The sequence below is a fragment of the Lepidochelys olivacea genome, assembly GCF_965140295.1.
Source record: "Lepidochelys olivacea isolate rLepOli2 genome assembly, chromosome: 11".
Taxonomy (NCBI): domain Eukaryota; kingdom Metazoa; phylum Chordata; order Testudines; family Cheloniidae; genus Lepidochelys; species Lepidochelys olivacea.
In genome coordinates, this window is record NC_140421.1 from 64,512,301 (window position 1) to 64,656,479 (window position 144,179).

The 144,179-nt window shown below is 44.7% G+C and overlaps 2 protein-coding genes across 3 annotated transcripts; both read right to left on the bottom strand.

The window, feature by feature from the left end:
- Positions 1 to 1,719: 1,719 nt before the first annotated feature.
- On the bottom strand, positions 1,720 to 108,849 carry PTH2R (parathyroid hormone 2 receptor). The gene is made up of 13 exons (XM_084642623.1): positions 108,444 to 108,849; positions 65,410 to 65,512; positions 57,176 to 57,286; positions 56,948 to 57,069; positions 55,296 to 55,393; positions 50,804 to 50,990; positions 49,063 to 49,216; positions 36,243 to 36,303; positions 16,592 to 16,658; positions 10,321 to 10,415; positions 7,034 to 7,172; positions 5,845 to 5,886; positions 1,720 to 5,143 (listed from the first exon to the last, which is right to left on the bottom strand). The coding sequence occupies exons 1-13, from the start codon at positions 108,513 to 108,515 to the stop codon at positions 4,748 to 4,750; spliced, it is 1,647 nt and encodes a 548-aa protein (XP_084498749.1). The 5' UTR covers positions 108,516 to 108,849; the 3' UTR covers positions 1,720 to 4,747.
- Positions 73,131 to 78,219, bottom strand: LOC311528030 (uncharacterized protein). 2 transcript variants are annotated; one of them, XR_014713495.1, is made up of 2 exons: positions 77,881 to 78,219; positions 73,131 to 73,737 (listed from the first exon to the last, which is right to left on the bottom strand). XR_014713495.1 is itself a non-coding variant. In XM_084642624.1 (2 exons), exons 1-2 carry the CDS (start codon positions 74,925 to 74,927, stop codon positions 73,580 to 73,582), a joined length of 678 nt encoding a protein of 225 aa, XP_084498750.1. In that variant the 5' UTR covers positions 74,928 to 75,359; the 3' UTR covers positions 73,131 to 73,579. The 2 variants fall into 2 exon arrangements, 1 of the variants encoding a protein (XP_084498750.1); XM_084642624.1 differs by lacking the exon at positions 77,881 to 78,219 and adding an exon at positions 74,408 to 75,359.
- Positions 108,850 to 144,179: the final 35,330 nt, after the last annotated feature.

Genomic DNA, 144,179 nt, shown 5'->3' on the forward strand with positions numbered 1-144,179 from the left:
CCCATTACAGACTTTAGTCTGCCCCAGTGAGCGGGGGGCTAGATGATGACTGTCAGTAGCCACTGAGGCAAGGTGGGTTTAGAGGGTTGGGGGTTCCCCTGGGAGGGGAGACGCAGAGACTGCGGGTACTGCAGTGGGCAGAACCTCAAGGGAAAAGGGCACTGGGGTCCAGGAGGGACATGGGGCCTGAGGCAGGCGAGACACCGGCCAGAAGGAGGTGCTCCGAGGCTGGAAAGAGCTATTACCCAGATGACCAGCAGGAGGTGCTGTGCCGGTAAGTCATTGTCTTGCTACAGGGTTGTACAGGGATCCTACTCCATTAGGCATAACTGAGCTCTGCTCTGCTCCTCCCGCTTCTTTCCCTGGTAGATTGGAGAAACTGGCCTGATGCACTGAGCAGAAAGTAACGAGCACTACCTCGCTGTCACTAGATGTGATCAGCCCCGGTGAGGTAGGAGGCAACCTGACTGGATAGTAAAGAGGATGTTTGCCGTTGCATTGGCAGTGCCATAAATCAGGAGGTGTTCATGTTGCTGGTGCTATCAATCTGAGCTCTCTCACTGGCCAGGCACTTGCTTTTTAAAACTATAAAGAAAGAACACTCTTTTGGAGACACCGTGATAAAGCAAGGAAGATGACAGGAGGACCCTTTCCTCAGACAGCTGCATCCAGGGATTGATTTGTAAAATGTCACTCCTGTGCATCGGGAAGAGAAAATATTATTACTCCAAGGCAGCAGACAGCTCTTCCAGCAGAAATAGTTGCTGAACCAGTATCCAGACTTGGATTCAGATGAAGTGTGAAGGTATGAGCTTGGGCAACCAGTTTTGCAGAAGGAAAGGCTGCAGAGGGGCTGGAGTCAGTGCCAGGTGGGGAGAGGGAAGAGTTATGAAAATTTTTCAGCATCTACACAGTTGAGAAAATGAGGCTGACCCATAAGCTTCTTTAATAAACCTCTATAATATAAGCAAAGTCGAAATGCTGGCCAGTTAGGGGCTGGTGCTGAAGTGCAAAGTAAATCCATTCTATTACATTCATGTCATCTTTGACCATTTTGATGGGTTTTTCCCCCACTAGTTTTCTCTTCTGGACTGTTTACCTTTGCTCATTGGTTTGACAGAACGTTTGTCTTATTTTCTGGGCTATTGACTGTAGCTCTGTTTCAATTTCTTGCTGCTCTAGATCTGACCCAGATTAGTAGAGACAGAGGCCCAGATCGTCAAAGGAACTCGTGCACCTAACTCCCACTAATTGCCATCTTGTCTATTCCCCTGTCTATAAGGTTTACCGGCTAGTTCATAGGCTCAATGAGGGAAATCTGAGCTTTTAATCACAGAGAATACCTGGGTAGGAAAAGTTTCAGAGTAACAGCCGTGTTAGTCTGTATTCCCAAAAAGAAAAGGAGTACTTGTGGCACCTTAGAGACTAACCAATTTATTTGAGCATGAGCTTTCGTGAGCTACAGCTCACTTCATCGGATGCATACCGTTTCCATCGGTATGCATCCGATGAAGTGAGCTGTAGCTCACGAAAGCTCATGCTTAAATAAATTGGTTAGTCTCTAAGGTGCCACAAGTACTCCTTTTCTTTTTGGGTAGGAAAAGGATCACTGTAATGAAGAAGCGTCTCTGAGAGAGATTTGATAGGCCACAGAGGCAGAAATAAACGAGAAGCACAAGTGCCAGGCCAAAGCTTTAAGCACAACTGAAAAGCTGAAAAAAGGAGGGTGTTTTTTAATGTTTCTCATGTGCCACTGAACAATAGCTACCCAACAAAATCATGAAACAACAGCAACCGAAACAGCACAATGGACATCTAACATCAGTTAGCACTTCACAGCATCAGCCCTCTGATGTTTCATTCAGACATGACCGAGCTTAGCCCATGCCAAATCCAATTGGGATAAACCAAGTTGCTGTGGGATCTGGGACTTTTTGTGGGAAATCATGCAGTTCCCAGAGAGTGGACTTGGCATCGCCCTGGCCTGTTCTTCTTTTCATGCCTTGTAGGGAGAAATGCGCTGCCGTTCCTGGTAAATTTCAAATCTACTCCAAACAGATCATTGCTTCGTTAGTTATCTCAGTCTTTTCGGCTCAATTGACACTCAGATGAAATTTAAACTATTTTCACCCATTTCCCACAAATTCAGTCATTTAAAAAACATTTCCGTGTTTTACAGCACACTCTGGTACTTCTCAATAGTTAGGATGGAAGCCCTCCCTCCCCCCCCGCCTCATGTAGACATGTGGGGATGTGAATGGCAGCATACTGCACCTTCCACCCCACCCCAAGCGGTCCAGCTTACACAGCAGCACCACAAAAATGGCCTTTTTGCTGCCATCTTCACCCCTGGGCCGTGGTGTGAGTTTTTCCCACAAGGGAGGAATTCAGTGCATTTCCTGGGCTTCCCCCTCTGCCGTTGCCCTTGTTATGGCCGAGCAGAAGGCAGAAAGAGTGAAATCTTTCTAAGAGTCAAGACTGTGGCACGGACGGCAGCACTAGCCTACCACGATGGGAGCCATTGCATTTCCATTTAGGGGCTCTCTTATGAGTTCCCCCTACCTAGGCCAACATGGCGAGGCAAGCAGCAGCTCCTTAACTGTTCTGTCCGATTGTTATACCATGTCCATTACCACATCTGAGCTCAACTGCGTCTTCTCCACTTTACACAGCAGCTCCGCATGAGGGGAAGCAATGAAAAATTGCCTGGACAGCAGAAGCATGTCAGAGGGGTGCACTTAGAGGGGCTGTGGAGAGACGTGGTGTAGGCAGCTGCCAGACTGTGTATCCGATTCCCCCCTGTAGCAGAACTCCACTGCTTGGAAATCCATGGAAGAATGGAGTGGGATTGTGTGCCAGCAGAAGAATTCGATCTCCGCATAAGGATCTTTGGACCAAAGTTGGCCAACAGGAAGTAAGTATCTGGCAAAGATCTTGACGTGTTTAATAAAAGTGCTTTTGACACAGTACTGAAGCTGGCTGAAGTAGTTCAGGTCTCTATTCATCCAATCACGCCTTCTTTTGATGTTTAATGGAGATTCAGAGGGCACAAACCCATTCGCTGTCCAACATCAAAGTCTTTCAGAGGTCGACATACAGCAGGAGACATTCCTCCACTACAGGGCACTAATTATATTTAAATTTTCTGGTGCTCTTTTTAGCATTATTTCAGTTAACCGGAAGGTTTTCAAATGATTTCATATTCAGTTAGTATTGCCACTTAATTCCCAAATCACTGCAGAGCTCAGTGCATGCAGTAGGGGCTGTCTCATTAGAGAATTTAGGTCGCATAGTACATGAGGTTTTGGTTTGGATGTTTCCATAAAACAAACTAAAGCAATAGTATAAATAATCAAACGTAAGTAGCATCTCAGTTTAAAAACATGATTTGAAACATTTGAAACATTCCGCTTTGAGATCAAAGTTCACAAGGTACTGGATGGAAACCCTTAAGTTTTTCCCAGCCCTGTGATTCACAGCGAAGACATTTGGGAGTCCAGAGAATCCCTTCACATGCATATACTGTAAACCTTCTGATTTCCACCTTTCAGGTGTACAAATAGAGGAGTCACCTTTCACATGCCTTCAGAAGAGCATTTGCATAAACCAGCTAAGATGTGTTTGCTGTGCAGAGTTTTAAGTGTAATGCAGGTAGTGTAAGCATATAAAGAATGGCTGTGTCTCAACAGAATGTTTTATCGTGTATAAAGCCTCTGGCTAAAAATTCACTTTTTTGTGCCTTTGCCATTTGTGGCTGTCATAAAAATAAAGGGAAGGGTAACCACCTTTCTTTCACTATAAAATCCCTCCTGACCAGAGGCAAAACCCTTTCATCTGTAAAGGGTTAAGAAGCTAAGATAACCTCGCTGGCACCTGACCAAAATGACCAATGGGGAGACAAGATACTTTCAAAGCTGGAGCAGGGAAACAAAGGGTCTGTCTGTGTGATGCTTTTGCCAGGAACAGATCAGGAACGCAGTCTCAAAACTTCTGTTAGTTAGTAATCTAGCTAGAAATGCATTAGATTTCCTTTTGTTTAATGGCTGGTAAAATAAGCTGTGCTGGATGGAATGTATATTCCTGTTTTTGTTTCTTTTTGTAACTTAAGGTTTTGCCTAGAGGGATTCTCTATGTTTTGAATCTGATTACCTTGTAAGGTATTTACCATCCTGATTTTACAGAGGTGATTCTTTTACCTTTTCTTTAATTAAATTCTTCTTTTAAGAACCTGATTGCTTTTTCATTGTTCTTAAGATCCAAGGGTTTGGGTTTGTGTTGACCTGTACAAATTGGTGAGGATTTTTATCAAGCCTTCCCCAGGAAAGGGGGTGTAGGGCTTGGGGGGATATTTTGGGGGAAGACATCTCCAAGTGGTCTCTTTTCCTGTTCTTTGTTTAACACGTTTGGTGGTGGCAGCATAGGGTTCAAGGACAAGGCAAAGTTTGTACCTTGGGGAAGTTTTTAACCTAAGCTGGTAAAAATAAGCTTACGGGGTCTTTCATGCAGATCCCCACATCTGTACCCTAGAGTTCAGAGTGGGGAGGGAACCTTGACAGTGGCATAGAAACCATTTTGCGTAGTCAGCAGCATTATGTAGGTCTGGAGTCCTTGTAAATTGAGCTTCATCATTGACCAAGATCTTCACCGAGATTGGCTCAAGGCAGTATACAGATACTAGTAGCTGTTGGCATCATAAGAGGATTCAACTTGTTTTATATTGGACATCCCCATGGATGTCCATGACTGTTCACAGAGCCTCCTCCATTTCTACCCTGTTCCGCTCAGGGTCTGTGCTACTACCCCGCGGTCTAAGTGATTCCTTGAGCGATATATCATCCACCTGCTTCTCTTCATTTTCATTGGCCTCTTCACAAACCCAGTGGTGCACACAGTCCTGTTCAGAGTTGCTCCTAACGTACCCAGGCAAATTCATGTGTGCCTCATTTTGCCTACTGGCATTTCTGCAGACTTTGCTGGAAATCAGAACCATGCAGGAGCTGGCCACCATCTGAGACTGGCTGCTGGTGCTGTGGGTCATGTTGGTTAGGACGGAGCCATATCTGTAATTGCCACATGGAGTCGTCCTTTTCCAGTCAATAGCCAGGTTCCATCTAGTCCAAGTCTTCTTGATTTCAGTCTGAACCTACCAGAGGGAAAAACAAAATCAATCAACAGATCTAAGGCATAAATTGTAAGGGGAAGGAGTCAAAAGCTAAAGGAAACCTTTAACCATCTTCCCTTTAAAGCACAATCTTGAAAATTCACATGATATGAAGCCCCTCCAGCTGTGTAAAATCAGGTTAAAAAATCACATATTAACCCTTAAGAAAAATCCCAAATGCCCAATCAAATGTCATCACCTATCAGCCAGATTCTAATTAACTTTCTCCAGTCCTACTGTAATCATAGATTCAGATGATAAAGCCAGAAGGGACCATTAGAGTAAAGTGTTGCTGAAGTAAGAGCATCAGAATCTGGCCCTGTGTCACTAATGTCACCTTGACTGAAAGACCTTTTTAAACATTGCATTTACATTTCATCATGCATGTCATTTCACTCCGTTGGTACAATGAATATTACTAGTCAGTTTCTGACCAAGGTGCAAATAATACAGGGGCTTGTTCAAATCTAGACAAAAATTGTTTCCATTTTGTTTATTTTATAATTCATAACAATTTAGGGAACCAACTGCCTGACCCTATCCCTTTAAGAGTTGCTCAGTAGCTGTAGGGACAAACTGCTAACTCACAACTACCCTCTTATTACATTCTGTACAAAATATCCCTTTCTGTCACGCAGTGATTTTTGGTTAGGAGCCTCATCCAATCCGGGCTTTCAGCTTACCTCTCCATTGCAGTAACAATAGATGATGGAGACGAAGAAACCCTGAAGGATAAGGAAGCATAAATTATTAAGGGATAATTGCCATGTGAAGAAGCATGTCAAATGTAAGTCTCCTTCCAGCTAAATTTTAGCATGTCTAACTTATGTTAAACATATTAATGAAGTTTATCATTTCTCAAAGTCTTCCAAGTTCTTTCCATGTTATTTTAGCTACACCCAGCAGAGTTTTATCTGTTATCACAATCCCTGGAGAAAGAAGACAAGGAGATGGAAGCTAGATACTCTCTCTAGTACAACTGGCTGGAAAATGGAAATCCCTTCCCATGAAATATTTCACATTCCTGGGGGAAAAAAAATTGGTGCCAAATGAGGACAGAAAGTAAAAAAATGTGAAATGTTTTGTGAGAAGAAACTTCCAGAAAAATTCCCTTTCAGGAGAACTAAAATGGAATGTTTCCACTGGCCAGAATCCTGCCTGCAGAGAGAATGTGAAACTGACAAGAGTCAGAAAGTGAAATTAACAAGACCTTTGCACAGGGCAGCTGGAAAACCATCACTTCAGTTTTCCTGAGAGAATCAATTTTTTTTTTTTTTTTTTTTTTTTGCAAAATTGATATTTTCCTACAGAAAATTTTGATTTTTGTGAAAATGGCATTTTGTGTTGGAAAATTATTCCAACCAATCAGCTCTGCTCTCTATCTTCAGATTCGTGTCTGCAATGTCTGCTTTCACTGTTATTTCTGGAACCTACATAATCTTGTGGTTATTTACACCCAGTTGTCATAGTAACTGAATGCATATAGTAGAAAAGTAAATTAAAGTCAGAAGCTTCATCCTTGAAGCAGAACTTTCCTAACTAGGAAACAAAAAGACATCTATTTTATCACAAAAGCTAATAATACACCAGCAGAGAAAACACACTCCAGATATAGTCATCACAACCCTTCCATGGTAAATAGCACACAGAGGAGCAGGAGTACTGTTGTGTTTTCTCTAGTGTGGAACGAGCCCCCAGCTGCTCCTAGGTTTAGGAACTCAATGACCAACCTTGTCAGAGCTCTGTAAAAATGTGATTTGCCTTTGGCATCAGAATTACACTGTTACACAGTGTCAAGGGTCTGCAGAAAACCAGAGAGAAGGGGTAAGGGATGAGAAGGACAGAGAACAAAACGGATAATATATCTCGCACCTGGAAAGAGTTGAAGAAGAGCTCACAGTGCATTCGGATCTGCCATCCCAGCCCGGTGAAAGTGTGCGGTAGGCACACAAAGACAATATAATGCACCCCGAAGACCAGAATCAGAACCAAGGTGGACTTTGCTAACTTCCTGTAAGAGAGTTACAAAAAAATACAAGAATGAGAGTGGATTGCAGTGAGGAGATCATGTAGACTCATTAAGATTACATCTAACATAAATTTGTTGACTTTTCAACCTCCTACAGAGTAATGACTTCCTATTTTGTTTTTAGCTAATCATTTTCCAGCATAAAAAGTCCCAGTGGCAATGTGGGATAATTACATTTCCTCAGTCCAGCATAAAACAGAGTCCCACTTGATTGTGTCCCCAAAATGTACCCCAACAAGGGTGATGTGTACTGCAGCCGTCACTCCCTCAGCAGGTACTTACTACGTGAATTAGCACTGTGGTACACAAGTACTTTTCTATTACATTGGACCCGTGAGAGCTTTTACACTTCATCTTGAAAAAGCAAAAGATCTCTTTTCTTGTGAGATATGCTGAAAAGCTCAAGAGCCTAGGGAAGGTTCAGTTAAAAAGGAAATGGGCATTTCCAAGAAAACACTACAAATTAAGGGCTCTACTGTGGCTTGCAGCAAAAACCCTCCAATAGGGTGTGGCTTGTAGCTGCAACACCTCAGTGAGAGATCTGTGAAGCATTGGAGCTCCAAGAGGTCCAGTGGAATCGTCCCTGCTGCTATATCCCTTGCACGGCTGGCTAGCTCCACTGCTCAGTGTGGTGGAGGCTGGGAGCATGGGCTCACAACCTCCTCATTGCACCCTGTCTACTTTTGCACCCCAGGACACACCTGAAGGGATCAGTTTCAAACTGTTCCAGAAAATGGCGGAGGTGCTCCCCTGGTTAGGACCGCCCTTTCAATACAGCTTTGCAACTTCAGTGTGCCACTACCGAGCCCGCTGCTCGGGTAAGTGTGACAGCCACGAGTGTTTTTCCCATTGGCAGGTGGTGTAATCTATCTTTTCTCATGCAGGCCTTTGCACATTCATCTGCGCTTTTGTCACCTTAGGAATAGTTTATTGTAATTCACTCTACAGGAGGCTACACACCGCAATCAACTGGAAACTGAAGCTAGTGCAGTATGTGGCCAACCACTTGTTAAGCACAGCGCCGTGGAGAGAATACATTACACCAGTGCTCCAGAGTCTGAACTGACTGCCTATTTGGTTCCAGCTGGAGCTTTAATTATATTAAAATTTGCATTTCTTTTGCTGTTTGGACTTTTGCAGGAGCCATGAAACAGAAGCAGAGATCTCTAGGGTCAAGCTGGGTTAGCCCTATAAGACATTCAGTGCTGACGGATTTCTACAACTCTGTCACCTTTTGGAACCATAAACTGTAACTCATTGGCATATATATGCTTTACCTGTAAATAATTCTCTCATTCCTTTTCTTAGTTAACAAATCCTTAGTTAGTTTATTACAGGATTGGCTACAAGTGTTGTCTGTGGTGTGAGATCTAGGTACAAATTGACCTAGGATAAGTGACTGGTCTGTGGGGACTGGAAGCAACCTGAATCTTTTGTGGTCTTTGGTTTTATGTGGCAGCCAACTATCACTGAGTCCAGCTTGCCTGGCTGGCAAGATAGCGTGGAATGCCTGAGGGGACTGTCTGTGACTCCATGGTAAGACTGGTATGGTGCTTCAGGAATTCACATTTGTTACTGGGTTGGTGAAATCTAATTTTTGACAGTCTGCCCTGAGATTGACACTCACAGTTGTGAACCACTCCAAACAGTGTGACAGTCCTTCATTGGTTTGGGAGCTGGTTAACTGAGACACCACCTTTCACCTTGAAGAGATGCTGGACCTTGCTTGAGTTAAAGGTATACATCTGCTGGCAGGACATTCTCCAAGTTGGGTGCTCAGTTTGGAATGCACTCCCTCTCCTTGATTCGCCACCCCCAGAATTGTTAACCTGCGAGACCCATCTGTTTTCTCAGGAGTTTGGTAGATCAATGGGTTGACTTGGGTCCCAAGTGGTGGTGGTGGTTATAGGAGTAAGAGGGGATTTTTGAGAGTACCCCTCTATGAGAGTTCTGTAAGCATTTGTATGTGTGTGTGATTTTTTTTTTTTAATGATATTTCATTATGGTTAGGTGTGCTAGAGTTGTAGCCTTAGGGCTGTCGATTAATCGCAGTTAACTCACGCGATTAACTCAAAAAAAATTAACTGCAATTAAAAAAATGAATCGTGATTGCACTATTAAACAATAGAATACCAATTGAAATGCATTAAAAATTTTTGGATGTTTTTCTACATTTTCAAATGTATTGATTTCCATTACAACCCAGAATACAAAGTGTACAGTGCTCACTTTATATTTTTGATTACAAATATTTGCACTGTAAAAATGATAAACAAGAGTATTTTTCAATTCACCTCATACAATACTGTAGTGCAGGGAAAACGGGCTCAGAGGTGATTCCAGCACATCAGGTGACAGTCCCAAAGGGGATCCCTGTGACCGAACCCATCACAGCCAGTTACAACAGGGCCATGCGAACGCTTGTTCTCACTTTCAGGTGACATTGTAAACAAGATGTGGGCAGCATTATCTCCTGCAAATTGTCACCAAACTTGTTTGTCTGAGCAATTGGCTGAAGTAGAACTGAGTGGACTTGTAGGTTCTAAAGTTTTACATTTGTTTTATTTTTGAATGCAGTTATTTTTTTGTACATAATTCTACATTTGTAAGTTCAACTTTTGTTATTAAGAGATTGCACTACAGTATTTGTATTAGGTGAATTATACTATTTCTTTTGTTTTTTACAGTGCAAGTATTTGTAATCAAATATAACTATAAAGTGAGCACTGTACACTTTGTACTCTGTGTTGTAATTGAAATCAATATATTTGAAAATGTAGAAAACAAACATCCAAAAATATTTTAAATAAATGGGATTCTATTATTGTTTAACAGTGCAATTAATCGCTTGACAGCCCTAGAATAAATGAATGAATATTTTTCAGAAATGCTCACAGGAAAGCTGAACTTGCATGCCCACACAGTCTGGAAGATGAATTTACAAAACCAGGATATTTCAGATGAATGTAGCAAAACAATCCATCAACCCCGAAATTTCTCAGAAGCTATGCTTCAAAGGCTGCTTCACCTTTTATTGAGACTTGTAGGTGATTCATACCGTTTAAAGCATCCCTTTTAGCCAGAAAAATCTTGACTATGCTGTTAAACAAAATCCAGCCCAGGGATTTACCTGTATTGTTTCCTTGTGTCATACCCAACAGCATTTGTCTCCCATATTTTGGTTGCCAGAACCCGTACGGTGTTCAGGAACAGAATGAAGTTCAGCTGTAAAATGCAGAGCGGTATTACAGGGGGTTTGAAGGTTGGTTGAAAAGAATGTAATCAGGAGCATAGGCACAAAAACAATGAAGAACATTTTGCCACATAGGAAAACTGCAGCAAGGATAAAATATATCTTTCTGATCACTGGTCCAGGACATTGCTTGGAAAAGTTACTGGTTCTGAAGTTCCTAGCCCTGGCTAGTTGTGAGATATCACATCACTTGGTTATCATGGATGGGCCAGATTTTCAGCTCCATTGAAGTCAACCATGCCAAATTAAACCACTTCAGTTCTGACATAGGTTAAGTTAGATATTGATGAGGTGTTAATTATGGGATCCCATGCTTTCCATTACTAAAAGCTTTAGGGCCAGATTCATTGGCCTGGAGGCTACTCCAGAGGTGCAAAGTGGACTGGCTACCTGGGTCAGGGGAGGGAGGAATCCTTGGGTGCCAGAGAGATGATATAAACACTCCTATGTCAACCCTTCTTTGATTTAATGTAGGGGGGATAGCCTGGCAAAAGGGACTGTGGCTATGATGGTCTTTTGGGGCCACAGGCACCAGGTTTAAGTCATGCTGGGGACAAGGACCAATGCCCATTGACCACATGATCAGGGAGTTGCAAAGATGGCTTAATATCACCTTAGTCCATCACCAACTTGTGCACTTCCCCTGAGCACAGTTCAGCCAGTTCGGTGACTCTGGGCCTAACTCCAGCTGTGTTCAATATAGCAGCAGCTCAAACCACATCAGGAACTGAGTAGAAACAAAAGTCAGCTTGGTATAAAGTGTGTGGGTTTTTTTTTTTTTATTGTTTTTAAGGGCTGATGTCCTCAATCTGGCCAGGATTACTGGAGTTGGCAGTACCAGCTCTGTGAAATTGGACGAATCCCAGCTTCCCAAAGCTATATGGCATTTCTTTCCAGCCCCGGGGTTTTGGGAGATACTGCACCTTAAAACAGGTCCCGCTGAACTGGCGGAGATCTTTTCGGCATTGCTTGAGCGCTGGGCATAGTAAGCCCTAGTCTTCACAGCAGTGTAATTTTTTTATGCATCACAGATAGCCCTGTTATCACAGTTTAGTTTGCATTGTTTCCCTTGTACCTACTGCCAGTTTTACTTGTGTACACGCAGGGCTTTCATTTGCAAACCACCCCTTTCAAGTGCAGCTTTGGCAAGACTTCTGTGGTGTAATTTAGAAATCCTGAATACACCAGCTGCCTTTATTAGGCATAGAAAGCATTTTCTATTCCATGCACCAAAGTGCCTATTATCGCATCAGCTAAGCCCTCCCGCAGAATTGGATGCTGATTGTGAACAAACAAACAATCAAATGGTCTCATAGTGTCAGTTGAAAATCTAGTGAGTACGCTGCCAGGGGATCATACGCTATGCTGCCCAAAGGATGAAACTGAGAGTATAATGGGTCTTTTGTATCACTAACTGGAATCCCACGCTGTCACAACAGCATAGTGCCAGTGGAAACAGTTGCAGTGAAAAAGGTTTGGGGTCCCTTAAGGAGAACTTTCATCCACATGAATCAAACAGAAATTTGTTAGGAAACTTTCAAATCTGAGCTACCTGTCAGACCCCTTCTCCTCAAAGCCCAGCTAGTCAATTGGAGCATTTTCCCATTCACTTCAGCGGCTTTGGACCAGGACTTTATTGCCACTGTGACCTCTGAAATAAGGGCAGAACATCTGGGATCTGGAGGCAAACTGGTCTTGGTGAAAGGCTTCTGAATTCCTTGTTCCTATAGGTCCTCAGAGGCTAAGTTTAGGACATCAATTCACACAGGGCCTGAGCCTGATTCTCCTGCTGTTTAAATCAGAAGTAATTCCATTGAAATTGTTGGCACGAGACCAGTGGCATGAGAGAAGAATCAGGTCAAGAACTGGACAGCATCATATATGAACACAGACAGTTCATTCACATATTACTGAGGCTGTAAAAACAGGGCTTGAAGAAAGGACGCTCTCCCTGCGTTAAGCATGGCCATTTCCATTACACAAATTACTGCCACTTTCACCTTGAAACATAGTGAAAGGTCCCAATTGACACCAAAAGAATGGATTGACTGCACTCAAAATACGGCACCGAAGTGGAGTATACTGACAGAGAGCACCTATGTCACTGTTTTCTGGCAATTCCTTATTTCTACAGCAATTCTAAATAGCACATAGTTAGAACAGTATGCAGGGGCCTCTTGTGCCACTGCTCATAAAGATACCAAGGGATGTGACGCATCCTCCGGCAACAGAATTTTTCAAATTAAGATTTCATGTTTTTCTAGCAGATAGTGCAAGCAGAGCTATTGGACGTGAAGCAGGAATTAATTCTTTGACATTCGATGGCCTGTGATTGCAGGTGGTCAGATTAAATCATCACAATGATCCCTAAAAATCTGTGACTAACTGACCTGATTCCAATCTCATTTACACAAGTTCTCTGCGGCTGTATATCATTGGGCATGGCTCTCCTTTACACTTAAGACCCTTTTACACCATTATATTAATGTAAAGGAGAATTTACATCCACTTCACGTTGCCAAAGAGAGGAAGAGGGGTCACAGTGTAAACACAAATCAGGTTCCATTGTCTTAGTGGAGTTACTCCTCTTTTACACCTATGTAAGTTAGCCCACAAACAGCCCCAAAATCTTCACTAACCAAAGAAAAGGTGACTTCGTCGTTTTTTTGAAACCTTTCATTTTGATGTTACTCTTTTTGGTTTCCTGGGGGTGTGCCTTTAAAAAGGATGTGCTTTGTCTCTATTTGTTTTCATTTCTCTCAGCCAGTTTTTATGCTGGTTTGTTTGTTACTTGGCTTTCCTGAAATATTTCCAGGTTCATTTGAAAACAAACCAGTGCATCAGATATAATGTCCAGTCATAGAACTGGGTGGCTTTTGTACTCAGAGAGCAAACAGCAGTGCAAACTGTTACTCTTGGGCTTGAAGAAAAACCCCGTGTTCTGTTCTAGAGACGAAAGAAACAGCTAGCTTGCGATCGGAGTGTTTGATAATAAAATTTGTTCCGTAAAATAGGATGGGGGCACCAGTAATGTTGTTATTTCTATGTATTACAGTAGTGCTTAGTGGCCCCAATTGAGACTGGCACCCCATTGTGCTAGGTCCTGTACAAATACTGAGAGTATGTCTACACTACACAGTGCAGGTAGGCATGCCTATGCTAGCTTTAATCTAGCTAGTGGATCTAAAAACCCGCAGTGAAGATGTGGTGGCATAGACCCTTCCATTGGCTGTACAAGCTGCCTGGAATCCTGGGTTGGTAGTGGGGTCTGGGTCCCCACAGTTTCACTCCTGGTTTGGCATGAGAGTAGCTTGCTAAATGCAGGACCAGCATATACCATTCCCCAGACAATTCTCTCAGTGCAGCTAGTCCTCACCTTTCAAACCTCGTCCACTCTCCTGAGGTCTCAGTCCCACAGTTTTGTGATGCTGGCAATCAAGTTGAAACTGCCATGCTCATTTTCATTTGGGAAGCAAGCTGGCTTGGAATCCAGATCTCCTGTCCCAACCTGTCATAACACTTCATTTACTACAAATGTGTTTTGAGCCCAGTAAGAGTGATAGCTCTGGAAACTCACCAAAGTGTCATTTTGATTATAATAAAAAAGCTTGGTGTCAAGTGCAGAAGCGGCTAATAACCAGGGGCCATGTCTAATACCTAGACTCTGAGTTAAGCACATTTCAATGAGCCATCTAAAAGCCTTAAATCACAGATGAGTCTGAAAAGTAGATTTTAATGTCTGGACAAATTTGATCATTTATTACAACACCGCTCCTAAGACAAGAGACTCTGGCAAGAGCTACAGCCATTACTAGTGAATTTTTATGAGGCCGAGGCAGCAGAAATTAAGTGTGTCTAGAAACAAAGGATGATATAAATGTAAATATAACAGAAGAAGAAAACGCTCTCCAAAGATTTTTTTTTTCTGCTTCTCCTGAAGCAAACAAAATTAACTGTGTAAGGATGCATGTGTCCTGGTTACAGAAGCACCTTTGACAGGTTAAGTTGATGCATGATGAAAATTCAGTATGCAGCAGCCCTTTAAAAAAAATCCCATTTTTATGTGTTTTTAAGGTGTCACATCAGGCTCTGCACAGTGTACAGATGAGCTCAGCAGAGGTGCTGCAGTGAAAGCTATGCTGGTATAAATAAGAAAGGGCAATTGGCTGAGTGTTCTCTGGCCTCATGGCTTTGGAATTCAATCCCAACTCAGTGGTCTGAAACAGACCAAATCTGATCAGTTGACATGATCAGAAAGTGAGAACCATGTCATGAAAATAGCACAGTGTTATTTGTTCTGCTGGTTTAGAAAAGGAACAATTATTGGGTTATTCCAATTTTTTTCTTTAACATTTTTATAGAAAAGTTTTCATTTGGGACTTTTTTTATTTTTCCTTTCTCCGCCCCCCCCCCCGCCCTTCCCATGTTGCCAACAGGAAGAATGATAAATCAAACCTCAAAAACTTAAATACCCCCCCCCATATTTTTGTTTTCTATGTTTCTTCAAAACACCAGGACCGTTTGGGAGAAAAAAAGGTCAAGAAATTTGTCAATTTCCTAAAAAGGCCATTTTTGACACTGCCCTCGCCCCCGTCTCCCCCCCACACCAAAAATTGTCCAACCAGCTCTACTACTGATCCTCACGGCATGCTGCAAAGTTAAGCTTTGGTGGGGAAAGGGTATTTATGTTTTTAATATGCTGGGGTTGCTGATGGTGGGTTATATTGGATCGCCCTGCTGTGCTTTAGCTATTTTGGGGAATATTTTTAAATTATTTTTAAGTTATGCCAGGGGAGTGTACAGCTACATTCTGTTTAAATATAATATTTATTTTATGGGCCAGATTAATTAGTAGGATAATGGAGACACAATTCTTGGTTTCCCTATGCATTGGCAAATGCCAGTCTTTTTAATTCTGTATTTGAATAAATTGTTCCAGTTATAATCATCAGGTATTTTCATGTGTGTCAAAAATTGGGCCAAACACAGAGCATGAATGAGATTTATGACGTACTGATTTTACATAAATACAGACATGAGATTAATCATGAGATGCATGAAACTTGGCAGGTCCAGCTGCCGTATTATTATTATGTTTATTATTTGTGTGCCAAGTTACGGTAACAAAGATAGTACCCAGTGCAGTACTTGGGTTGTGCAATGCTGCCCAGGACTTGGGCCATTGTGGATACAAACACTATAATTCTAAAAGCAAAAAGTATGGACTCATTAGCATTATCCCCTCTGAAGAATCTACCTTCATATCAAACTCCCAGTAGTTTCAATGAGGGTTTCGCACATGGAAGAGCCGCATGATTCGGCTCCTGGAGTCACACATCACTTTCCTATCTTCCTTGCCCCACTCTGTGCTTTTCAGCCATTCCCTTTAGCATAAAATGTTACAGGGCTAAAATTCAAGATGAGAATATGGGCACGGGGATTGAAACTGCAAAGAAGATCTTTCGTTTCCCATATACTTTTGAAAATGGAACTCACGTGATTTTGAAAAGGGAACCCTTGGCCTACACTTGAATATGATCATTTTTATCAGCTATCATAAACAAAGTATTCTCAGTCTGGAATTTTAAAAAAAGAAGCCATTACAGCTTTTGCCCTAAACTTTCCCCTTGAGGTTCAAAAGCCAAAAGTTGGATTAACTTTATTTTTAAATTGCTTTTCATTGTCACCCGGTTTTACACTTCTGCATGGGACCAATAAAGAAAGTGATTAAATCCTGACGCAAAGGCTGTTCTTATGTTATTCCTGGCCTGGACAGGAAGCACTGGAAATTCCATGAGAACATCTGTTTTCGGGCAAGTTCCAGCCAATTTTATAGACTCAAGAGATTTCAATAATTAGGAAAAGGATCTGAAATTTGGAGCATTTATCTGAACAGAGTCTAACTGCTGACTCTTCATTCATCCATCACTAGGGAAAGCTTCACCTTGATCAACTTCATTTCTTGAGTCACTTTTTCTGATCGATCCCAAGAGTTAGTTGAGAGACTAAGGTAACTTGCTCCTCATTCCACCCTCCCCATCCCCACTCTCACTTCAGAACCTGTGTCGTTTACAGCAAAGCCAGAGAGTTTAAAAAAAATCAGACAACCAATAAACTATTTACACTACATCGCATGTATAAAACCTACCCCAATGGCTGCTAATATCGGTGCTTGGTAAATCCATTTGATAGCGCCGGCACTGAGCTCCCAGCATCTGTGATATCAACAAATACCTAGAGTTAAACTAATGACAACAGCAATAAACAATCAAAGGTGGGGTTTTTTTTTGGGTTTTTTTTTAGTTTTGTTTTTTCCCCATTGGCTAGAATGGGTCATGCTCACTTTGGAGGCGTGTAGATGAATGGGCCACCGATTTAGGTCAGCCAAAAGAAACAGTCAGCGCTAGGCTATCAGTCTACGAAAAGACCAACAAAACCAGCCACATCATCACCCTCAAAACAATGACACTCCCCCCATCCCCCATTGGGACTAACTGCCTCCATTGTTGGCACTCGCAGAGTGAAAGGACAAGGAGACTGGAAGCTCTAGTCAAGAGCTGATCCCGCTGGGGCACAGTTGAGACCCTCTGAGAAGACAACGTGGGTAACTTCCACTGCTGCAGGAGTGGTTGCACAGACGGCGTCATTCGCCTGCGCTGTCAAGACAGCAGCTTTCATGACCGTTGACTGGAGACATGGGTTTTAACCAGGAAAAGCATGTCAGCCATAAGTTCAAGCTTCAGAATGGGGTCAAAAAATGCATTTGGCTAATAGATAAATGACGGAGAGTGGAAGCGAAAACAAGACTGATCAATACAACCCAAATGGCCCATATTAGACAAAAATGCAGGGCTTTGACGACTAATGATGAGGGTACAGGGAATCAAGAGTTTGTCTCTATAAAAACATAAGCCAAAATGATGTGATCCTTTACCTCCTGCTGCATGTTTTCATTATATAAACGTAGGTATTACAGCTGTTTAGCTACTCTAAAGCAATGTAAATACTTCATCACACATGCTACAGTTGGGTCAGCTGTAGCTGTAATCATGTTAACGATAGAGGCCATGACACTACTTGCTAAATGCAGATACCATTGGTTTTACAGGAATAACATGTCAGTTTAGGGATAAGTTGTGAAGCCTTTTTTCCTGCCGGGGCGTGCTTAAGCACACCCATTTGTCCATTGACTTCAATGGGTCCCTGGTATGACTAAGTGCTCTCCAGGCTGAGTTAGGTTCACACAGTTAGCCTGTGGTTAGTAAATAATGCATATGAATTGCAAAGTTCTGGCGCATCCATTTACAAGTAGTCATGAGCCTGGAGTGGCAAGTCTTAAGCAACCTCAGGCCTTGTTTTAGGGATATTTTATGAGCGCATTTCCTGCTGAATGGGCGTATGTGTTGTCTGAACATGACAATAATTTTCTGTCTTACTCTATATGAGACTCTTAGCTATTCAGGCTTGTCAACAGCGCCTTCTGCTCTCTAAAGGACTTATTTTCTTCCTGTTGTTGACAAAATAATGTCTGCAATTTCATACCGACACAGACATGAAAGAACGTCAACTGATTGTCATGCTGGACACTGTGTTTCAGCCCTGTAGAAAACGTAATGTTTTAGTATGAATTTACATTGCATATAAAGGGTCAAATGCTAACCAAACACACCCAAAATTCATCATTTGTGGTGTTTGCATGGTTATTTTTCAGCTGGAATAATAGACTTCTTAATTGACTTCTTAATTCAGCTGCAATAACAGACTTCTTAATCCGAGTGTGTGTTTGCTGAGTGAGTATCCGAGTGTGTGTTTGCTGGGAGCACAGTTTGAAAGCCTGAGCGAGTGCCTGATTGGGTGGTAGCCTGCAGGGGGTGGGTATTGGGGGTGTCTGTTTGTTTGTTTCAGGGAAGCCTGGCTGTTTAAAAATAGCCAGAGCTCCGCGAACCAGCTGAGCGGCGGCGGACCAGCTGAGCAGCGGGGAACAGCAGAGCAGCAAACAGCAGGAGTTTGCCTGGGAGTTCACCTGGGGTGAGCCCAGTGAGGCTTACATCTTGCCAGCTTCTCTGAGGAAGCTCATAGTAGGAAGGTGATATGGAGGGGGGGCGTTCAGCTATTGTGACCTGCACTGGATGTGCCATGTTTGTCTTTCTTCCACAGGACAGAAGTGACTTTGTCTGTACAAAGTGCAGGCTAGTATCCATATTGGAAGAGAAGATTGAAGGTCTGGAGCAACAGATATCGACCCTGCGTTGCATACAAGAATCTGAGGATTTCCTGGACAAAAGTCAGGATATGCTTCTACGGGCACAAAGCTCTAAAGATTTAGAGCACGTTGCACAGCGGAGCCAAGAGGCCAGTGAAGAAGCTTGGCAACATGTGACCTCCAGAAGAAGAAGGGGGAATGTCCGGGTACCAGCAACGCAGACACAGGTAAGTAACCGTTTTCATGTTCTCTCCACAGATACCATTGTGGAGAGTTGACCAGATGATACGTCTGAGGGGAGAAAGCAGAAGGAGACTCCGCTGGTTGGAAGGCATGAGATGCACTGTCCTAAGGTTGGGGGTTCCACGACCACCACTCCCAAGAGAAGGAGGCGGGTGGTGGTGGTCGGGGACTCTCTCCTCAGGGGGACTGAGTCATCTATCTGCCGCCCTGACCGGGAAAACAGAGAAGTCTGCTGCTTGCCAGGGGCTAAGATTTGCGATGTGACGGAGAGACTGCCGAGACTCATCAAGCCCTCGGATCGCTACCCCTTCCTGCTTCTCCACGTGGGCACCAATGATACTGCCAAGAATGACCTTGAGCGGATCACTGCGGACTACGTGGCTCTGGGAAGAAGGATAAAGGAGTTTGAGGCCCAAGTGGTGTTCTTGTCCATCCTCCCCGTGGAAGGAAAAGGCCGGGGTAGGGACCGTCGAATCGTCGAGTCATGGAAGTCAACAAATGGCTACGCAGGTGGTGTCAGAGAGAAGGCTTTGGATTCTTTGACCATGGGATGGTGTTACATGAAGGAGGAGTGCTGGGCAGAGACGGGCTCCACCTAACGAAGAGAGGGAAGAGCATCTTTGCGAGCAGGCTGGCTAACCTAGTGAGGAGGGCTTTAAACTAGGTTCACCGGGGGAAGGAGACCAAAGCCCTGAGGTAAGTGGGCAAGCAGGATACCGGGAGGAAGCACAGGCAGGAACGTCTGTGAGGGGAGGGCTCCTGCCTCATACTGAGAATGAGGGGCAATCAGCAGGTTATCTCAAGTGTCTATATACAAATGCACAAAGCCTTGGAAACAAACAGAGAGAACTGGAGGTCCTGGTGAAGGCAAGGAATTATGACGTGATTGGAATAACAGAGACTTGGTGGGATAACTCACATGACTGGAGTACTGTCATGGATGGTTATAAACTGTTCAGGAAGGACAGGCAGGGCAGAAAAGGTGGGGGAGTACCACTGTATGTAAGGGAGCAGTATGACTGCTCAGAGCTCCGGTATGAAACTGCAGAAAAACCTGAGTGTCTCTGGATTAAGTTTAGAAGTGTGAGCAACAAGAGTGATGTAGTGGTGGGAGTCTGCTATAGACCACCGGACCAGGGGGATGAGGTGGATGAGGCTTTCTTCCGGCAACTCGCAGAAGCTACTAGATCGCACGCCCTGGTTCTCATGGGCAACTTCAATCACCCTGATATCTGCTGGGAGAGCACTACAGCGGTGCACAGACAATCCAGGAAGTTTTTGGAAAATGTAGGGGACAATTTCCTGGTGCAAGTGCTGGAGGAGCCAACTAGGGGGAGAGCTTTTCTTGACCTGCTGCTCACAAACCGGGAAGAATTAGTAGGGGAAGCAAAAGTGGATGGGAACGTGGGAGGCAGTGACCATGAGTTGGTCAAATTCAGGATCCTGACACAGGGAAGAAAGGTAAGCAGCAGAATACGGATGCTGGACTTCAGGAAAGCAGACTTCGACTCCCTCAGGGAACTGATGGGTAGGATCCCCTGGGGGAATAACATGAGGGGGAAAGGAGTCCAGGAGAGCTGGCTGTATTTCAGAGAATCCCTATTGAGGTTACAGGGACAAACCATTCCGATGTGTCGAAAGAATAGTAAATATGGCAGGCGACCAGCTTGGTTTAACAGTGAAATCCTTGCGGATCTTAAACATAAAAAAGAAGCTTACAAGAGGTGGAAGATTGGACAAATGACCAGGGAAGAGTATAAAAATGTTGCTCGGGCATGCAGGAGTGAAATCAGGAAGGCCAAATCCCACCTGGAGTTGCAGCTAGCAAGAGATGTTAAGAGTAACAAGAAGGGTTTCTTCAGGTATGTTCGCAACAACAAGAAAGTCAAGGAAAGTGTGGGCCCCTTACTGAATGAGGGAGGCAACCTAGTGACAGAGGATGTGGAAAAAGCTAATGTACTCAATGCTTTTTTTGCCTCTGTCTTCACGAACAAGGTCAGCTCCCAGAGTGCTGCGCTGGGCAACATACCATGGGGAGTAGGTGGCCAGCCCTCTGTGGAGAAAGAGGTGGTTAGGGACTATTTAGAAAAGCTAGATGAGCACAAGTCCATGGGGCCACATGCGCTGCATCCGAGAGTGCTAAAGGAGTTGGCGGCTGTGATAGCAGAGCCATTGGCCATTATCTTTGAAAACTCATAGCGATCGGGGGAAGTCCCGGACGACTGGAAAAAGGCTAATGTAGTGCCCACCTTTAAAAAAGGGAAGAAGGAGGATCCTGGGAACTACAGGCCAGTCAGCCTCACCTCAGTCCCCGGAAAAATCATGGAGCAGGTCCTCAAGGAATCAATCCTGAAGCACTTACACTTAGAGGAAAGTGATCAGGAACAGTCAGCATGGATTCACCAAGGGAAGGTCATGCCTGACTAATCTAATCGCCTTCTATGATGAGATTACTGGTTCTGTGGATGAAGGGAAAGCAGTGGATGTATTGTTTCTTGACTTTAGCAAAGCTTTTGACACAGTCTCCCACAGTATTCTTGTCAGCAAGTTAAGGAAGTATGGGCTGGATGAATGCACTATAAGGTGGGTAGAAAGTTGGCTAGATTGTCGGGCTCAACGAGTAGTGATCAATGGCTCCATGTCTGGATGGCAGTCGGTATCAAGTGGAGTGCCCCAAGGGTCGGTTCTGGGGCTGGTTTTGTTCAATATCTCCATAAATGATCTGGAGGATGGTGTGGATTGCACTCTCAGCAAATTTGCGGATGATACTAAACTAGGAGGAGTGGTAGATACGGTGGCAGGTAAGGATAGGATACAGAGGGACCTAGACAAATTGGAGGATTGGGCCAAAAGAAATCTGATGAGGTTCAACAAGGATAAGTGCAGGGTCCTGCACTTAGGACGGAAGAATCCAATGCACCGCTACAGACTAGGGACCGAATGGCTAGGCAGCAGTTCTGCGGAAAAGGACCTACGGGTGACAGTGGATGAGAAGCTGGATATGAGTCAACAGTGTGCCCTTGTTGCCAAGAAGGCCAATGGTATTTTGGGATGTATAAGTAGGGGCATAGCCAGCAGATCAAGGGACGTGATTGTTCCCCTCTATTCGACATTGGTGAGGCCTCATCTGGAGTACTGTGTCCAGTTTTGGGCCCCACACTACAAGAAGGATGTGGATAAATTGGAGAGAGTCCAGCGAAGGGCAACAAAAATGATTAGGGGTCTGGAACACATGACTTATGAGGAGAGGCTGAGGGAACTGGGATTGTTTAGTCTGCAGAAGAGAAGAATGAGGGGGGATTTGATAGCTGCTTTCAACTACCTGAGAGGTGGTTCCAAAGAGGATGGTTCTAGACTATTCTCAGTGGTAGAAGAGGACAGAACAAGAAGTAATGGTCTCAAGTTGCAGTGGGGGAGGTTTAGGTTGGATATTAGGAGAAACTTTTTCACTAGGAAGGTGGTGAAACACTGGAATGCGTTACCTAGGAAGGTGGTAGAATCTCCTTCCTTAGAAGTTTTTAAGGTCAGGCTTGACAAAGCCCTGGCTGGGATGATTTAATTGGGGATTGGTCCTGCTTTGAGTAGAGGGTTGAACTAGATGACCTCCTGAGGTCCCTTCCAACCCTGATATTCTATGATTCTATGACAGTGGCTAGCACAGCTGAAATGCCTTTGAATGCTCATCAGAGTGCCACTCCATCAGTAATTACATTGTCTATCTGATGCCCATGGTTGTCATATCGGAGCACCTCAGAATAATGCATTTTTCCTCAAAACAGCTCACTGAGGCAGGGAAGTGCTATTATCCACGTTTCCTGGATGGTGAACTGAAGCCCCAAAGAGACTGACTGTTCCACAGTCACACAGAACATCAATAGCAAAGCAGGGACTTGAACCCAGGTCTCCCCACTTCTTGGGTAGGGGCCTCACCCTTGGAGCAGAGCTTCAACTAGTGTCAATCTGTGTTGAACCACTGACTTCAATGGAGTAATGCTGATTTGCATCACCTGCTGTTCAGCCCATACATCGGTGATCAGCTTGCAAAATAGATATTTGATAAGAATAGGATTTTCAATTAAAAAAAAGCCAGAAGAGTGGGACCTGGCTGGAGGATATTTGCTGTTCATAGTGGGGGTTTATACACCAGTAGTGTTCCTTCTAAATGCCTGTATGTACACAGCTTACGTGGAATACATTATATTCTTTAATCGATTGTTTCTTTCGGTACCGAATGTAGCTCTCTTGAAAGGCGTCCGACTGATAGCCCTAGAGACTGAAGTCACCGACTGCACAGTATAAGTGACAGCCTACTGCTAGTGGAAGCTGGTTCCTTTTGAGTGCTGTTGAATGAGCTCTGTGAAGCCAGTCGCTGGTCTCCATCCAATTTCAAGTTGGCAGATGCCCATATCACAAAAACCACCTGAGCAATCAACATCTTCACTGGAAGACTCAGCAGCAAGGTCAAGAACTGACTTACCCATCGGCGTGGGGGAGCTCCCTCAGTTCAGAGTTTAATCATGGTGATGTGACAAGGCAAGGATCCTTGAACTGCAACAGCCCAAACCACCCCAGTTTGATAAAGGCCTTTCAGTCTCTGGGGCTGTCAATCTGGCAATTAAGCATGTTGCAGAATAGGTTATGTTCTGATGGCAAATTTGTGGAATATCCATGAATGGCAAGAAATCAGGCAAGAATATATGGCATGTAACAGACAAACAGCGCTGCTGTTTTTATTAATAAGATATTGTACTTGATTTCTTCTGACCACTTACTCCACCGGGAAAGTATGTTTATTTTACAAAGGAAGCAAAGGCTGTTTGAATTTAGACAAACTAAAAAAAAATCAATACACAGATTTAAAGACCAGAAGGGACCATTATGATCTAGTCTGACCTCCTGCATTACATAGCCCAGAAAATTTCACGCAGTGAGTTCTGCATCAAGACCATAAATTCTATTCAAATTACAGGACATCTTTTAGAAGTACATCCAGGCCCAGCTCCTAAAAAGTAGTTAGGGACCTAATTCCCTTTTAAATCAATGGGAGTTAGGTACCTAAATACCTTTAAGGATCTGGGCTCCAGTCTTGATTTAATGAATTAAAGTGATGGAGAATCAACCTCATCCTTAAATTGTTCCAATGGCTAATTACCCTCACTGTTAAAAATTTGCACCTTATTTTTAGTCTGAATTTTGAGGGTGATTTTCTCCTTTCTGACAGACAGACAGAGGTAGAGGGAATGTGCACACAAGCCACAGTGATAGGTGCCAATAGTTTTGATTTTCCGTACATTTAGGATGAGTGGATATACTTTGTTACACTAAGCTATACTACGTGACGGGAAAGAAATGTATAATATTGTACTGTTAATTAGAGCTGGGTGATAAATGGTTTTCCCATCCAAGGAAAACTTTTGAGATTTTGAATTTTTTTCCCACCCTGACTCAGAATGAAAAGTCAAAATCTTGAAAATGTTTGCTAACCAACAATCACAAAATCAACCATTCAATCAGTTTGAATCCATCAAATAGTTCAGTTTCAAAAAAGTTCTTTTTTAAAATTGTAACTCTTTTTAAAACTACACTAAGCTTAACTTTTGAAACAAAGTAATTTTGAACTAAAACCTGGAATATTTCTTTTAAAAAATATCAAAACGGGTCATTGTGACAACTCTGAATTTTTTTCAAAACAAGACATTTGTCAAAACCGTTCCTGTGAACTGTTTTGGTTTAGATGAATCAGCATTTTCTGCTGAAAAGCCATTTTTTTGACAAAAATTCTATCCTGCTCTTCCATTAGCACAGTGTAATGCTCTCCATTTCCTACCAATGGACTTCATTGATGATGATTTTTCAATATAAGAAATAGCTGGAAGACTCCAAACTGGAAGAGAATAACACAAGGCCCAATCAAGTTGGCCGTTTTTCAAAGAGATATTATTACGGGAACAAGAGTAAACTATCCCACTGCGTAGGAAAGATAGGAAGTATGGCAAGTGACCACTCTAGCTTAACCAGGAGATCTTCAATGATCTGAAACTCAAAAAAGAGTCCTATAAAAAGTGGAAACTATGTCAAATTACAAAGGATGAATATAAACAAACAATTCAAGCATGTAGGGACAAAATTAGAAAGGCCAAAGCACAAAATGAGATCAAACTAGCTAGAGACATAAAAGGGTAACAAGAATACATTCTTCAAATATATTAGAAGCAAGCGGAAGACCAAAGAAAGAGTAGGCCCATTACTCAATGGGGGGTGGAGGGAAGAGACAATAAAAGAAAATGTGGAAATGGCAGAAGTACTAAATGACTTTTTGTTTCAGTTTTCACCAAAAAGGTTAGTAGCGATTGGACATCTAACATAATGAATGCCAGTGAAAATTAGATAGGCTTTAAAGCTAAAATAGGGAAAGAACAAGTTAAAAATGACTTAGACAAGTTAGATATCTTCAAGTCAGCAGGGCCTGATGAAATACATCTTAGAATACTCAAGGAGCTGACTGAGGAGATCTCGGAGCCATTTCATGACTATCTTCAAAAACTCATGGAAGATTGGAGAGATTCCAGGAGGACTGGAAGAGGGCAAATATAGTGTCAATCTATAAAAAGGGGAATAAAGACAACCTGAGAAATTTCAGGCCCATCAGCTTAACTTCAGTACCCAGAAAGATAGTGGCTCAAATAATCAAGCAATCCAGTTGCAAACACCCAGAAGATAATAAGGTGACAAGTAACAGTCAACAGGGATTTGTCAAGAACAAATCGTGTCAAACCAACCTAATAGCTTTCTTTGACAGGGTAACAAGCCTTGTGGATGGAGGGGAAGCAGTAGATGTGGTATACCTTGACTTTAGTAAGGCATTTGATACTGTCTCGCATGATCTTCTCATAAACAAACGAAGGAAATACAGCCTAGACAGAGCTACCATAAGATGGGTGTAAAACTGATTGGAAAACCATTCCCAGAGAGTAGTTATCAGTGGTTCACAGTCATGCTGGAAGGACATATTGAGTGGGGTTCCACAAGAATCGGTCCTGGGTCCAGTTCTGTTTAATATCTTCATCAATGATTTAGATAATGGCATAAAGAGTACACTTATAAAGTTTGTGGACGATACCAAGCTGGGAGGGGTTGCAAGTGCTTTGGAGGATAGGATTAAAATTCAAAATGATCTGGACGAACTAGAGAAATGTTCTGAACTAAATAGGATGCAATTCAATAAGGACAAATGCAAAGTACTCCACTTAGGAAGGAACAATCAATTGCTCACAAACAAAATGGGAAATGACTGCCTAGGAAGGAGTACTGCAGAAAGGGATCTGGAGGTCATAGTGGATCACAAGTTCAATACGAGTCAACAGTGTAACACCGTTGAAAATAAAGTGAACATCATTCTGGGATGATCATTAGTGGGAGGGTTGGAAGCAAGACACGAGAAGTAATTCTTCTGCTCTATTCCAGACTGATTATGGCTCTGCTGGAGTATTGTGTCCCATTCTGGATCTTACATTTCAGGAAAAATGTGGACAAACTGGAGAAAGTCCAGAGGAGAGCCACAAAAGTTATTAAAGGTCTAGAAAACATCACCAAGGAGGAAAGATTGAAAAAATTGGGTTTGTTTAGTCTGGAAAAGAGAAGACAGAGCAAACATGGTAACAGTTTTCAAGTACATAAAAGGCTGTTACAAGGAGGAGGGGGAAAAACTGTTCTCCTTAACCTCTGAGGATAGGACAAGAAGTTTAAATTGCAGCAAGGGAAGTTTAGGTTTGACAGGAAGTTTTTCCTAAAAACTGTCAGGGTGGCTAAGCACTGGAACAAATTGCCTAGGGATGTTGTGGAATCTGCATCATTGGAGGTTTTTAAGAACAGGTTAGACAACTAGACCATCCTTGACAGGTGTTTATTACGTAGTCCTGCCTTGAGTTCCAGGGACTGAACTAGATGACCTACTGAGGTCCCTTCCAGCCCTACACTTCTAGGATTCTATGCTCCCTAGCTCTGCAAGCAGAAGGGAATCTATGGGTGTGAATCTTCCCCTTAAGTGAGCATACAATGGCAGGGGACCTGTGCACAGTCAATGGAAAGGCCCAGCTCAGTTGCATTCTCTGTGCTCAGTAGAGTGCATGAACCATTCCCTCGCTACTCCTCCATAGGCACAAAGTGGCAAGAGGAGCCATGCTGTCCTATGGCCCATAGGGCTATCAGCTGCTATCCCATAAAGATGTGTGGTAGCAGGCATGTTCCTTCTACATGTTAGGGAGCTACTTAAGATGTAATGTGCTTTGGGACAGCACAGTCTGCCCAACCCTTTCCGATTGTTTGAGCTGTGCAGGTCATATAATTATTATTTATGAATCAAAAATGTTTCATTGATGCTAATAACTCATAAAAACATTAACAGGAACTCTCCAGTACTGATCTTGTCTGATTAAAGAAACAGATTCTTTCCATACCATTGCAAAGTGACAATACATACTGCATGAAACCAAGCTTTCTGAAACATGATTCTGTCTCATCCATCTGTGGGCATCCAACAGAGCTCTTCTCTATATCGGATTGTGACTCATCAGACCATTACTGCTGGACAATTTTCATTAGCAATTACAGGAAACTACTGCCAGAAAAATAAACACTTACCATAACCATAACAGCAATACAATGAAAAGAACCCTTGTTAATTTACGAGTCTGGCTAATTTGCTCAAACCAGGGTGGATTGATTTAAATCAAAGCAATTTAAAATGACTGATTTTAATTAGCAAGCAGGAAACCTTGATTTACGTAATCGGTTTCAATCATATTTTGCATTTGTACTTTTCAGTTATTTTCATTAATTCTTGGTAGTTGGTAACCATTAAAACATAGACTCATAGATGGTAAGGTCAGAAGGGACCATTATGATGTTATTTGCAACTAAATGTAGCCGTTATGTTAAATTTGTCGCCTTTTTGCTAACCAGCAGGATATACAATATCTACACACATTTATTGAAGCAGTTATATAGCTTAATTTATTCAGATTCTTAGTTTTTCTATTTTTTATCAGTTAGAAAATGGTGAATGATGCATCTCTTACTTACTAGATGATTAATTTTTATTTATGATCTGTGCCAAGTTTTAATTGGATGGAAATTAAAAATCTGATTAAAATGCACAAAAGCATTTTTTTGTTAAATAAAACCACCTTAAATGTGTTGGATACATAAGAAAAAGTTTGTAAAAACACGTTTTGCATTTAAAACTAACTGCTTTTATTAAACAAAGGTGGTATTACCCATAGTTAATTAATTGAACAGATTGTTTCTGGTCACCATGTCCTTCCCGATTCTAGTACTAGTAGATCTCGCTCCCACACCTTCTTTTTTATTCATACATTGCTGGAGTAAACAAGCTTTCTTGCTTTTTCAACTCCCAACTGGTTTCTTAACTTTGAATGAACTAGTCATTGAACTGAATTAGATGAATAAACTGAAATGGAGAAATAGTCTCTTTGCACTGGCAGAAAGGGCTACTGCTGTCAAAAGCCAGGTTAGCACTTCAAACACACACTTGTTTCAAGTGCTTAGCCAGTGAGTTCAAGCAGTTCAGGGTTTGACTTTCTTAATACCTTGTCAGCAAACTTGTACTGCTTAAAAGTTTTTGTATTTAATTTTAATAGATTAGAATAAGTTTAGGCCTTAACATAGATTGTCAATTTCAAATTTCAATGTAAATAGGTTTATTTTTAAAAATAAATCGGGATTTAAATGTTAAAAATCAGATTTTTTTTTTAATGTCTCACCAATTTGTATTCACCTGGCCTCAAACTGACTTGATAATAGGATATGGGGTACTTTGTACTAGGGCTTGTCTATATGGAGAGTTAGTGCACAGCAAGTTAGGGTGTAAATCGACAGCGCACTCGCCTTCTATCACTAACTAGCCTGGGAACCCTGCTACCACACACAAAAAGCTCCCTAGTGCCCTCTGACCTGAGTGCCTTTACTGCAAAGAAGCAGGGTCCGCATGGTGACCTAGTGTGCAGAAAGCTAGTGTGCAGTAGATTTACTCTCCAACTTACTGTGCATTAACTTGCCACATAGACAAGCCCTTAGCCTTTGCCTCCAGAGTCTTCCCACTTCATAAGAGACATGAGTTAGTAAAAGATCTCAGCTCATATTTCCTTCCAGGAATGCTGCCTTCCTAAACAAGGAAAATGGAAACCTTCACTGTGTTGAGTGTTCTCCCTCTTCATTCTTTGCTTAACAAACAAACTCTGCCAGGCAGCATTGTTTGAATCGCAGCCAGTCTGACTCACAGAACAATAGGGTTAGAAGGGACCGCAAGGACCATATGGCTATTGACCCTATGAGTCCCTCAATATCCACAGGCAAAGTGTTCACCATCTGTAATGAGAATTGTTACCATGTCTGACAAACTCACTACACATCACACCCTTTTGTCATAATATTTATCTAAAGTGCATCTTGTAAGCTACCATATGAAAACTAGTGACACTCTGGTCATTAATATCTTGTGCAATATATGTACAGTGAGCATATAAAGAGTTATGCAGGTGTGCTGGAAACGTGTTACTAAAATATGTTGAGTCCAAGCAATCCAAGTAGAGATGATAAGCAGGTTGTCCTAGAGAAAGGAAGGTATATTGACCGGTCTGCCAGCATCAAGCTCTGCAAGCCAGTGGATAATGCATTTGCCTCTGTGGTAAACAGAGTGATCAAGCTAACAGGCAAAGGAGACAACAGTATGGCCTCATTACAAGCAAAAGACATTTGCATCTAAGGTAAATAGAGTAATCAAACCAGCAGGAAAAGGGACCCAGCTCGCTGGAAAACAAACGAGCATGACTGGAGTCTGAACCCCAGGCTCTGAAGGCAAAGACAATGAACTTCAGGGAATATAAGGAGAAGCAAAAAGACATTCTGGTTATCCATCACTTAAGGGACCAAGAGACCTGTGCTCTTTGAATCTGTGAAAGATGGAACCCCACAGCCATGTGGGTTGAAGGTGATGGGAACTGACTCAGTGAGAAATTGCCTGAAACCAAGATTGTAATCTGCTACGCTGTAGACACTGGAAAGCATGTTTTATTTTTGTTTTATTTGTAACCATTGTCTGTTTCTATTATCCTTGGTTACTATCACTTAAATTGTGGTTCTTTATTAATAAACCTTTGTTTGGTTTTAGCATAAAATCATCTCAGCGCGGTGTATTAAAGTGCAGGTCCTCTGCTAAATTAACAGGCTGATGAGTGCTCTTTGGAGGCAGTGGACTTGGTAGTTTGTGTGAGTGTCCAATGTTAGGGGCTGGATACTGCTCTTCTGGGGGGTGTTGGGAACGGTGTTGGGAACTAGAGAGTGACCTGCAATGCCAGGCTGAGACTGGCAGAGTCTCTAGGAGTTTGCTGGGGAGGTAGACAAGCTGCTGACACACAGTTTAAGCTCCTGTAAAGCTTTCTCTTCCTAAGGCAAAGGGTAATACAGTGGCTTACAGTTCTGGACGCCCTGACAAAGCATCCCAATGGCCAACTTCAGTGATACTAAAGCAGAGGAATTCTGATGAGAAGGGTGCCATCTGTTAATGGAGACTGGACTGCCAAATTCAATGCACATTCAAATAAAATCTCTGGCTCAAGTAAATGCAGGGGTAACACAGGACACTCTGGGCCAGATGCTGATCTCCACTGAATGGGTGTACATCTGGAATAACTCCATCAGCAGAGTGACTCCACGAATACATCAGTGCAACAGGGATCACAGTCTCTCCTTTCTTCGTAAAAGAACTATCAAGCTATCTTTGGAAATTGACGCAACTTTCAATATCTGCCAGTGGAGAATTACTAGGTTTTGTTTTGTTTTTTTAACAGGAGTCAGAGCTACTTGCTAACAGTTTTGAGTGGATGAAATGATTGCTGTGAGTCAGAATGTGGGAGACAGAAACTTTCAGCTACTCAATCTAGTATTTACTGGGAAAAAAATGTTCCTGTATCAGCCTAGCAAGAAAAGATAAATGGTGACATCCTCGGTGAAAAGGCTGCTGGTAGTGAACGACACTTCAAAAGAACCTGCAACAGCATCCTCTGCCAAAGATCAAAATGGAATGACCGACATTGTTCCGTCCAGTGAGTGCTACTATAAGGAAACTGAGCAACTGACAGAAAAGTTAGTACCTTCCTTTAGATTTCTTTCACTCAAAATAATAGAGCCCATGGGCTGATGAGCATCTTTTTCAATCTTGCTGAAATTTCAAATTTTGAAATTAAAAAAAAATTGAGTTGGACAAACTTCTGAATTGAAAAAGAAACCTGGTGAAATACTTCTCTTCCCCCCTTTCCCCCCATTATCTCTATATAGCACCATGATGGGCTAAAGAATCTGTAAGGAAAGTTCCCGTATGTGTCGAGTAATTTGCTATGGTTGTGCCAAGGCATGGGAGATGTTTGAAGAAGTCAAAGGGTCGCCATTCACACTGGAGTGCAGTTCTGGGAATGTGCAGCAGAATGGAGAGCTGCAAGCTGCGGCTGAATAAACAGCCTCTGGTTTTTGGGGTGCATGCACAGAGAAAAGACCAGAAGTATTTAATGGAGGTTTACAAGCTCTCCTTGTTTTCCTAAGAAGAACACCATCATTGGTTGACCATATCTATCCCAAACGACTGGAAATTCAAAGGTTAAAAACATAAGAACAGCCATACTGGGTCAGACCAAAGGTCCATCTAGCCCAGCATCCTGTCTTCTGACAGTGGCCAACGCCAGGAGCCTCAGAGGGAAAGAACAGAACAGGTAATCATCAAGTGATCATCCATCCCCTGTTGCTCATTCCCAGCTTCTGGCAAACAGAAGGTTCTGAGCATCTGTACGTCCCACTGCCAGCAGTCGGAGAGGTGAGTGCTTGAGCACCTTTGAAAATATATCAACAGGTGCATGATACAATTCATAAAAAAGCCCCAGTTCCAACTGAAGAGCAGGCTGCTGAACGAGCAGATCACTTATTTTAGGTGTCTAAATATGGGCTTTGAAGAATCCAGGTTTCAATATTTTTGGTCCAATACTCCTAGGCAGAAGCTCTATTAGTGGAAACATACCAATAAATCCAGTCATGGAATTCAATAAAATAAATACGCCAGGACAAATCAGAGATTTGTGTAGGCTCCTCCAGAGAGGGGCATGCAAATTAGATTCTTGCGTGCACATGCACAAAATCTGGTCCGATCTGGGGACTGAAGATCAGGCCCTATATGTCTTTGGAATATTTTACTCTGTGACAGCTGGGTCCATAACTCAAGTTTCAAAGGCTTTTTTTTCCTTTCACCTTGATGTTTTGCATGAAGGAAAGTGGCAGGGGGAGGCTTAAGCATGGGTTCAGAATGCACCCACAGAAACTGCAGCCAGGCCATGGCACATGGGGGTCACACCGCCACTTGGTTTGGTGACTCGTGCTGTGCCCTTGCAAAGCAGCAGCCCTCCAGTGGTCAAGACTGAAGATAACACTGGCAATTGCCGGCAGGAACGGGGAACAATGGCTTCTTTACAGGCTTTTCACATCAAAGCTTCATACACACCTTCTACATTAAAGGAGCCGCTACCCTTTGTCTCCTGTAGAGTTACAGCTGTCTCTCCTCGGCGATGATGTTTTTCATTAGTCACCTCAGATTTCACTGCTTTCTTCCTTACCACAGGCTTTAAGTGCGATGAATCTCATCACACAATGGAAAGAGGGTTCTGAGATGGGTTTTTTATTTTTTGTACATTTTATTGTAAAACCAGAGTTCCACTGTTGATTTGCAGGGGGATTTTTATATGTCCTTTAAGGTTCCTCAGTTAAAACCCCCATCATGGTCTGGCTGCTTGGCCCTGGTGTGGATGCACAAGGAAAAGATGCAGGGCACTTTTCCCACACGTCTGGTCCCCATGTCCCTGAGCCAGCCACACATGCCCACCAGGATGCCCACAGATGCTAACTGCCTCACGGGGAGAAGGGTATGCAGAATTTTGGGATGTGGCCCTACTGCCATTACTGTGCACCAGCTAGCAGAGCTAGGTGGGAACGGGGTGTGTGTGAGATGTTACGTCTTCTCCAGGAGTGGAGTAGTTACCATGCCATGTATGCTGCCTGAAAGCCCCCTTCCTGGGGACTTCCGCTACAGTACAGCCCTTTCACACCACTTAGCTCTATATGCAGCTCTCTTCATTTCAATGCAGGCATAACACAGCAGCTTCTGGCGTACAAATTTTCAGACCAAATTCTGCGCTTCCCTGGACTCATGCTCAGAGCTTCTGAGGAGAGGGTGAGAAAAAGGTGGCTGTAAGCCACCTTTCCAAACTGCTTATCCTGGAGAGATCCCTGGAGGGCACGGATCAGCTAAAATGTCATGTGTTCTGCTCCTAGCCCTGTTACACCATTCTGAGACTGCCAGCAGCAAATATCTCCAAGGACAGGGGATGGGACTCTAGATGGGGAGGGCTCCAAGTTACTACAGAGAATTCGTTCCCAGGTGTCTGGCTGGTGGTACGGTGTCAGACTGCAAACTGGAGCAGGGAACTTGGTTTCTTTGTAATTTTTAGGGTAACGGAGGAATCAGTGATCTATGTTGCCGGTGATTTTTTTAAATATAGAAATGTCAGAATTGAAGTCCTGCATAGGCGAGCTCGTGTATTGATTTAAAGATGCAGGTTGGGTTGTTCCAGCTGAAGGCTGGAGAGACGTAGTTGTGGGTGGTGGAACTTGAGAATGAGAACTAGTGAGTGGAGTGGAGATGGGGTGTGGAACGACGTAGCTGCTCCTTTCCGGCCATGTGGCGTAGCAACCTTCTCTCAAAGGTTATGAAGACACTATTTGCATGGGAGTTTTCCGTGTGTTTAATAAGGCTGCTACTCAAAGGGGCCTGATCCAAAGCCCATTGAAGTCAATGGGGAGCTTTCCATGCCTGTGGATCAGTCCCATGGATAGCTGTCAGGGTCGACATGTAAAATCCCTTGTGTATCCTGCTGCAGAGCCCCAATGTCTTCCATAAGCTCCCCTCTTCCCCAGCCTTGCTCCTCATCAAGGCCCCCGAGTGCGTCATAGCAAAGAAAACTTCGAAAGCAAAAACTCCAAGATCAGTGCACTTCCTTGACTCTAATTGTCTGTCTTCACTATTACTGTGTCCCAGTGATAAAGCAAGCGGCAATCTAACAGTAACAATTCCAACCTCAAACAAATGGCTATTAAGTGGACAACCTGGCACCAACACTTGCCCTTGGATTCAGCTGAAATGATGAATCATAGGAGCAACTACTAAACAATATCTATGACCTTATTCCAGGCTCTCGCCCTCTGCGTCAATATGTGCAGAAAATTATTCTTTCCTCTCAGAGCTTTACTTTTGTCTGTGTAATAATTGCTGAGGATTTGCTTTGCTGCATGTCGATAGTTCAAACCTTTGTCAGGCAGTAGGAATGGTTCAAAGCAATTTACTACCATGCATCACTTTCACTACCCACAAATATATACTGAGCTGGGCTGGACAACTCTTTGTTCATGTCCTAGAAGAAAGGCACATTGTGTATTCAGACAAATATCTGCTCATTGTGAGTGACAGGTAGAGAGACCATATTTTCCTATGCTGAATACCGGCCACATGGTAAAATTACTCATATTCAAGGTAATTCAAAGAACTATGCAGTACAAATGTTCAAATTAACATCAAGTTGACTGAGCCCCTCTTAAAAAGAAATACTGGGTCGTTAGATTCTTTTTATTTACCTTCTCATTAAGGCTTTAGGGTTCAGATGGGGAGAGGTGACAGACACATCTCTCTCACACGGGGGTGGGGGGAGGGGTGTTTGACTGACCGACCCCATGCTCCCTGCCTGGCATTCTCTGACCTCCATGCCTGGCTGGACGCACCCACCTCTCTTGGTACCTTGCACTGCATCATCCCAAGGCAACATGTGGGGGGCATGCAGGGTCACCTAGCTCTCTCTCCCTCCACCTCCCCCCCCACCCCGTGGCTGGAAGCTGCTTGTCCCTTCCTACCATGCACATGGAGTGTTGAATGACTTTTCTTAGCTCCTTGTTTGTTGTGAAGGGACTTTCAAAAACACTCAGCATCCCCTGCTCCTGTTGACCTCAGTGGCAGCCAGGAGGCCCATGCTGAGTGCATTTGAAAAACCCACCCTAGATGCCTGACTCTCGTCTGTCAACAGAGTCTGGGAGGATGAAATGTAAATTCTCTTATTTTCACTTATCGCTAACGGTACGTGCAAACCTTTGGATGTGTCTAGAAGCCAGCTTGGGGGCCCCTTTTTAGAAAATGGGCAGTAATGGATATGGAGCGTGTGTGTGTGTGTATATATACACACACACAATATGAATATATACAATATGTACTGGTGATACCCCTGTACTAAACTATGGTACCGTGTGATAAATCACATTTATCATACAACTTTCATTTTCTCACTTGCCCTCTCCCCACCAGTCCCTCAGTACCACCAACTTTTAACATTTCAAACATCTGAGCAGCTTCAGTTACTATTCGTTTACAGAAACAGCCTGTCAGGAGAGTTCGCCCCTTCCCCGCAAATATAAAATATTTACTCCCAAAAATTCACTGGCTTGATATGTCTGCCAATCAGTATTCAATCCTGGGTTAATGGCAGGTTTAAGGTCCAATACCTTATCAATCACGAGGTCTAGAAAAAGCAGTTGTTTGAACACTGGCTAACCCAATATTTGGTCTCATTGAGTGTAAATGGTATATAACAGAAAAAGATCCAGAGTGGAAATGACGCACCGTTCTTCAGTGCTCTAGCTGCACGCCTAGCAATTTTATTGCCCACTATCTAAATGCCATGTCTGATTTTAAACCCTTTAGAAATACAATAGAAACAGGTTTATAATCGCAGCGAAGATCTACACAGCAATGAGTTATCAGACCAATAGGAATGATTTGCTTTGGGCATTTAACTTACTATCGGACCTTCGGGAAATGAGAAAGGAAAGCTCTATGTTGGGCTTTAGCCCATTATCATCTTTCAGCTTTGCCACACAGAAAGTAAACAAGGGAAAGTAGGGTTATGCAGGCCGTTATTCTCGGTACCCGTGGAGCCATGCTGAGACACAGCAGTAAATAAACTGGCCCATTGTTTTTATCATCACTTTTCTTCTCTTTTACATTAAGGTTTCCACCATCGACCCCGGCACTCTGATGGTGCATCTGTCTTTTGCTGTTTAAAAATGACACTTTGTTTGCAGGTAAGAATGGGAGCACGTGATCTGCGGTACATGCAGGAATGGAGAGATGAAAACAAATCTGACTGCTTTCCATAAACAGATAGCTCACAGCGCCTTCTGCATCTTTGCCGCTTACCTTGCATCTGCCACCGTTGCACGGACCACTGCCCAGGCTACTACAAAGACAGCCGGAAATCCTACAATTATGAAAAGTTAATTGGTTACTGTTCAGAGTAGGTTCATTTGGAAGAATGATGGCATGGGTGAGAAAATTACCTTTTATTTGCACCTTAAGGGAAAGTAAAATAACTACTTGTAAAAGAAGCCAGAAGGAAATGAAGTTCTTATTATTAATAAACCCTGAGCTGTGAAGAAGCAGTATTCAATGTGAGCATGAAAGACAAATTCTAAAAAAAAAAAAGAAAAAAAAAAGTTGATGGGATGGAACGGAGGTCAGAATTTGCACATAAATTTTAGACAGAGCTGAAGGTTTGGAAAACACCCATTCTACACACAACTTTTTGGGCCAGATTCTTGGATGGTGTAATTCAGTGGCTTCATTTACATCAGCTGAGGATCTGTGTCCTTGCCTCCACTGTTTCTTATACACCATGAACCAGAGGACGAGGTGATTATGAGTCATGGAGCTTTTCTCTATAGGATACAGGAACCCAGCCCAGCTTGGAAAAGTTTGACAGTCATTGGTTGGTGTATGTGAAATGAATTGGGTAGCCTCAAGCCAGTTCCAAGTGAACAAAAAGCACTAAACAAAAGCCAGAATCACAGCTGGCAACTTTCGGCTGTCTCAGGCCAAGGCCAAGGAACGTATGGGCGGGAAGCATGAATTATTCTTTCCCTCGAAAAGCTAGTCAAAGAAAGGATTGAGGCAAAGTGGCAGGACAGGGAAATTTGCACTGTTTCTGCCCGCAAGGGAACCTGTTGGCTGGACAGAGGACTTCAGTCTCCTGCAATGTTCTCCCGGCACACGTCTCAGATTGAGTATTTAAAATGCAGCACCACTCATGGGTTGTGTGATGCAAATATAGGGTCTGGGTTTGTTCTCACTGAGGACAGTGGGAGTTTTGCCACTGGCTTCAATGAAGCAAATGCAAAGGTTTCCAGCCACCAGTCTCTAACCTCCCCTGTGAGAGTAAGAATATTTGTAGTGGAATCAAGGCTACCAACCTTTCCCATTTGAAAATAGACAATTATGTGCAAAGTGAGCTACTCCCTTGGGGGAAGATTTGCCATGGTGCAGAGGGCTGGCCCACAGCCCACTGTAGGCCCATTTTGATGGCTTAGGCAGGACGTATGCAGTTCATGGATTTGCTGCAGCTTGTCCGCAGAGCGCCAGATGTGGCCTACTCCTAAGAAAACGATGTCAAAAGTGTATTAAAAATGGTGCTGGTGGTTTCGGGAAGGATTGTTGCCCTTTCAGGATGTTTGTTTTTGGTAACAATTTTCTTAACATAGGAAACCTCCAGATGACAGTTATTGAAAACACTACTGACCTTACTTTGGCCAAATGCATTAGTGGCCTGAGCTAAAGCCAATGGGAATTTTTCCATTGACTTCAATAGGCTTTGGGCAAGGCCCTAAACAACCAATAACAGCAAGAACTTCCTGTGGACTACCATCTGAGCACCAACAGATTACAGCATCTGATGCTGACATTCCTCTTTAAGAGATGAATAGAGTTTTAGAAAGCTGACAGTGCTTTCAGGCTATACTTGCTCAAGAAGTTGTGATTTCTGAGATGCACCATGCAATGCGACCCTCAATACTGACAAAGGCTCAGGTGAGCTACCATTTGCTTCCTCCATTCGTTAATGGAAATAGCATTGTGTGTTCCTGTGATCCTGCAACTCTGAATTTGATTTTGCCATGTGGGGAAAGTTGGTGATAAAGTATTGAATTAAAGTAAAAAAAAAAAAAAAGACAAAGCCTTATGTTTATACTTGAAATGGAAGAGCCATCTCTCTGCACAAACATCATTGCTCTCTACAGAGTGTCTTCTAATGTCATGACTAGTCTCATTTTAAAACACTCAAATGCTGGGTCTTCAGAAGAGCTGAGCAAACAATTGTCCTTTTGCTGTTTGTGAATTCTCTTAGAACAGACTTAGATTCCTACTAATTTGTACCTTATTCAAAATATGGTTCATGAGGACATATCTCAGTCTATAGAGTGCTCTCAAACTATTCTCTGCCTCTCTTGCTTTGGAGATATGCCATTTGTGTTGTGCACTCTTCACTTATATCACCTGGTATTACATACCAGGAAGCCACAATTCCTTCTCTGCTCCAAGCTGGCTCTAGGGAAACAGTAATTTACCCTTGGCCTACACCAATAGTAAATTACCACCTCTGGGGAGCTGGCTCAGATGTACTGTGTGTTGTGGGGGCAGAGCCAATTCCCTGCCACTCTCCACCTGTTCCATCTGGTATGCAATGAACTTCTCCCCAACACCTGAACTTTGTCTACACATGAATTGCGCTAACCCAAAATTTGGACTCAGGGTCCCAGGACCCCAGAGGGTGAGTCAAGCTAGGACCCCGGGTTCAAGCCCTATTGCTTTGCACTGTAGAAACAGCCCCACAGGACTTGTGCTCTGGGAGTTTGCCAAAAGTGCCCCACAATCCCATGGGCTGACTTTGTCCTCTGGACAGTCAAATGTGGTGGACAGTTAAGTTTGCCCACACTGCACCACAAACAAAGGGCTAGAACAGTCACGTTTTGGGAGGGTGAGAGGACGCCTGGGACATGGGTGGCTGGACTCAGGTTCAGACAATGCAGTGTAGATGCTGGAGCCCCAGGTTGGGACCCAGGGTTCAAAAATTCCTAACCTGGGGTTACAAACGAGTGTCGATGCTCAACCCCTAGGTTAACAAACCCCAGGTCTGCTAACTCGTGTTCTACTAACCGTCGGTTACAGTACAGTGTAGACATTCCCTTAGGCACACACAATTATTAGCAAGCTGGGAAGACAGGGATCTGAGAGAAAACCCCAGACATGAACACTGCCAGCCAGGAGGAAGTGTATGCGAGGATCTAGACTTTGAGAGTGAGCCAAACCCTGTATGTCAACATCCATGAACTTTGAGATCCAGATTCAGACTTTTGCAACTCTGTCCATCCCTGTTCAGGAGAGCCTCTGTGGAAGAGAGGATTCTGGCTGATTGCATTTGGTTACGTCAGGACCTGTAGGGTCTACTAAGGGTGGCCTGGAAACAGCAGAGCTATTCAAAAGTATATAGAAGACTCGCTGCTTGTTCCGGGGGCAGGTTTTTCTAACAGTTAAAATGTATTCACCCTAACTGATGTCCACAACATCTAGGAAGGGACTATAGGGCAGGGAAATGATAGACTGCAACAGATGAAAGAAATAGAGAAACAACAATGAAGAGGAAAGAGCGGGGAAGAAAGGAAGGTGTTAATGTCAGATTGGAGAAGGGTATTAGAGAATGAAAGAAACAATGATTAATTCTTTACTTTAAAACATTATTTATTCATTATTTGTATTACTGTAGCCCCCACAAGCCCTTGTCCTAGTCCTGTGCCAGGTGCTGTACAAACACAACACAAAGAGGCTACCTCCCTACCCCAAAGAGCTTAACAATCTAATTGGAAAGTAGAAGATAAAAGACAAAAGGGCCCAATCATCAGCTCGTGTCAACTAGTAAAGCTCCAGTGAAGTCAATTAAGCTACAACCCTTTACAGCAGAGGACCTACCCGGTCCCTTTTGGCACCAAAACAGTATTAAAATTCCCCAGGTGCAAGGGAAGCTCAGTGTGCTTCAGTGTCCAAGTGCTTTTTATTTATGTCTTCCTCAAAGTCAGCTGCAGCTTCTGGCTGTCACAAGGTGCTTTATCCACTTTTATAATTAATAGTAACTGTGACATATATGGCAATTTCCTCCCATACCCTTGAAACACCTTGTCAAGGTTCCTCCCCCACTCTGAACTCTAGGGTACAGATGTGGGGACCTGCATGAAAAACCTCCTAAGCTTATCTTTACCAGCTTAGGTCAAAACTTCCCCAAGGTATAAAATATTCCACCCTTTGTCCTTGGATTGGCCGCTACCACCACCAAACTAATACTGGTTACTGGGGAAGAGCTGTTTGGATGCGTCTTTCCCCCCCAAATACTTCCCAAAACCTTGCACCCCACTTCCTGGACAAGGTTTGGTAAAAAGCCTCACCAATTTGCCTAGGTGACTACAGACCCAGACCCTTGGATCTTAAGAACAATGAACAATCCTCCCAACACTTGCACCCCCCCTTTCCTGGGAAATGTTGGATAAAAAGCCTCACCAATTTGCATAGGTGACCACAGACCCAAACTCTTGGATCTGAGAACAATGAAAAAGCATTCAGTTTTCTTACAAGACGACTTTTAATAAAAATAGAAGTAAATAGAAATAAAGAAATCCCCCCTGTAAAATCAGGATGGTAGATACCTTACAGGGTAATTAGATTCAAAAACATAGAGAACCCCTCTAGGCAAAACCTTAAGTTACAAAAAAGATACACAGACAGAAATAGTTATTCTATTCAGCACAGTTCTTTTCTCAGCCATTTAAAGAAATCATAATCTAACACGTACCTAGCTAGATTACTTACTAAAAGTTCTAAGACTCCATTCCTGGTCTATCCCCAGCAAAGACAGAATATAGACTGACACACAGACCCTTTGTTTCTCTCCCTCCTCCCAGCTTTTGAAAGTATCTTGTCTCCTCATTGGTCATTTTGGTCAGGTGCCAGCGAGGTTACCTTTAGCTTCTTAACCCTTTACAGGTGAGAGGAGCTTTCCCCTGGCCAGGAGGGATTTCAAAGGGGTTTACCCTTCCCTTTATATTTATGACACACCTAATGAAATTAAGCTTAAGTATCTTTCGGGTCCATTTCATTAAATGAAAATTTTATGTATTATTGTAGGCCAGGATTGTATGTAACCTCTCTAAGGAGGTGTTGACCTATGACCCTATTTCATGTATAATTTAGTTTGCTGTGAAATTAGTGACACTGCAGGGCCTAATATTGATAGCTTTATTCGATTGGGACATGCTAGGGGGCAAAGAGGAGAATCCCGATAATTGGGTTATTTGGCTTTGCTCTGGTTAAGGCCTACTCTATTAGTGTGAGAAGCTTTGTCATGCTAAAGTGAGAAGGTGAAAAGGTAACTGTGTTTGATTGGGGCGATTGAGACAGGAAGGCAAAGGGTTAACTGTAGAAGTTCTCATGTGCAGTTCTAGTCAGGAATGGCCGAAGGCCTGTGTGCCTATCAATATTTAAGGGGGGGCTACCTCCTACTCTTGTTAATGACAAAGTTTTAGCCACTCAAAGGCTCTGCATACAACTCAAAGGCTATAAGCACTTGAATTGGGTGGTAATAGTGTGGACAACTTTATTTGAATGATAATCACAATATATTACTAATTACAAAGGTATATATAATTATTTAAAAGAAGGAACCTCTGCGTATCAGACAATAATGGAAGCTTAGTTATTCACAGGTTTGAGAGGCTGCGTAGCTATGTATTTTGTAAGCCATAGAGAAGGGCCACCAGCTGTAATGGAAGTAAAAAGGTTTATGTAAAATGTGTACATTACCTGGACTTTTCCCCACACACACTACAAATCTGTTTGCCTTTAATCATTAAAAGACAAATAATCATAAAGCTATTATTTAATTAGTTTATCAAGTTTAAAGTTAAAGGCATTAATTAATTCAAAGGACCACACTGAATAATATGCCAAACAAGAATGGATTTTTGGACAATACATGTGAAGCGGATTTCCTGGGGAAAACACTAAGGAGAGGTAAATGCTAATTCCCCACTTCTGGTAATGCAACCCCCCCTGCCTTTTGAAGCTATGCCTGGAGGAGAGGACCTTTGTCTACTGATTATCTGTCTCTGGAATCTCAAGATCAAAATGCCCAAACCATATAAAGGAAAGACTAACCTCTTCCATGTGGGTGCGAGTTCTGAGCTAAGGCTGTTATGAAAGTGTCACCACAGAAAATAAAACCTTTGGTGGGGTTTGAAGGACTGACTCCCACCAGATCTCAAGATTAGAGTTGGGCTGATCTCTGGTATGCTTATTAGCTTGCCTGTAGGGTCTTTGATTGTTTTTAATTTGTTGTCTCTGTAATGCTTTCACCTTAAGAATAAATGTGCTTGCTTAGAAAGAACTGTGTGATAATTCATAACTGTTGGCAATTACAGCTGTTCATGGCCCCTAGAATGAAAGCAGCGTGCAGACGCTGGCCTTTTTAGGCAGTCTGGCTTGCTGGGAATATCAGAACTATGGGAACATGCAGGCTGGAAACCCCCCGGTCATAGGAAGGAGAGAGATGTGGGTCTCTACACAAGAAAGATGACAGCTAAGGAGCAGTGAGCCTAGAGTGGCTGCCCTTGGTAGACCAGCAAGGGGAAATACACAGTGCAGTAGCCCTGAACTGTGACACTAACCAAGACACAGAGATTAAGTGACTCCCTCCCTGTCACCACAAACACATATCCTAAGATCATACCATGAGCAAGTGCGTTTCAAGCCTGTTTTAGATGGACCGGCCCTAAAAAGACAACTGAGAATGGTGGGGTGTATGTGAATAATAAACCAAGAAAAGCAGCCAGGAGCCAAGCTCACACTCCACTCTAATGAAGCTAATAAATCAAAGCACTGGAGGAATGTATGAACTCTTTTACTTCAGATGACTCAGCACACAGAAAGAAAAGGAGTACTTGTGGCACCTTAGAGACTAACAAATTTATTTGAGCATAGGCTTTCGTAAGGTGAATGCCACTGAATACCACTGAATGCATCGGATGAAGTGAGCTGTAGCTCACAAAAGCCTATGCTCAAATAAATTTGTTAGTCTCTAAGGTGCCACAAGTACTCCTTTTCTTTTTGCAAATACAGACTCGAAAAAATTCAGATTTGGCAACATCAAAATGTTTTGCAAGTTCGTGTTGGCTTCCCCAAGTTATTGTTTAGAAAAAAAACAGGTTGAAAAAACCCTGAAACAATTTTCTCAGCCCTTATTCTTTGTCCCCCTCTCCTGCCACACACTATCAGCTGAGTAGCACAGGCCTGAAAAAAGTTTTAATGTCTCCTTGCTTTTTGATGCATATTAGAAAGTGGGCTCCTTTCTGAATGATGCACTCTGCCGGGTGTTTACCGTCTGCTGGAAGAGTATCTGCTGGAGAGCGGGCGCGCTGAGGCCAGAGAGGAACAGCGTTTAAATCACAAGGGCAGGCCTTACCGCATGAAACACTTCGCAGTGGAGTTCACCTTGCCCAGCTTGTCAAGGAAGGAAGGGGGGCTGACAGCCGGGATGCTAAATAGGCTGGTTCACCTGTCCAGTTTCATGAGGGAAAGTGGGAAGGGGGAAGCATGGAACGAACAAACTGCATTAATCTCAAGTACTCCCACCATCCGCTCACATAGCTGTATATAACCCCTTGAGCACCACAGCTGGTGTGCATCAGGGAGCATGACATTTTACCCTAACCTTCACTGGGCTGGGCATAAACTTGAAAGAACTCTACAATGCACAGGAGTACGACTACACACATGGCCCTTCCGTGGTCGCACGGTGAACACCCATAGGGCTGATTATGCTGCAGCCTGGCAGTTGATCACACATGAAAGACAGGGAATATGGGCTCCAATCAATTAACTAAAAATGGTGGCCTGGAATGAAGAGCTGAATAAAAATTGCTAGGGGTCTCATTTATACCAGCTTTACATAGATTGACCTCAGAGACATTACTCCTCTTAGAACAGTGTGAGCAGAAGGAGAATCAGGCCCTAAGTCTGCCCTCGGATCAGCCTACTATCTTGAATACAGTCGTTAACTCAAAGCAGTACTTGGCACATACCCTCATCCTTTTCTTTACCCACCCTTTCCTGACCATGCACTTGACTGCTTAGTCCCTACATCCCAAGCCCTAAAGTGGCTAGATGATTAAATTTGGTCTCCCCTCTGAACAAGCTGTGTGATGCATTATGGGAGTCATACGGCTCAGGTGCATCATGGGAGATGTAGTCTGGCCAGAGAGCCCAGCCCACACTAGAAAATGGGGGCAACAAGTAGCTGAACCACATCTCCTATGAGGCAATACAGCACCACTGGAAGAAGCAATTTAATCATTTCAAGTCAATTCAACAAACCAGAGCTTTAATGTTTTCATTCAGAAATATAGAAAACTTAGCTGTGATCAAAAATGCTGAAACAAAAATGTTTCACCATTTCCAAATCGAAGAACACATGTTGAAATACCGGAATTTCCCATAGGACAGACATTCCAAGTTTTGTTCAGCTCAATTCAATATGTTTTGTGTGGACTATTTATAGAGATCCTAAGCAAACTATTTTAGAAGCCATTCTTGGAATTGGTGTCTGGGAAGCAGCTGCGATGTACTTTATCAAAAATATGTTAGTTTAGAAAAAAATTAAATAAATATAATAGTAAATGAGCATGCAGAATACAGCGTTGGCATGGAAACCAGCAAGTGTTGTGTGCTCCTCTCTTCAAGTACTTTCTTTTCCTTGAGCTGCCAACTGAGATTTGAACATTACCATGATCAGAACATACAGATGTTCAGTTATCAGCAAGACCATGGCAATGGTGGCTGAAAAATAATTGCTTAATGCTGCAATATGTATGATCTTGTCCTTATAAGGCATTATTGGAAGGGTCTGTGGAAAAGTACCCATGCGGAAGTGTATTGTTCGAGAATGCCACTGAAAACCCTCTATAATTCTGTTAAAGTGTATGGAAAACAGAGCAGCTTGCCACCCTGCGTGGGGCTATGCTGACTCTCCTGGCATATATGCTTGCATAAAATAAAAGCCTCAGGCAATTCTGATTCCTAAAACAACGAGTGGTTAATTTTCCGCCACACATCCAAAGTAAATATGCAGATAAAAGGCCCACGCAAAGCAAGAAGTGACTGAAGAGGAAGTAACTGACGGCCTTTATGTAAATAATGGTATCATAGCAGTTGGTGATTGAAAAGGCCTATTTGGTCACCGCAACCATCCCTTTACAGAGGCAGGCTATAAGTCTATATGAAAGGGCTACTGAACTCAGCAGAAAGAGTGAAAAGTAGCTTGAAAATAATAATCCCCAAATACTAGTAGTTTTTAAAAAAAAAAAAAAAAAATCACAAGGGACTCCACATTTTCAAAATGAAAAGTTATGAGAAGGAGAAATGTGCTAGGAGATCTCCATATCAAATCCACCTTCAGCCCATCTTTATTCTCCATGGTAGGACTGCCACTGGCCTAGGGATTATGGGCTAGATTTCTGAAGGTAGTTCAAGGAGTTAGACACCAAATTTAGCTCTCGGTAGGCCCACTGAAGTCATAAGATGAATTTGACACATCATGCTTCATGTCCCTGTTCGTTCAGCATTAGCACTTGGGAAAGCAGCTCTGTTCTCTAATTACCCTCCACATCATCTACTGCTGTAAACCAAAACTGATAGCTTTCCAGACCTTTAAAAATCGGGCCCCTAACCTTTGAAACAATCCAAATGTAGCCCTGCACGTTCCAGGGGGACTGGGGTGTCTAACTCTCTTCGGATCCTTTGAAAATCATAGCCTACATTTCTAAAGTACCTTCCATCCAGACATCTCAAAGGCTATTACACACAATAACACCACACAGAGCCCCTGTGAGTTAATGAGTATTACACCTAATGTGTTTTGATGTAGTGAAGCTGGCATGGGAGGTTAAACGATTTGGCCAAGCTCACATAGATAGACATGCCTATGTCAGAGCGAGGGATAGAACCTGGACGTATCCAATCAAGCATTTCCTATCAGTGTGTCTTAATAGATTAACTCAAAGCTTTGGCAGATGATGGCAAGCAGGGCTGCACCCTGAAAGCTGCTAAGGAGATTTGGAAAGCGATACGTTTTTGCTTACAGCAACAGGCGATGGGGAGGGTACGTAGAGAGGAGCGCTGCTTTCCCAAGTGCTAATGCTGGAATGAACAGACACATTCAACAGGATGTGTCAAATTCATGCGATGACTTCAATGGGCCTGCTCCAGAGCTCCCTTTGGCCCAGGATATTTTTCCTCTGGAGTGTTCTTCATTCACAAGAAAAAGCAGCCTGCTTGCTCCTGAAAAGAGTTGTGTTACTTTAAGAGACTAACCAGAGATGGGAGAAACTCATGATGTTTTGGGTTTCCTGAAATGTTTAGATATATAAAAATAAATAAATAAATAAAGCCCAAACTTCCCCCCCTGTACTGTAACCTTCCTTTCCATTTCTCCCTTACCAGGGAAATTGATTTTAAAAACCAGGCAACGAGCCCTGTTTGGATCAGGCCCTCGCATAGGCACTCAGATACAATGCTGATGCAGGGCCATATAAACATCTAACTAGTTAGCCAGATGGATTGAAAACCTCTTCAAAGCAGGTATTACCTGCATCTCCAGAGAAACATTTCATTTCTATTCCCCTGTCCCGCAAGTCCTGAGACACACCCCAGTCTACGTGCACATCGATGAGCCTGTGACAGCCTTGGCTAACAGAGCCGGGTCTTTTCGCTCAGGTAGTCAAGGCTTGTAGCGCACGAGGTCCTGGGTCAATCCAACCTCCATACAACCCACTACTGCTGCCCCGCCGAGGAGCGTGGAGTCAGTTACTTCTCTTGGAGATTTTGAGAGGACAGTAAAGAACGGTCCTGTGCATAAACAAGGTCTCTCTCTTGTTCAGTTCTCTTTGGTACGAAAAGAGTAGCCTTAGATCCGTGTTACTGCACTGCGAACATTTAATCAAAGACACTTTATGGCGCCTGTCTCACATTGCAGTGCTTATTTATCTATTCACTGCAGATACCATCCCCCTAGCAGCACTTAGAATCATAGAATATCAGGGTTGGAAGGGATCTCAGGAGGTCATCTAGTCCAACTCCCTGCTCAAAGCAGGACCAATCCCCAATTTTTGGCCCCAGATCCCTAAATGCCCCCCTCAAAGATTGAACTCACAACCCTGGGTTTAGCAGGCCAATACTCAAACCGCTGAGCTATCCCTCCCCCACTTGTTACAGGGAAGCCTCCATTTACAGTGTCTTATGCCAGAATCACCACTTAGTATCAAGGATGAAATGTCAGTGGTGAACCATCATGCCACACCATTAATAGATTTTTAAGGCCAGAAGGGACCACTGTGGTCACCTAGTCTGAACTCCTGCATAATAGAGGTCAGGGAACCTCACCCAGTAATTTCTGCATCCAGCCCATAATGTCTGGTTGAGCTATAGTACAGCTAATAGAAAGATAGAGTCTGCAAGTGCTGGAGAAGCCACATCATCTCTAGATAAGCTGTTCCAAAGATGAATGACCTTCACTGTTCGGTTCTGAGTTGAATCCAGAACTAGAAAGACAAGGAAGGGGGGAGCTGTTTACGCTTGGATCAGCTGTGGAGAACACGAGTTTCAGCCTGGTAAATATCCTTTTTTCTCCCTCATGAATTTCCTTTTCAGAGCCCCCACCACCTGTCAATTTCACCAGCGTTAACTTCATTTCCCCCATTTCAGAAAAGTTAAAAATATTGAAATACAAAATGAAGTTAACCTCAGATCTCTTTACAGACCAAACAGAGAACACACTTCACTGTGAAAGCAAAAGGAATCAGACAACGGATCTTAACTGCAGTGACTGTTTATAGAGGGGATGGTATAAGACTGCCTACAATGGCACTTGTCCCATCCGTGACTGCTAATAGAAAATATCTCCAGTGGCCAGATATGGGACACCAGCTGGGGAGAACTCTGTGTAACTACAGAGAATTCTTTCCCAGTTGTCTGGCTGGTGGGTCTTGTCCACATGCTCAGGGCTAACTGATCGCCATATTTGGGGTCAGGAAGGAATTTTCCTCCAGGTCAGATTGACTGAGACTCTGGGGGCATGGGGGATTTCACCTTCCTCTGCAGCATGTAGAATGAGTCACTTGATGGAATGAACTAGAATAAATGATGAATTCTCTGTACCTTGAAGTCTTTAAATGATTAATTGAGGACGTCAGTAACACAGACACTGGTTATGGGCCTATTACAAGAGTAGGTGGGTGAGATTTTGTGGCTTGCGATGTGCAGAAGGTCAGACTAGATAATCATGATGGATCCTTCTGGCTTTAAAGTCTATGAGTCTAATGCAAGACTATGAGAACGCAATACCAGTGTAAGAAGTTCAACCTGAGGATGACTGTTGAAGAGACCCAGTGCAGTAAGTAACCTCCTGCCATTTCTCTTCTGAGGCTTGTGGTCAATCCCTAGTTCTGGACACGGATAAATTCTGCTCAGTTACACTGGTTTAAATCGGGAGTAACACCATTGACAGGAGCAGATTTACATGAAGGGACTCAGTGGAATTTGGCTTAATCTCTGCAAATTCATAGATCCTTCTTGAACAGATAATAATGGCCAGTGTATTGATATATGAAATAAGCTAACAGGAGGACAGGAGATTCACCTCTCTCTGGAGTATGGAGAGGACCAAATATCCAATTATCTCTTATTTTAATTTATAGTGAGGCTTTTCTGTGGTGCTCCCCACCATACCATGTTTAGCTTGCAATTAAGCACTTCACATGATTTGCTTTGCCCTCACAACACCCCTGGAAGTAGGGATGTATTATTATCCCCATTTCAGAGTCGGGAAATGGAGAAGTTAAGTCACTTGCCTCAGGCTGTACAGGAGTCAGTGGCAGAGCTTTACCTCCTGTGTTCACCAGTGGTGCTCAACACAATCAACTTCCTGTAACTACTGGTGGCCCTGGATTATTGCTGGACATAGGTCCTTCCTGTCTTTTTCTTTGTGTCTCATGTGATAAAACAGAGCAATGGGGATAGTAAAATAGCAGAATCCTTTCCCTCTGAGAAGCCTGATGAAAAGATGCAAGGAACAGAAGAGTCCCATATACCTTACCCCAGCCTATCAAGGTGAAACCCCACAGGTATTTGGTATCCGAAAAGAAAGCCACGAAGATTAGGCTGTGCAGGTAGAGGCCTTCAACCAGGATCCAGTAGTAGTTGGTGGCTAAGAAGTAAATAAACATCACAACCGCAATCTTGCACCCCACCTGTCAAGGAACCCAAACAGAAAGATAATGGGTTACCATTCCTGGATACAGCAACCATCCAAGAACTGCATCTGTAATTTTCACTCCATGCATCTGAAGAAGTGGGGTTTTTTACCCATGAAAGCTTATGCCCAAATAAATCTGTTCGTCTTTAATGTGCCACCAGACTCCTCGTTGTTTTTGTGAATACAGACTAACATGGCTACCCCCAAAACTTGACATTATGCTACTAAACCCTTTGCACATGGCTCTTATTCTGACAACTTTAACATGTCTTATTTAAAGAGATAGGAACAGGTAGCAAGGCCATCCTTAGCACAGTGTCAAGTCTTTGTGTAAAATCAACAGTTCTCCTTGCTTTGTAAGGACCATTTGTGGATGAATTAGTGCTTGTGAAAGTGGAGAGCTAACAGCTTTTCTTTGAGACAGCTAGAGAGAGGGCGAGCGCTGTAAAAGCTTCCCACACCCCCGCTGCTCTGCTAAGGCAGCTTCATTGTGACCTGCTAATGCAGTCCTGCGTCTGACTCGAGCAGAAAATGACAAGTGGGTCAGATTTTGCAAGGAGGACAGCCAGGGTGACCTGAACAAATAAGCAAAAGTAAGTCAGTCTCATCCCCATTAACAAAGAGAAGGATTCACAATAGAAACAAGTAGACAAGTACTGAAATCTGGGGAACAATTTTCAAAGGTGCTTAAGTCAGAGGTTCTCAACCAGGTGTACGTAAACCCCTGGGGGTAGGCAGGTCTCCCAGGGAGTACATTAACTCATCTAGATATTTGCCTAGTTTTACAACAGGCTACATAAAAAGCATTAGCAAAGTCAGTACAATGTAAAATTTCATGGAGACAGTGACTTGTTTAATACTGCTCTACATACTATACACTGAAATGTAAGTACAATATTTATATTCCAATTCATTTGTTTTATAATTATATGGTAAAAATGAGAAAGTGTGCTGTGACACTTCTGTATTTTTAGGTCTGATTTTGTAAGTTTTTAAGTGAGGTAAAACTTGGGGACATGCAAAACAAATCAGAGTCCTGAAAGGGGTACAGAAGTCTGGAAAGGTTGAGAGCCACTGGCTTGAGTGACTTAGGAATCCAAGTCCCATATTTAAAAGTGTCAAGCACTTAAGTGAGGATCTTAAAGGTATTTAGGCACCTAAAGATGAAGATAGGGGCCTAGTGGGATTTTCAGACATGCCTAGGCACCTAATTCCCATTCGCGCCTATGCACTTCTGAAAATCCCACCAGGCATCTATCTTCACCTTTCAGCCCCTAAATACCTTTAAAAATCTGGCCCTAGGAGCCAGAGCCTCACAGGCCCCCAACTTCCATTGACATCAATACCTTTGAGGATCTGGGCCTCAGGAGCTTAAGTTACTTTAAGAAAATGAGACTTTGGCCCATTGCATACTGAATTTTCAAGAGCCTGATCTTCAGGATCAGCCTGATATTTTATACTGATTCACCACAGTAATACTTCACCACTCTGGAAGGAATACAGATTGTCCTAAAAGGGGCATAACAACTCAGAGAACAGTTAACTAGCAGGCTGACTGTTTTCCCCGAGGGTCAGTGCTTACGTATTGTGACTTGTCAATTGCAGGTGCCACTACAGTGCTCTGGAGGTCACTCATCAGCAGCGAGTCCAGCTCTTTGACTCCTCTGTGCGTATGCACAACTTTGTCCTTGATAAAGATGCTGGCAGCTCTTAGCATGAAAGAGACAAAGAGATGCATGTGGATGCAATTCCTGGTGCAGTGCAGCCTCCTGTGGGACGAAAAGGATAATTTAGAAGAGGTTATTGAATTCAGCCAGCAAAAGGGCAAAATTTTGCAGTAGGCTCTGGGATAATCTATGGCCAAGCTCAGCAAGTTCAATACTTCCACATCCCTCGACTTAGGGTACGTCTACACTACCCGCCGGATTGGCGGGTAGTGATCGATCTATAGGGGATCGATTTATCACATCTAGTGTAGACGCGATAAATCGATCCCTGATCACTCTGCCGTCGACTCCTGTACTCCACCGCAGCGAGAGGCAGAAGCGGAGTCGACGGGGGAGCAGCGGCAGTCGACCCCTCGCCGTGAGGACACGAGGACACTTTAGCTACACTATTCTCGTAGCTGAAGTTGCGTATCTCAGGTCGACCCCCCCACTAGTGTAGACCAGGCCTTAGTCACTATTTCATACTTTAAGGACTCTTATATTTTTCTTAGGAAGGTCAAAAATACAAAATAAAAGGGCATGATTACTTAGTGATGACAGTTACCGACAATATTTTTGCTGAACTTTCCTATCGTAAGATAAGGCTTAAAATGCAACACCTCACATGAGCAAATATTTACAAGTCTCAACTGTTGACAGTCTGCAGCTTGTTGTTAGTAAACTGAATATAAAGCTTGCCAGATGCCACCCTGACAGCAATAGAAACTAATTGGGCTGAATCGTACAACCACTTACTCAAACATTGTGCATTGTACAGTGAATAATGCTACTGAAGGGGGAAGTTCATGGTATTATGCACTATGCTTGGTAATAAGAGTTTGCAGTACAGCATCCTTAAATTACATAGGCTCCAACTCAGGAAAGCATCTCTATTCAGGACAGCCCTCCAGCAAATGCTTAACATCAAGCATGTGCTTAAGTCCCGTTTGTGACGCTGGCAGACCAGGTGCCAGCTCATGCCAGAGCCCCAGGCCTATTCATTGTGTATTTGTGTGGATCAAAGTGATTATTAAATGTATAAGAGTGTATTTGGTGTTTAAACGTCATGAAAACTAGTGGGATGTTACTTGCTTTGTTTTCACTTATCTGTATACTGCTATAATGCAGTAGCAAACATTTCCATTTTGTGTACTCCCGTAACTAAATAACCCACCAAACAAGCCCTAAAACGCAAAGGAGGCTTTGTGGAATGCAAATGAGGAACTTGAACAGAAAAGTGCTAATTTCAAAGCAAGTGGTCATTATGTATGATGACCGGAGGTCAAAGACTCTAAATACCTTCCTCACTCTCAGTCATCAAAGGAAAAACCCACCTGGGTAGTGACATTGTCAGCTTGTTTTCTGTGAGAAGAAGCTATAAGTATGGATTCAGAGAAAGATCCTTCATCTCTGGACTGTTTGGACTCTTACAGGGAAGTGTACCAGATACAAAGCCGAGGTCCCCAAAGACAATCTGGGTACCCTGAGAAGACTTTTGGGAAACTGGCAGTTTATGACATCACTGCCACTATTTAGAATTACAAACTGTGATTCATTTGTGCATATATTTTATCTGCTTTAACCTCTCAATAACTCTCATTTCCTTTTCTTAGCTAATAAGCATTTAGTTAGTTTACTATAGAATTGGCTACCAGTGTTGTCTTTGGTGTAAGATCTAGAGTAAAATTGATCTAGGGTAACTGATTGGTCTCTTGAGACTGGGAGCAACCAGATGTGATGTGATTTTCGGTTTAAGTGACCATTATCACAAAGCCCAGTTTGTCTGGGTGGCAAGATAGATTGGAGAGTCTAAGCCCTGGTCTGCACTGGGGTGGGGGGGGTGGGGAATCTATCTAAGTTACGCAACTTCAGCTACGTGAATAATGTAGCTGAAGTCGACATACTTAGACCTACTCAACGAGGTGTCTTCACTATGGTGAGTCGACTGCTGCTGCTCCCCTGTTGACTCGCCTGTGCCTCTCGCGGTGGTGGAGTACAGGAGTCGACGGGAGAGTGCTCGGGGGTCAATTTATCTGTCTAGACTAGATGCGATAAATCGACCCCCGCTGGATTGATCACTGCCCGCCGATCTGGCAGGTAGCGTAGACAGACCCTAAGGGGACTGTCTGTGACTCCATGGTAGGACTGGTATAGTAATCTAGGAGTTCACATTTGTTACTGGCTTGGTGAAATCTAATTATAGAACCCACTACCAGTTTGGGGTGTCTACCCTGTTTTCTGACAGTCTGCCTTGAGGTTGGCACTCAGAGCTGTGAGCCACTCCAGACAGTATGACACCATTGACTGCATAGATTCACATATTTTAAGGCCAGAAGACTACCAGTGATGGAAAAATCCACAATGTCCCTAGGTAAGTTGTTTCAGCGGTTAATTGACCTTAATGTAAAAATACACATTGTGTTTCTAGTCTGAAGCTGTCTAGCTTCAGTTTCCAGTCCGTGGGTCCTGTTAAGCCTTTGTCTGATAGATCAAAGAACTGTCTACCATCAGAATTATTTCCCCCTTGTAGACCATGATCAAGTCACCTTTTAACCCGCTCTTTAATAAACAAAACAGATGGAGTCTCTTTACTCTCTCACTATAAGGCACATTCTCCAGACCCTGTAGTTCTTTTCTGAACCCTTTCTGATTTTTCAGCATCCTTTTTGAAGTATGGACACCTGAACCAGACAGTAATAGTCTCATTAATGCTATATACAAAGATAATACCACCTCCCCATTCTGACCTGATATTTCCCTGCTTACGTGGATCACATTTACTCAGCATCTACCAACTCACACTCGGAGCTCGCACTCAGTTGGTTATCTACCATTTCCTTTACAGAGTGACTGCGTTCTTATTGACTTAAGTAGGCCTTAAGCACATGAATGTTCCTAAGAGCTCTCCTGAACGGAAATGGCCTGAAGCACATAAGTATTTTTCTGAATCTGATTCTAGCAGACATCAAACTTCTTGCTGCTTGCAATAGCTTCTTCTACCCACACCCTTGCAACTAAAACTATATAAACATTTCTTCCAAGATTAAACCTTGTTCACATGCTATGGAAAAGAAGTTGGAAGAATGTGTGTAACTGCCCCACCTGGAGATGCCTGCCCTAATGCATAATATTAACTAGTTAGCAATCACTCAAACTCCCTAAGGTCCTTTCCCAGAATGCACTGGGTTTCATGCTGATGACTCAGTAAGGCAGGCAATCATTATTATCTATTTTTAAAGCCATAATAAAAACTCAGACAAAATTGCCAGAAACACCAACAAGTGCATATGCTGACAATGAAAAAACTGCATAGTCTTACTGCGGTAACCCTCATCCTCCTCGCTCCTTTCCCTTCCTACTGTTTGCCCCCATCGTTTTTGTCTGTCACAGGTCAGGTTTGCATTGGGACTGTGACCATGCATCCCTAGGAGGCATGGCCCAGAACTTGCAGCCCAGGAGGGTGCGGTGGCAAGGGACTGTCTACATTACAGCAGCCTCCCTAGGCCGACCTATGGGTCACAGCACTGCTCTTAATGGCTGCAATGCTACTTGCATTCCCTGGCATTCCTCTCCCACACCTAGCATGCGCCCTACACCAAGATTCGTGAGGAGGTTCTCCACTCTATGGCTGTCTTCTGCAGTGCCTGTAGCAGAAGAAATCTTCCAGAGCCAAAAACAGGGCTTTCAGAGCTCCTTTGCAGCCTTTTTACACAGCATAAAGGGGCCAGAGCAGAAGCGAGGATCTCACTGTTTTTCCATGTCTTCCATGAAATGCCTAACACGCTGCTGGAGACCTTAATATGAATAATAGTCATGGAAAACCTGGCATGCAGTCTTTAGAGTTTGTTTCTTCTTTGGTTATTTCAAAAGAGAGCATTAGAGTGAGCATTCAACTCCTAAAGTGTTGGCAACTGACCATAGCAATATTCCTAGCAATAACTCAAGCGGATAATTCCACATGCCAGCAATCCTATTGTTTCAGTTGTGAAATAAACCATTAAGCCTCAAAAACAGACTATAGGATAAACCACTCTGATCATTCTGTGCCTCACTGTGCTGTCATCTTTAACTGTTCTGGAGACTGATACAATGTCTCTTGCTGCTTGCAATTTTTACATGGCCATGGGAAATTATTTTCCCTTGAAATGTTTTAACGTGTTCTTCATCTGATCAAAGCTTTACACAATGGGTAGGCATTGAAAATTACTCCATGCAATGCACAATATTTACTCTCAGCACTGCAGACAGGAATATAAAAAAGCATCAAGAGATTGGACAGTCCTGTGTGAATAAGGAACATAAGATTACCTCTTGTAGAGATGATGGTGCAAAAAGGGGACAGAGCAGCTGGGACTATGAATTGCTCACCTGAAGTAGCCGATGATGAAAACAGCCACTGCCAGGGAACTGAAGGACATAGAATATCCAACAGTGTACATAATGTAGAGACGTTCAAAGAATTCCCTCTGGAAAAGAAAACAAGACCATTTCCACTTTATTTTCTTCATCTTCATCTCCAATAATCCAGTTTACCAGTTTCTGACATCAGTGGACTTACACCAGGGATGAACCTGTTGTACTGCCATCCCAAAGAATTCAAGATTCATCAGTCTACACTGGAAAAAAATAAATCACAAGAGTACTAAAAGGAAGAACTTGGGTTCATATATTTGCCTTCTGGTGTTGTACTCCTTAGGGGGTCACTTTTAAAACTTTATTCCAGAACCATGGAAACAAACATTTATTTTTTATAAAGAAAGATGAGATCATGTAACATGATTCCTGGAGCTGCAGATTTGAAGAAACACACTAACCACCATTCAAAGGCACAAGAGCAGGCAATATTGGCATTTTGTCTGTTGTCAGTTCCCGCCACTAGCTTTGGTGGGAGGGAGGGAATAAGTGGGCACACTTCTCTTGCCCTAGTATCTGCTCAGATCCATTGACTTCTACATTGGAGAGGGTGGAGCCAAGGCTCTGATTCCTCCTCCTCCCTCTCAGCTCAGCTGCTGATGGCGTTTTAGAATATGTTTGCCCATTGCCCTGAAGAGGGCTGCTGTGTGACAGCTTGCTGAGAGTCTAACATGAATACATCACACAGCTCAATATTAAAAGGAAGAAAGACATAGCCTATTTAGACCGGATCCTGCAGTGGGATCCATCCGAGCACACAGCTGCAAAGACAGACATTGACTTCAATGGAAATTATGGGCCTGGCAGCTTTTGAAAATCTATTACACATTTATCTGCATCATCAGGTGCCTAAATACTTTAACAATGGCCCAAATCCCACAGACATAAGGACTTACACCTCACCAAAGCTACTTATAGGGGGGAAAAGTATACATAAAAATGTTTGAGAGTCTGGGGCTTTTTTTTAAAAAAAATACTGATCAGTTATACAGCACTTTCTATTGAAGCACCCTAATCTCAAGATAAACAAATAACATTATCCTCATTATACAGATGGGAAAACTGATGAACAGGCAGGTTCACTGACTTGACCCTAAATCACAGGCTGATTCAGTGGCAGAGTACCAAAATGAGCCCAGGTTTCTTCAGCCCCAGCCCTGGGACATGAATTTTGGATCCAAGAATCTGGAGTTAGTCCACCCCTGCCTAAAGCAGATACCATGCCGACTGATGACAATGGAAATTGCAGCTCTTCTGCTATGGATGAATTTAGCCCTCACAACCACATTAAACACAGCGAGGCACACTTGAGAGGGGAAAGTGCCTTCAAGTTCATAGCTTCAATGTCTGCAGTTCCTTCACGTCTATGTTGTTTTAAATAAGACTCTTCCTCATTTTATGACTTAAAAACCATTGTGTAAATAACAAACGCTCAATGGGACTGATGCACCATTATTAAGTTAGGACAACAATGTGCATGTCATTCATATTTCCATTTGTTTCTGTATAGAACCATCAAGGAATGAAAAGTGCGTACAATTTCAGGATTTGTTCCTCCCATCCAAACTCTCATGCTCTATGATTGCATTGGGAAAACACCCCCATACCTTCCCCGGGCTGATTTCTGGCTGTAAGTAGCGAAGGCAGTCAGAGTAATTGGCCCACGTTCGGTTCAAACCCTGCACAAGGTCCCATGTTCCATTAGGGCTACAGTGTCTGAAAGCCACCCCTGCAAGGAGGAAATGAGTCTTGGTTAGTCTACGCAGGTCCTTTGCACCACCTGGCTTTTTATTTGCTTCAGATAAATCCGATGAGAACAAGAAGACCAGTGGTACCTTTGTGATTGAAGTCATATATATAAGGAGGGCATGGGACAGCCATCTTTTTTCCCAGTGAGCCCCTGGGCCAGCATATTAGTCCATCCCATTCTGGAAAGCAGTTACCCTCTGCACACAATAGAAGGAAGACATAGAAAGAAGAAATGAAAAGTATGAGACAAGCCTCTATGCCACTTATGTTTTTACCGTATCGCCTAAATACCTGTGCCCAAATTAAGTAAGAGATTTAAAAGTATCTTGCAATTTAGGTACCTAAAGGATTAAAGTGTTAAATTTCTTCCCAAATAACACAATTGAAAATGAACCAGTGACATCTAGCTTATACCCCCAAAACAATACCAGTTTCTTTAAAAAAATAAAATCAACCTCTAAATTTTTTTAAAACCCAATTCTTAGACTCTCTGGAGATGCAGCCAGTTCCGCACTTCCATAGAACTCTTCATCTCTGACTCTCAATCCACTTAATTTATACCATCCACCTACCTTAACTCTGCCCTCCAACATTTGCAAAATATGTCAAATTTATTGGAAATTCATGGTCCCCCATGAATAAGAAATAGGAGGTCGTATACTGCTAGGAAATTGTTACTTTGACCGTTGCACACATTTTTGCTGATTCTAGGAGCTGTGGCAGGATAGGTATATCAAGGTATGTCTGTGAACCTCCTAAATTGTCTATTTCTGACTGCTCAAATTAAGACTGATTCCAAAGCGGAGTCCTGCTGCCAGGACAATTATCGGTGTAATAAAGTGAGGTCTATGTGGTGAAGCTACACTGGAGTCTGTCACCATTTGACTCCACAATAATGCAATGTGCAAATCTCCTAGCGGAAGCAGTGATAACTCACTCCTTGTGCTTGCTTGCCCCATAGAGAGGGATATAGGACACAAGTACCAAGGGGACAGAGAAGAAGGATGGTCCAGTGGTTATACTGCTAGCCTAGAACTTGGGAGACCTGGTTGCAAATTCCCTGCTCTGCCACAGACTTCCCATGTGACCGTGGTCAAGTCTCTCTGTGCCTCAATTACCCCATCTGTGGAAATGGAGATAATAGCACTTCCACACCTCACAGGGCTGTTGTGAGGGACTAATACATTAAAGATTGCGAGGTGCTAAGATACTATGGTAATGGGGCTACATAAGTACCTAAGTTAGACAAATGGTAGCCACACAACTCCTATGGCCTATGCTGACTTGCACGCACCATGCAGGGTTCCTGCATCTATTTAGTTGACAGCTGATTTCTTGATGGACTTGGCCCCACCTGGTCCCCATATTGGTGCTACAGATTCTTCCCCTACATTGGAAGGATGAAGAGGAAACTCTGGGTTTTTCAACAGGAGGAAGGATAACTGGCCCCTGGGCTTCCTATGAGAACAAACTACATGGGAAAATATATGTGCAGTATATCCATGCCATTTAGTCTATGCAGAGAATCATAGAAAAGTAGGTCTGCAAAGGACCTTGAAAAGGCATCTAATCCATCCCCCCACCTTCCATCTTCAGATTCACAACCAATTCCTCACTGCTAGTCAGAATCAAGTCTAAAATAAATGGCTGCCCTTCGGCTTCTGAAACAAGAAGTTGTCCCCATCACATTCCAAGAACTCACTAGAGATTTTGTGCTTTGCCATATCACTTTTCTAACAGCTGTCTGGGTAGTTAAAGTCCAGCATTACTACCAGGGGAACATGACGATTTTGTGGAAGACAGACTGCTATGGTATATACCAAAATCCAATTCAAAGTTATTGATGGTGTTGATGGAGCAAGTTGCAGATGGCCAAGCACTGCTTGAGGGCCTAAGAAAGGAGCACGGATGGGTGGGATTGCACTGTAATGTAGGTTTGGGATGACAAGCAGTGGCCACAGAACTCTTTGATCAGAAAGGCCACATTTCTGGATCTGCATGCAGAGCTCACCCCAGCCCTCCAGTGCAGGGACACCAGAATTAGAGCTACATTGACAGCGGGGAAGCAAGTGATGATCACACTGTGCAAACTTGCAATGTTGGATTGCTACTGGTCAGCGGGAAATAGTTTGGAGTCGGAAAATCCACGATGGGGCCATTGTCATGGAAATGTGCAGGGCCATTAATCATCTCCTCCAACACAGGACTGTCACTCTCGGCAACGCACAAGACTTAGTGAATGGATACGTAGCCGGAGCGCTCCCGAACATAAGTGGAGCAGTAGGTGGCCTGCATATTCTTATTTTGACCACCTAATCCCAGAGTAAAACAGAATGGGCTACTTTTCTATGGTTTTACAAGCATTGGTGGATCACCAGGGATGCTTCATCGACAGTGTTGGGCTGGTCAGGGAAGGTGCATGACGCTCGTATCTTTAAGAACACAGTACTATTCAGAAAGCTGCAAGCCGGGGGACATTCTTTCCCATCCAGAAGGTTACCATTTGGAGAATGCTGAAATGCAAATATAGTCCTGGGGGACCCAGCTATCCCCTTGTTCGTGAAGCCGTACGCTGAGCACCTCAATAGCACTAAGGAAAGATTCAGCCACTGGCTCAACAGGTGCAGAATGACAGCTGAACATGCTTTTGGTTGATTGAAGAAACCATGGGGATTGTTTACTCACAAGATTGGATCTCCAAGCGAAATATCTCAACAGTTATAACTGCCTGCTGTGCCCTGCATAATATCTGTGAGGCAAAGGGGGAAAAGTCACCACCAGTGTGGAGGGCTGAGGTGGCACATTTGTTGAATTTGAGCAGCCGGACACAAGGGCTATTAGAAGAGCTCAACGTGGAGGTTTTCTGTTAAGGGAGGCCTTGAAAGAGCATTTAACCATGAGCCACAGTAATGCACTGAAGTGGCCCTACCATTTTGGGGCCTGTTGGGAATTGCGTGGTGTACATTTATGAATATAGCACTGTTTGTCACTGATCCTAGGAGTTCTGTCACTCTGTACAACACGCATGTAAGTGCTTTCAGTTCCACTAGGCACTCTGCAGAATAGGTTGTCAAGGAAAGAAGAAGAATTATTTTCCAAAAAATAGGAGTTTATTGAGTAACAAAAACAGTGCAAGAAAAATTGGTGCAATTTAAAAGCAAATACGTTTTAAAAGAACTAAATAAATGAATGGAACAGAACTTAACAAGGGGAAAAAACACGCATGTCCATTTTTACCTACACACAGCAACCGTGGCTCTCCCAGGTCAGTGTATGTGAAGCAGGAGTTGTCCTTACTGTCCCTCAGTGTGAAGTAGTAGGGGAGGGATGCAGCCCGGGGGGCCATGTGGACTGTTGAGGCGGGTGTAGGGAGGTACTAAAATGGAGTTCTCCATGGAAGGCAAAGGGAGCTTAGCCTGTGCTTGTTGAACCGGTCATTCCACTTGAGTCTGCAGCATCTGTGTTTGGTGCCACAGAAGCCCCTGTGTGTCCTGGTGCATCTCCTTCTCCCTCTCCTTTTCAGTCTTTCCTTTTCCATACAGCCTGCAATATTCACACTCCAGGCCCTCTGCTCATGGTCTGATGCAGCACTGGCTTGCAGGATCTCATTGAGCATGTCGCCCCAAGTCCTCCTCTTTCTCCTCATCTGGCTCAGGCATTCCGCGGGCGTGGAGAGGGAAGCCCTGAAAGCTGCAACACCAGCAGCTACAGACAGAACACAGGTACCTTTGGCACTGTAGTCATAACAGAAAGTGAAAGGGTCAGAACTCCCTTTGCTTGCTCCCCTAAAGTTTTACACAAGCCATACTTATTGACACTTCTACTTGGGATTGCCTGCACACAGCACCAGCCATGGGGAGTATGGCCCACCAGGGGCGGGAAATGAGGAAGGAATTGTTCAGTTGCACGAAACTATGATGATCAGGCACTGAATACCCGTACCAGTTTCCACAGGCCATGGTGATTTTAGTGGATATCTCACTCCTGATGGTAACAAAGGCACAGAGAGCACAGCTGCTGCTGGCATCCTGAAGCCACCCAGACCTATATGCCGCTAGCCTGTGTACTGCAATGGTGCCTGACGAAGTCATCACAGATTGGAGTGGGAAAGTGTCCTGCCATAGAGGAAGAAATAAGGCTGCCATCCCTAGAAACCTTTGGGAGAGGATTGCAAAGAACCTCCATGAAAGTTTCATCAAGATCTCTCAGGAGAATTCAAAGAACATAAGAATGGCCCTACTGGGTCAGACCAAAGGTCCATCTAGCCCAGTATCCTGTCTTCTGACAGTGGCCAGTGTGCCCCAGAGGGAATGAACAATACAGGTAATCATCAAGTGATCCATCCTCTGTCACTCACTCCCAGAAACAGAAACACAAAGGATGCCCCTCTGTACATAAACTGCTCTGCATGGCCTCCCCTGCCTAACTCTACAGGGGACTGAAAAGCAGATAACTGTCTCTGCTTGTTGTACTGCTACCTCTTCTAGTACGAATAAATTAATGAAAAAGTTGAGAGCTACATCCTGCTAAGCTGGGAGCACCATCAGTACATCACTGGAATGGAAAATACGTTTACACGCCTACCCAAGGTTCTTTCCCCTGCATCAAGCTCGCCTGTGCTCGACCCCTGGGGCTGACTGGACTGCTGTGAAGTCTTCAACAGGTCCTGACTTGCAGCATAGCTGGGCCCGCCGTCGCATGTCTCCCTCCTCTCCCCATCCTCCTCCTCCTCACTGTTCATGTCAGGGGCCTGTGACTCAGCTCCTTGAAGACATCCACAATGCCGTGCGGGGTGTAAGTGGGGTCTCCACCAAGCATGGGATGCAGCTCTTTGCAAAAGGGGCAGGTCTGTAGCTCAGCACTGTATTGACTGTTGGCTTCCCTGACCTTCTGATATGCCTGCTGCAGCTCCTTGGCTTTCATTCGGCACTGCTGCTGGTCCCTGTCATACCCCTTCTCCTGCATCCCCCATGCAATCTCCCCATAGATGTTCACATTTCCGTGGCTGGTCCGTGTACATCTGGAGCGTGTAGTCAGCACAGTCAGCTGAGCAGTTGTACATAACAATCAAGAGCTGCGACGTGCGCTCATCAAGCTGGGCAATAAGGAAAAGGCATTTCAAAAATTCACAAGGCTTTAAGGTGGGAGGAAGAGAGGCTTCCAGTGTCCGTGACCCCCTGGGTAGTGGAGTTCACATTTGTGACCAGAGCGGTCAGTGTCGGGCATTGTGAGACAGCTGCAGGAGGACTGTTAGGGTTGGCATAGGTAATACAGTGTCTACATTCACGTCACGTTGACCTCAGTACATCAACCGTGGCTCAATGCCGTTCGGGGAGGCGGTGTCACTGTGTCACCACAACAGGGTACTTACGTTGGTGGGAGACAAATTAAAGTATAGACACATGCACAACTAGGTTGATGCAAGGCAGCTTATGTCAACCTAACTTTGTAGTATAGACTGGGTCTCAAACTCTCCACATCACTTAGCCTGCCTCTTTTATTCACACAGTGGGAAATACAGGTCATTCATCAGTGCAGAACAGAGACCCAGCAACCTTTCTGGAAATATAATTGAAATTATTCTATTAAAGAAATAGCAACCAACTCAGTTACCCTTTATTCACTGTCTCAATACATCTCGTCTCAGAACAAGTATACCCAATTATATTTGGCTGCTTAAAAGGGGTTGGCTTTTGAACAAACGTAAAATCTGATTAACTTTTGATCCAGTAATTTTTGTGTGGTTAAAGATTGTTCCAGTTTGTTTCATCCATTAAGAATTACACTTGTCAGGGACTTCACTACTAAGAATAAGTATAAAAGGCTCGTATATTATTTCAGGTCCACTACAGGAAGTCACTACCACCAAAAAAGCAGATCAAAGGAAAACCTGAACTTCGGGGCTTCTTAAATATTTATTTTTAACTCATTCTGTAAAGCTTCAGGGCCAGATACTGATCTCAGTTACACTAGCATAAATTTGGAAAAACACCACTTCCTAAGAACGGGATTATTTCAAATGCACAGCATTGTAAAGAAAGCACCCTTATTCAGGAAGCACTTACACACATGTTTTTGTACAGCATGGTCTTAAAGTTAAGGATGTACCTAAATCCTATCTGGAATACAGATTGATTTACACACATGTTTAAGTAGTGTCGTGAAATAGGTTGTGAGATGAAATCCTAGTTCATAGTATTCATTTTTCTGTGGCACCTCGACAGACATGTTTGTGTGTTACTGTAACTCACATGACCTAAGCCATTGGACTTTGCATTCATTTTTGTGGAGCTCTCGTGAAAACAGGCTTCGGTAAGTATTTTGTTCACCGAGAGTTGTTTTGTGCATGTAAACAGTACACATGCATTGTCTGGTAGAAGGAAAAAAATACTTTATGTTCAATTGAATATTAACTTGCCATCTTCCTCTCAATGAATACCATAAATTATCTTCTTTCAAAAAACTTGGAAACCGTGATTACTGTTATTAGTGATATTACTATTATGACGACTGGCATTAGTATTATTTATTGGTGAGACTGTTCTTATGGTTGCTATTACACATTGTTACTGACAGTAATAATATGTATGTACAGAAGACATGTTTTCTTATTTAGACAAAACCAAACGAAAACAAAGCAAAGCCTAATTTTGTGGTTTCCCTTTTATCCCAAATTCCTTTTACTCCAAGTCCTCATCCTCCAATATAAATCTCTTCTCCAACCGCTCGCAAGAGTATCTCAATACTTATGATGTCTTTGAAGCATTTCCATGTAAATGGGGTGATACAATATGTTTTTGAAAATAGTGTGCAGAGTGAACCGATATGTGGTCTGTAGGAATTAATCCTGCAGTGACAGGGAGCTAGACTAGCCGATCTTTTCTAAATTCTAGAGGCCAGATTTTCAACTGGTGAAGCCAACAGAGTTATAGTGGGGGTAACTCTAGTGTAAGTAGGAAAAGAATCAGGAAACCTAGAAATTCAAGTCCTGACTGGGCTGGAACTCTCCATAAAGAATGCAGAACTAGTGAAATGGTGATGTCTAGGGCTAGGTGAATTTTGCTTTGGGCAAATATTCACACACACATTCAGGTCTAATTTGGCAAGTAGCTTCAGCCAAAAAAAAAAAAAAAGTTTTGGAATATTTTGTTTCACTGGTTCTGAAACAAAATGGTTTTGACATTTTGAAATGAAGCATTTCATTTCAGCAATTTCAACAGTGAAACATTTCGACTTCTCATTTCAAAATGGTGTTTCATATAGAAATTAAGTTAATTAAAAAGGGTGAAAGACAGCAATCCCATCTGCAATCATTTCAGGTTGAACAAAGTATTTAGATGGATACTACACAACATTTATTTTGCATTTTTCAGTTCAGCGCTGAACCAAAAAAAATAAAAATCCATTATCTGCTCAGCTGTAGGGATGTCAGAAGAGTCAAAAGAGTAAAAGCTCATCAACTGAGAGAAGAAGGGATTTGAAGTCTTTATATTTGATTTGTCTTAATTAACAACTATTTAAGTTCAGTGGCTAACATTTTAGACAAAAGAAAGTTTTGTTAAAGATTCTGTAGCCTCATCCTTTCAATTCAGGTGTTATTGTTCACAATAAAGATGTCTGAGACCTTCTAAAAAAAGAAAAGGAGGACTTGTGGCACCTTAGAGACTAACAAATTTATTTGAGCATAAGCTTCCGTGAGCTACAGCTCACTTCATCGGATGCAAATAAATTGGTTAGTCTCTAAGGTGCCACAAGTCCTCCTTTTCTTTTTGCAAATACAGACTAACACGGCTGCTCCTCTGAAACCTGAGACCTTCTAGCAAACCAGGAAAGATCAAACTGGACATTCATGATAGCCAAGATAAAATCTCTTCCAAAAGAGCAAAAAAGGCATGTTTTTTAAAACCCTTTTCAGCTCACCTTTAAACTTAACTCCACAGCAGTGTGGAATAATAAAACAGACTATGAAGAGAATGTGGTATCTCAGGCACATCCATGAAGTCAAGTGACTGGAACCTCACTAACTACGGATATCAAAGAAGGCTCAAAAGCCTTGATCAGTTTGAAGCATCAGCCTATGTGCAACCTTGTCTCCTTGAGTCTTCAAGATAAATTGGGAGAGAAATAAGGAATGTCTATTAAAGGCTCAATTCACACACACACACGATTCGATTCAGAGAAATGTTGAATAAGAAAAAAATTGGGATCTTTCTGCATTGATCTCCTGCGCTTTGGGATGGTCAATATACTGGACAGTCTTGACACCCCTTTAGTACTGATGGTGGAGGGAAGAGAAAGATCGGGTGCTTAAGTACTTCACCTCCTTCTTGTAGTTGGGTTGTGAGGTTTAGTTCACACTGAATTTTGGCTTCCAGGAGAAGATAAATCTGCTCCTCCGTGGTAATCGTGTCATCAGAATCCACCTGTACAGAAAAAAAATGCATAGAAAACAGCAGTGAGAAAGGCTGTTGCTTGGATCCTTTGACACTTAGCTGTATTTTAATGGGAGTGCTCTAAACGAGTTAATTTTCAAGACCCGCATTTCTAACACTTTCAGAAGGAAATGTTTTGATTTTACAAAGGGACACACATTTTTGTTTTGAATTTCACTTTTTTTACATTTGGGGGTGGGGTAACTTTACACACTGGTTGATCTGAGACAAGTTCTCCCCCCCCCACCACACCCCCCCAAAAAAAAATTCATTTCGCCAAAAAAAATGTAAATAGTTTCATTTCAGGTTAACCCAAAACTAGTTTTTCCGCAATGCTGCAGTTCAGCCACTAAACTGAAAGGTTGGCTATTCCCACAACCCTAATTCCACCAGTTAACATTCTCGTCATGCCGGCATTTTCGAAGGCACGTTCCCCTGTAGCTGTTGAGAAAAACTTCTGGCAGATTTAACAGTGCCACTAGCTGCACACTATGTATGTACATCGTCAAACCCTGACTTTCAACCTACGTACGGCTTGCTGGGATAGACAGAGGGGAGTCGGGTGAGTCTCAGTTACTCCCATGTCCCTGTGCCTGTGCTGAGGATGAGGAGGTGATGGTAGACAAAGGTGGTTTTAAGCCTTCTTTGCACTCCCTGTATTCCGCCCTGGCCCTGTTGTGTTAGAGCATCCCGAGGGTTGCTCTGATTTGTACTCTGCTTCCCATTTCCCCGGATGCATTCTGGAAAGCAGACTAGTTGTAGCATAGTGCACTGCGGTCACACTCTCCACCCACCCCCTTTACACTGCCACTCCATCCTCTACACCAGGGCTGAGAACAGGGAATCTGGACACAAGCACTACACCAGATAGGCAGTCCCCTCTGCATAAGGGATGCTTTCAGAAGGCTGTTTCCGCACGCTTCCGGTAGGTCCGGGGGGAAGGGGGAATGTGTGCATTCTGCTAGAAGCATGTATAATTCATTCCAAAATAATACTGTGCCCTTCTATATCACCTTCTGTCTGAAATGCTCAAAGCCCTTTATAAACATGAGTGAATTAAGACTTAACACATCCTGGTGAGGTAGGTGTTAAGCCCATTTTATAGAAGGGAACAATGAGGCAGTGTTAAATGACACAGCCAAAGTCAAACAGGAAGTCTGTGGCAGATCAGCCAGATCTCCTGACTTCCACGCTTGACCTGGCTAGACCACTCTCCTTCCCTCTTGTAAAGCATAATGCCCTGAATGCATGCCCCTGCATATGCAAACGTAAGGGGTACATTAGCCAAGTCTCCAGAACCCAGACTCACAGAAGTGGAGTTTCTTCAACTGAAACCAGGCAAGGGTGAGTTTTTTACCTAACCTACCGGCTCAGCCCTAGCAGATAAGTTGTCTCTTTCAAAATACCCTTATCTACAGATCTGCTATTCAGGAGAGGATATTTCATAAGCTGAGCATCTAAACATTTCCCAACGTCATGCGCATCAAAAATAAATGTCTCTCTCAAAGTTCATATGTAATTTAGCTCGGTACAGGATTGTCCTTTTTTGTGCCAGTTTCCCAGTGGGTAAATCTTAAATTCACCTGGGTTTTCTTTTCTTGTATCAAAAGAAAAAAATATTAGACAAGTAAGAGCTATGGAAAGACCATACTTCATGTTCTCCCCCACCCCCTCCCACTGCTGCTTTAACCCACTCTTTATCCACATAGGATAAATCAGACCTAAATGAAAGTTAAAATGTATCTCTAATGTATGGTGGTGTTAGCCCTCTGGAGCACCTGAGCACAACATATTTGCGTGGTACAGGACCAGAGATGGCTTTATGTTACTTTACCTCCCTTTACAATCCTGGGGCAAATGTAGCACCTTGTGTAAAGCGGAGCAGCTTTCCCCAGCTCCAGGGCTGCAGCTGCCAGGGAGACACCCCGCTCCTTCCCAGCCCCCGCTCGGGGGCTGCTGCGGTGCAGGAGAGAGAGAACAACCATTGCATTAGAAAGGTAAGACTACTGATATTAAAATACAAGTTGTGTGCTTTTATTTGTAGAACAAAAAACATTAATTATTATTAAGTTTTTTTTTTAATATAGCGCTTTTATCCAAAGCGCTTTACAATAGTTAGCTAACAGTACAAACTACATTTGGAAAGATCATTAAGTAGTCTGCTAAGACCCTCAGCAAGTTTCAAGTGGTCTGTGAAAAAAAAGTTTGAGAACAACTGATCTAAGTAATTAATGAACCGATTGACTCGTACCAGACCCAGGACTGACCCATGTGGACCCCACTAGATACACCCCTCCCAGTTTGACGGAAAGCTACTGATGATTACTACAAGTACAATCTTTCAAGCTGTTGTGCATCCACTTTATAGCAATTTAATCTAGACCATATTTCCCTAGTTTGCTTATGAGAATGTCATGTGGGACTGTGAAAAGCCACACCAAAAACCAAGTTATATCACGTTGACTGCTTCCCCACAATCCACTAGACCAGTAATCATGTCAAAAGGAGGAAATTAGGTTGGTTTGGCAGGATTTGTTCTTAACAAATCCATGCTGGCTATTACATCTAGCCCTATTATCCTCTAGGTGCTTACAAACTGATTGTTTAATAATTTGTTCCAGTACCTTTCCTTGTATCAAAGTTAGGCTGACTGGTCTATAATTCCTCTGGCCCTCTGTGTTCTCCTTTTTCAGGATAGTTACTATGTTTGTCCTTCTCCTGACCTCTGGGACCTCCCCCATCCTCTGAGAGTTCTCAAAAATAATTGCGAACGGTTCTGGGAGTGCTTCAGCATGTTCCTTACATACCCTAGGATGAATTTCATCAGGCCCTGCTGACTTGAATACATCAATTTATCTTATTGTGGGGAGGGATAGCTCAGTGGTTTGAGCATTGGCCTGCTAAACCCAGAGTTGAGAGTTCAATTTAGGGATGTGGAGCAAAAATTGGGGATTGGTCCTGGTTTGAGCAGGGGGTTGGACTAGATAACCTCCTGAGGTCCCTTCCAACTCTGATATTCTATACTAAATATTCTCTAACCTTTTCTTCCCTACTTTGGCTTGCATTCTTTCCCCCTCATGGTTGATATTAATTGGTCACCATTAGCCTTTTTAGGGAAGACTGAAGCAAAATAGGCACTAAACACCTCAGTCTTGTTGAGTTCATCAGCTATCCTTCCTCTGTAAGTAGAGGTTCTACAATTTCTTTTGCCTTCCTCTCACTCCTATTGTATTCGAAGAACCCCATTTTATAGCTTTTTTCTGTCCTTTGCTGGGTGTCTCTCATTTTGTCCCTATAGGCAAGTGCAAGACTTCTCTGCTCCTCCTTAGCAATTCATCCATGTTTCCACTTTTTGTAGGACTCCTTTTTTAATTTTCTTGTCATTAAAGACTTCCTGATGGAGTCATACTGGCCTTTCATTAGTCTTCCTATCTTTCCTTCATATCAGGATAGTTTGCAGGTAGAAGCACAGGTCTGGGTCCTGTGGGCTTAATTGGAATAACCACTGTATGAGTCAACAGTGTGCCCCTGTTGCCAAGAAGGCCAATGGCATTTTGGGATGTATAAGTAGGGGCATTGCCAGCAGATCATGGGATGTGATCATTCCCCTCTATTCGGCATTTGTGAGGCCTCATCTGGAGTACTGTGTCCAGTGTTGGGCCCCACACTACAAGAAGGATGTGGGAAATTTGGAAAGAGTCCAGCAGAGGGCAACAAAAATGATTAGGGGGCTGGAGCATATGACTTATGAGGAGAGGCTGAGGGAACTGGGATTGTTTAGTCTGCAGAAGAGAAGAATGAGGGGGGATTTGATAGCTGCTTTCAACTACCTCAAAGGGGGTTCCAGAGAGGATGGATCTAGACTGTTCTCAGTGGTACCAGATGACAGAACAAAGAGTTATAGTCTCAAGTTTCAGTGGGGGAAATTTAGGTTGGATATTAGGAAAAACTTTTTCACTGGGAGGGTGGTGAAGCACTGGAATGGGTTACCTAGGGAGGTGGTGGAATCTCCTTCCTTAGCGGTTTTTAAGGTCAGGCTTGACAAAGCCCTGGCTGGGATGATTTAGTTGCGGATTGGTCTTGCTTTGAGCAGGGGGTTAGACTAGATGACCTCCTGAGGTTCCTTCCAACCCTGATATTTTCTATGATGCTATGATTGTTAACAAAAAAAAAAAAAAAAAGAGGTCAGTAATAGCAAAGCTGAGTGTCTGAAAGCTCCACAGAATTTCAGATCAAAGTTTGAATAATAAATCTGTCACACTGGTGGATCAAGCCATTTACAAGGGCACTTCTGTGCTAGGTCACTGATTCAAAGGGGACTGGTGGTGATTTAAGCCCTATCCTAAGTGAAGAGGTAGCCACACAACAAAACCTCATCAACCCTAATCTGCACTAAGCAGCAAACGCTCATAGTGCTGTGAGAGAGGCCAGCCGGCTAGTCTTCCTCTCTCCCTCCAATGAGCTGCGAAGTACACCTAGGCAACCTGGGGAAGCTTGCACTACTGACAGAGGCAAGGTTTACTGCAGGTGATGTTACTGTAATGATAGCCCCTTGTGATGTTCTATGGTTCTCCTTCCAGGCTGTCCATCTGATAAGGTTCTCAATCATTCCATTGAGTTAAGGAAAAGTAAAAATTTGCTTCATTTGGTCATCACCGAATCTGTACAAGGAATTAATTATTTGAATAAGGAGTTCTGCATCCCCCAATCTGAACTTCAAATATACTTTTAAAAAAAGACAGAGTTGCAGATTGAAAAAAAAAAAAAGACTGGAGTGAATTCCTGACTTCAGTGAAGCCAATAAGAGTTTTGCCATTCACTTCAATGGTGCCAGGATTTCACCCCAAGAATTCAGTTTCACACCAGTATAATTCAGTTCATTATGTCCATACAGTTTTAAAGTTTTCCAACCAGCCAGTTCAAACAATGTTGCATTTTACTTCTGACAGATACAACAAATTTTCATCACGACACTATCACCAGCATCTTGTTTTGACAGCTCTATTCAAAGTCAATGGGACTTTTCAATTGTTATCACCTCCATTGTTTTATAGTGGAATTGGAAAAGGTTCAGAAAAGTGCAACAAAAATCATAGAATATCAGGGTTGGAAGGGACCTCAGGAGGTCATCTAGTCCAACCCCCTGCTCAAAGCAAGACCAATCCCCAGTTTTTGCCCCAGATCCCTAAATGGCCCCCTCAAGGATTGAACTCACAACCCTAGGTTTAGCGGGCCACTGCTCAAACCACTGAGCTATCCCTCCTCCCTGCCATAGGGGTATGGAACAGCTTCCAGATGAGGAGAGATTAATAAAACTGGGACTTTTCAGCTTGGAAAAGAGATGACTAAGGGGGGGATATGATTGAGGTCTATAAAAATTACTACTGGTGTGGAGAAAGTAAAGAAGGAAGTGTTATTTACTCCTTCACATAACACAAGAACTAGGGGCCACCAAATGAAATGAACAAGCAGCAGGTTTAAAACAAACAAAATGAAGTGTTTTTTTCACACAACGTACAGTCAACCTGTAGAACTCTTTGCCAAAGGATGTTGTGAAGGACAAAACTAACAGGGCTCAAAAAGGAACTAGATAAGTTCATGGAGGACAGGTCCATTAATGGCTTTTAGCCAGGATGGGCAGGGATGGTGTCCCTACCCTCTGTTTGCTGGAAGTTGGGAATAGGTGACAGGGGATGGATCATTTGATGATTACCTGTTCTGTTCATTCCATCTGGGGCACCTGGCATTAGCCTCTGTCAGAAGACAGAATACTGGGCCAGATGGACCTTTGGTCTGACCCAATATGGTCGTTCTTATGTTCATATTTTAAGAGAGTTGGGTGCCGTTTCCTGTGAGAACTGAGGGCCTGGCTACACTTGCAGATGTAGAGCGCTGAGAGTTAAACCCGCCTTTGGAGAGCGCAGCAGGGAAAGCGCTGCAGTCTGTCCACACTGACAGCTGCAGGCGCACTGGCATGGCCACATTTGGGGCACTTGCAGCAGCATTGGGAGCGGTGCATTATGGGCAGCTATCCCATAGAGTACCTCTTCCCATTCTGGCGCTGTGGCTTCTGGGAAGGGGGCAGGGAGTACAGGGCATTCTGGGTCCTGTCCCAATGCCCCGTGATGCATCAGTTTGCACCCCAGCATTCCCTGTGCTTCCGTCCACATTTGGCGCTATCTTTCAATGGTTTTTGTACTGCGCGCTCTGTCCTCCCTTTAGGTCTGCGCGAATGGAGCCCGAACTGCTGAGGAGTCTGCTGATGAGTCTCGCCAGCACATCACGTTTGGCAGTCAAGTTATTCCTCATGATCCAAAGGGACAGTGAGGGCTCCGACGAGGATATCGTCTCGAGTAACGCATATGACACGAGTTAGCTTGTGGCATTCACGGACATGCTCACCACCGTGGAACGCCGCTTTTGGGCTCGGGAAACAAGCACTGAGGGGTGGGATCACATCGTCATGCAAGTCTGGGATGATGAGCAGTGGCTGCAGAACTTTCGGATGAGAAAAGCCACTTTCATGGGACTGTGTGAGGAGCTCGCCCCCACCCTGTGGCACAAAGACACGGATTGAGAGCTGCGCTGACGGTGGAGAAGCGGGTGGCTATTGCAATCTGGAAGCTGGCAACTCTAGACAGCTACCGATTGGTCGCTAACCAGTTTGGAGTGGGGAAGTCAACCGTTGGAATCATGTTGATGCACGTTTGCAGGGTCATTAATCGCATCCTGCTCAGAAGAACCGTGACCCTGGGCAGTGTGCATGACATTGTGGCTGGCTTTGCACAAATGGGTTTCCCTAACTGCGGAGGGGCGATAGATGGCACGCATATTTCAATTCTGGCACCAGCCTACCTAGGCTCCAAGTACGTTAATTGGAAGGGGTATTTCTCAATGGTTCTCCAGGCGCTTGTGGATCACCATGGGCGTTTCATTGACATTAACACAGGCTGGCCCAGAAAGGTGCACGACGCACGCATCTTTTGGAACACTGGCCTGTTCAGGAAGCTGCAAGCCGGAACTTTTTTCCCAGACCAGAAGATCACCGTAGGGGAAGTCGAAGTGCCCACTGTGATTCTTGGAGACCCCACTTACCCTTTAATGCTGTTGCTCATGAAACCCTAAACAGGGAGTCTTGACAGCAGCAAGGAGCAGTTCAACAACAGGCTGAGCTGGTGCAGAATGACTGTAGAGTGTGCTTTTGGCCGTTTAAAGGGCTGCTGGCTCTCTCTGTAGGGGAAGCTGGACCTGGCCGATGACAGCATCCCCGCGGTTATATCCGCGTGCTGTACCCTCCATAACATTTGTGAAGGGAAGGGTGAACGATTCACTCAGGAAGGGAACTTGAAGGTTCAACACCTGGAGGCTGAATTTGAACAGCCAGAGAGCAGGGCTATTAGAGGGGCCCAGCGGGGGGGCTGCAAGGATTAGGGATGCCTTGAGGGATCAATTTGATGCTGAAAAACACCAGTAATGTATGGTGCCCTGCACGGGACTGAAGTGCAGTGGTTCCAATGTTAGTAGGAGTCTATGTTTGCTATGCTGACATGCAGAGCCTGTTTCTTTCCTGGGCTAAGGTATCTTTTACTTTATGCAATAATAAAGAATGTTTTCAAAGCCAAAACATCCATTTATTTATTGAAAAAGAGACAGAACTGCTTGGGAAACAGAAAGGGCAAGGAGGTAGGGAATGGTACAATCACAGATTTGCGTATGTCCTGTCTGGCGTGCCGTGCAATGAGTGCTGCACTTCAGGATGGCTATGCTGCATGGTGATGGGGGTTGAGTGCTGTGGGTAAGGGTCGTAGTTTTCAGGGCTGGGTGGTGAAGCCACGGGTGTTGGAGGCAGCCGGTGGCGGTAAGAACCCGGATGTTGGGGAAAGTGGGTTGGCAGTGACATGGGGGCACAAGAGTTTTGGGATAAGGGCTGCGGGGAGCAGGTGCGGTAGGTGCACGGCTACGAGCGCCTGGATCGAGTCCCCTTGGCGCTCCATGACGCTTAGCGGCCGCTCCGTGCTTTGGTGCCGGCGCTCCGCATTCTGCTGGCGGACCCTCCTGTCACTCTCCCCCCACTCCTGCACTTTCTGATTTTCCATGACTTGAATGCTGCATTATTTCATGCAGCATGTCTTCCTTGCTTCTATGTGGCCTCTTTCTGATTCTTTGGAGTCTTTCGGCCGGTGATAACGCAGACGGCTGAGATCTCAAGGTTGCATCTGTAAAGGCAAAAGGCAACACTTAACGGAGGCAGCATTGTTCACACCAGACAGAGCAACGATTCCCCCGTACTTACGGGCAAGCACAGTCTACACAATAGCATAATTTTCCCATCCCAAAGCGAGTGCACGGGATAACCCACGGGAGCCCCAAAACGGTGAGTAAGCACAGGGTCAAGCGTGACTGACTGTTCCATGGCTGTACTGTCCTCTAGGTTTCTGTGCCTTGGGGAGAGCCAACAGCGGCAGGGGACCCCTATACTGAACACTGTCCCCACATTTTCCACAGGAGTTGGTCCTGGAAGATATCTCGCTGCTGAGGGTGACCTGGGAAGCAAGGGAGGGTCTTCTACTGCAATGCGGCTTCTGCCCTGGCCCAGCTGCAGCTTGCAAGTGTGCAGCAATGGTCCCCCTGCCCCTCACGGCACAGTGGCGCAGACAAGTTAGCCTGACTGGGACAAGGAGCACAGTGGCTCTCCCGAGAAACCTGCGCAAGCGTATTGCCCAAGTTCTGGATGAGACCTTTGAAGAGATCACTGAGGCCGATTACCGCGATGTGAGAGAGCACATCAACGCCCTATTCCGCATCTAGGCATGCATACGGCCCTAACCCTCCTCGCCCCAGGAGCCCGCACCGAATAACTTCCTTCCCAAAATAAAAGCTGCTTACTGGGAACCTCCTCTGGTGTTTGTCCTTCCCCAAGCACCGGCCACCACAACTGGCTACCTTCCTCTTGGCTTGAGAACAGCTCCTGGCTGCATGCATCTAGGGATGCCGGGGTGTCTTCCTCCACCTCAGCACCCTCGCTCCCACTTTGCTCCTCATCTTCCCTTGTTGCACTGGGCTCTGAAGTGTCCCTGGTGGTCCCCAGAGTGGAGATAGGGTCGCCCCCAAGTATTGCGTCCATCTCTTTGTAGAAACGGCAGGTTGCGGGGGCAGCACCGGAGCGGCGGTTTGCCTTGTGGGCTTTGCGGTAGGCATTCCGCAGTTCCTTCACTTTAACCCTGCACTGCAGTGCATCCCGGTCATGGCCCCTTTCCGTCATGTCCCTTGATATCTGCCCAAAGGTATCGTAATTCCTACGGCTGGAACGCAGCTGGGACTGGACAGCTTCATCCCCCCAAACACTGTTGAGGTCCAGCAACTTGCCATTGCTCCATACCGGGGCTCGCCTGGCGCACGGAGGCATGGTCACCTGGAAAGATTGGCTGAGAGCACTCCACGCCTGGCTGAGCAACCAGGAAGGGATTTTTCAAAATTCCCAGAGAATTTAAAGGGCGGGTCTGATGCTTGGTCACCTCAGGGCAGGGCCGTAGAGTTCAAAGTGATGACCAGAGTGGCTAGCACTGGCATTGTGGGACACTTCTGGAGGCCAATCAGCGCGCACTCTAGGACCAGGGTGTCCACACTGGTGCCGCGGCGCTCCAGCGGGGGCACAGCAAACGTTATTCCACTCGCCGAGGTGGCGACCAGCAGCGCTGTAGCCGCGGAGTCAGAGCGCTCTACGTGCCTTGCCAGTGTGGACGCGGAGTGAGCTAGTGCGCCTGGGGCTCCTTTATTGCGCTGTAACTCGCAAGTGTGGCCAAGACGTGAATTGGGCCAGATACTCAGATGCTGTAAATCAACCAATAGAGCTGCAATGGAGGAAGGCTGATTTAGACCAGCTGATGGTGTGGCCCACTGACCTTCGTGGAGACTCTCCCACTTTAGAGGAGACTACTGAACGATGAATCAGGCCCTTGCTTTCCCCCGCCTTCTCCCCAGCAACTATAGTCTGCAATGTTTCTCACAGAGCAAGCTCACAACAAGCCTCTGTTTTAAGATGACCACACTGAGCATTTTGCACCATCTTGCCTTAATACTTGAGACTATAATCCAGCAAAGCACTTAAGGATCCGCTTGACTTCAGTGGAATGACTGACGTCAAGTGCTTTGCAAGATTGAGGAGCAATAGTTTACATGAAGTTGTTTGTTACTCAGTAAAAGGAAAGCGGGTAAGCATGTGCTTAAAGTCCACCTGTTTCACAAGGCTCATAAGCACATGCTTACATTTCATTAAATTTCAGTGGGATTTGAGCAAGTGCTTAAATGCTTTGTTTACCAGACGCCTAAAATACAGAGAGCTTACAATTTAACTATACACATTAGGACAGAATGGTAACATTCCCTGTGGGACTGCAGTCAGATGGATTCTCCCAGCTTTCTCCCTGGAATTTGTCCAGCCTCTATGTTGAGGACTGTTTGTCCACTAGTGCTAATGTTATGCTTTGGCTGTATATTTTGTAAGTGTTTTTTGGTAAATGCTTAAAAATGCTTGAAAGTGAACTGGGAACAGCAAATCAGAGCATGAGTAATTCATGACCAGAAAGCATTCATGAATACGTATTAAGTAGGCACACTGAGAATCTTATGTGATAATTTACATCTGAGTTTGAAACCACCTGTGCTGTAAATGTTTAATCATTTCAGAGAGACAGAGAGAGGGGGAAGCCAACGGACCACAACCCTTCGCTTTAGAAGATTATTTGCCGTATTTCTCCTCCGAGTCCCAGATCTGCCTCGGAAATATGCTTTAAGATTATAAAAATATTGGTTCGGTTCTGAAGGGTAAAAAGGACAATATATATTTTCATTTCCTGGGAAACCTAATGGTAATTTCTCTAGAGTAGCTGACAAGAAATATGCTTCTCACAGCCCAAACCGAATTTGAGTGTAGCTGCCCTTTATGTAACTGAGCATACAGTACAGAGACCAAAAGAGCTTGATTAATATTGAAGTCAGCTCGCACAGAGGAAGTGCTGCTGACAACTTTTGCACGATCCAAGAGACAAATGAGATCCAGAAGGATCTCGTACATGGCCATGGACTCCATTAGAAAGGGCAGTTTATGAAATATTAAAATAGCATTCAACTACTGGTGAGATTCAAGAGGATTTTAGAGAAAGTGCTGAAAAGGAGGTCAGATACAAACAGAGGTGAAAGTAAGCCGGTACGGCATACCAGCAAGAGCTGGTACACAGCCAACCGTACCTGCAGGGGGCAGCTTCCCTAGGCCGGCAATTTAAAAGGGCTGTCATAAATATAAAGGGAAGGGTAAACCCCTTTGAAATCCCTCCTGGCCAGGGGAAAGCTCCTCTCACCTGTAAAGGGTTAAGAAGCTAAAGGTAACCTCGCTGGCACCTGACCAAAATGACCAATGAGGAGACAAGATACTTTCAAAAGCTGGGAGGAGGGAGAGAAACAAAGTTTTTGTGTGTCTGTCTGTAGTCGTCTTGGCCGGGGACATGTCAAGGTTCCTCCCCCACTCTGAACTCTAGGGTACAGATGTGGGGACCTGCATGAAAAACCTCCTAAGCTTATCTTTACCAGCTTAGGTCAAAACTTCCCCAAGGTACAAAATATTACCCCTTGGACAGGCCGCTACCACCACCAAACTAATACTGGTTACTGGGGAAGAGCTGTTTGGACGCGTCCTTCCCCCCAAAATACTTCCCAAAACCTTGCACCCCACTTCCTGGACAAAAACCTCCTAAGCTTATCTTTACCAGCTTAGGTCAAAACTTCCCCAAGGTACAAAATATTACCCCTTGGACAGGCCGCTACCACCACCAAACTAATACTGGTTACTGGGGAAGAGCTGTTTGGACGCGTCCTTCCCCCCAAAATACTTCCCAAAACCTTGCACCCCACTTCCTGGACAAGGTTTGGTAAAAAGCCTCACCAATTTGTCTAGGTGACTACAGACCCAGACCCTTGGATCTTAAGAACAATGAACAATCCTCCCAACACTTGCACCCCCCCTTTCCTGGGAAATGTTGGATAAAAAGCCTCACCAATTTGCATAGGTGACCACAAACCCAAACCCTTGGATCTGAGAACAATGAAAAAGCATTCAGTGTTTTACAAGAAGACTTTTAATAAAAAATAGAAGTAAATAGAAATAAAGAAATCCCCCCTGTAAAATCAGGATGGTATATATCTTACAGGGTAATTAGATTCAAAAACATAGAGAACCCCTCTAGGCAAAACCTTAAGTTACAAAAAAGATACACAGACAGAAATAGTTATTCTATTCAGCACAATTCTTTTCTCAGCCATTTAAAGAAATCATAATCTAACACATACCTAGCTAGATTACTTACTAAAAGTTCTAAGATTCCATTCCTTGTTCTGTCCCCGGCCAAGACGACTACAGACAGACACACAAAAACTTTGTTTCTCTCCCTCCTCCCAGCTTTTGAAAGTATCTTGTCTCCTCATTGGTCATTTTGGTCAGGTGCCAGCGAGGTTACCTTTAGCTTCTTAACCCTTTACAGGTGAGAGGAGCTTTCCCCTGGCCAGGAGGGATTTCAAAGGGGTTTACCCTTCCCTTTATATTTATGACACGCCCCCCAAATCTCAGCTAGGGTGAAACACTGGCTGGGATTTCTTCCTGGAGCTCTAGGAAAACAGAGTTAATAAGACACATGCATCTCTAAATATACTACCAAGTACATAAAGACTAACAATATTTTCCACATCTCAAGGACGATTTTAACCAGTTGATTCTGGGAAACTTTCACGGGAGAGTGCATCAGCCACTTTGTTAGAAGCTCCTGAGATGTGTTGGATGTCGAAATCAAAATCTTGGAGAGCTAAACTCCACCGAAGAAGTTTTCTGTTAGTTTCTTTGACGGTGTGAAGCCACTTTAGTGCAGCATGGTCGGTTTGCAGGTGGAAACGCCGTCCCCAAACATATGGGCGTAGCTTTTCCAGAGCGTAGACAATGGCATAACATTCTTTTTCAGTGACTGACCAGTTGCTTTCCCTCTCAGACAGTTTTTTGCTGAGAAACACTACAGGGTGGAATTCTTGATCAGGTCCTTTCTGCATTAAAACTGCTCCCACACCACGCTCGGATGCATCTGTGGTTACTAGGAACGGTTTGTCAAAGTCTGGGGCCCTTAGTACAGGGTCAGACATGAGTGTCGCTTTAAGCTTGTTAAAGGCCTTCTGACACTTTCCGGTCCACTGAACAGCATTTGGCTGTTTCTTTTTGGTTAGGTCTGTCAGTGGGGCAGCGATTTGGCTGTAGTGCGGTACAAATCGTCTGTAATAACCGGCCAAGCCTAAGAAGGATTGAACCTGTTTCTTTGACTTTGGGACAGGCCACTTTTGGATAGCATCCACTTTGGCCTGTAGGGGGCTGATAGTTCCTTGACCCACCTGGTGTCCAAGGTAAGTCACTCTGTTTAGGCCTATTTGACACTTCTTAGCCTTAACAGTTAGTCCTGCCTCCCTTATGCGCTCAAGGACTTTTTGTAGATGTTCCAGGTGGTCTGCCCAGGAATCCGAAAATATGGCCACATCGTCAAGGTAGGCGACTGCATATTCTCCTAATCCCGCTAGGAGACCATCTACAAGTCTTTGGAAAGTGGCGGGTGCATTTCGCAGCCCGAAAGGGAGTACATTAAATTCATACAGCCCGAGATGTGTGATGAAGGCTGACCTTTCCTTGGCAGATTCATCTAGCGGTACCTGCCAGTACCCCTTGGTTAAGTCCAAGGTAGAGATGAACTGGGCCCTTCCCAGTTTCTCTAATAGTTCATCTGTGCGTGGCATGGGATAGTTGTCTGGGCGAGTTACAGCATTTAGCTTACGGTAGTCCACGCAAAAACGTATTTCCCCATCTGGTTTGGGAACTAGAACCACTGGAGATGCCCATGCACTTTCAGAGGGGCGGATTACACCCATCTGTAACATATCCTGGATCTCCCGTTCTATAGCAGTTTTAGCTTGAGGAGACACCCAGTAAGGTTGGACCCTAATTGGGTGAGCATTACCTGTGTCAATGGAGTGGTATGCCCGTTCAGTCAGTCCTGGGGTGGCTGAGAACGTTGGCGCGTAGCTAGTGCACAGCTCCTGGATCTGCTGTCGCTGCATACGCCCAAGGGTCATGGAGAGGTTCACCTCTTCCACACCACCAGCACATTTCCCTTCGTAGTAGACACCTTCAGGCCACTCAGCGTCGTCTCCTCCCTGGGCTGTAAACTGACAAACCTTTAATTCTCTGGAATAAAAGGGCTTTAGAGAATTAATATGATACACCTTAGGCTTTCGGTTGGAGGTGGGGAATGCTATGAGATAATTAACAGCTCCCAGGCGCTCCTGGACCACGAATGGCCCTTCCCACGATGCTTCCATTTTATGGGCCTGGAGTGCCTTTAAGACCATGACCTGGTCTCCTACTTTGAAGGAATGCTCTCTGGCATGTTTATCATACCAGGCTTTTTGCTCTTTTTGAGCATCCTGTAAGTTTTCTCTAGCAAGGGCTAAAGAGGTTCGGAGGGTGGTTTGTAGGTTGGTTACAAAGTCCAGAATGTTAGTTCCTGGAGAAGGTGTAAATCCCTCCCATTGCTGCTTCACCAACTGCAATGGCCCCTTAACCTCACGGCCATATACAAGTTCAAATGGGGAAAACCCTAAACTGGGATGTGGTACAGCTCTGTAGGCAAAGAGCAACTGCTGCAATACTAGGTCCCAATCATTGGAGTGCTCATTTACGAATTTACGTATCATGGCCCCCAAAGTTCCATTAAACTTCTCCACCATGCCATTTGTTTGATGATGGTAAGGAGTGGCAACCAAGTGATTTACCCCATGAGCTTCCCAAAGGTTTTTCATAGTTCCTGCCAGGAAATTAGTCCCTGCATCTGTGAGGATGTCGGAGGGCCAACCTACCCTGGCAAAAATGTCTGCTAGGGCCTGGCACACACTTTTAGCCCTGGTGTTGCTTAGAGCTACTGCTTCCGGCCATCGGGTGGCAAAATCCATGAAAGTCAGTATGTACTGCTTTCCTCTGGGTGTCTTTTTCGGAAAAGGACCCAGAATATCCACAGCTACTCGCTGAAATGGAACTTCAATGATGGGGAGTGGCTGGAGAGGAGCTTTGACCTGGTCTTGGGGTTTTCCCACTCTTTGGCACACCTCACAAGACTGGACATAGGTAGAAACATCCTTGCCCATTCCCTCCCAGTGGAATGACCCCCCCAAACGGTCTTTGGTCCTGTTCACCCCAGCATGGCCACTAGGGTGATCATGGGCTAAGCTCAAGAGCTTGGCCCGGTATTTAGTTGGAACTACCAACTGTCTCTGAGGATGCCAGTCTTCCTGGTGTCCCCCAGAAAGAGTTTCCTTGTATAAAAGTCCTCTTTCTACAACAAACCTGGATCGATTAGAAGAGCTGAGAGGCGGTGGGTTGCTCCGTGCCGCCGTCCAAGCTCTCTGGAGGCTTTCATCTGCTTCCTGTTCGGTCTGGAACTGTTCCCTTGATGCTGGAGACATCAGTTCCTCATGGGATTGTGGACCTAGGCTTGGTCCCTCTGGAAGCGATATAGGGGATGGAGCTGTTTCTGTTGACTGTGAACCGCTCTCCGCTGGTGCACTATGTTGGGATTCAGGCTCCGGCTGAGCCTCTTGTGTAGGGTTATCGGCTGCTGCCAGTTCAGGTTCGGTGGGGCCCTCTGGTGTTGAGGTTGCAAGTACTGGATTCAGTGCTGACACGGGGTCTGGTGTTGGTTGTTCGGCTGGTTCCGGTTCTGGGACTGGTTCCGTCTGGGTCTCTGGGACTGGATCCACTACTGCTGTTGCAGACATTGGCCTGGGGTCCAGGTCCATCACCTCTGACTGGGTCCTGATAGAAGTTTCCGGAACAGAGCTAGGCCTCACGGCTTGTTTAGCCTGGTTGCGGGTGACCATTCCCACCCTCTTGGCCTGCTTCACATGATTGGCCAAGTCTTCCCCCAACAGCATGGGGATGGGATAATCATCATAGACTGCAAAAGTCCACATTCCTGACCAGCCCTTGTACTGGACAGGCAACTTGGCTGTAGGCAAATTGAAAGAGTTGGACTTGAAGGGTTGAATCGTCACTTGGATCTCTGGGTTGATTAAATTGGGGTCCACTAAGGAAGCATGGATAGCTGACACTTGTGCTCTGGTGTCCCTCCACGCGGTGACCTTCTTCCCACCCACACTCACAGTTTCCCTCCGCTCCAAGGGTATCTGGGAGGTATCTGGGCCTGTGGACCTCTGGTGTGATTCCGGTGCAATGAACTGTAATCTGTTGGGGTTCTTGGGGCAGTTGGCCTTTACATGCCCCAGCTCGTTACACTTAAAACATCGTCCAGCTGACGGGTCACTGGGGCGAGGAGGGTTGCTGGAGAACGGGGTGGTGGGACGATAAGGGGTCTGGAGGGTTCTTTGGGAGGTAGGTGGGGCTTTGGGCGGCCCCCGGTAATAGGGTGTGGTCTGGGGTGGTCCCTTCTGGTCTCCGCTCCAACTGCGACCAGTTTTCTTCTTCTCTGCCACCTCCACCCATCTGGCTCCAATCTCTCCTGCCTCAATTACAGTTTTGGGTTTCCCATCTAGAATGTATCTTTCTATTTCCTCAGGAACACCCTCTAAGAATTGTTCCATTTGCATTAGGAAGGGCAAATTTACTGGAGATTCAACACTTGCTCCTGATATCCAGGCATCCCAATGTTTTACAATGTGGTAGGCATGTCGGGTAAATGACATGTCTGGTTTCCACCTTAGGGCTCGGAACCTCCGACGAGACTGCTCGGGTGTTATCCCCATTCTGACTCTCACCTTGGATTTAAACAGTTCATACTTGTTCATGTGTTCTTTAGGCATTTCAGCTGCCACCTCAGCTAAGGGTCCACTGAGCTGCGGCCTCAGCTCTACCATGTATTGGTCAGTAGAGATGTTGTACCCAAGGCAGGCCCTTTCGAAGTTTTCTAAGAAGGCCTCAGTATCATCACCTGCCTTGTAGGTGGGGAACTTTCTGGGATGGGAAGTGGTACCTGGAGAAGGATTGCTAGGGTTTGTTGGTATATTCTGCTGGGCCTTTATCCTCTCCATCTCCTCCACATGCTTCCTCTCTTTTTCCCCTCTCCTCCTCCACATGCTTCCTTGCCTCCATTTCCCTCTTGTGGGAAGCCTCTTGGTGTTGTTCTGCCTCCCTTTCTTGTTCCTTCTTCAGCTGCATGAGTTCTATCTGTCTTTCATGTTCCCTTTGTTTTTCCTCAGCCTGAAATTTGGCTAATTCCAGCTGTAGTCGAGCTGAGGATTTGGCCATTCTAACCTCTCTGTTTTTAACTAACTTTACACCCGAGGTTTAGAAATAAACAAACAAAACTTGGCTGTAAAATTTTGCTGTGCTGGAATAGAATACCTATTCTCTGATAGTGATTGTCAGCCTACAGAAAAAGACAATTCCCTTGTCTCTGCTCTGGGCCCAAATTAAAGCAAAAAACCTCCAACTACTTGGAAACCTGCTTACCCAGCCCAAAGAAGAAAAAAATTTCTTTTCAAACCTGTGCTCCTTGTAAAACAAAAAAAAAAAAAAATCAAAATCCTTAAAAAAACCCTGCCACTTTTGTCTCCAGGCAAATGGGTAGAGCACACACCCCCTATTTACTTTTAGGAAGAAAAGAAAAAAAAAAAAAACCTCTGGGTTGGAAGACTGTGAATTTCCCTGCAGGAGTTAAGTACCCTGCCTCCAGGCAAAGAAAACCTGCAATTCACAAGATAATCCCCTTTTGTCTCTGCTTGGCCACAAAGCAGAGAGAAACCAAGCTGCTTTCAGTTTCAAAGCTGCTTCTGGACTTCCTAAAAATTCCTTTTTAAAATCTGTATTTCTAGTTCAAAAAATCTCAACTGGATCTCAAAATGATTTCAGGTTAATCCCACCACTGTGCCACCATGTCAAGGTTCCTCCCCCACTCTGAACTCTAGGGTACAGATGTGGGGACCTGCATGAAAAACCTCCTAAGCTTATCTTTACCAGCTTAGGTCAAAACTTCCCCAAGGTACAAAATATTACCCCTTGGACAGGCCGCTACCACCACCAAACTAATACTGGTTACTGGGGAAGAGCTGTTTGGACGCGTCCTTCCCCCCAAAATACTTCCCAAAACCTTGCACCCCACTTCCTGGACAAGGTTTGGTAAAAAGCCTCACCAATTTGTCTAGGTGACTACAGACCCAGACCCTTGGATCTTAAGAACAATGAACAATCCTCCCAACACTTGCACCCCCCCTTTCCTGGGAAATGTTGGATAAAAAGCCTCACCAATTTGCATAGGTGACCACAAACCCAAACCCTTGGATCTGAGAACAATGAAAAAGCATTCAGTGTTTTACAAGAAGACTTTTAATAAAAAATAGAAGTAAATAGAAATAAAGAAATCCCCCCTGTAAAATCAGGATGGTATATATCTTACAGGGTAATTAGATTCAAAAACATAGAGAACCCCTCTAGGCAAAACCTTAAGTTACAAAAAAGATACACAGACAGAAATAGTTATTCTATTCAGCACAATTCTTTTCTCAGCCATTTAAAGAAATCATAATCTAACACATACCTAGCTAGATTACTTACTAAAAGTTCTAAGACTCCATTCCTGTTCTGTCCCCGGCCAAGACGACTACAGACAGACACACAAAAACTTTGTTTCTCTCCCTCCTCCCAGCTTTTGAAAGTATCTTGTCTCCTCATTGGTCATTTTGGTCAGGTGCCAGCGAGGTTACCTTTAGCTTCTTAACCCTTTACAGGTGAGAGGAGCTTTCCCCTGGCCAGGAGGGATTTCAAAGGGGTTTACCCTTCCCTTTATATTTATGACAAGGGCCCTGGCCCTTTAAATCACCGCCAGAGCCCCGGGGCTCCCGGCTGCCACTGCAGCTACCGCTACCATGGGGCTCTGGTGGGGATTTAAAGGGCCTAGGGCTCCCAGCCACCACGACCACAGTCAGCACCTTGGGCCCTTTAAATCGCTGCTGGAGTCCCAGGGTAGTGGCAGTGATTTAAAGGCCCTGCCCCTTCCACCCGAGGCCTCGCCCCTTCCACCCAAGGGCCCCCCCTTGCTCAGGACCCCAGCCCTGCGTACCAGTAAGTCTCAAGTTATTTTCACCCCTGGATATAAATGAAACCAGACTGATCATTCATAAGAACATAGGAATTGCCACACTTGATCAGACTACTGGTGTATCTAGGTCAGTATCCTGTGTCTGACAGTGGCCATTACTAAAGGCTTCAGAGGCAGACACAAACCCCAAATTGTGCAATTATTGGATAACCTGCCCCTAAGGGATGTTACTTCTTAACTTCCAGCAGGTAGAGATTGGCTGATACCCCAAAGCACAAGGGTTTGTAACCCTTTCAACTTTTTTTAAATGATCCTTTCTGATGTATCATAGAATATCAGGGTTGGAAGGGACCTCAGGAGATCATCTAGTCCAAGCCCCTGCTCAAAGCAGGACCAATCCCCAGTTTTTGCCCCAGATCCCTAAATGGCTCCCTCAAGGATTGAACTCACAACCCTGGGTTTAGCAGGCCAATGCTCAAACCACTGAGCTATCCCTTCCCCCCCTTTTATATGAGTCACATGTCCTTTGCATGTTTGTTAATAATATGTTTTGGCTTATGACTGGAGTTTATTCTTCAGGTAAACATGCTCCACAAAGAGAATCATAGAATATCAGGGTTAGAAGGGACCTCAGGAGGGCATCTAGTCCAACCCCCTGCTCAAAGCAGGACCAATCCCCAATTTTTGCCCCACATCCCTAAATGGCTCCCTCAAGGATTGAGCTCACAACCCTGGGTTTAGGAGGCCAAAGCTCAAACCACTGAGCTATCCCTTCCCCGCCCACTGGGTGTGTTCTCATCACGCACCTTGCTTTTAGCACTCTTTTCTCCAAAGCATCTCATCAGATTTGCCCCATTGGTCACAAGACTCCTAATATGACATAAGATCACACATGGGCTATCTCAGAGATATTAGTGTCGTTCTGGTGAAGGAGTTGGCATTTATAATGGAAAGTTGGCGTCACCATCCAGGGCAGACTACAGTCCCAGTAATTAATACTAGTTACTACTCAAGACAGAGTAAGTTGAAAGCTACTGTGAAATACGAACTGGAAGCAATTTCTCAGTTACAAATAGGGCTTTTCTACACTTACATTTTACAGTGCTCTAACTTGCTGGCTCAGGGGTGTGAAAAATCACCCCCGAGTGCAACAAGTCTGAGCGCTTTAAAGCTCTAGTGTAGACAGGCACCCTCGTGGAGGTGGATTACCAGGAGCACTGGGAGACCAGCACTCACGCGCGACCACACTCGCACTTCAAAGGGCCGCTGCGGGAGCGTTCCCGCGACAGTGCTGTGAAGTTGCCAGTGTAGCCATGCCCTTAGAGTTGGGTGACAAATGGTTTGGACTTTTTTTGTGTGCTAAAAATGCAGATTTGGGTTGACAAACGTTTCCAAATGTGTGTCAAATTTACCAAATTGTTTTGGCCAAAATACAAAATTCTAAGACGTCAAAAAGCGTTTCATGTTTACAGTTTCTGAATGAAATGTTTTAATTTTTTTAAAAATTCAAAACAAAGAACTGTTTTGAATTTAACTTCAATTTTACTTTTTTTTTTAAATGCGTAAAAATTCAAACGTGAAATGAAACATTTCAGGTTGAACAAAACATTATGTTCAGCCTGAAATGAATTTTTTCACTTTTCTGGTTCGGGGAAAAAAAAAAAAATTCATTTTAGGCCAACCCAAAACAATTAAAAAAAACAAAAAAAAACAAAAAATCAGTTCAGCCAGCAAACTGGAAGCCAGTTCGTCTTCAATATGTTGCTAATTCAGAGTCTAGAAAAGTTTTTCTAGACACCAAATACTGTGCAGGATCCCCCAGTTTGTGGCATTTTCTATTGTATTTCATGAAAGCGGGAGAACACTGGAACATCAGACACTGCTCTAGAAGGATTGTATTGATAAGCAAAAGCTCTTTCTGGATGCCAGCCGTGAGATGGGCACTTTTTCATTTCAGGACATAGTGCAGTACAATCACTGAGCTATAACCATTACAACTGGTGAACATTCAAAATAAAAGAAGCGGTGGGATGACTGAGCAGCAAATAGCCCAGATAATTAATGGTACATTTCAGGATAGAAGAAGCCACATGGGCCTTCTACCTGCTGGTCTAGCAGTTGTCTGTAAAGTTGGTGTCAGTTCCAGGGTAACTGCACCTGTATTCTGCCTTCACGATCTAGCAAGGGCACCCACTTAGAAGTTTATAGCTCCCAGCCACCATCTCTCTTGAGTCGAGATCTGCATTTCTCCGCCTTGTGACCAGCTTTTTAAAGGCTGCACAGTTCCCTGCCTTACACGGTGATATTCCCAGGAAATTAGACTGCCTAAATAGGCCAGCAATTGTCAGTCACAAGCTACCACACAGCTGTTTCTAAGCAAGCACTCTTCTTAAGTGAAATCGTTACAGAGATGACATACTAAATAAATAAGAGGCTACACACATCAAAAAATCTTACCAGAGGTCACCCCATCTGGTAGGGGTCAGTCCTTCAATCCAACAATGAGGTACTACTCTCTGTAGTTACAAGTTCATAACAGTCCACAGGCACCAACTTTTACTTTTGCCAGGGGTTGTTCTACCCCCACTGCGCCCTGAGGCCTCCACCCCTTCCCCAGAGGCCTCCCTTCACTCCGCTTCTTCCCGCCCCCTCCTCCGAGGCCTCCCCTTCACTCTGCCTCTTCCCGCCCCCGCTCCGCCCCCTCCCCCGAGGCCTCATCCTCACGCCGCCTCTTCCCGCCCCCACTCCGCCCCTGCGGCCTCATCCTCACGCCGCCTCTTCCCGCTCCCGAGGCCTCATCCTCACACTGCCTCTTCCCGCCCCCGCTCCGCCCCCTCCCCCGAGGCCTCATCCTCACGCCGCCTCTTCCCGCCCCCACTCCGCCCCTGCGGCCTCATCCTCACGCCGCCTCTTCCCGCTCCCGAGGCCTCATCCTCACACTGCCTCTTCCCGCCCCCGCTCCGCCCCCTCCCCCGAGGCCTCATCCTCACGCCGCCTCTTCCCGCCCCCACTCCGCCCCTGCGGCCTCATCCTCATGCCGCCTCTTCCCGCTCCCGAGGCCTCATCCTCACACTGCCTCTTCCCGCCCCCGCTCCGCCCCCTCCCCCGAGGCCTCATCCTCACGCCGCCTCTTCCCGCCCCCACTCCGCCCCTGCGGCCTCATCCTCACGCCGCCTCTTCCCGCTCCCGAGGCCTCATCCTCACACTGCCTCTTCCCGCCCCCGCTCCGCCCCCTCCCCCGAGGCCTCATCCTCACACTGCCTCTTCCCGCCCCCGCTCCGCCCCCTCCCCCGAGGCCTCATCCTCACGCCGCCTCTTCCCGCCCCCGCTCCGCCCCTGCGGCCTCATCCTCACGCCGCCTCTTCCCGCTCCCGAGGCCTCATCCTCACACTGCCTCTTCCCGCCCCCGCTCCGCCCCCTCCCCCGAGGCCTCATCCTCACGCCGCCTCTTCCCGCCCCATTCCCTGATGCCACCCCCTGCTCGCCATCCTCCCCTCAAGCCTCTCCCTAAGCTGCCAAACAGCTGTTTGGCAGCGCCCCTGATTCGCTAATCAGGGCACCACCAAACATCTGAATGGGGGTGCAGTAGTCAAAAGCTGTTACTTGTGACTGCTAGGATGGTCCAAGATATTTTATACTGGTTTGCTGGGGGTATGCACACACCACCTGAAATCTGTTCGGTTTTTGCCCCAGATTTCAAATGCAGGATGTGGTGATCTTTTTGTTTCTGTTGCTTTCCTAACTACAGCAGGAAACTCAAAGGGCCAAATTCACCACTTGAATAACTACACTGATTTCAAATTCATCCCGGCTATAACTTATTTGACACAAGCCCAGATTTTGTCAGGACCTACAACATTCTGAATTCATAGGGGTGAGCAGAGATGTCAATCTGGGCCATAATCCTAATCCTGTATTCCTTGCACAGCCACAACTCCGCTGAACTCACGGGGATCTCTAGTGCACAGAATCAGTCCCAGTAGGGAACTTGAATCTGTGATGCCAAGAGCGGCGCCCACCTGCAGTGACCTTCCACACAGGGTTCCACTTATAATGGAAAGGAGAAATAAATACCCGCACGTTGCAACGTGCAAACTGCAGCTCTGGCTATAAGGCATCGGCTTGAAGTGAAACTCTTCTGGGGAATGGGGGGGTGAGAGTGACTTTGCTAAGAGGGTTTCACCATATTTGCTAGAGTGCATTCCTGTCAAGTGCCTTCTCAAAGCCCACTCTCTTCATTTGACCTCTCCATGGCACCATGCGCTTCCACCTCGGCGCTGATGTTTTTCTTATTTGTATCCGATCCATCGTAATACAACTATAATCTCTTCCAGGTGTGGCTCTTTTCCTTTTAGGCTACACACATGTGCGGTACTACGTACCATGGATTTGTAAGCTTCTTTATGATGTGGAGTGGTTTACAGTCATTATGTTCCTTCCTTTATAAAAGCAGCCTCAGGCAGCACTTAATGGCAGTACACCCTTTGAGCTTCCAAAATATTTCTCGCCTCTGGAGTGCAGCAATTTGCATGAGGCAGATCTGGCTCCACACAGAGAAAGAACACACAAGCTAGGGCAGCAAAGCATTAGCCTCTCTGTATTGCATGACTGACTCCAGGCGAAGACATTTTGCCATCTGCATAAAGCAACAAACTCCAGAGCTGTGGTTCCCTGGCTGTAGTCTGAAGACAGCTTGTAGGTGGGTCCTCAGAGCGACCGCCCTCCTAGCGGTGAAGCATCCAGCGACCTTTAAGCAGTGACACTTGCTGCTAGAAGTCACCTTTTCTCTCTCTCATGAGTTCCAGCAGCATGTTTGACCTACTAAACCAGAGGTGGGCAAACTAGGGCCCATGGGCCACGTCCAGCCCGTGGGACCCTCCTGCCTGGCCCCTGAGCTCCTGGCCCAGGAGGCTAGTCCCTGGCCCCTCCCCCGCTGTTCCCCCTCCCCCGCAGCCTCAGTGCACTACACCGCCAGCGCAATGCTCTGGGCGGCAGGGCAGCACAGTGGCAGAGCCGCGGCCTGTCCTGGTGCTCTGGGTGGCGCGGCTGCAGCACCACCAGCCACCAGCGCTCCAGGCAGTGCCGTAAGGGGGCAGGGGAGTTGGGGATGGTGGTCAGAGGGGGGTTGGATGGGGCAGCAGTCCCAGGGGGCAGTCAGGGGCAGGGGTTCCGGGGGCGGTCAGGGTACAGGGAGAAGGGGTGGTTGGATGGAGCGGGGATCCCGGGGGGCAAGTCAGGAATGAGAGAGGGGGTTGAATGGGGCAGCAGGGGCGGGTCTGGGGGTAGTTGGGGTAGGAGTCCCAGGAGGGCCATCAGGGGACAGAGGGGGGTTGGATGGGGCAGCAGTCCCGGGGGAGCCATTGGGGGCGAGAAGCCGGGGTGGGGGGGGGGGTCGGATAGGAGGCGGGAGCCGGGCCATGCTTGGCTGTTTGGGGAGACACAGCCTCCCCTAACCAGCCCTCCATACAATTTTGGAAACCCGACGTGGCCCTCAGGCCAAAAACTTTGCCTGTCCCTGTACTAAACTGTCACTGGGACGTGTCGTGATGCACCCTTAAGCGGCACTAACCTGTGTTTTGGTGTGCATTGCTTTAAATGGTGTTCAGGCGAGCAGGTGGGTACCTTTGGAGGAAGGGATTAGACACGGATAGTCAGCAGAGCAGCACACAAATGTTCTACAGTGGGTAGGGCACAATTTGTAAGTCTCACTTCTTGTGCTTCAGTGCATATGTTAATCAGCAGCTAGCGTCAAGAAGAAAGATGCCCTCTTCTATAGCATTAAGGGGGCAAGTATTCCTTACTCTTACAGGGAGTAACGTTGAATGCTTCAGAGACATCCCATTGGCTTGTTTTAAATACAGTAATTCTGACGACTACTCATTTCCCACCACACTAACAGCTTTCCACTCCTGCTTCTATATAACAACACTTGATTTTTAAATTTTGAGGCATAAAGCTTGAATAGAAAGTGTGCTGTAGAGGACAATCCTGCACAGTCCCTGGGTGACCTAACAAGTCTTGTCCATGCCTGGAGACCAAGATAATGCAATTAATATATCTGACATATATGGCACGTGGCTTGCAAATTCTAATCTATTCGCTTCTTTTTGAAATGTTTACTTCCACTAGCATCAAGAAACCGAATAATAAAGGAATGCCACATTCATATTAAGGGTACAGTAGGCAGACCCCTTAGCAATGACTTAATTCATCAATATCTCAGGTTATTTTTTTTCCCCCTTTTGGCCTTTTTGTTTTTAATTTGAACATTTAGGAAAAAGTAGAGTGCCACTTTAATACCAAAGCCTGAGAACGCCAATTAATTTCCAGTAGCTGTGCTGGTGTAATTAACTCCGTATTGATCTGGATGTCCTATTGTAGGCACACTATTTCCACATGAGGGACATTAAAAGCCAACATCAGCTAATTAGGAAAGTGGGCCAGCAAGCCCCGATAGCAGAGAGTGTCAGTAAAACAAAAACAAAACCACTCACCTTTGGGTCACTGGCTCAGCTCTGGCCCAGATTGGGGGCAATTATACTGTACCTTGCACTTCTTTAGCACCTATTTGAGGTTCCCACAAGGAGTTAAAGCCTCAACATCCCTTTGAGGTACAGTACTGTTTGTAAATATTTTGTACCAATTTTACACATGGGGAAATAAAGGCAGAAAAAGGTTGAGTGACTTGCCCAAGGACACACACAGCTTAAGGAAGAGTCAGATATAGAGCTCATACACAAATGTCCCCATTCTTTGCTTTAACCAGTAGACTGCACTGCATCTAGTAACCAAAAGCTGTTACCAGTGGCTGGCTGGCATTTTATTTGAACAGAATAGGTGGGCTTAGTCCAGGTCCTACTGGAGAGAGGTTCACCTCGCAGCCAGCACTAAGTGACACCTTTAATGGTATGGTCAATGGCTGGCTGTGCCTGGGGCCCATGCAGGCCTCACATTTCAAGGTAGTTCCTCTAGAAGACCCCAAGGCAATGGCAGAATTCAGACATCACTATGCACTCTGTACCTCCTAGATGGGTACACAAATGATTATTGCCCTACCAAATTCACAGCCATGAAAACCACATCACGGACCAGGAAATCTGATCTCCCCACCGTGAAATCTGGTCTTGTGTGCTTTGACCCTATATTATACAGATTTCATGAGGGAGACTAGCGTTGTGGGGGTCCTGACCCAAAAAGGAGTTGCCGGGGGGGGGTCATAAGATCATGGTGGGGGGGGTCGCGGTATTGCCGCCCTTTACTTCTGCGCTGCCTTCAGAGCTGGCGGCCGGAGAGCAGCGGCTGTTGGTTGTGCGCCCAGCTCTGAAGGCAGCACCCCGCCAGCAGCAGCGCAGAAGTAAGGGTGACAAGACCAGACCACGCCACCCTGAGTTCTGCGCTGCTGCCTTCAGAGCTGGGCAGCTGGAGCGGGCTACCCTTACTTCTGCGGCTGCTGCAGAAGTAAGGGGCTTGGCAGTGCTGCTACCCTATAACAACTTTGTGACACTACCCCCCCACCCCCAACTCCTTTTTGGGTCAGGTCCCCTACAATTACAATACCATGAAATTTCAGATTTAAATAGATGAAATAATGACATTTACGATTTTTAAAATCCTATGACCGTGAAATTAACGAAAATGGACCATGAATTTGTAAGGCCCTACAAATGACTATCTTAGAGCTACACTGAGCCATCAGGCACAAGCCTGAGCTAGGGCTGGTGCACAAATTGCACTCCTCTTGGAAATCGAGTGCCTCTGAGGCACTCGGAGTCACAATTCCTCCCCTACTCCTCCTTGTTCCCAGGGGAGTGGCAATTTATTGCTGGATTGTACCAGTATAACCGACTGCACACTGGTTGAGCATGTGGCGGGTGCAGCCAGCCTTCTTCCTCCTGCTCTGAGGACACAATAAGCAAAGGTTTCAGAGTAGTAGCCATGTTAGTAGCCTAGCACATCTACCAATGTGATCTATGCCATCATGTGCCAGCAATGCCCCTCTGCCATGTATATTGGCCAAACCGGACAGTCTCTACGCAAAAGAATAAATGACACAAATCTGAACATCAGGAATCATAACATTCAAAAACTAGTCGGAGAACACTTCAATCTCTCTGGTCACTCAATAACAGACCTAAAAGTGGCAACTCTTCAACAAAAAAACCTTCAGAAACAGACTCCAACTGGAATTAATTTGCAAACTGGACACCATCAGATTAGGCCTGAATAAAGACTGGGAGTGGTTGGGTCGTTACAAAACCTAAACCTAATTTCCCCCAATACCAATTTCCCCTACTGTTGCTCACACCTTCTTGTCAACTGTCTGAAATGGGCCACTCTCATTACCACTTCAAAAGTTATTTTTCCTTCCTTGGTATCCTGCTGTTAAGTGAATTGTCTCATTAGACTGGCCTCACACTTGGTAAGGTAACTCCCCTCCTTTCATGTATTTATACCTGCTCCTGTATTTTCCATTCCATGCATCTTATGAAGTGGGTTCTAGTCCATGAAAGCTTATGACCAAATAAATTTGTTAGTCTCTAAGGTGCTCGTTGAATAAGCAAAGGATTAGTCCCACTTGCTCATCCCCCCTAGACACAGGGTAGCCCAGGCATTGACATAAGTGGTTTAATAGTTTATTTTTTAAAACTCATTCCTTTGCCCAGACATTGAGTTCAAGTCACAATCTAGCCCTTTGTCTGTAAGACAGCCTGGTGCCTCCCAGAAGTGCTAAACTCATGCCAAACTAAGTGAAGATTAGTTTTCTAGATATCCCACGGGATGAGTGGCATAATACTGCTGTGGCATAATACTTAGTGAAACCTCAGAAAGTTCACAACTACAGAGTTAGGTTAATGCAAGGCAGCTTACCTCTACACTAATCTGTAGCTCCCACCGATGTAAGTCGCCCACTACATCAACTTCATAACTCCACCACCACGAGAGCCGTAGAGCTTAGGTTGATGTAGTTAGGTTGACTCAGTATCCGTGTAGACACCGCATTGCTTACATCTACCTTTACTGCCTTTGACAGAGCGCCCCGTGCCAGCTTTCAAAGGTAGCAACAGGTGCTGTAAGCGTGGGGCTGACCACCGGAGGCCCCCCGCGGGGCTGACCACTGGGGTGGGGAGAGGAGATCTAGCAGTCAGCCCCATGCAGAGCTGAGGGGCTCCAGCTGTCAGCCTGGGCATGGGAGCTCTGGTGCTTAGCCCGTCTGGGGCTGACATCTCCGGCAGTGAGCCCCAGGGCGGGGAGGGGGCTCTGGTGCTCAGGCTTGGGGCAGGGGAGGGGGAGCCTCCAGCAGTCAGCACTGCGTGGCTCTCGATCCCCTACCCTCCAGCTGTCAGAGCCCCACAATGCCCCACTTCAGTAGGTGCAAGCGCTCCCAATGAGGACACGCGCCACCGGCAGAAGGAGGGCAGCACTGACATGAACAGCTGATCAAATTACTGCGGTGGCTTTAGGTTGACCTAACTTAAGTCGACTTAATTTTGCAGTGTAGTCATGCCCTACGCTCAGTAAGTCTTAGTGGAACTATACTGACTTCCTTCCGATTTCAGCGGAGCTGTGGTGATGGACACCAGCTCAGGATCAGGCGTATAGGGTTCAGATCATGAGATGTGTGGGTGCTTGCCTTTCATCATTAATAGAATATAAAAACGCGCACAGTGGACTGGTTTTTCCTTGCCGGACTTGAGTTCTCAGATTGTTATGATTGAATTGGTGGCTGTGTTGAACTGAAAGCAACTCCACTTTCAATGCAATAGGGCAGCATTTGCTAATGAGCTGATAAGCTGCTGAGTACACAGCTGGGGGAGGCAGTAATTCACCTGTTGCACCAACCCTAAGTGTTCAAAAGCCGTGAGTCGCCTCTTCCCAAAAATCATACGATTTTTAAGCCAATCACAAGAGTTTGAAAAATAATACAGTTTGGGGTTTTCCTATTTTGCCTTCTGGGTTGTACATCTTCAAGGCATCTTGTACTTCAGGCAAAGCAGAGCCTGACCCACGTGTAATCAATGCAGCAATTCCTGCCTGAGTCTGCAGACAGCCTGAAACAATAGCTCTGAGAATGGCCCCATCCATCTCCTTGGGAGATTAACTCCCAAACCCACTGCTGTAGGGGAACCCTTAATTTTGACACTACCCTAGAGGACTGCTTGAGGCAGGTACAGAAGAGTGCAATAGGCTCAGCCCACCCAGGCAAAGAGATACGTCCTGATTGTTGGGGTCAGTGCTGCCACTCCTGACTCTTGGGGGAGAGAAAGGGTCCCTGCCGTGCTCCGAGAAGACAGGAAGCGGCCCCACTGCCTCTCTCTCTGTCCTACAAGTGAAGGGCAAAGCCCTAGTAATAGGAGAAGAGCTGTGCGTGGCCCCACAGTGCATTAATCCAGCCATTCTACTAGTACTGCAGCCAAACAACAAGACTCAGAGACTCTGGAAAGATCCCAATGAAAGGATTAGCGAGGGCTTCTGAAGAAACTCAGCGTGCGGCAGTCAGGTGTTCCATTGAGGCTGTGAGGAAGGGAAGAGAGGAACCTGAAAGGCAATCAGCACCTCTCAGGACAAAAGGACGGAGGTGGGGAAATACCATGCTTTGAGCTGGCAGATGCGTTAAACATTTATCATCTGCTATGCTGGCGCTGCTAGCAACTGAAAGGACTGAGGGATTCCCTGGGGTTACTTTAAAGGATTTGAGCTATTTGGATAATGAACAGATCAGATCAAGTTAGTCAGGGGTAAGGAGAGTGTGTGGGTAGCGTGTTTAAAACAAAGACAGCAGGTCCTTGCGAGGGCTCAAATCGGAGCACATGGCTCATTCTGGTGACAGAAACAGCAGATCCCTGGGCACCAAAGCAGCCAATGCAGGTTCCATGGACAATGAAAGAAATCCCGACATTCCTTTCTTCCCCTTTCGCCTTCCTGCAAAAAGACAATGGCAGAAAAATCACCGAAAGTCAATTTCTTCCGACCCTGACCAAAGAACTTTCATTGAGAGGGGAAAATACAGTAACATCTTCGTGGCTGCTTGTGTTTCTCTCTTTGCTTCTCTGCAGAGCTTCAGCCTTAGTGCCCCTTCCTGCCCCTCACACTGGGGTACCTGGAGGAGTTTACCATTCTTGTTCTCACAGTGCACAAGCATCCTCAGACTATTCACACGAGGAGAGGGGGAGAGTCATTGGAGCCCACCAGCGAAGCCCCACAGAACCCACAGGGGCAGAGCAGTGACTGTGTTTTGCTCTCACACAATGGAGATCAGATCCGAAGGAATTTTTTGGCTTCCCTCTTTTGCTCTATTTAGGCCAGGTCTACACTAAAAACTTGACCCAGCTACATCCCTCTGGGGTGTGAAAAATCCACCCCCTGTAGTTAAGCCATCCTAACCCCTGGTGTAGGCAGCTCTAGGCTGACTGATGAATTCTTCCATTCACGTAGCTACCGCCTCTCAGGGAGGTGGATTAACTCCACCAATGAGAGAAGCCCGGTCGTCGCTGTGTTGAGTGTCTGCACTACTGCAGCATGTCTAGTGAAGACATAGCCTCGGTCTGTAAGCTCCTTGGAGCAGGGATGCGTAGTTTTGTGTTTTGGAATTTGTGCAGATTTGGGTTTTGTAAATGCAGAGCACATTCAAGGCACTATCCCTGTGATTCACACTAACCCCACCCATCCTGCATCCCCGGTCCAGTTCCAGGGAAAGGCCACACACTTCCCACAATCCCTCCTTTCTAAGCCATGGAGAGAATAGGAAGCTCTCCCTCACCATGTTCATAACACTTGCATCTCTGCATTAAGACAGTGACTGCATGCAAATCTCATCTTCCGGACTTCAGCTGGTCACCTGTAGGGTCAAGAAGGATCCCCCATCCATTGCCCGGGCCAGACTGCCCAGATACAATTGGCTGGGAGTGGTTGCCTTCCGTTGAAGCATCAGATATTAGGCACAGCTAGAGGCAGGACACCAGACGAAATAGCCCAATGTTCTGAAGCGCTACAGAGAATCCTCGCTCCTCCATGCTTAGCTGGGGAATCTGGCTTCCACGCTCTGGGTCAAACTGATCATCAGATTTGGGGTTAGGAAGGAATTTCCCTCCAGGTCAGAGGGGTTTTTCACTTCACTCTGTAGCATGGAGCAGGGATCACCTGCCAAGAGCCACTGGGCACAGCGGACTTACTCTATTCCCTGCCATCGCAGGGGCTCAGGCATTGGGGCCATCTGCATCTCTCCTGTGGCACAGGACACTTTAGTCTCAGGACTGGAAAGTAAACAAGACATTTGGACCAATAAAATCGACTTGGAAAGTTTCAGAAGTAAGCCGTGTCTTGCCTCCGCAGTTATTTCTAAGTAAGGCACAAACAAGGCATATGATTTACTGCAGGTCACCCAGCACTAAACTTTACAGCTGGAGCATCATGGACAGGAGGAGAAAAATGGACAGAGGCGCTGGGGGAAGAGGAGAGAGAAAGAAACAGTCCCAGTTGGAGCAGGAACAGTCAGTGCAGGATTGGTTCCAATCCCAAGGAGAGGAAATCAGGTGAGAGCAGCAGTGCAAACAGCAGGAAATTTGGGGGAGGGGGGAAGAATGGGAAGGGCTATGAGGAGGAAATCAGATACAGCCCTCCTGGAACCCTGAGTATGTAAACCGCATTCCTAGCCTGTGCTGGGGCCCATGCCACTGCATCTTCATTGCGATTTGTAGCTGCCCTAGCTAGATTAAATCTTAGCATAGATATGCCTACATGTGATAATAGACACACCCTATGCTGACTACTCATAGATCTACCTCTGCTCCAGACCCATCTCTTTCTAGCCAAACTAAAAGGTCAGCCTGACTCTGGTCTAGCCATCAGCTCTAGTTCAACCTGGCTAAAACAGAGCTCTGAACCCCGCTTCCCCACACCCAGAACTGCCCCCCGCCTCCTTTCTTGATCACTATGTGGTGGTGTTGTCACATCCTGCCTGTCACTCACACCTCTAACCTGGGGTCGTCCTCACAACTGCATTAAACTACTCCCAGTGTTAAATGGCATTATTTACACTTCCAGTCCTCCTTTAAAAGAGTCTAACAATCTACAACAGCTAGGCATACTCTTTTAAGTTCATATAAGGGCCTTATGGAATAAACCCTGTGCTTATGGAACTCCTGTGGGAACACGGTGTATGAAGGAACAGGACTCGGATGTTATAAATATATTTATCTAGGGAAGGGAAGAGGGAATTAGTGTTCGGGAGAAAAAGGAAAAACACACAGAGCAAAAGGTGGGTCAGATGGAGGGCAATGGCCTTAATATAGCAAAGTCCCATAGAGCTTTCCAACATCAACCTATAGCAGAGCCTCTGTTTGCCTCATCAATTGGGAAATAGTTCCCAGTAACGGCTTAGAAAGAGAGAATGGAGGTTTTTTGCTTATTCTACTGTAGCAGCCTTTTTGTTCCATGCAGACATTGCCCTTGTAAAAAATAAAAGTTGCCAGACCACATGATAAGAGACGGTCTATGCTAGAAGTCTCCTCATTATATGCTTCAATGCCTTTTTAGCAATTGCAGAATGCTGTGCATGATACATATAGCATACAGATTATGCTGGCTAGAATTGTGACAAGTTTCAAACCTGAGATCAAATTTATTTCTGTGGGCCAGATGCAAATCTCAGTATTCCCAACCTCCAGTGCCCCAAAATCATAGGCCAGGCCCTACAAAATCATGAGATATGACCCCTAAAGGTTTAGAATAGAAGGCAAATAAAAATCTCATTTTTAAGCCAATCTCAACACCTATGAGGGCTAGAAGTTTACTTTTAAAAATGGAAGCTGAAATTCTCACTTAAACATGGGATTCCAGTAGGTGGAGTTTTTTTTAAAAAACAAAACAAAAACACACACTCACACACCACAAGACTAGGGCCTGCTCTACACTATGGGGTTAGGTCGAATTTAGCTGCGTTAGGTCGACTTAAAAATGACTGCGTCCACACAACCAACTCCATTCCGTTGACCTAAAGGGCTCTTAAAATCGACTTCTGTACTCCTCCCCTACGAGGGGAGTAGAACTAAAATCGACCTTGCTGGGTCAAATTTTAGGTAGTACAGATGCAAATCGATGGTATTGGCCTCCAGGAGCTATCCCAGAGTGCTCCATTGTGACCGCTCTGGACAGCACTTTGAACTCTGATGCACTAGCCAGGTACACAAGAAAAGCCCCGGGAACTTTTGAATTTCATTTCCTGTTTGGTCAGCGTGGCGAACTCAGCAGCACAGGTGACCATGCAGTTCCCCCAGAATCGTAGAATGTTTCTACATTCCCCCTATCATCTCTGTCCCTGAGGTTATCGCAGATTAGAATGCGGAAAAAAAAAACAACAACAAAAAACGCACTCACAATGACATGTTTTCCAAGCTCATGCAGTCCTCCTGCACTGATAGAGCACAGCTTAATGCATGGAGGCATTCAGTGGCAGAGGCCAGGAAAGAATTGAGTGAATGCGAAGAGCGGAGGCAGGACGCGATGCTGAGGATAATGGGGGAGCAACCGGACATGATGAAGCATCTGTTGGAGCTTCAGGAAAGCCAACAAGAGCACAGACCCCCGCTGCATCCACTGTATAACCGCCTACCCTCCTCCTATGTTCCATAGCCCCCTCACCCAGACGCCCAAGAACGCAAGCAGGGGAGGCTCCGGGCACCCAGCCACTCCACTCCAGAGGATGGCCCAAGCAACAGAAGGTTGTCATTCAAAGAGTTTTATTTTTAGTGTGGCTACAATAAGCCATGTGGCCTTGTCCTTCCCTCCTCCCCCACCCCACCCGGGCTACCTTGTCCGTTATCTCATTTTTTTTAAAATTAATAAAGAATGCATGGTTTCAAAACAATAGTTACTTTATTTCGAAGGGGGAAGGGTGGTTGGCTTACAGGGAATTAAAATCAACAAAGGGGGCGGGTTTGCAGCAAAGAGAAACATACACACGACTGTCACACCGAAGCACGGCCAGTTATGAAACTCGTTTTCAAAGCCTCTCTGATGCGCAGTGCGCCTTGCTGTGCTCTTCTAATCGCCCTAGCGTCCGGCTGAGCAAAATCGGATGCCAGGTGATTTGCCTCAACCTCCCACCCCGCCATAAACGTCTCCCCCCTTACTCTCACAGATATTACGGAGCACACAGCAAGCAGCAATAACAATGGGAATGTTGGTTGCGCTGAGGTCTGACCAACAGCGCCAGCGATCTTTTAAACGTCCAAAGGCACATTCTGCCACCATTCTGCACTTGCTCAGCCTATCGTTGAACGGCTCCTTACTACTGTCCAGGCTTCATGAGCCATGGGAGCAAGGGGTAGGCTGGGGTCAGTGCGACCATGCGGTGCTGCCAGCTGGGAGAGCAGCCTGAGGCAGAAGCCTCCAGCTCACATGATATTCCAGGCAAGACTGAATCTGCATGAGACAAAACTTAAAGAAGAGAATGACCTGGAGTCTCTGGCTCCCATTCAGTGCTCTAAGAGGAGGATGGCCTGATTGACCTCACTGAGGAGGATTCCAAGGAGTCCTCCCAGAGCAGCAGTACCATGTCTGCCAGCAGCACCCAGGGGGACCACAACGGATCCCCCGAGCTCGTCACTGGGGAGCAGAATTGTAGGGGAAGTGGTGGAATACCAGGATGGGAAAGATTTTGGAATTGGAGAGCTCACGTGGGGGAAGATCAAGAGCTTCTCCTGGTGGCCTGCAATCATCGTCTCCTACAGAGTCACATCCAAACATCAGGCAATCTCCGGAATGCGCTGGGTGCAATGGTTTGGGGACGGGAAGTTCTCCGAGGTTTCAGCAGGCAAGCTGGTGGGTCTGATGGCTTTTAGGCAGCATTTCAACCACTCCACGTTTAATAAGCTGGTCTCCTATCGACGAGTCGCACACTATGCCCTGGAGGTTGCTAGAAGCAGGGCAGGGAAGACGTTCCCAGAACCCCCCGGCCAAGCAGCTAAAGACTAACTTCTGCAACAACAGCAAGGAGCGGGTGGAGGAGGACCAGAGCAGAGAGCAAATGGTTTACGAAGGCACAAACAACAGGAGCCTTGAAGACAGTTGTTTATCGTGCGGGAGAAAAAACCCAGCCACATTCCACCTGCTGTTTGAGGGGGGCCTTTGCCAGACTTGCAGGGATCGATTCCTGGAGCTCTTCTATATGTACGACGAAGACGGGTACCAGTCCTACTGCACTGTCTGCTGCGTAAGCAAAGAGCTGCTGCAGGTGCTTCTATGTCGAATGCCTGGAGGTCCTGATAGGGCAAGGTACCTCAGCCAAGACAAAAGAGCAAGAGCCCTGGAGCTGTTACACGTGTCAACCACAGAAGTGCTATGGGGCGTTACAGCGCCGATTGGACTGGAATGTACGGCTGAAAGACTTCTTCACCAGTGACAAAGGACAGGAATATGATGCACCTAAAATCTAAAAAGGCCCACACATTTCCCAGAGTCACTACCCTTGATAACAGAATGTCAACGATTGCACTGGCTACGTGGATCACAGCAGCCCCCCACAGTAGACTTGCCCACAGCAGCAGTGGTGATGGTGAGCTGAGCGGGCTCCATGCTTGCTGTGGTATGGCGTCTGCACAGGTAACCCAGGAAAAAAAGGCGCAAAATGATTGTCTGCCATTGCTTTCACAGAGGGAGGGGCGACTGACGACATGTACCCAAAACAACCCGCAACAATGTTTTTGCCCCATCAGGCATTGGGAGCTTAACCCAGAATCCAATGGGCAGCAGAGACTGCGGGAACTGTGCGATAGCTACCCACAGTGCACCACTCCGTAAGTCGATGCTAGCCAGGGGACTGAGGATGCACACCGTTGACTTAAAGCGCTTACTGGGGACATACGCAATCGACTGTATAAAATCAATTTCTAAAAATCGACTTCTATAAAATCGACCTAATTTCGTAGTGTAGACATACCCTAAATAAAAACCAAAAGAATTTCTCTACGCTCAAATCAGCTGTGCTGACATTCCCCAGCTGAAGAAGTGGCCCTCTCTCATTTATCAATTGTATCAATATAGATAAGGAAACTTAATGCTGGTTTTGCTCAGTGGCAAAACAAATCATATTGATTGTTGGCACAATTTTGCTGGCTTTTGAGTGCAACTTGTATGTCACAGTAGAAGGGGGTCTAAAAGAAACCACTGCCACAACCAATAGCATATCCAGCTTTCAAGAGCCAACTCTTACCTGCCTGATTAAGAGAGCTCCTGCACTAAGTAATACAATGGGAGGAAGTAGATCTGGTCTTATCCCCAAGCAACACATACAGTCCCAATGGATATGCTTCTTTGCTCCTCTCATAAACTGACTGCTTTTCTAGAGTAGATTCTTGGCTCTCCAGCTATTTCATTCCAAGGACCACATCATAAGAGGAAGTGCCTTTTAAGGAACACCTTTCTTCCAGACATCCCAGTTCTCTACTCTTTTGTTCTCAAAATATTTTATTCACCGGGCTCTATAGCCCAATGAGAATTTATACACCACCATTCCAGAAGCAGTATCCTCAACTGGGGGTTCCCAAACGTTCATAGTGGTGACCACATCTTCATAGAAGGATGCACAACCGAGATAGACAGCCTCCACGATCCACTCATGATTGCAACTCATCCCTGTGTCAACTGAAGAACAACATTAGGATAGTATTTTGTACATCGTCAGAATGCTGGTAAAGAAGTCCCACTATAGTCTTTGCCCAGTAAGGATAGATGGAAACAATACAACTGACCAACGATTGGAGACTAAGACATCAGAGGGAAAATGTGCAAGTTATCTTGCTATCTGTGACCGACACAAAGAAAATGGAGTGGATATTTCCTTATCATGAATATGGATAAATGAGAAAGGGAAAGATGAAAGAGCAGACTAACTGACTTAATGCTAAGCAAAGCGGCTACGGAGATAAGGGGTTCTTCAGAACATCAGAGGCAAAAGAAATATTAAAGGGAAAGTCATCCTGTTAACAAGCAAGAAGGTGAATTAAACCTGTAATGACTCAATCACAGCCAAGATGCCACTTTCTTTGTTAAACACTCAAGATCAACGGGGGAAAATAAACAAGGAGCTTTGGAACCCGACTGCCAGATTGTGGCCTTTCCTGCATTCAGTGCAGGGGATTAAAAGGGCATGAAATACCCCTTATGCCTCTGCACCAGCTATCCACACCCTGGGTGGCTGCACAGAATGGGAGAAGAGCCACTGAGGATCTGGGTCCTAGAGACTCTGTAAAGGTAAAAACACAATATAGCGCTCACAAAGTAAGATGACCTCGTGCAAACAGCTATTCATAGAGATGAAGAGAGAGGAAAAAGGACTATTTGGAAAGTCTGAGTCTTTATATCACACCGCAGGTCTGGACGATATACGGTCTGGGGCGCAAAGAGAATGAGCTAACATGCTAAATCACTGAGAACTGTTTCTGAAGAGTTATGGAGATAGACGATGGTGGGACGGCGGGGGGGGGGGGAGTCACATAGGTCAACAATATTCAGAATTTAAAAACGACACTCAGAAAAGCTGCTGGCAACTGCTGTTCAGCAAAGGTCATTTCTATGATAACAAAACCATCAACAGTTAGAAACGTGGACTCCTATAAACCATATCAAGCCAAATCACAGGTGCTGACTTTTGTTTTTGCCGGTGGGTGCTTTTGAAGACGTGTGTGTGTTTGGGGGGGTGGGAGGGAGGGCGACTCTGCCAGGTTTTTTTTTTTGGGGGGGGGGACCTATTTGTAGCATATTTATACACTTTTCATATTCTAGTTATGAATATGTGTGTCCATCGTTGGTATCTTATCAATTTAACTATTATTAAAATAGTAATGAACTACACAACTACATCATCATGAATTACAGTAGACTAAAATCCTTGCCCTCGCCTACAAGCTGTCTTCACTAACGTCCCAGTTTAAAGTCATTACATCTCACTGTAGCTTTCTGGATGAAATGATCAGCAACACGGTGGCTCGTGAGGGTGCTGAGCACCCCCAATTTTTTTCAGTGGGTGCTTAAGCCCCGGAGCACCCACAGAGTCAGCGCTTATGGGCCAAGCACACTTGATTGTAGTTCTGTGAGAAAAGGAAAGAGCCAGTTTGAGAGTCCTCCAGTCTGTGAGGAAGGTAGGCATAAAACCTATGCAACACTTCATTACACTTAAGCTCTCAAAAGAGGGTTTAAGTGGATCTTCTCTGGTACACATACGTTCTACCTAACCGTGAACGTCATCTATCTGCAAGCACTCACTCACAAAGTAGTTTCATTGAGATCAGCAGGAGTAACTGCTCAACACTGCGAGTAAAGGACTCACAATCTGGCCCAAAGTTATTGGATGAAAGGAAAATAATTCAGCGGAATTCACACCTTAGTTTCTTGGCTGCTGCAAAGATGGCCTTAACCTGGAGTAAAGACAACAGGAAGAGCCTACAAGCTGCAATTGACCTCTCCTATGTAACTCAACAAATCCACAGAGTAGCGTAGCATCTTTTCAAAGAATAGTGAAACATTTTGGCTTACCAGTGGTGGTGCAACTAGGGATTTTGTATCTGTTTCAGTTATCAGAAGAGAGAGGACTTGCAAATCACACACAGTAATTTCATAACATGTGAAGAGTCTGGCTTCTGGGCCTTCTTTAGACTGGCCTTAGGACCCTGTAGAAGGGTGGTCACCCAGAGCATGCTCCCTTGTGGCTGGGTGGGAAGCAGCTCTTTCCTGTCTGTCAGCAGTCGCTCAGGTCCGACAATGGGCTGCCACCAGACAGATCACGTTTTACTTCCACACCCATTTTGGAGTACTCCAGTCAAGTCCATATAAAACACCACCCAAAGTTCCTGTTGCTTCAGCCCCTTCCTGGAGTTTACTAAGACCCCTGGGTCCTCACCCAGGGTCTTCAAGGTAGACCGTTCAGAGAAATCTCAGGTAAATATTTCTAGTCCCACTCAGCTCCCAGTACGTCACCAACCCCTGCCTCAGGTTCACCACAGCAAGAACCCCTCATTTCCTGCCACCTCAGAACTTTCCTGGTCTTAGCTCCACACTGAGCCTTCTTTCAGGCCCACTGAGGAGAGAATCACCATTTCCTGTAGCCTGTGCCTTTTAACTGTCCATGTCCAGAATTGTCCCCTACCTCTACCAGCCTTCCCTGACTCCGTCAGCTTCCTGGCCACCTTCCCAGGTCCCACACCCAGCTTCCTCAGGGCTTCCTGCTGGGACTGAGCCTAATGTCTGCAGAGTTCTTTCTTGCGCTTATTTCAGAGCAAGGCCTCCTGGGGCTTTCTCAGGGGCTGTGGCCACAGCCTATCCCTGCCTGCAGCTCCTCTCCACAGTCCTCCAGGCCACCCAGGCGTTCCTCAGCCTTGAGCTCAAGAGAGGAAGCTCCCAGTACCTTTCACTTGGGTCCCTTCTCTAACCTTTCTACTGCCCTCTGCTCTGTCCTTCAGGAAGTCCCAGCTCCTCCCCTGCTGGGTTTGATCACCAATTATACCTGACACCCTTCCACGTGGAACCCAGAGGCCTAATTGGACTCAGGTTCCTCCTGGACTCTGTAATGGGGGTGTATAAACCCCACATAAGTTTACACCTACCTGCAAAGCAGTTTGTGTATATTATAATGGTCTGTGCCTTCTCACGGGCTTTGGAGAGCAACATTCCATAGTGATGTGACATGCTTAGAGAGGTAAAGGCAGCCTCTGTCTAGAGAAAGGCTAGTCCTTTGGTTGGCGCGAGGCTGCAGCTCAGGGCACCTACGCTCAATGCTCAGCACTATCACTGGGACATCCAGCAAGTCACTCCATGTTTTGGGGGCGGGTATTCCACTGGCATACATGGTGGAGATTTACATTAGACGAGGCCCTTTGTTTGAGTCATCCATTTAAATTGTTGCGTCTCAAAGCAGGACTCTCTCTTATCCGGGGTAGGTACTACAGTGCCTAGTACGACAGAGTCCCCATGTTAGCCAAGGCCCCGAGGCTCTACTGTAATGTTACTGATAATAATAGAATGAAACAAATGGAGACAAAAACATTAGTGGCGGTTTTTCCTTTTAGTTTTAGAGAAAAATAAATAGGGATCTTCTCCTGGATGCTGAAGACCCAGGCCCTGATCCAACAAACACTGATGCACGTGCTTAACTTTATTATTGTAACGCATCCCATTGATTTTAGTGGGATTACTCGCAGTAGTAAAATTAAGCATGTACATCTTTGCAGGATAGGGCCCCAAGACTGGAAGAAAATTAACAATTGCCCAAGGGGCCACTGAGCTTCATGACAAAGTTAGTCGTGAGTTTTCTTCACCACAGTACAAATGAATCACCCCCAGCCTGTGCTTACTGTTTAGAGTGCCTGCTAGCCATACATGCCTGGTCTTTGAATTCCCTGTCTCTTTCACTTACCAATGCATCCAGGCTATAAGGTAACAAGCTGATCGCTCACTTCATTTTTTTTTAATTTTTTTGATGGAGGGGACTTGACCTAGCACTGCCATTTGAGTCATATCTCTTGAATTGACCTTTAAAGATTTCTTAAAATCCAGCTAAAAGTATACAATCAATTCAAACAAACAGGTTATGAAAGATACTGTTGAGATACAATTACATCTTGGTTTTAAAATCTAAGGCCCCTTTATTATTAAAAGCTACTTAAAACAAAAAGGAGTGTTGCATTTGTTATTTGCTATTTATATTTGTAAATATCCTGTCTTGTGTTATTAAGGGTTTCTTAAAGAAAAAAGAAAACATATCCTTTGCCAACACAGGGTTAAAAACTAGAAAACATTTAGACACTATGGTAAATATAGATAATAAAAATATAATAAAATAACACAGGAAATAGTCTTGAGAAAAGAAGACTGACGGTGGGGGGACCTGATAGTCTTCACTGTCCTCTTTATAACAGCCCTTAACATATCTGATCACTTGTTCTCTCTGAAGTAGGACAAGAAGTCACAGGCTCGCACTGCAGCACGGGAGATTTAGGTTAGATATTAGGAAATACTTTCTATCAGGGTAGTTAAACTCTGGAACAGGCTTCCAAGGAAGGCTGTGGAATCTCCATCATTGGAGGTTTTTTAGAACAGGTTGGACAAACACCTGTGAGGGATGGTCTAGGTTTACTTGGTCCTGCCCCAGCACAGCAGGCTGGACTTGATTTCTCAAGGTCCCTTCCAGCCCTACATTTCTATGATATTCCAGTTTGTGGCTTACTCATGACTGTTACAAATGAGACATGTCTAGTAATGAATCATAGCCAAAGAATGACTCGATCAAGTGCTCTCTCTACCTGACCCTAGATCAGGTCTTGCTAGCACTCACTGTCATAGTCACAAGTAAATCCCAGAACAGAGTTTCTTATCAATTATAAGTAGATTTTAGTTATTCCTTGGTCTTAGTGTATGTATCCATTTACTTTCCTACTATTCTTAAGTATCCAGAACCATAGTACCTGAGTGCCAGGTGACAATATTTAACACTTATATGGTACATTACAGTTTTTGGAAAATGTAAAAACCATTAACTAATCTTCAGTTCTCTTATATCGTTACATAAGTAGTATTCTCAATGGGCAAAAAGCTTTAGTGATTTGCCTAAGACCACAGAGACAATCATTGCAGAGCAAGGATAAGAGCTCAGGTTTGAGAGCTCAGGAATTCCTGGCTCTAAGATCTGTGGTCAGTCTAGTAGACCACACTGCAAAATTTCCCACTGTTAACCGTTTGGTATTATTGATAGCCACCCATTCCAAATTAGAACCTGAAAAAAGCACTGTACATTTTGACTGTCTTTTCGAGTAACATTGAAGGACTGCTGTTTAAATTCAGTGTTTTAAGTATCTTATTCCTCATTCTCCTGTTTCCTTAAGTCCCACTTTTGCGCCTGAATTTATCTCCGTCCAAGGGCATGGAATTGTTCTTTGCATTTACCAATACAATATTATAAAATTAAGTGACATCAAGGATTGTTTAAAAACCTGCAGTTATATCAACACGAATCATGAGGAAACACAGATCTTGGCTGAAAGCATGGAAACAGCCGCCTATGAAATTAAACGCCGGCCCTGTCGCTTATAAACGAGCGCCCTCTACTGTGTTACTGACGGTACCAGCAATAAATGCCATGAATTCACAAACTTTTAGCTAAAACGAATCCAGGCTATTTCATGGATTCTACTTTTCACTCAAAAAAAGGGGAAAATATGTAAAAGATTTCAAGCCGGCCACGGTCCCATGGCCAAGTCCAACCGCAGTACTGTCTGCCGTCCATAGATTAAGAAACTGCAGGGGAAAGTGAATTGAGATGCTAAACTTCCTGTATTTTAGAGTAAAAAGAGCTCTCTCCTTCCGATTGGCTAGTTTCTCCAACACCGGGTTTTAAGAGCGAGACAAGCCCACAAAGCACCCGAGATGTACTGGATCGCCACTCGAGACAGCAATTTATTCCGCTTAGACGCATCCCCAGTGTTTGCCCTGGCAAAGTGGCTATCGCGGTCTGAGTGGAACCGGAGAAAAAATATCAAGTTTTTGGCTGAGATCTTCCAAGCCGCCCGCGTCTCGTTAATTTGAGAGGCAATTAAGAGACTTGGAAATCTCAGCCTCAATTGCTCAAGAAACACCTCTCGGTGGGGAACCCAATACCCCCCCCCGCGGGTGCTTTCCTTGGCTTTCCAGGCAGGGCTCAGCACGGAAGTTCACAGCCACGACCTTGCGCCAGGGCTGGCGCTCGGGGGCCCCCGGGCAAGCGAAGAGCCGAAGCGGCCAGCTGGGCGAAGTTGGGCAGAAGTTCTTACCTGTGCCATGGCCAGCAGGCAGCCGCTCACGGCCAGCCAGCCGAACGCGGGGCGCACCCCCTGGGCGGCCATGCCCGGCGCCTCCCGTGCCAGAGGCGAAGAGAGGGGGTCTCTGCTCCGGGCTGGCTCCGGCCGGGGCGCAGCAACGCCGCGGAGCCGGGGGCGGATGCGCTTTCCCGGGCCGCTGCGAAGTCTGCACGGAACTTTATAGCTCGTCTCCGGTGCGGGCTCGGGGGTGGGTCCCAGATCTGGCTTCCCCCGGGAGCCGGGCCGCGCCCGCTTCGCTTCAGTGGCACATGGCTTCGCTCCAGGCACAGAGCGCTCCGGATTGCCCGCGCGGCGTGTCTACACCTGAGCCCCGGGGCGGGGACGCCTCCGAGCAGGTCCTGCCCTGAGTGAGTTCAGTCGAGGCTTGGTTTGCACGGCTGGGGAGGTGCCTGTGGCGGGGGCCGGGGGAGGTGCCTGTGGCGGGGGGGCGGGCAGGTGGAGACAGCCGTAGCCGCTTGCTCAGAGAGGTGGCAAGTCCTTGCAGACAGCTGGGTTCCTGTCCCCGGACAAGGGCTGCGTGGAGCGCCCAGCCACCCCATGCCCAGGGTGTGCAAGGGGCCAAGCCACCAGCAGCACCTCTTGGGATCGCAAATGCCCCCGCCCCTTCCCCCACTGGGTGCTCAGCACCGTGCCTGATTTTAGGCCACTGACCGATTACCTTCCATTTGGATCCCCAAACCATTTCGTTTTTCTCGAAATTCCTTTTTCACGTAGCCAAGCCAAACATTTACCGCAAGGTTCCTGGCTGAGAATGCTAGCATTTCCACCGCCTACCCTGAGTGAGCAGACTGTTCACAGGACAAGCAAGACACTGAATGTGCCCCTGCTATGTCTTATTTCGCCAGCTCCCTGAGAAGAACTAAACATGGACCTTGTTTCCAGCACAAACCAGCAAGGCACTCAGCACCGTCCACACCCCTTAAACAAGGATCTAGTAGAAATGTTAAAAACCGCCAAAGAAATCTCACTATTTAAAAAGGCGTTTTTCTTCGCCACATTTCCCACAGTCATATCCTGAACTGCTGTTTCCAAAATCTGGTTTTTCAGAATTAGCCAGGATGCATCACCCGTGCCCTCTCATCACCAGTGAAATGTGGTTCCCGGATACCAATAGGATCAGTGAATTGTGGGAAACTGAGGCAGCTGCTCCTGAAAGACAGAATCAGCTGCCACAAACTAGAAGCAGGTTTCAGAGTAGCAGCTGTGTTGGACTGTATCCGCAAAAAGAAAAGGAGGACTTGTGGCATCTTGGAGACTAACAAATTTATTTGCGCATAGGCTTTCCTGAGCTACAGCTCACTTCATCGGATGCAGAGAGCGATAGATACAAAGCACAATGTAAACCCAAAGAGTCAGTGCAGCCAGCATGAGAAAGGAGCGATTGAGGCAGAAAGATGTTTTCCATTCCAGTGGCTGAAATACAAAGAATTAATCAAATTCTCAGGAATCACACAAGACTTCTTATCAGAATGTGACAAGGAAAATTTTCCTGATCCTGCCACAGAGCGTGACAATACATTGCAACTTGTCTATCCAATTAGGAATGGACAGTAGTGACAGATATAGAGATAGCCCTTCAAACACAGTGTATAGCCTCATCTTACCTGCCCCAGAGAGATACCTGAGGGGGGATCTGTCTTTTTCTTACACTTTGGCAACCCTTGTATCATTTCTCAAGCCAATAAAGTCTTACTGAAAGTCTCATTTTTATCATTATTAAAAAATGGCCAGATCCCAATCTGAAATAAATGGTTACAGCCCCCAGAATTTCACATGGAGCTGTGAAGAATTACACTATCTGAGGATCTAAAACGTACAACACTGAACGTCAGTTGAAATGTGTGATTGTTACTGTTACATGGACTTTTGAGCCTAGGCCTGCTTACAATATAATGGTCCTGCAAGGTCTGTACAGCCTTATCAGACTCTATATGAGGCCCCAACCACCACTAGAGGAGGACAGAGTAAACACACTGCGGGTTGCACAAACTCTAATACATCTCAGTTACTTTGTGAACATAGGTTTCAGAGTAACAGCCGTGTTAGTCTGTATTCGCAAAAAGAAAAGGAGTACTTGTGGCACCTTAGAGACTAACCAATTTATTTGAGCATAAGCTTTCGTGAGCTACAGCTCACTTCATCGGATGCATACTGTGGAAAGTGTAGAAGATCTTTTTATACACACAAAGCATGAAAAAATACCTCCTCCCACCCCACTCTCCTGCTGGTAATAGCTTATCTAAAGTGATCACTCTCCTTACAATGTGTATAGTAATCAAGTTGGGCCATTTCCAGCACAAATTCAGGTTTTCTCACCCTCCGCCCCTCCACACACAAACTCACTCTCCTGCTGGTAATAGCCCATCCAAAGTGATCACTCTCTTTACAATGTGTATGATAATGAAGGAGGGCCATTTCCAGCACAAATCCAGGTTTTCTCACCCTCCCACCCCCATACACACACAAACTGTGTATGGGGGTGGGAGGGTGAGAAAACCTGGATTTGTGCTGGAAATGGCCCACCTTGATTATCATACACATTGTAAAGAGAGTGGTCACTTTGGATGGGCTATTACCAGCAGGAGAGTGAGTTTGTGTGTGGAGGGGCGGAGGGTGAGAAAACCTGAATTTGTGCTGGAAATGGCCCAACTTGATTATCATACACATTGTAAGGAGAGTGATCACTTTAGATAAGCTATTACCAGCAGGAGAGTGGGGTGGGAGGAGGTATTGTTTCATGGTCTCTGTGTATATAATGTCTTCTGCAGTTTCCACAGTATGCATCTGATGAAGTGAGCTGTAGCTCACGACAGCTTATGCTCAAATAAATTGGTTAGTCTCTAAGGTGCCACAAGTACTCCTTTTCTTTTTGTGAACATAGATTCACTTGCTTGTGTGTTTCCAGGACCAAGCCCTACATTAAGACAAGAGCAAGGGAAAGATAATGTAGTGGAAGAGGGATGATGAGAGAGAAGACATGGGGCTATGTGATCACTTTGGAGGCCAAAGCCTGTATCTTGAGACCTGGCCAAACTAGACCATCCCTTTTGGGGAGTAACCGTCATTTGAATAACACAAACATTCAAAGGTCAAACTTCCCCTCCTTGAGAAAGGTGGTAGCGATGAAACAGAAGGAACAACTAATTGGCTGAATGGGGCCCTGTTCTCTGGACCTGTTGGGAACTGGACTGAGTGGGTTTGGAGACTACTACACTCCTTAAATGATGCTTAGTGATATGAGTATATGTTAAGACTTATAGGACCGGTGCTCTTTTAAAAATCATATGCAGAAAGAGAAGGAGGGTGACATGTTGTGTTAGTTGTCTGACGAACTGAAGCATTTGGTGTATATATATATTTCCACTATAATTCAGAAGCTACCACTCAATGTCTTTTTGAAGGGATGGAACAGCCCACCCATACACAGTGAGATCCCTGGGATCTGGGCAATGGGGTAGGCCACACTAGGGACTCTTTTCAGGTCAGAGCCAGGATCTCCTTAATCATGTGAAAAACACAAACAAAGAGGCCCTCCTCAGCTGGTGTTTATCAACATACTTCCATTGAGGTCAATGGTATGATGTCAGTTTATACCTTTTGAGGTTCTGGCCCCTTTTTATGTATCTGGTCAAATATTAATCTTCATTTATACTAACAGGTTTGCCCTGAATTGTACATCAGGTAGAATGCCCACACCATATTATATATATATAAACTTTTAAAATGATGATTTAAAAATATATAAATATATAAATTTAAATCAGCATTTTAAAAGTTTATTTTGGAAAAAAATCAACTCATTATTCATAAAGAAAAACCAGTCTGCACTGGTACATTAAGTCAGAATAATCAGAGGGTTTATAAACTCAAAGTGGCATGTCACACTCAATATGTCAGCATGTCATACCTCACAAAGTCAATCCTTTTTGTAGTTGTATATAGTTAATTAATAGCCACTATATGGTGGGTAGTCTGCAAAAAAAAAAAAAAAAAAAAAGCCGTGTGCATAAAATTAACCAAATCTACTTTATACTTATGCACCACACTTCTAGTGTTGGAATTTTATATTCAGTTGAAATCAGGCTGGCCATTCACTTTTAGCTATAGAACAAAACCAACAATTAGCCCTCCAACAGTATTATAAAACATTTCACAGCACTGAATGCTTCCTGCCTGGTTACAATGAAAGCGCAAAATGATTTGCCAAACATGTTTTTATCTCCAAACATCGGTGTATTCACCCAATGCGCAGAAAAAAGGTATTTATAATGATCGGCCTAACTGCCTACAGAGGAGAGTCAGACGTCGAGACACCAGCAAAGATCAGCTTGAAAAGCTCTCCCTATCTTTGCAAAGAAAACAAAAAAGAAGGGAAGAAGTTGTGCTGCAATGGACCGTGTCCGAATTAGACTCTTCCTGTGCAATGCAAAATGGCCTGTCTCGCTGAATGTGTTGCTGGATCCCAATGGGCTCTGTGGCAGCAAAGTGCTCCCGGTCAATAGCTCTTTGTTGTGCTGCTTCGGCATGTACCCATTTGGAGGAGGGATGTTTTGCAAGGTCGTATTTACAGTAGTTGCTGGGACCAGTTCAGATTCTCTCACCAGCCCACCGGCCCTTGTGTATGTTGTCAGCAGCCATTTACAGGCTAAGTAATGCAAAATGGGTGACACTTATGAGTCATCAGAATTAAACTTGTCTGAATCAACCCTTCTAAAGGACCCAGGGATGCAAAGCAAGCTACTGAGCACCTTCTCTTGAGCTGAAGACACTGGGACCTGAACATGATCAGCCCCTCACAGGGTTGGCTCTCAAACCTCAGGAGAAGATGACTGCTTGGAAGACGATTCACGTCCAAGACACTGTTTGGAAAACGATCCAAGTCAAAGAACGAGAGACGAGGAGGAATTAAAGAGAAAACACTGACGTTCATTAAAAACCTGCTGGTGCCGCTTTTCCAGTAACAGTCAGTTGTTTAGGCTGTTGTTTAGGCTGGTGCCGCTTTTCCAGGAACAGTCGGTTGTTTAGGCTGTTGTTTAGTCTGGCAAATCTGTCAGTTTCGACAGTGCCTCCTGACTTCCTCTGCTGTTGCTCAATTCTAATGTTGCGCTTTCTCAGACTATGTGACTTGTGCCGCATAAGACGTAGAAGCACACATATGAGACAAAGGCACAAGCTGGCAGTAATATACGCCACTAAACTGGCTAGTGCATATATGTACTACTTCCCTCTGCTGGAAGGAATCAATGAATGCATGGGCCATATGTCTCGGCTTAAAGACTAAAGTAGCTCTAATTGTTCTGTGGCAAGAGGATCTGAATTTTCCCTACTGTTGCAGTGAAATTCCCAGTGCCATTGTATGAAGCTGAGTGACAGCCATGACAGGGCTAGGTGGTCATGGATTTGTTAAAATAAAGTCAAGCACCCAATCAATGTGAGAAAATGGAACCTTCTTGTACAGCACATCTGTTCTTTTGGTATAGATTCTAATCACTTACACCAGGGTATAACTGGAGTAAATCCATTCGTTTCAATAGATTTACATTAGCGTAAATGAGACCCGAAGATGGCTGTTTGTGTCTTCAGAGCACATTGGTTTACCTTGGTGAGAAATAATTTTGTACTGTTGTTAGCTGGGCAAGCTGGCTGGGCGTGGTTCAGTGATCACTCAGAGACCAGGAGCTTGACAGAGATCTGCTTCATTTGGTGTCTCAGTTCCAATTGTCTCTGTATTGCATAATGTGAGCCTCTTAAAAGTACAGCTCCCAACAGTGGGTTCCAGTATTTCAGCACCATCAGCAACAGCTAAATTCTAACTGTGTCATCTTTAAAACTGGTGATGATGGCAGAAAGAACACAGTTTTATTTTCCAAGCTCACAGTGAGCTCCCAGGGCTGGCAATTAGAAAAATAATCTTTTGATTTATATCAAGTATTTCAAACTCCAAGGCTGGATCCATTTTAGTTGATAGCATGAGATTAGATATGCTGTGTCAGCCACAGGTAGGAGAGATAATTCACACACAGGAAAACAAGAAAGGGTACAACAGGAGTTGAGGAGTGGGAACACGGGTGTTGTCCCTTGTACACATATGGCGACAGATCCTCAGCTGGTGTAAATCAGGAAAGCGTAATTAAAGCCAGTGCAGCTATTGCCAATTTACACCAGTTGAGGATCTGAGCTACTTATTTTGCCCTTTGAGAACATAAGAACATAAGAATGGCCATACTGGGTCAGACCAAAGGTCCATCCAGCCCACTATCCTGCCTGCCGACAGTGGCCAATGCCAGGTGCCCCAGAGGGAATGAACCTAACAGGTAATGAGCAAGTGATCTCTCTCCTGCCATCCATCTCCACCCTCTGACAAAAAGAGTTCTGGGGACACTATTCCTTACCCATCCTGGCTCATAGCCATTAATGGACTTAACCACCATGAATTTATCTAGTTCTCTTTTAAATCCTGTTATAGTCCTAGCCTTCACAACCTCCTCAGGCAAGGAGTTCCACAGGTTGACTGTGCGCTGTGTGAAGAAGAACTTCCTTTTATTGTTTTAAACCTGCTGCCCATTAATTTCATTTGGTAGCCCCTAGTTCTTATATTATGTGAACAAGTAAATAACTTTTCCTTATTCACTTTCTCCACACCACTCATGATTTTGTAGACCTCTATCATATCCCCCCTTAGTCTCCTCTTTTCCAAGCTGAAAAGTCCTAGTCTCTTTAATCTCTCCTCATATGGGACCTGTTCCAAACCCCTAAATCATTTTAATTGCCCTTCTCTGAACCTTTTCTAATGCCAGTATATCTTTTTTGAGATGAGGGGACCACATCTGTACACAGTATTTAAGATGTGGGCGTACCATGGATTTATATAAGGACAATAAGATATTCTCCGTCTTATTCTCTATCCCTTTTTTAATGATTCCTAATATCCCGTTTGCTTTTTTGACTGCCGCTGCACACTGCGTGGACATCTTCAGAGAACTATCCACGATGACTCCAAGATCTTTCTCCTGATTACTTGTAGCTAAATTAGCCCCCATCATATTGTGTGTAGAGTTGGGGTTATTTTTCCCAATGTGCATTACTGTACATTTATCCACATTAACTTTCATTTGCCATTTTGTTGCCCAATCACTTAGTTTTGTGAGATCTTTTTGAAGTTCTTCACAATCTGCTTTGGTCTTAAGCATAGAGCAGTCTACAATCACAGAACCATAAGTATGAATCATTATTCCAGGCCTCACTGGGCATTTAAGAAGGTTTCCAAAAGAACCATGCCCCTTTCATTTTTGAATGAGGGAGCCAAACAATGAAAGAGGGAGAGTGGCAAGGAAGACAAGCCAGCATCTTCTCTCCCGAACCAAGAACTCATGAAACCACCAAAAAAATGCTGAGAATAAATATGAAATTTAAGTGCACTCTCTGTGGATCTTGTAAGAAGCCTGTTGGTTCATAGGAGCGTGATGCTGGCAAACCAGGTGCCAGCTGTTGCCAAGGCTTTAGGACTCAGCTGAGAACTCACTGCGGGAAACCAGTCTGTGTCACCTTTGTCTGAGCATGGTTAAGATGGTATTGAACTTATAACAATGTGTTTGGACGTATGACATGCTTGTAGGTTGCTGCATGCATTAATCTCACTTATATCTTTATCCCAGGCTATAATGTAATATGTAAGTTTTTGCTGTATAACTGTACAAAATGTTTGCCCTGAAACCGTCAGCCTGTCAGAACGGATCGTCTCTTTCCCATCAGGAAGGACTTCCAAAACTAAATGGGCCATTGTGGGACATCATGGTACAAAGACTTTGCCAATTGCCCCTGCACAGGCTACGTGCCAAAGGGTTGGTCCCAGAAGCTTGAATTCTGGAAGAAGGAAATAAAGATAGTGAACATGAATATTTCTCATCTTTTTTACTGTTTGGACTCTGACAGGACTGGAGCTATGAAACAAAAGCAGAGATCCCCAGGGTAAGCCCTACAAGACATTCAGTGCTGACAGATTACTACAACTATGTCACCTCTTGGATCCATAACTTATTGGCGTATATATGCTTGCCTGCTTTAACCAGTAAATAACTCTCTCATTTCTTTTTCCTAGTTAACAAATCCTTAGTTAGTTTATTACAGGATTGGCTACGCGCGTTGTCTTTGGTGAATGATCTATAAACTGACCTGGGGTAAGTGACTGGTCTCTTGGGACAGGAAGCAACCTGAATCTTTTGTGATCTTTGGTGTATGGCAAACAACTATCACTAAGTCCAGCTTGCCTGGCTGGCAAGATAGAGTGGAATGCCCAAGGGGACTGTCTGTGTCTCCACGGTAAGGCTGGTGTGGTGCTTCAGGAGTTCACATTTGTTCCCGGGTTGGTGAAATCTAATTATAGAACCCACCACCAGTTTGGGGTGTCTGCCCTACTTCTTGACAGTCTGTCCTGAGGTCTGGCCCTCCCGGTCGTGACCCACCTCAGGGGGCGCGTGATAGTGAGCACTTAGTCACAGCAACATTACCAATAAGTCCCTGCGTGTGCTAGACAATGGCAATGCAGCTGGAGCAATCTGCCTGGAGAGACTGAGGGAAAACCTATTGCAAAGTAAAATGTGAACTAAATGGCAACCAAGGTCGCAGCAGGGAAGCTGTTAGATCTGTCAGACCCTGCAGTAGGACACTCAGGGGGCAAACTTAGGCTAAGATTTATGACGTGCTATTTTTGAGGTACCAATAAAGCCAAACCCTAGGGAGCAGGTTGGTTTGGACACTAATTTAGAGCCACTAACACAGACTCAGTTCGCTCAAAGCTGTCCCACCTGAGGCCACATTTTCTGATCTTTAGAACACCCTAAAATGCTGATCTGGTTTTGGTTGTGGGGACTGTGGTGTGAGTGGATGACGGGATAAGATTTTGCTGTGTGGTTTATATTTTCTCTCTTCTATATAGGTTCGTATATTGTCCTCGTCCCTGTAGTAGCTGAGCGTCTTGCAGTGGTGCATTAAGTGACGTGGCTCTCATCTATCCTGTCATTTGTTCTCTCTCATCTTCCACCCAAGAGGAGAATGGTGTGTGTAGTGGATTGTGTTGTTTTGGTTGTGTGGGCTTTGTTAAATGCACACACTGCTGTGTGTGTTTTCTGATAGAGAAGACAGGCTGAAGAAGTGCACCTTGTATTTAGGGCATGTCCATTGTGCCATCACAAGGCGTGGTTGCGGCTTGTGGAAACGTACCCGAACTGGCTTTCACCTCGCTCTCTTAGGTACCAGAGCAGGGGAGCTGCAGCTGTCTGAGTCTCAGTGCAAGCGAGCCCCATGGATAATTACCCAATGTTCTGAGGAGGCTTATTCAGCTCCCTCTGAAGCACACGCAGCTGCAACTTTTTGCTCTGCTACTCGAGCTAGCTAGATTAAAGCTCACAGGGGTAGGTCTACAGAAGCTGCAGTCACACTTCATTATGGCAGTATGGACAGGGGCAGGAATAAAAATGTGACTGCTCCCCCCCACCCCAGCCCCGGGCTGGAGGACTTCTGTGCTTCTGCCAATTATTGGGGGTGCTGTGCCCCTGCTTGTCCCCCTTTGTGCACGCCCGTGAGTACAGACATACCCTTAGAGCAGAAAAGGTGGTGAGGTTTGTGATGGTCCTTACATCCTGGGGACATTTGTTCCATAGACTCAGACCAGCCCACAAGAAAGCTCTGTCTCCTGCCCAGGTGAGCTTTATCCTTATTATAGAGAGTTCCACTGTGCCAGAGAAACGGAGTTATCAACCATAGTCTTCATCCCAGAGCTTTAGGTCATCTTTTAGGTTTCCTGGGCCCAGGCCCTTGAGCACATTAAAAATAAGGACAGAGACCTTGAACTTTACTCAATGGTCTATGGGAAGCCAGCCTACAGAACACCGAGGATAGGATAGTCTCAGCATGAGAGATGGTTGGTTTGAGCAGGTCATTTGAGTGTTGGATATTTATCCTGTATGTGGGTATTTCAAACATTAATAAAAAGCAGCTGGAGCTGTGGGTTTCTGTGTTTTAAGGAACTCTCAGGAAATTAAATGAGGGAGACTGATATAACAGATTTCAGAGTAGCAGCTGTGTTAGTCTGTATTTGCAAAAAGAAAAGGAGTATTCATTCTCTTGAACCCTGAAACAACATTGTTTTACATTTGAGTTAAACACAGCACTCAATTATCCCCTGACGAGAAGAATCACCATTATTAACCTCCCTAGGATTTGGTTCTGCAGTCTTCAGTTTGGCAAAACGCCCACTAAATTAACACGGAGCAGAATGGAAATTTGCACAGAACTTCCAGCAGACTGTGTTAGGCATGAAGGGCCAGCATAGGGCAACAGACAAAACAGATTCCCCTCAACATCTCCTGCTCTTTTGCAGTGCTGATTCATAACACTAGCAGAAAAACAAGCCTGGAATATGTTGTCCTGTTACACAGTTTATCCAGAAAAGCTTATTTAAAAAAAAACACCATAAATATAATTCTTCTTTTTTCTTAGTTTCACAGGCAGCTGACTTCAATTGCCATCAGCTACAGAATTTGCTTATTAGGATTTTTTTAGTGCAGGTCCTACCTGCAATGTAAGATCCACTTGTGCCTACAAGAGCAACATTCTTAATTTACATAGCTCAAAATCAATCTACATAAAAGTATGTCAGATGTCACTTGTCCAAAGGCCTGCTGCTCGTGATTTTATTTACCGTGTAGACACGTGCTCATGTTAGAAAGCATTGTTTTAGAGTTTACCTGAAAATTGTTATTTACGCAAAATAAAACTCTTTCTCCAGTTACTTAGTCTTAGTAACATTTCCTCCCTGTTTTCACATCTACAACATGCATCTATGCATACCTCTAAAGAGCTAAATTTGTCATAACCGCCCAGGCACTAGACCCAACTGGGTTTTGACTTTCAAATTGTTGCAATTACGTCAACATTGGAAGAGCAAAAAGGTACTATTTCAGGGGGATAGTAGTATTTAAATCAAAATTGCATTCCCAAAACCTGATACTGGAACACATCTAAACCTTTTATTGGGATTCATTAGAAAATGGCTGATCTTAATAACCAAATAAAATAGAAAGGATCCAATAGAAAAGCAAGAAGGGTCAGAATCTGGGGGGAGCATGGGCTGTTATAGCAGAAATAAGGGAGAGAGAAGACAGAACCAGGGGCCAAAATCAAATCAGTATCTTAGATATCTGTATACTAATGCGAGAAGTATAGGGAATAAGCAGAAAGAACTCAAACTGCTAGTAAATAAACACAACTATGATGTAGCTGGCATCATGGAGACTTGGTGGGATAATACGCGTGACTGGAATATTGGTATAGAAGGATACAGCTTGCTCACGAAGGACAGGAAGGGAAAAAAGGGAGGAGGTGTTGCCTTACATTTTAAAAATGGATACACTTGGACTGAGGTTGAGATAGCAATAAGAGACAGACTCATTGAAAGTCTCTGGGTAAGGATAAAAGGGGTAAAAAAAAGTGTGTGTGGGGGTGATGTCCTGGTAGGGGTCTACTACAGACCACCTAACCAGGAAGAAGAGGTGGATGAAGCTTTTTTTAAACAACTAATAAAATCATCCAAAGCCCAGGACTTGGTGGTGATGGGGGACTTCAACTACCCAGACATCTGCTGGGAAAATAACACAGCAGGGTACAGATTATCCAACAAGTTCTTGGAATGTATTGGAGACAAATTTTTTATTTCAGAAGATGAAGAAAGCTACGAGGTGGGAGGCTGTTCTAGATCTGATTTTGACAAATGGGGAGGAATTGGCTGAGAATTTGAAAGTGGAAGGCAACGTGGGTGAAAGTGATCATGAAATGGTAGAGTTCATGATTCTAAGGAATGGTAGGAGGGAGAACAGCACAATAAAGACAACGGATTTCAAGAAGGCAGACTTTAGCAAACTCAGGGAGTTGGTAGGTAAAATCTCATGGGAAGCAAGTCTAAGGAGGAAAACAATTGAAGACAGCTGGCGGTTTTTCAAAGAGACATTATTACGGGCACAAGAGCAAACTATCCCACTGCCTAGGAAAGATAGGAAGTCTGGCAAGAGACCACCTGACTTAATCAGGAGATCTTCAATGATCTAAAACTCAAAAAAAGAGTCCAACAATAAGTGGAAACTCAGTCAAATTACAAAGGATGAATATAAACAAATAACACAAGTATGTAGGGACAAAATTAGAAAAGCCAAGGCACAAAATGAGATCAAACTAGCTAGGGACATAAAAGGAAACAAGAAAACACTGTACAAATACATTAGAAGCAAGAGGAAGACAAGGACAAAGTAGGCCTGTTACTCAATGAGGGGGGAAAGACAATAACAGAAAATGTGGAAATGGCAGAGGTGCTTAATGACTTTTTTGTTTCAGTTTCCACCAAGAAGGTTGGTGGCAATTGGACATCTAACATAGTGAATGCCAGTGAAAATGAGGTAGGATCAGAGTCCAAAATAGAGAACGAACATGTCAAAGATTACTTAGACGAGTTAGATGTCTTCAAATCACCAGGGCCTGATGAAATGCATCCTAGAATACTCAAGGAGCTGACAGAGGAGATATCTGAGCTATAAGCAATTAACTTTGAAAAGTCATGGAAGACGGGAGACATTCCAGAAGACTGGAAATGGGCAAATATCGTGCCCCTCTATAAAAAAGGAAATCAGGACAACCTGGGGAATTACAGACCAGTCAGCTTATCTTCCATACCTGGAAAGATAATGGAACAAATAATTAAGCACTCAAATTGTGAACACCTAGAAGATAATAAGGTGATAAATAACAGTCAGCATGGATTTGTCAAGAACAAATCATGTCAAACCAACCTGATAGCTTTCTTTGACAGGGTATCAAGCCTTGTGGATAGAGGGGAAGCAGTAGATGTGGTATATCTTGACTTTAGTAAGGCTTTTGAAACTGTCTCGCATGACCTTCTCATAAACAAACTAGGGAAATACAACCTAGATGAAGCTAGTACAAGATGGGTGCATAACTGATTGGAAAATCGATCTCAGAGAGTAATCAGTGATTCACAGTCATGCTGGAAGGCATAACGAGTGGGGTCCTGCAGAGATCAGTTCTGAGTCTGCTTCTAAATACCTTCATCAATGATTTAGATAATGGCATAGACAGTACACTTATAAAGTTTGCGGACAATACCAAGTTTGGAGGGGTTGCAAGTGCTTTGGAGGATAGGATTAAAATTCAAAATGAGCTTGACAAACTGGAGAAATGGTCTGAAGTAAATAGGATGAAATTCAATATGGACAAATGCAAAGTACTCCACTTAGGAAGAAACAATCAGATGCACACATACAAAATGGGAAATGACTGCCTAGGAAGAAGTACTGTGGAAAGGGATCTGGGGGTCATAGTGGATCACAAGCTAAATATGAGTCAACAGTGTAACACTGTTGCAAAAAAAGCAAACATTATTCTGGGATGTATTAGCAGGAGTATTGTAAGTAAGACATGAGAAGTAATTCTTCCACTTTACTCCGTGCTGATTAGGCCTCAACTGGAATATTGTGTCCAGTTCTGGGCGCCACATTTCAGGAAAGAAGTGGACAAATTGGAGAAAGTCCAGAGAAGAGCAACAAAAATTATTAAAGGTCTAGAAAACACGATCCATGAGGGAAGATTGAAAAAATTGGATTTGTTTATTTTGGAGAAGAGAAGACCAAGAGCAGACATGGTAACTGTTTTCAAGTACATAAAAGGTTGTTACAAGGAGGAGGGAGAAAAATTGTTCTTAACTTCTGAGGATAGACAAGAAGCAATGGACTTAAATTGCAGCAAGGGCGGTTTAGGTTGGACATTAGGAAAAACTTCCTAACTGTCAGGGTGGTTAAACACTGGAATAAATTGCCTAGGGAGATTGTGGAATCTCCATCATTGGGGATTTTTAAGAGCAGGTTAGACAAACACCTGTCAGGGATGGTCTAGATATTACTTAGTCTTGCCTTGAGTGCAGGGGACTGGACTAGATGACCTCTCAAGGTCCCTTCCAGTTCTATGATTCTAAGAATAAGAAAGCTGCAGTGACTAGAGGAAGAAAGAAGATAACCTTGAGGATAATGACAATAGGATGTCAGATTGACAGCATCAGATCAGGCGTAATATCCAGACCTCTGAATTCAGGGGGAAGCCTAGTGTCCATCACAATAAAAGTTTCAAGGATTGATCTAAAGTTAATTGAAGTCCATGTAAGTCTTTTAATTGATTTCAATAGGCTTTGGATCAGGCCCTGAGTGAACAGACATGAATATGTGAGCCAGCACTCACACAGTTCCTTTGTGCTTCAAGCCTGCATTTCTACCATTGGCTTTTGTCTGTGTTTTTCCAGCAGTGAGTGATAGCAGGACCATAAAAGCTTTGTTGTAGAGATTTTGGGGCTCATTGGCCTCAATTCAAAGACCAGAAAAGTCAATGGAAATCATTCCAGTAACTTTAATGAGCATTGGATTGGGCACATTCTGAGTGAGTTTCAAATTTCCTAAACTCTCTGAATCCCCTTTTCCAGCCATGTTCAGCTGGAAACAAAGATGGCAGAACATCTTTTCCTTTCTCTTTCTAAGCAGTGAGAGACTTGAACTCATGCTCGCAAGCTTTTGAACAGCTGCGAAGCATATCCTGCGGCCTGATTGTTTGACACTGGATGTAAATCAGAAGTAACTTCATGGTAATCAACAGTTAGAGCTATAACATTCCATTCAATCTCATATTTATTCACACATTCGTTCATACAAACACACACAGGTTCTGCAAGGTAGTTATCATAATTACCAGGCTTAGAGTTGCTCATGCCAAGCCACTGGCCAGGTGGCCTGGACATGAGGAGGGAGCAGGGCCTTGTCAGATGCTCATCTGATGTTCCTGGAAGTTGGTTTGCAGAATCAGACCCCAAAGTTCTCACTTTCTAGAGTCCATTTTTATAGGAATTTCTTCCTAGGCCAGTCTATGGGAATTGCTTTCATCATGCTGTTGCTGGATCAATCAGCAGATGGCACATTTCTGATGGCTCTGTGCTGCCAGATGTTATCTTGTTCTTTGGTTCTCCCATTCTTGAGGCTGTTGGGTGGATTCCAGTCTGCCCTCCGGGGGGGTCCTCTGGTTATTTCCACTTGACGCCTTCTTCAGCCGATAGACACTGGATTCTTAGGCTGGTACCTCCCTGATCATTCAGTTATTATTCACACCAAGCATCCATCCACATACATCCTCTATCTCTATTTTAATCACAATTGTTAATACAACAAAAGGGCGGGGAGTCTCTGGGTGCTGTTTCTGTTGTTACACAGTATTGCTTTGAGTCTCTCTCTGTGTGAATTGCTTTGAGAACAGACTCTGTCTTAGAATGTACTAACACAGTTAGCAGCTTGCAAGTTTCACACATAGAGGGAGAGAAACAGTACCAAAAACCAAGAGACCTCTTCATTAGTAATACCCTGGAATTTAAACTATGGGGAATCAAACTCATTTGTGATTTTAATACAGAACTTCTTTAATATGATCCAACACTGAGGGGGACTTAGAGGGGAGAAACATAAGTGAGAACACCCACCAGAGTGCAGCTCCTGTGGAGCTGTGCTGCCAGGGAGCCAGACAAGGCCTGGCTGAGCCAGGAGGGAGAGCAGAGGTACTAGGTCTCCCTGAAGAGGCCTTCCAGCGGGCCCAGCAAGATCTGTGATATTTGCGGGGGAGCATCAGAAGGATGGGAAAAACTGAAAGCCTTGATAGGTCATCTTTGTGGAGTCCAAGCCAGATTCCTGACCCCTCTGGTGATTCTTCAGGTGTACAAATATTGCCTGTGGCGATCACCACTTGGTTCTTCCTTGGTCTCTTTCTTCTCTCTGTTTGGAATCTTGGCCCTTCTTGATAATTAAGTAGTCACCTTCTTTGGCAAATCATTGTATTACTCAGTAAAACTGTTCAATCTGGCTAAAAGAGATCCAAATAAAGGGCAGAGATTACAATTTTCAATACCAATGGCTTGGTTTCAGAAGTCCTGATCGAATTAGAAACCAGTTATTGAGTTAAGTGGACTGCACTCTATTCATAGTAACGGATGCGCTAAAAGTGCCTATATTCGGGACTCAGCGCTCAGCTGGGCCTACTCTCAGTGCAGCTGAGATAGGGATGTGGGGGCTATAAGCCACCTTTCCACTCCCCCAATCCTGGGCCAAACAGGGACCAAAACATCCCCCAGTGTAATTTTGTGAGGCTGCTTGCCTTCGCTAAATTGTTGCCTGCAGCCAGATGCTGGCCCAGGGGCAGATTTAGTGGCACACTGTGTACCCCGCCCCACAATTTGTCCCTCTCCCCACAAAGATGGCTTAAGATTCATAGATATTAAGGTCATAAGGGACCATTATGATCATCTAGTCCGACCTCCTGCACAACGCAGGTCACAGAATCTCACCCACCCACTCCTGTGATAAACATGTCACAGGATCAACTCCATGTCTTCTTTCATTTCCTCCTTCCCTCTGCATACTCCCCTCTATGGAGAGGGAGTGTTGGGGTGGGAGAGACACTAAATGGCATAGAACTGGCTGTTCCAGCTTGGAAACACCTAAGGATTTCCCTGTGTCAGGAGAACTCTCAGTTGCAATTGCTTTGCACAAACAGCCGGGGTTGAAGACTGTGCCCTGGCATGGTCATGAATTTCAAACTGAACTGTATTAAACGTGTACTGGGAATGATGCATATGACACAGGATCATGTTTCTGAGTAACTGAGCACCTCTGCCACGCTGCTTGTTATATATCATGATTATTGACCGTGGGCTCATTTCAGCAATGCCCTAAACCTGGCACTGTCATTTACAACAAGGCAAAGTGGGTGTGAAATGCTATCAAATCAGAGCTTTGGTGAAAGTTTGCAGAGTGCCGGGCAAGAGGGACCTCATTGCATTTTCTTTCCCTCCATTGCTGTGGATGGAAATCTTTTGTTTCTCTTGTGACACATCTTTGTGTGTTGGTATCACTATGGTACATCTGAGTGGCATTATCTTGAATAACATTTTCCATAGGAAAATGTCATTGTCATTTTGCTTTACTGACCAGATACACTGATTCTTCTCCTGGCCTTATTTTCCAGGAGATCATTCATCATTTTCTAGTTGGCTTTTATGTGTCCCTTCTATGTCATTTTGCTTGCCTGATGCTTTGTTGCCAGGTCTCCCTGAGATCCATACACAATGATGGTTCTTGACCCACTTCACTGTCAATGGGGCATATTTATTAAATATATCGGAGAATTTTAACACATTCCCAGCCTAAATTAAACTCAGGCTTTCAAGATAAGCTGAACCAGTTCTCTCTGTCCCGCCCCGCCCCCCACCACCACCATAAACTGATTTTTTTGAAAGATCAAAATACTTGTAAGATCACGAAGAAACTCTTTAAAGGGGCATTGATTCAGGAACAAAAATATCACGACAGATCGCAGCAATGAGTCTTTCACTTCCAGGCCACTTTCTTTCCAAAGTTTTGATCTATCCTAGCTAATGTCTTTTCATCTGCACTCAAAATACTGAATCCTCCCCAAGTAGGATACAAAAAGTAGAGTCCAGGGGTGGGCAATAGGGAGGGAATTGATCTCCCTGCTATAAGCATACAACTGTGAGCATACGGATGGCATATCCCCTGGTGGCTGGACAGGCCATCTCCTTTTTGCCCCCTGCAGACAGGTGTTCTGGCCTTGCTTCTTCTTGCAACTCAGCCATCGGGATAGGTCACAGAATCCCACCCAGTCCAGGTTAAACCAGTAGTTCCAACAAACAATAGTCCATCACCTTCACGTTGGGCCTTCGATCCAACTCCAGTCTCATTAGCATCAGGGGGTTAAGTAGGTCTTACCCCATGTCACGGGGGGGTTCCAAGTCACCGTTCTTGGTGGGCTGGTAGGGGGACTGTGATGGGGCACGGTACTCACCACAGATGGGACCCCCTCCTGGTCATTCTGGGGGTAGTTCTGCCTGGCCAGTGCCCCTTCCTGCGGTTACACTCCGCCACACTCTGTCTCTTTCACCGTCTGTGGCACCGCTCTTGCTCCAGCAGCCGCTGCCCCCTCTTTGCGGCTCAGCCCTCTCACTCCGCATAAATCAGTTAGTGGGGCCACCTTTGGCTTTCTTAACCCGACCAGCTTTCAGAATGGTAGCCGCATTGGTCTGAATCAGCAAAATGAGGAGTCCTTGTGGCATCTTAGAGACTAAGAAATTTATTTGAGCATAAGCTTTCATAGACTAAAGCTCACTTCATCAGATGCATGCAGTGGAAAATACAGTAGGAAGATATATATACACACACACACAGAGAACATGAAACAATGGGTGTTGCCATACACACTATAACGAGAGTAATCAATTAAGGTGGGCTATTATCAGTAGGAGAAAAAAACCTTTTGTAGTGTTAATCAGGATGGCCCATTTCCAACAGTTGACAGGAAGGTGTGAGTGACAGTGGGGGGCAGGGGGGAAATAAGCGTGGGGAAATAGTTTTACTTTGTATCATGACCCATCGACTCCCAGTCTTTATTCAAGCCTAATTTAATAGTGTCCAGTTTTGCAAATTAATTCCAGTTGAGCAGTATCTCATTGGAGTCTGTTTCTGAAGTTTTTTTGTTGTAATATTGCGACTTAGGTCTGTCATCAAGTGACCAGAGAGATTGAAGTGTTCTCTGACTGGTTTTTGAATGTTATAATTCTTGACGTCTGATTTATGTCCATGTATTCTGTCCGGTTTGGCCAATGTACATGGCAGAGGGGCATTGCTGGCACATGATGGCATAGATCACATTGGTAGATGTGCAGGTGAACGAGCCTCTGATAGTGTGGCTGATGTGATTAGGTCCTATGATAGTGTCCCCTGAATAGATACGTGGGCAGAGTTGGCAATGGGCTTTGTTGCAAGGGTAGGTTCCTGGGTTAGTGTTTTTGTTGTGTGGTTCCTGGTGAGTATTTGCTTCAGGTTGGGGGGCTGTCCATCTCCCAAGATCTGTGAGAGCGAGGGATCGTCTTTCAGGATAGGTTGTAGATCCTTTATGATGCGCTGGAGAGATTTTAGTTGTGGGGCTGAAGGTGATGGCTAGTGGCGTTCTGTTACTTTCTTTGTTGGGCCTGTCCTGTAGTAGGTGACTTCTGGATACTCTTCTGGGTCTGTCAATCTGTTTCTTCACTTCAGCAGGTGGGTACTGTAGTTGTAAGAACACTTGATAGAGATCTTGTAGGTGTTTGTTTCTGTCTGAGGGGTTGGAGCAAATGCGGTTGTATCGTAGAGCTTGGCTGTAGACAATAGATTGTGTGGTGTGGTCTGAATGAAAGCTGGAGGCATGTAGGTAAGCATAGCAGTCAGTAGGTTTCTGGTATAGGGTGGTGTTTATGTGACCATCACTTATTAGCACTGTAGTGTCCAGGAAGTGGATCTCTTGTGTGGACTGGTCCAGGCTGAGGTTGATGGTGGGATGGAAATTGTTGAAATCATGATGGAATTCCTCAAGGACTTCTTTTCCATGGGTCCAGATGATGAAGATGTCATCAATGTAGCACAAGTAGAGTGGGGGCGTTAGGGGACGAGAGCTGAGGAAGCATTGTTCTAAGTCAGCCATAAAAATGTTGGCATACTGTGGTGCCATGCGGGTACCCATAGCAGTGCCACTGACTTGAAGGTATACATTGTCCCCAAATGTGAAATAGTTATGGGTGAGGACAAAGTCACAAAGTTCAGCCACCAGGTTTGCCATGACATTATTGCGGATACTGTTCCTGATGGCTTGTAGTCCATCTTTATGTGGAATGTTGGTGTAGAGGGCTTCTACACGCACAGTGGCCAGGATGGTGTTTTCTGGAAGATCACCCAAACAGTATGTCAACTATGTAATGGCATCACTCCAGTTTCTAGCAGGTCTGGTGACGCTTAGCCACAAAAAGGGTAAGGAAAGTTATTTAAGGGACTCGGAAGTTATGCCTATGAATTCCCAGTTCTCTCTGATCCGGTCTCTCAGTGTGCGTCCCCTCATTTCAAAACGCAGTTCAGTGGACAAAAGTCAGCCCTGACTCAAATTTCACAGTTCAACCCTCTGATGAATCACAGTTCAATCCCCTGCATCTCACCTCTTCTCTACCTCCTTTCTCAGCTTGTACAGAGCTTCTGCCAGCAATAGGCTCATTCTCCTTTGAATGAAGAAAAAGTCCATTTTTTTGTGATGCTCCTCTTTTGTACTTACAGATAATTAGCCTAAAAAAGCCTTGCGATGGTGACTGCTTTATCTGTGCTTGGGCTGTGATCTGACTTTAGGGAAGGAAATGCAATTCAGCCCTTTTCAAATGTGCATCACACAAACACAGAGCTAAAGACCAGCATACAGAGTCCTACAAAGATGTCTACAATGAGGAAGTTTATTCACAATTCTTCTGCAAGGTAGCACAGGATGAAGTACTTGACCTGTCCTATATATAGAAGCTCTTCAACAAAAATGGCTGCCTCCTGTCCAGAAAGGCTACTGTCTTTGCAGCACAAAAGGGACTGCAGATGCCAGAGTACAGTCTGTCTTCATATTTTTGTATGTCATGATGTTAAATCAGGACAAATGGTGGATTTTCAAGACCCAAGGGAGAGAATCATCATCATCCGGACCAAGGGAAGTATTTATCAGCATTCTTAAAATTAATCCTGTAAGTGTTCTAGAAAAGGACAGGCAGGCGGAGAGGGCAGATTTCTAAAGGGAAGTGCCCATCCACTCACATAGGTAGAAAGAACAGGGGTGGGACGGGATGGTGTTAAAGAGACAGAAATGACAGGAAGAAGTGGGGGAAAGGCATAATTCAAATCTCTAATGACCTTACATTATTCAATTCCTCTCCAGGAGGTCAAAACTGAAGAGTCGAACATTCAAAGTGAATATAAAAGGGAGTCATTTTGTCAAAGCTAATGACTGAAAGCAGAAGTAGTAAGATGCCCGAGAATGCCTGTCAGCAATTATTTAACAAGAGCTCATATCTGACAAGTCTCTTCGGTGGGCTCAGGCAAAATCTCTGAACATATTATATGATTTATGACGTCCCTCCATAGCCCTGGGGACTGGAGTCCTTTCTCCTCAAATTGCCAAGCCCCACTTAGCAGAATGAGTGTATATTTCATTAGTAAGGGTTCACGCAGAAAGCCAGGAAGATTGTCAAAAATGCAACAAACAAGGAGCCAAATCTTCACCTGATGTAAATCAGCCTAGTCCCGTAGAGTTACACAGATTTACATCAACTGAAAATTTGGCTCACGGTATCTATGACTGTTTCCTAGATCAGTGAGTATCTTTGTCTCAAGGATAGATGGAGTCACAACCTGCGTTTTAAAAAAATGACTGGCACTATCCATCAACACGGACATCAGTAAAAGCACAGTGTGAAACAGTGCTGCAATCAGGTAGGCTACACTCTTTTTTCAGTTGGATGATGCCAGAGTGATGGGTTGGGATCTCGTTTAAAAACAAAGGCTTAATGCAAATGTCACCAGGGGAGTGTAGAATAATAGCAAAGAGACTGTGTTGAATCCGTTCCATAAATTCTGTGCAGAATAGTAAATGAATAATATAGATACACTACAGCACATAAACCAAACAGCATTACCCATTACTGAGGAATTTGATCAGGATTTCATGCATCATGTAGGGCCTGATTCTCATTTATGCTCCGGCCACTTGACAACGGCGTGGCAGGGTAATATGGGTACAAATTACGTTTACAGTGTGCTGTGAAGTTTGACCTTAGTGTATAGTGCCACAGAGTTCTGCACTGATGAGCTTTCAGGTATTAACGTTCGGTATATCCAGGATGTAAAAATGATTGGGTCACCTAGAAGGGAAGAAAGTGGTTAAGAAACTATGAGGGAAAACATTGCATTAGTTTATACCAGCATGAATTCAAAGTAACTATTGAAATCAATGCTGATTTCAAACCTCATGCTTCAGGCCAACCTCTAATTGAAGGGGTTAGGAAGAAAATTTCTATATGGGCAGGTTTTCCCATAACTGGCTACTGAAGCAGCTGGCCATTGTCAGAGACAGGATACTGGACTGGATGGACTATGGGCTGAGGCAGGATGGCCATTCCTGTGTTCCTAGATAATGGATTTTAAATGCGTCTTAGTGATTTATTTTTGTCTTTCGGCCATTTTTTCCCTTTACATTTTATACTAATGATATGTTTTCTTGTCCTTTCCCCTCAGATCGTCAGTGATCTCTCCCAGCCCCTCTCAGCCTGGCCCTCACGAAGAGGCAGTGATAAGAAAGCTCCCGCCTCTCACCCCTTTGCACATACCAGCAGGACTAAGCATCACCTGGCCCACTGGAGGCACAAGATTATTAAGTTAACATTGCACAAAAATAATTAACTCGTTTCAATGGGATTGAAGTTTGACCGACACAGCAGTTGCCATTAGAAAGTTAAAAGTTATCCTCCGCTGTATGTGGGGTCTCCCAGTATTCCCCTATATTTGGGGCAGAGAAAGACTGGGCACCACTGATGTAGTAATTGTGGCCAGCGTCTACTTTCTTATGCCATCTGAGGGTTTAAGGGTTCAGAGGGAAACTCCTGAGCACTGTTCTCACAAAACCCCGGAAGCAGCTGCAGTGAGAGAGGTTTAGTGTCTGAATCCAAGATGAAAAGATGCTCTGCAACACGAGGAAGCACCTCTACCAGCTTGCCATGTGCAGGAAGAAAGGCCCAGTCCACAGGCAAAAACAGTGACACAGGTCACCATATACCAAGTGACATCAGTGGCGTGGATGTTTACATTGCTTGATGACCCTGGATAACTCAGTGTGTATTACAGGTCACCCGATCCACAGAGGATATACATTTGATACCGCTGCAACTAGAGAGCTTTTGCTCAAGCTCTATCAGCCTATGCTTCTAGCTCCAGAGGTCTCCGTTCAGTCCCCGGGGGTCAGCCAAGCCATCCCAGCTGCAGCATGAGAACAGTAAGCTGCAATGCAGAAACTTACAGTAAGATGCAATCTGCTGCCTGAGCTTGTCACACACCATACCAGCATTATTGGTAAATTGCACACTCAATTCATTGCTTGCACACTCAATTCATTGCTTGACCACACTTTGGTTCGTTATGAAATATGCACACAAGACCAAATGACCAACATCAGTCGGGTTGATTGCAAATAGTCAATAATAGTATCGTTCAGGAAAAACGGTTCAATATGGTACCAGTTTCTAGGAATCTGTCTTGTGCCACGTTGTTAAGTTCACTCTACACAGAAGATCACAGAATCATAGAATCATAGAATATCAGGGTTGGAAGGGACCCCAGAAGGTCATCTAGTCCAACCCCCTGCTCAAAGCAGGACCAATTCCCAGTTAAATCAAGATGTCTTCCCAGAGTTACACATTTCAGGTCAGACTATTTACAGGGTGATTTTACAACTTGCAAAAGTCTTTACATGTCACTAAAATCCAATGCACCAGTTCGTCCCAGTTCTCGAACTTGTTGTTCTGTACCTTCCTTATCTTTGTTTTGGACACTAGCTTTCCAGGTATTGGTCACTGAAAGTCCCTCCCCAGCTTGCACAGGGGCAGAACTTGAATGTATTTTGCCTTTGACAGTGCCTGTTTTTCAATGCCAAAGCTGACTACAGCTTTGCAGTGTGATATTGGATACATAGCTTAGGTGAACAGGGTTATAGAAAGACAGACATAGGCCAAGTTAGGCCACACAACTGCTAGAAATATATATACACACAAAATGATGTTATATTGATATTGTGTGCTTAATGCATATTAATATGTGATGTGAATTAGAGAATGAGGGAGAGAGAGATAAGACCAGTAGACATTAGTCAACAGCATGGAGAAACATATATTGAATGGAAGTTATTAATGCCAATAAGTATGAACCACCAAATGAAATTTTGGAGGAAGCAGTGGGACTACTTGTAGAATAGGGTGCTACTCAACATGAGTAAGAGGGGCAGAATTTGACCCATTATTATTAAGTTTACAAAAATGGACATTTCTTCACAACATAATTACCTTAGCTTTGTTTAATATTTTCAGTACCTAAATATTTTATGTAAAGGGATAGTCAAGTGGTAAACCAATTCATACATTTATCATTGGACAGTATAATTTTTGGAAAGGTACTTTAACTGCTGAGTGTTGAGAAAGAAATGGAAGAAATGAAAGAGATTCAGAGATGAAGAACAAAAGAGATGGAAGTGCTAATGAGACTTCCATATGAGGACAGCTTAGAGTCGATTATCTTAGTGAGGAGATGAGTAAGGGAGACTATGCTAGATATTATGATTGGTTCAGAGACAGTAAATCAGGAGCTCCTGTACATTCATCCCCAAAGTCACTGACAATGAAAGGCAATACATACAAAGCTAACAAAAGGAAATGGTTTTTAATCACTCCACTGATTGGCACAAGGTAGCATTGAGACCAAGAGCTTAGTAGGAATCATAATAAGATTAGATTTGTATTTAGTGAGATTATCCACAGTTGGATTAGACAGGAAAACACTTCTATAAAGAATTTAAACACTCATGATTCAGGGTATCAGACAGCTCCTAAATAGATGCATGTTAGTACGATAATTCCCCTATTGGCCAGTTACTCCTTTAAGGGTTTCTTGCAACTTCCTCTGAAGTAGCTGGTACCTGACAGGCAGTGCAATCTAGTGGATCGGGCACTGGACTGCTTCTGCCACAGACTTATGGTGGGATCTTGGGTAAGTCATTTCACCTCTCTTTCTCCTCCCATCCTTTGTCTGGCCTATTTAGACAGTAAGCTTTGTGGACTAGGGACTGTGTCTTGCTATGCAGCTGCACAGCAGTGACTATGGGTCCCTGATCTCAACGGAGGTCTCTAGAAAAGACTGTAACTTAAATAAAGAATGGAGCCCACTGTCAGAAGCAAGATCCCAGAGCAGATAAGAATTGCGACACCAAATCAGACCATGTTCTACCTTCCTACATAGTGTAACAGAAAACATATATAACACTATTTATTTATGGTAACTTTGTATAAATGATGTGTGCTTAATAGGGTTAGATCCTCCCTCAGCTGAGGCTGGAGGCAAAGGATAAACCATCTTTGTACATATTCATGTCTGCATCTGGCTGATGCGTTATCCTGGTGTCCATGCTAATCAGACTCAAGGCCTCATCCTGTAGGCCGTAGTAGCAACTGTATCTCTATGGCAGGGTTTCTGAGCGGTGGCTGTACCCCTGACCTCCCTATCCTGTCCCTCTACATCCAGTGTTCGCGTTTCCCCCATACACATTTATTTGGGCTGTGTGCAGAGGCAAAGGATTTGGCTCACTGTGGGTATTTCATGAGTTTGTAATAATCAAACACTACCTCTCTGTTTGGCACAAGAATGCCCTTAGGCCACCTAGCTCTAGGCCACCTCTGCGCTAACCAGCTGCGGGGGGCAGCCAGCTTTCTAGCCCCTGCATTTTAACAGAGCTTCAAGCAGGGTGAGAAGACCTGTGCTGTCAGCACGTATAAAAACTACCGAACCAATTTCCTTCAAACTTGATTTGCTGCCTAAAACTCCCTTCACTTCTCCCCCTGCACAGCCAGACGAGGACAGCAATGAAGGAGCCGTGCTGACAGGGACAAACCACAGGGAGCTCAAACCAACACAGAGGAGCCACATAGCCACAGCACCAAGTCTCCCCTCACTCATCTACCCCCTGAATCTGTGCGTGGTAGGAGCCTGCCTACAGTCCTACTTACTGAACTCCCTTCAAAGGAAAACTCGGAGACCCTTTCCCCCTCTACTTGCATACTCTGTGTCAGGTTTTTCTGCAGGAAGGGACGGTCTACCCCACAGGTTTCAATCTGACCCTAAAGCGAACGGTAGCACTGCAGGAAGAAGCAACAATTTGTGGCAATGTGGGACAATCTCCTCTATACAAGTCCATGGACCAGAAGGATAACCAGTGTTGGGAGATGCAGGATCAGGTCCTCAGCCCTGCTCCCACTGCTTTGCACTGCTCTGGCCAGAAGCTTTGCACATTCTGTGGAGCTGCTCTGGGTTTACAACAGCGTAACTCCGAGCAGCATCTGGCCTTCTCACTTAATTCTCAACTCGGGGCCTGCTCCCACTGTTCATGTTCATGCTGAACTCCCATTAAATGTCCAGATTTGAGAGATCTGTCAGCATTGCGAGGTTGAACCCCTGTAGAAAAATGGGTGTGTAATGTCTTCTTGTGATTCTGCCATCCACAAAAGGAGTCTTTGTACCTCTTCTTTTGTAGTTCAGATACCATATAGCATGCACCCAAGATGGATAATTTACTTTGTAGCTGACCTTGAATTCCAAAGGAATGGCCATGATAAACTGACTAAGCACATATCAAACCTCTCAGTAAATGAGCTACATAACTTCATTAGTCAAGAAAACCAAAGGATTTGATTCATTAGTTCACATTTGCTCGTCTGTTACCACAGAGGTGTCTGAGGCTACCTTTGTTTTCCATTATACCTAGATCAGGTGGAGGAGAAGGACAATTGTCTAGTGCATACAGCACTAGGCTGGGCCATGGGAAACTTGGACTCTGGCTCCACCACAAATGTCTGGTGTGATCTCAGGCAAGTCACTTATGGATTTCAGTGGGAGTTAGGCACCTGAATCCTACCCTGTCTCTGTGCCTCAGTTCCCCATCTGTAAAATGGGGATAATGGCATTGCCCTAATTCACTTGCAGGGGTGCGCAAGTGCAGCCGAGCGAATAATTTGTTGGACAAACTAAAAAAACAAAACAAAACATCAATTTGTTTTAACCACAACTAATTTATTTCCCTGATTTTCTTGATGAAACAAACAAAAACCAGTTTAGAAGGGTCTTTTCAAATCAGCCCTTTGAAACTGAACATTTTGGAATTTTCACCTTTTTTGTCGTCAGGTTTTGGGGAATTTTTGGTCTGAAATCGTCTGCCAAATTCAGCCCAAATTCATGAATAGTTTTGGTGCCTCCAAAACCACAACTTTTGGCAAATTTATTATTTGCCAAAAAAATTCGGCCAACTCGAGTTGTGAGGATTGTCCGGGTGTTTGCTACTGACTACTGTGGTGCCTCCTTGTGGCTGATCTAGGGATTCTCTCTTAATCAGTCTGATGCCCCCTCCTTCAGTTTCTCATGCTGGGGTCTCTCCCTCCGGATCCCATGGCTACCCCTTTCTGGGCTGGCCCTCCGACCAGGTCACTACAGTTTTCCCCTTTCGGGGTATCAGAGTCCCTCTGGACAACTGTCTCAGGCAGTCTTCTGCTTCACTGACCAGACTGTGCCACTCTCCCAGTGGCCGGAAGGGGAATCCAGGCCTGTCCCGGTTCCAGCCCAGGGACCATATAATTAGCAACCACAGACTACATAATTGCAGTTTCCCTGGGCTGCTTCCTACATTTTTCTCTAGTTTTGACGCCCTCTAGCTTACCATTAGAGCTTCCTCTTCTCCCGGTGGGTATTTCACCCTTCTCAGGCTCTTGCCAGAGTCTACTGTCCAAGGCAGGATCCCAGGACTTCTCCCTAGACCACCTCCTCATTTCTTGCCAACTCTCCTCCTCTCTAGGGAGTAACTGCAGAGTTCCTTCCTGCAGCCCCCTCCTGGTGCTCCACTTCCTGATTTTATACCAGCTCAGCCTGTCCCTGCCCAGCTGGGTTTCATCATCCGCTAGAACTTACCAGCCCTGACTCTCCTCCAAGTGCAGCCTGCCACAGAGTTAAGGCCCTGTGACCCATCACAAGGATAAAGACATTAAAAACAAGGGGCTCTGACACTACAGTAGTGGAGGCCCGATAAGGACATGGATAGATAGTCCAACTGCTGTCTCACACTGTGGTAACGGCTGGTAAATGCTGGCTTTTAATGGTGACTGCTGTATGAGGTATTTAAATGCTCAGAAATGAAACCCTTTGGAAATAGATATGAACTTTTGAACACACAGAAAAGTTCCTCTTTCAGTGCTCTCCACAGTCATACCTGAAACAGATTGTTTTCCAGTCACCTGCGTTTGGTACTAATCACAGTTGCTTTTATCAGTGAAAATGGAACAGTTTCAGCGATGAGCCCTATTGTGGCGATAGCAGGGAAATGGAACGCTGAAGATCCAGAGCTTGGCAATAACAGGAACATGCTTGTTATGTACAAAGCTCAGAGCAGAGACTCCTTAGCCAGCTCATGGCTGTGCAGAAGGAAGTGCCTATATCCACACAGAGCCAGAAGGAAGCACTCCATCAGATCAGAGGGGGCAGGCTCTATGAGAGAGAGACAGCTAAAGAGTTTATAGAGACTTAGGCCAATTCTCCTGCTCAGCAAATGGGTGTATTGACTTCAGTGGACCTCACCCATTTACACCAGCAGAGAATTTGGTCCTTGCTTTACAAGGACAAGACAAACGTATGGCTAAGCTATTGCCAACATAGTACAGCACAAATCCATTCTTACTCAATTTTTACTTACGTTGACTTGGATAGGAACTTTTTCTAAGTAAGGACCTCAGTATCTGGCACATTCCATGTTATTGTAACCCTTCTGCCAGGTGGAGCCAACAGCAACCAGGGCCAGGTTCAATATCTAGGGGTTCCTTTTCAACAATACAACACAGAACTGGCTCGAGCCCCCACCCAGTAACCTTGGAAAATTACACACCACCCCGGGCATGTCTGAGAGGCAATGCTTCCCCCCTCGCAAACACAGAGTCTGAGGGCTTGTCTATACTACCTGCTGTATCAATGGGCAGCGATCGATCCAGTGGGGGGGTCAATTTATCGCGAGACACGATAAATCAACCGTCGAGTGCTCTCCCATCGACTCCAGTACTCCACCGGAGTGAGAGGCGCAGGTGGAGTCAATGGGGGAGCGGCAACAGTCGACTCACCGCAGCGAAGACACCGCAGTGAGTAGATCTAAGTACGTCGACTTCAGCTACATCATTCACTTAGCTGAAGTTGTGTACCTTAGATCGATTTCCCCCCAGTGTAGACCAGGCCTGAGTGTAGAAAAGAAACCTTTAATGAAAGGAGGGAAGTCACCTGACATTAATTAGGGGAAATGCCACAAGCAGGATTCATAATCATAAAGCTGTGAGCAGGACGCCCGCCCCAGAGTGCGTGAAGTGGTGTCTTTAGCCTCATGTTCTTGAGTTCTACAGCCAACAGTTCCTTTTCTGTGCCCCTCTCTGCTCCCTCACCACACCCCACTCACAGTGGTTTGTCCTTGGTCAGTGAGGGCCCAGGGTTCGGAGGCGCATCGGTGAGAGTTCACATCCCACCCTGGGGAAGAAGGCACCTTGCGTGCACTTGCTGTGCCTGGCAGCCCCACCCGTTGCTGTTCCTCACCACCTGGCCACCCCGCCAGCCGCTTGTTCTGTTCTGCTCACCACTTCACCAGCTGTTCATTTGCTGGCTGACTGTCAATCACCTTCTGCTGACATCTACCTCTCTGCTGTGACCTCTGACATCAGTCTCAGTTATTTTCAGCTCTTTGCAGGCTGGCCAGAAACACTGCCCCATCTCAAGTGATTTCAGCTCTCATTTGAGCACTTTAACATAACAAAGAGGCTCCTAATGAAGCCTATTTAGCTCTTTCTTTGAACAGAGAGGAGGAACAGGTTAAACCAGACCCAGGTCCCTTAGAGAGAGAGTCTACACCTCCCAGCTAGGACACCTAACCTCACCCCTCTTACTTTCACAGGGCTCTGTCATTCAAGCCCCTGGTTTAATGAGGTCTTTTCAGCTGAGGGGGACCCCCTCATTTGAGACAGGTTAAGCACAGTTCTGCTCCCCTTTATTCATGCAATAATGCCAACAACACTGGTAACAACATTTCAGTATCCCTGCATTCAGTACTAAGTGATTTGTAACCCAACAACAGCCAAAGTTGATTACTTTGAGCAACACTGCTCTATCTGCTGGATATCTAAGCAGAGTAGGTGTGTTCATGCAAATACAGTTTGCTCCTGAAGTCTCTCCGCATCCCAGCTGGCTGTCAGGGGAGAATTCATTCAGACCTTGCTTACATTACAGTATCGATCCCACCTTGCATAACAGCACTGTTAGACCCAGGGGAATTACACGCAAGAGTTATTTCTAGTGTACACAGCATACATAAAGCCTTGGATTTCCAAAAACTAATTGCTTCTGCATTATTAATACAGTAAGTGATTTCACAAAATACACTGCAGCTGCAAGCTGCATGAGCCATAGATTGTTTACATCCCCTGGGACTCTTTGAGTAGAAGTATGTGTTAGAATAATCTCAGGTGATGAACAGAAGGGGTCTCTCCTCACTGGTTAGCATTGATACTCATCTTCCATTATGCTACTGGCATCTGAAATGTAACTGTTTTTAGACACATTATATTTCATAGTCAAACAAACTTCTGCTATCTGGTTTCAGTGGTGAACAGCTCTCTGTGCTATGGTCCTCTCTGTGACAGTGGAGGAAGACATGTAAACCAACACTATAATCTTTCCGGTTGGAATTATCCCTAAAGATGAAGGATGAATAAATATGCAAGAGCAGACAAGAACTGGGATACCAAGGGGAATAACGTAACTGCCTCCTTGTAAAGATAAAGGGAAAATGTCAACTCTGTCACCTAAGAGAACACCAACCAAGCAAAAAACTAACCTAACCTTTGGGTGCGCTGCCAGCCTCCTGTTTTTCAAGAAGGCAGTTGATGTATATATGGGGAAAGCATGAATTCCTTTCATCTTCTTTATGCCACACAGTTATTCCCTTCTTGCTGTACTTTGTGGGGTTACTGATGGGTTTTTTTCCCCTCATTGATTTTTTTTTGTTTTTAAAATCACTCTTACAAGTCCCTAGAGTTGGAAGTAGGCTTGCTTGCTTTTTTTTGTAAATCCAAATAAATGAAAAAATGGTCTTTCCCAGGATGCTTTTGTTATTTACATTAAGCTATTCCCCCCCACCCACTCAGATTCTCTCCTTATCATTGAAAATCAGATGTTCATTGTGCTGTGGTGTTTACAATAGAGTGAGAAGAGGAAGGACCATAAATACAGTGGTAAATTTAACTACTGTATGTAGCTCAGGTATACTTTTGCTTACTATAATGAAATATACTGAGAGAGAATGCTTAGTATTCAGCTAATGCTCAGTTACCTTAAAAATGACACACTTCAGTACAATTTAACATGGCAAATATCCCAATTCTGTGGTTCTCACCATGTTATTTGGCTACAGTACCAATTTATACCAGCAGAGAATTTGGCGCAACTACACTGAAGTCAATAAAGCTGTGAGGCATTTCTACCAGAAGAAAGTTTGAACCTTTATTCTTAAATGCATGCCCAGAAGGGCATGGAATGTACATTTGGAAAAGGGATATTTCCCCCTTTGTGTGTTGGGATTGCTAGGTGGATGTTCCATTCCATTATGGCAATATGTTTTATTGACAAGAATGTGGCCTGAGTATTCACTGAGTACTAGATGGCTCATGGTACTCCTCCCACATGCGTAATATCCCTTGTAGTAACAATTCATAGATTCATAGATATTTAGGTCAGAAGGGACCATTATGATCATCTAGTCTGACCTCCTGCACAATGCAGGCCACAGAATTTCACCCACCACTCCTAAAAAAGACCTCACACCTATATCTGTGCTATTGAAGTCCTCAAATTGTAGTTTGAAGACCTCAAGGAGCAGAGAATCCTCCAGCAAGTGACCCGTGCCCCATGCTACAGAGGAAGGCGAAAAACCTCCAGGGCCTTCCAATCTGCCCTGGAGGAAAATTCCTTCCCGACCCCAAATATGGCGATCAGCTAAACCCTGAGCATATGGGCAAGATTCATCAGCCAGATACTACAGAAAATTCTTTCCCGGGTAACTTGGATCTTACCCCATCTAAAAACCCATCACAGGCCATTGGGCCTATTTACCATGAATATTTAATTACCAAAACCATGTTATCCCATCATACCATCTCCTCCATAAACTTATCGAGTTTAATCTTAAAGCAAGATAGATCTTTTGCCCCCACTACTTCCCTCGGAAGGCTATTCCAAAACTTCACTCCTCTGATGGTTAGAAACCTTCGTCTAATTTCTAATCTAAATTTCCTAGTGGCCAGTTTATATCCATTTGTTCTTGTGTCCACATTGGTACTGAGTTTAAATAATTCCTCTCCCTCTCTGGTATTTATCCCTCTGATATATTTATAGAGAGCAATCATATCTCCCCTCAACCTTCTTTTAGTTAGGCTAAACAAGCCAAGCTCCCTGAGTCTCCTTTCATAAGACAAGTTTTCCATTCCTCGGATCATCCTAGTAGCCCTTCTCTGTACCTGTTCCAGTTTGAATTCATCCTTCTTAAACATGGGAGACCAGAACTGCACACAGTATTCCAGGTGAGGTCTCACCAGTGCCTTATATAACGGTACTAAAACCTCCTTATCCCTACTGGAAATACCTCTCCTGATGCATCCCAAGACGACATTAGCTTTTTTCACAGCCATATCACATTGGCAGCTCATAGTCAACCTATGATCAACCAATACTCCAAGGTCCTTTCCCTCCTCCGTTACTTCTAGTTGATGCGTCCCTAGCTTATAACTAAAATTCTTGTTATTAATCCCTAAATGCATGACCTTACACTTCTCACTATTAAATTTCATCCTATTCCTATTACTCCAGTTTACAAGGTCATCCAGATCCTCCTGTAGGGTATCCCTGTCCTTCTCTAAATTAGCAATACCTCCCAGCTTTGTATCATCTGCAAACTTTATTAGCACACTCCCACTTTTTGTGCCCAGGTCAGTAATAAAAAGATTAAATAAGATTGGTCCCAAAACTGATCCTTGAGGAACTCCACTGGTAACCTCCCTCCAACTTGACAGTTCACCTTTCAGTAGGACCCGTTGTAGTCTCCCCTTTAACCAATTCCCTATCCACCTTTCAATTTTCCTATTGATGCCCATCTTATCCAATTTAACTAATAATTCCCCATGTGGCACAGTATCAAACGCCTTACTAAAAATCTAAATAAATTAGATCCACTGCGTTTCCTTTATCTAAAAAATCTGTTACTCTCTCAAAGAAGGAGATCAGGTTGGTTTGGCACGATCTACCTTTTGTAAAACCATGTTGTATTTTGTCCCATTTACCATTGACTTCAATGTCCTTAACTACCTTCTCCTTCAAAATTTTTTCCAAGACCTTGCATACTACAGATGTCAAACTAACAGGCCTATAATTACTTGGATCACTTTTTTTCCCTTTCTTAAAAATAGGAACTATGTTAGCAATTCTCCAATCATATGGTACAACCCCTGAATTTACAGATTCATTAAAAATTCTTGCTAATGGGCTTGCAATTTCTTGTGCCAATTTTTAATATTCTTGGATGAAGATTATCTGGGCCCCCCGATTTAGCCCCATTAAGCTGTTTGAGTTTCGCTTCTACCTCAGATATGGTGATGTCTACCTCCATATCCTCATTCCCATTTATCATGCTACCATTATCCCTAAGATCCTCTTTAGTCTTATTAAAGACTGAGGCAAAGTATTTGTTTAGATATTGGGCCATGCCTAGATTATCCTTGACCTCCACTCCATCCTCAGTTTTTAGCGGTCCCACTTCTTCTTTCTTTGTTTTCTTCCTATTTATATGACTATAGAACCTTTTACTATTGGTTTTAATTCCCTTTGCAAGGTCCAACTCTACTTGACTTTTAGCCTGTCTCACTTTATCCCTACATATTCTGACCTCAATAAGGTAGCTTTCCTTACTGATCCCTCCCTTCTTCCACTCCCTATATGCTTTCTGCTTTTTCTTAATTACCTCTCTAAGATGCTTGCTCATCCAGCTTGGTCTACAACTCCTGCCTATGAATTTTTTCCCCTTTCTTGGGATGCAGGCTTCCGATAGCTTCTGCAGCTTTAATTTAAAATAATCCCAGGCCTCCTCTACCTTTAAACCCATAAATTCTTCAGTCCAATCCACTTCCTTAACTAATTTCCTTAATTTTTGAAAGTCAGCCCTTTTGAAATCAAAAACCCTAGTTGCAGATTTATTTTTGTTAATCCTTCCATTCAGTTTGAACTGAATTAGCTCATGATCACTTGAGCCAAGATTATCCCCTACAACCATTTCCTCTATGAGATCCTCATTACTCGCCAAGACCAAATCTAAAATGGCATCCCCTCTAGTCGGTTCAGCAACTACTTGTTGAAGGAATCCATCAGCTATCGCATCTAGGAAAATCTGAGCCCTATTATTATTACTAGCACTCGTCCTCCAGTCTATATCTGGGAAGTTAAAGTCTCCCATGATCACACAGTTTCCATTAGTATTTACTTTATTAAAAACATTAAAAAGGGCTCTATCCATATCCAAATTAGATCCCGGCAGTCTATAGCACACCCCAAGCACTATCCCAGGGGAGGCTCTAATAGTTTTCTTCCCCAATTTAATTATTGCCCAGACAGACTCAGTCATATCCATTTCATCGCTTCTTATTTTTTTACATTCTATCTCATCATTGATATACAGTGCTACTCCACCACCTTTACCTTTTTTTCGGTCTTTCCTAAACAGCACATACCCTTCAATACCTGTAGCCCAGTCATGACTACTATTCCACCAGGTCTCTGTTATACCTATAATATCTGGTTTCACTTCCTGCACCAGTAACTCTAGTTCCTCCATTTTGTTACCTAGGCTCCTTGCATTAGTGTACAAACATCTTAATTTTTGCTGTTTGGCCTCACTCACATTCTGTACCCTATTAGGCACGGTTATTTTACTACCAGTATAACCTATTAGACTTGTATCTACACTGCCCTTCCTCCTACCTACAGCTGTATCCACTCTTACTTCATTTTCTTTCCACTCTATGCTAAATTCTGGCGTGGAGATTACCTGGACATCTCCCAACCATCTCCCCCAAATTCCTAGTTTAAAGCTCTCTTAATCAGTTGTGCCAGCCTCCATCCTAGAAGTCTATTTCCTTCCCTACTCAGATGAAGTCCATCCCGAGAGAACTGTCCTCTATCCATGAATGCCTCCCAATGGCCATACATCCCAAAGCCCTCCTTATAGCACCACTGCCTAAGCCATCTATTGATAGTCATAATCTTGTCACACCTTTGTTGCCCTTCTCTAGGAACAGGCAGAATCCCACTAAAGATCACCTGAGCCTCAATTTCCTTAAGCGTCCTCCCCAGCCTAACATAGTCTCCCTTAATACTTTCCAGTGAGAATCTAGCCGTATCATTTGTTCCCACATGAAGGATAATTAGGGGATTCTTTCCCGCTCCCTTTAGAATCCTTTTTAACCTCAGGTCTACATCCCGTATCTTAGCACCTGGAAGACAGCACACCCTCCTATTTTCTGGATCAGCTCTGGTTACAGGCCTATCTATTCTTCTCAATAAAGAGTCCCCAATCACATAGACCTGCCTTTTCCTAGTGACGATGCTATTCTCCAGTCTATCCCCTGTTCCCTCTGGCTGCAAGTTTTTTCCATTCCCATTCTCCCTTGTAATCCTTTTTAACCCATCCTGTATCCTCCTGGGGCTCATATTTGGTGTAATCTCCATTAACTCTTCCCCTTTTCCTATAGGACTAACCGCTCTTCTCTTCTTCCTTGCCCTGTCACCTTCAGTGACTACCTGCTGAGCCCCTTCTTCATTT

What these genes read in the sequence shown, in the direction of transcription:
- LOC311528030 (XM_084642624.1), bottom strand. Translation starts at nt 74,927, where the DNA reads ATGCCTCCGTGCGCCAGGCGAGCCCCGGTATGGAGCAATGGCAAGTTG. An exon ending in AACACCAGAGGAGGTTCCCA is followed by an intron (nt 73,738 to 74,407) that starts GTAAGCAGCTTT and finishes TTGCCTTTACAG; the next exon opens with ATGCAACCTTGAGATCTCAG.
- PTH2R (XM_084642623.1), bottom strand. Translation starts at nt 108,515, where the DNA reads ATGGCCGCCCAGGGGGTGCGCCCCGCGTTCGGCTGGCTGGCCGTGAGC. An exon ending in TTCATCATCGGCTACTTCAG is followed by an intron (nt 50,991 to 55,295) that starts GTGAGCAATTCA and finishes TTCGTCCCACAG; the next exon opens with GAGGCTGCACTGCACCAGGA. An exon ending in ATTGTTACTGCAATGGAGAG is followed by an intron (nt 5,144 to 5,844) that starts GTAAGCTGAAAG and finishes TCCCTCTGGTAG; the next exon opens with GTTCAGACTGAAATCAAGAA.